Source organism: Micromesistius poutassou (assembly GCF_964030765.1).
Source record: "Micromesistius poutassou genome assembly, chromosome: 6".
Classification (NCBI taxonomy): Eukaryota; Metazoa; Chordata; class Actinopteri; order Gadiformes; family Gadidae; genus Micromesistius; species Micromesistius poutassou.
In genome coordinates, this window is record NC_140276.1 from 12,208,161 (window position 1) to 12,337,323 (window position 129,163).

Genomic DNA, 129,163 nt, shown 5'->3' on the forward strand with positions numbered 1-129,163 from the left:
CCATTTTCAGACGGTTGAACAAACACTTCTAGGCTCGGCTACGTGGGCTATAATAGAAGCAGAAACAATAAAACCAATACAAAGGTAAAATAATGCTGTCACACCCAGTTTGACCCACACCCATGTACACAAACACACACACACGCACGCGCACGCACGCACGCGCACACACACACCTCTACTCAAATGTTATTGTAGGCTACAGACGTATTGCACTCTTTAGGTACTGAATAATGTTGTCAACAATAAACACGTCCAGGGTAACTTAACAGTGGTCTATCTGGATTGGTTAAGACTAAAACAGGAGGTTGTTCCAGCGGCCACCAGTAGATGGCGGTCACACAACAGAGCCGTGCAAACTAACTTCATTCAAGCGTGCGGTTCGTTAACCCCACAAGGCTTCCGTAGTGTGGATGCTGTGCTGACTGTTGTGAGTAGCTAACTGTTATCAATTCAACACAATGGCTCAAATAAACACATCTGTATGCGTCGATACCCTATGCCTACCGATACATTAAATTACAGGAGTTAAAAACAGTATTCCTAAATATAAATCCGCTATTAGAAAGTGCTGGGTCATATGTTTTGCTAGCCTCCCTGCTCACAATGTTAGCCAAGCAGTAGCTACATTTAGCTCGCAGTTTGGTAGATCTCCATGGATAAACTGGTCTTCAATTAAACTGACGCTGATATACAATGTTATACTTAACCTTCTTTTGTCATAATTGTTCCATATTAACTAATGCGGGCACTGAATCACACATACGACTGGAATGAGCTGGTCCCAGTGAGTGTTGTGTTGTTGCACTGGTCCCCATTGTGTCGTGACGTTATGAAACTAAAGGGTTATAAACGCAGTAAGCAGTGGTCGTATAAAATAATCGATGTAATATGAGGATCTGTCCCAACGGGGTTTGTTTCCCCAGAGAAGATGGCAGAACTATCGACCCTAGAGAGCCTGTTGGAGATGGGCTTCGGCAGGAACAGAGCGTGAGTCTCCTTCTCAGAAGACTGATAACCGTTTAATGGTTGAACGTTTTTATTTTACTATCACAGATTTAAAATGTTTTGCCTGTTTATTGTATGTATGTATGTATTTTATGGCCCCCATTGCACTCCTGACTCCCTGGAAGGAGGGATCCCCCACTCTGCGTTCCTCCTCAAGATTTCTTCCTTTCTAATTAAGGGAGTTTTTTTCTTGCCATCTTGGGGGCTAGGGTCAGGGGGGTATATATAAGGCCTGTTAAGCCTATTAAGACTGAACCGGTGATTAAGGGCTATACAAATAAAATTGAATTGAATTGACCTACACTGCGAAGTTCATGTATTAATCAACCTTTTTTTTTACAGAGAGAGAGCAGTGGCAAACACGGGGAACCAGGGGATAGAGCGAGCCATGGACTGGTAATTATAACCTCATACTGGGAACCAGGGGATAGAGAGAGCCATGGACTGGTAATTATAACCTCGTACTGGAAGGACGGGAGTGTAACAGCATTGGCCCATCTCAATAAGTAGGTTTAAAAATAATAATTATAATAGTTTGTCTACACTGTAGAAAACATGACTCTAACTTGCATGATTTGAAGGATCAAGGAATCCTTAGGAATACTAGTTATTGATTTACGATCAGGACCGTGAGGACTTCAGTCTCGTCTGTATTGAATTACCCCCACATGCATGATGGATAGTCGGTGTGGCTCAGTGTTTGTTCTTGGCAGATCTGTGTGGTACTCATTAGGCCAAAACTGGTATGCGTTTATTTGTATGTGTCTAAAGGGCGGCGAGACGCTGCGATGGGAATATTAAATTCTAATCTACCCCTCATAGCACCAGTTCAGAGAGTATCTTCTGCTCATCCTCCCCGCTCAAAACCCACTTTGATACTTAACCTCTGACTCAGTAGAGTTTCACCTGTGATATGGACATCCGTAGGTTAATGGAGCACGAGGGGGACCCAGACATCGATGAGCCCTATGTGCCCCCTGTGGGGATCCCCCTCGGGGGTCCGGTGGGGGACCAGGCCAGTCCAGCACAGCCCGCAGTAGCAGACACAGCTGAAGGTGAGTCAGTGGTCGTCACAGAGAGCCTTCACCTCGTCGACCCTCTGTCTACCACCCGGTCGCTGACCCAGGCCCTGTCTCTCCTCAGGAACAGACGCTTTAGACATGGAACAGGAAATCCAGGACGGGGACACAAGGCGACCAATGACAGAAGAGGAGAAGCGTGAGCAAGTGAAAAGGTCAGAGGTGTGGCTGCTAGTGATTGGTCGTTTGTGACCGAATCAGTTTCGAAGGAACGACTCTTTAACAAGAACGAACCGACCTGATTCCACGTTTCAGTTGTCTCTCGTTCGTCCCTATCGTTCTTCTCTATCGTTCATTCTCCCAGACCCTACTCCCACTCGCTGACTCGCTGTTCACTGTGTTAAGTTAGCAGAGTGGTGAAGAGGGACTGGCCTGGGCAACAACATCCCGATTCCGACCATGAAGTGCTCCTCAGCTGAAAGGAACTTAGTTGTAATGTTGTGTGTTGATTAATGACCGTTTGCACAATCGTTTGAGAACGAGGGAGGAGCGGAGTCTGAGTGACTCCGCTGAGAACCGTGCATTCCATGATTCACCGCTACCAGAAACGCGACTGAATGAAGTAACGAACAAACGATTCTGAACGATTCTTCTTGGCGAACTGACCGCCGCAAGCTGCACCGGTACTGGTTCTAAAGGGGTTTGGGTGGCAGCCGCCATGTGAGGACATCCCTGTCCTCCCCTTCATGCAGAGACTTTAATCTTGACCTGTGTCCTGTCTCTGCATTTTCACCCAATGTTTATTGTGTGGATTGAATCTGGGTGTGTCCACTCACAAAGAATATGGCAGAAATACAGTCATGTGCATGTGTGTGTGTGCTGAGATGGATGGCATCCAACACAGGGGTTATCTTTAATTTAACTGTGAGCTATCGGTCGGCTTAGCTCAGGAGGTAGAGCTGGTTGACTGGTAACCGGAAGGTTGCTAGTTCGATCCCCGGCTCCTTCTAGCTGAGTGTCGAGGTGTCCCTGAGTGAGGCACCTCACCCTGACTGCTCCTGGCGAGCTGGCTGTCGACATGCGTGGTCGACACCGCCATCGGTGTGTGAGTGTGTGCGTTAATTAGGAAGTTGCTTTGGATAAAAACGTGTGTGTGTGTGTGTGTGTGTGTGTGTGTGTGTGTGTGTGTGTGTGTGTGTGTGTGTGTGTGTGTGTGTGTGTGTGTGTGTGTGTGTGTGTGTGTGTGTGTGTGTGTGTGTGTGTGTGTGTGTGTGTAGGCTGGAGGATCTGATGCGGCTAAAGCAGGCGGAGCGGCGGGAGCGGGAGCGGGCGGAGGAGGTGGAGCGGGAGAAGCAGAGGAGGAAGCACGGCCAGGAGCTGCTGCACATCAAACAGAAGCTGCAGGACGACGAGCTCAAGAAGATGGCCGACCTGCGCAGCCGCGAGAAGATGGAGGACAAGATGGCCAAGTACGTGTTCAGCCACAGAGTCACGGACGTCGAGAGTATTAGGATCATCATGAGGATCATTCTCAGATCACTAATAGATTCTAAGATCACTAAATATGACAATGCTAAAGCCGAACTCCCACGCCGGAAACTAGGAAGTGCGAGGGGTGGAGTTACGCTGGGTTTCCTAGTTTGATACAGAGATATTCGTCTGGCCTCGGAGGGAAACTTATTAGAGAGTGAGAATATCAAGGTCTCAGAGGTTTTGAAATGTATTTCTAAAGTGGCAAGTTGCACGGGTTGGCTTTACTGAGGGTTAGGGTTAAGTGTCTTTACAGAGGGTAAGGGTTAAGTGTCTTTACAGAGGGTTAGGGTTAAGTGTCTCTACAGGGGGTTAGGTTAAGTGTCTTTACAGAGGGTATGGGTTAAGTGTCTTTACAGAGGGTTAGGGTTAAGTGTCTACAGGGGGTTAGGTTAAGTGTCTTTACAGGGGGTTAGGTTAAGTGTCTTTACAGGGGGTTAGGTTAAGTGTCTTTACAGAGGGTTAGGGTTAAGTGTCTACAGGGGGTTAGGGTTAAGTGTCTCTACAGGGGGTTAGGTTAAGTGTCTCTACAGGGGGTTAGGTTAAGTGTCTCTACAGGGGGTTAGGTTAAGTGTCTCTACAGGGGGTTAGGGTTAAGTGTCTCTACAGGGGGTTAGGTTAAGTGTCTTTACAGAGGGTAAGGGTTAAGTGTCTTTACAGAGGGTTAGGTTAAGTGTCTCTACAGGGGGTTAGGGTTAAGTGTCTCTACAGGGGGTTAGGTTAAGTGTCTCTACAGGGGGTTAGGTTAAGTGTTTCTACAGGGGGTTAGGTTAAGTGTCTTTACAGAGGGTAAGGGTTAAGTGTCTTTACAGAGGGTTAGGTTAAGTGTCTCTACAGGGGGTTAGGGTTAAGTGTCTCTACAGGGGGTTAGGTTAAGTGTCTCTACAGGGGGTTAGGTTAAGTGTTTCTACAGGGGGTTAGGTTAAGTGTTTCTACAGGGGGTTAGGTTAAGTGTCTTTACAGAGGGTAAGGGTTAAGTGTCTTTACAGAGGGTTAGGGTTAAGTGTCTCTACAGGGGGTTAGGTTAAGGCCCTGTCCCTATTATTCCCCTTCCCCTTGATTTGAGCCCTAACCCTAGATTTTTGGCCCCAGGAATATGATTGATCGAAACTAACTTGAAGCAGAAAAAACATTGACACAGATTTAAGCTTGTCTACTATCAGACTGATGTATGAGACGAAATAATGAGAATTACAAATGACTTGTTACCAAAAATAGATTATACAGTTCTTTCCACATAATGGCTTATAATGATATTTTTGCCCTCTCATTGTGTATCATCGGATTGTTGGCGCTGATCCCAAACTCTCCACCCTGCGTTTCTCTCCCTCTGTCTCCCGCCAGGCAGAGAGTAAAAGATAAGATTGCACGGGACCGGGAGGAAAGGGCCAAAAAGGTAACCCTCGATCCTTGTTAATGAGTGAAACCCTCTATCCTGTTAATGAGTGAAACCCTCTATCCTGTTAATGAGTGAAACCCTCTATCCTGTTAATGAGTGAAACCCTCTATCCTGATAATGAGTGAAACCCTCTATCCTGGTAATGAGTGAAACCCTTTCAGAATGAGTCCTGGACCCCCCACCGTGCCGCCCCTTAAACTCTGTCACTCAGATGAACCTTTTGTTGTCACCTGTCAGTTCGGGGGCGGGTGCCAGCCCGCCGCAGAGTCCACCTCGGCCCCTGTGCAGCCCAGCCCCTCCTCACCAGTCGGGGGCCAGGGACCCCCGCCCACCAAGAAGGAGTACGACGAATGTAGGATACAGGTAGGACGGGGACACACGCACGCACGCTCTTATTGGCTCAAACTGGTGCAAGAAGATGAGAAGATTTGATGTCATCAAATGATCACCAGTTGCGTGTCACTCATTTGTACTCAGGGTTCTGAATGCTAGTTTTGTTTTGTCCATGTAAGATAAGACACAACTTGCGATTCACCACATGACATTGGGTGCCACAGCAGCAAGTACAAGTAATCAAGTAAAAACAAAATGAAAACAATAAAACCTCAAGTAATATAAAGAAAATGTGTCTATTTACAAAGTAAGAGAAGTAGAAATGTTTAAGCCCAAATAAATCTAAACATAAACAGAAGAACGGTTTGGTATTGGTCGGCTAGGACTAAGTCAAACAATCTCCCGTAACTAGGCCACAGAATGCTAGATGGATGTCATTGAACTGAGCAGCACAGCAGTAACGTGTGTGTGTGTTCTTTGTGTCCGTCCAGGTGCGCCTGCTGGACGGCTCGGCCCTGACGGCGGTGTTCAAGGCCCAGGAGCCGCTGGCCGCGGTGCGCGTCTACGTGCAAATGAACGGCAACACGCCCGATGGTCAGGACTTCACCCTGCTGTCGCCCTACCCCCGGCAGGTCTACACCGAGCTGGACATGGAGAAGCCCCTCAAAGAGCTGGGTGAGGAGCGCCGCCCGGATCACCAACGCTTTGCTTTAAATGTCCCGTCTCCATATGACATTTATGGCTTTTAGCAGACGCTTTTATCCAAAGCGATTTACAATAAGTACAATTGTCAGAAGTTGAAATATCTGTCGGTACAGTGATATATTGAGAGAACATTTACATTTAGGGCATTTAGCAATATGTAAGTATGTTGTGTGTATGTCTGTGTTTTGATTGACAAGAAAGGCAGCATTTATAGTTGCTTCTGCTAAACGACCTAATATATATATATAAAAAATCTAAATAAAATTTTGAAAACGAAGCCGAACCATAATTGTTTTCCTCTCTTGTAGGGCTGGTGCCGACGGCCGTGCTGGTTGTCATTAAGAAGTGAGCGGTTGCATCAGGAGATGCGATGTGAGCCTACCTCGCCATGACTTCTGCTACTTCAAAATAAGAGCCCAGAGAAGGGGGGGGGGGGGAAATGGCAGAGTCAAATGAGCCAAGCCTGCATATGGCGCATGGGTGGATTATGGGGGGGAAGCTGCATTAAGCGCACCAATCAACCAATCAAGTTGTTTTAATGATGAGGCGGTGTAGTTTGTACACAGGACTGTGAAGTCCTCCCTTTTATCAGATGGCCGTGACAAAATAAAGTCTAAATATGGGGTAAGTGTAAACATTTTATTTGATAGAATTAAAACAATGCGTGTTATCGGCAGTTGACGCAAGAAACGATTGAACATTGATTGATTGCTACGCTATGTAGCGCTCCACCCCGAACATAAAAAGGACATGTATGAAACACTAAACCTCTTTGGGTGTTGTTCCTTATAGCCTGAACCAGTCACAGCGTGGTTCCCTGAAACATCCCTAGTCATGACACGGGGCCGTGTCGGGCTCCACCTCATCCTCCTTATTCTGTGATATTCTTTGCCAGATGTTTTTATATATTCACAGAACTTTTGAGTTATGTCCGTGCTGCCACCAAGGACCCGCTTCAAATAAATAAATGCCTGACTGAACTCAATAGACCCTTTTTCTACCGCCGTTTCATAAGCTGAACGTTGTGAAGATGGTCCTGTTGCTGACCTTAAAGTTGAGAACACTCTCGTGTTGGGTTTTTACCCATCTTTATTACAAATGGCAAGAGGAACAAGCAGACTTACAAAAAAAAGAAACCATAACGTGACACGGTTGTCCCTGTGAGGAGAGACTCCAGGATGGTTGACTGAGGCTCATTAACTCACTAGGAGGTAATGAATGTGTGCCTTTCTTCGATTGCCCAAAGCAAGGCGATATTCCAGGGACTACCCTCATCCCTTAAGCAGGTGTTTCCCCCCCATTGGCTTGGTGGAAGAGCTGGTTTAACAGACTTTATTCTTTGCAAACCACATTTAAGTTTTGGATAACAAACTCCAGAAACTCAAACATGAATGAAGCGCCATTACACGCTATAAAACAGCTTTATATACACATTAGAAGAACACAAAGACAGAACAGCTGGCCTAGTCTGTGGAATGATGCAGTACACCAATCGTACTAGTCTGTATGGCTGAACGCTACGGACAGCATTAAAATGTGGATGGAAGGGGGGCCAGGGGGGGGGTCAGACCGGAGCAAGTACACAGAGTTTGGATTAAAACCCAAGAGGCAGGGGCCTCTTAAATACAAATTAAAAAAAGATACTGGTGGTAATTTCACCCAGAGCAGATGCAAGCTAAAATTGGTTTCATTCAAAAAAGCAGATGCATACTCATGGGCGGAGCCTCATGTTCTGGGTGAACCCCCCCCTCAGACGACACTGAACTGAGCAGGTGCGACCATGTGTCTTTTATGTTTCTCGCTCTCTTCATCTTCCACAGCGACATTACCCACAATCCCTGTGATTCCAGTGGGAGGCTGGCGACGGAAAGGACATTGTGCGTAGGGGTTAAGGGTCGCTTCCTGTGGCCGTCACGCTGTTCTGGGTCCCCCCACTCTGCGTCTGCCTAGCTGGGCGGGTAGTAGCCCTGGTTGTAGTTCCAGGCGTTCTGGTAGCCGTAGCTGCCGTACTGAGGTTGCTGCAATGAGAACAGCAGTCTGAGTAAAACAGCATCTTGTGTAAACCATCAAATGCAAAAGGAACACACACACACACACACACAGACAGACACACACATTAGGTAGACTGATCTACACAGAGCACATCTATGGGGGACACTCCCACTTGTGATGTCACTAAAACACAGGAAAAGACAAGATTTTCAAACGGCTTGTGACGTCTGATCACGCGCACACCTGGTGGCGTGATACGACCCCTTCATTGGTCGGTCTCTGCGTACCTGGTACCAGCTGCTGTAGGCTCCGTAGGCCCCCTGGGCGCTGGCGTCGGCGCCCATCACAGGGGGAGGGGGCGTGGTTATGGGGACGTGGGGCATGGTGGGCGGGACTTGTTGCCCGGCAGCGACAGCAGAGCCGTCTTCTGATTTGATCAGCTTCTCCGCCTCCTCGTCACTGTCGACCAATCAGTGAATCCCATGAGACGATTGGCACACAACATACAAAATGAACCGCTTGAACTATAAGGCTGTCCCTTTTCAGATGTCCACTATTTATAGGGCATCTCTATGGTTCTGGTCAAGGAGAGAAAGATGTTGCAAGCAAATAATTTCTTCACTTATCATATTCTAAATGACTCTTAAGACACACCTGATGCAGACTTCAGATCGTTATAATTATTGAAACGATTGGGGAGAAAGAATAGGCGGGAAGTTGTGCATGGAAGTTAGGGCTGTACATAACAAACATTGTAGCAACTCCTCCCCTCACCCGTTCTCAGCGCTCCTCTTCTTGGGGTTGAGCTCCTTCAGAAGCCTCTGGTGGTCCTCGTAGATGGACAGCACACTGGGGAGGGAGAAGGGGTCTTCAGTCACAGCTATAACCTCTACATATAACCTTCTATCTGTGGTCATTGTTATGTGTGGATCTTGTTTCATGCTTGAATGAAGAGCTGCATATTGATCCAACCACACAGACGGCAGTCCACAACGGGATACCGCGGTTTTCTCAGCTGCTATAGACTTTCATGGTGTCATTATCAACACACACATTATGAATATAGATTTTGTTCGGGCCTTGTGTGGGGGGGCCCGGGGGCGTGGGGTTCTGACCTCTGGATGGAGGTGCCGTAGTCCTCGGCGTACTGCATGCCCCTCTGGGAGAAGGCCGTCTTGGTGCGCGGCGAGAGGGGCGCGGCCAGGGCCCTCGTCACACACTCCTGCACCGCCCCGGCCGCCGACCGGGGGTCCCCGGATGCCTCCAGCTCCAGCAGGTTCAGGTACAGCTTGCCATTGTCCTGGAGGGGGGGGGGGGAGACGGTCAGAATGTGGCCTTTGGGCAGGAGGACTCGTACGGTCAGTGCAGACGTATTGTAAACGGACCAATGCACTAAAGTCCTTGTGTGGGTGAGGGTAACAGGGTGGAGGTGGGGGTACCGGGGTGGAGGTGGGGGTAACGGGGTGGAGGTGGGGGTACCGGGGTGGAGGTGGGGGTAACGGGGTGGAGGTGGGGGTACCGGGGTGGGGGTGGAGGTGGGGGTAACGGGGTGGAGGTGGGGGTAACGGGGTGGGGGTGGAGGTGGGGGTACCGGGGTAGAGGTGGGGGTACCGGGGTGGAGGTGGGGGTACCGGGGTGGAGGTGGGGGTGGGGGTGGAGGTGGGGGTACCGGGGTAGAGGTGGGGGTAACGGGGTGGAGGTGGGGGTAACGGGGTGGAGGTGGGGGTACTGGGGTAGAGGTGGGGGTAACGGGGTGGAGGTGGGGGTACTGGGGTAGAGGTGGGGGTACCGGGGTGGAGGTACCGGGGTGGAGGTGGGGGTAACGGGGTGGGGGTGGAGGTGGGGGTAACGGGGTGGAGGTGGGGGTAACGGGGTGGGGGTGGAGGTGGGGGTACTGGGGTAGAGGTGGGGGTGGAGGTGGGGGTACCGGGGTAGAGGTGGGGGTAACGGGGTGGAGGTGGGGGTAACGGGGTGGAGGTGGGGGTACTGGGGTAGAGGTGGGGGTACTGGGGTGGAGGTGGGGGTACCGGGGTGGAGGTGGGGGTACTGGGGTAGAGGTGGGGGTACCGGGGTGGAGGTGGGGGTAACGGGGTGGGGGTGGAGGTGGGGGTACCGGGGTAGAGGTGGGGGTACCGGGGTGGGGGTGGAGGTGGGGGTAACGGGGTGGGGGTGGAGGTGGGGGTAACGGGGTGGGGGTAACGGGCTGGGGGTGGAGGTGGGGGTACCGGGCTGAGCTCCAGGCCCTCGTGCAGCGCTGCGCGGGCCTTGCTGGCGTTGTGGCCGAGCTTCAGCAGCAGGCGGGCCAGCTTGATGGAGTAGAAGGCGTGTAGCGCCGGCTTCTCCCGGGACTCGGCCACCGCCTCCCGCAGCAGGGCCTCCGATTGGTCCAGGTGGCCCGCCCGTCGCTCCAGCCCCGCCCTGCGCAGCCGCACGGCGGCCAGCCCCGGCAGGGTGGTCTCCAGGGCCTCCAGCACACGCCGAGCCTCCGACAGGTCCCCTGTTGGGGGGGGGAGGAGGTCAGCAGGTTATGGAGGTTCATGTCCATGTCTAAAAGGGGCCCAGACACACCACCCAGACTCAAACCAACGGCTAACTGCCTTTATCCCACCACTCCGTTGCCTCCACGAAGACTACTGCCAGCTGATCCCAGACCGCCAGCGCTCTCAGACTTTACATGTTGGGTCGGACCAGACACTGTCCGCGCGGTACCAAAAGCTTTCATCACAGCTGAACACAACCGAACAGATTTGTTCCTGAACTCGTCAGTCTCCCCAAACGTCTCAGATGGCCAATGGTTGGGCTGGTGTGTTCCACGCTAAAAGCATGGATGGTGGTGAATGGTCATTTGTGCTTTCAGATTTACACGAACGCTGGACCTCTCTTGAAGTACTACTAACTGAGTGGGATCTTATAGTAAAATGTATCTGGTTGTAACCCAATCGTGTTGCGTCTGTAAAGAATATTTAAAGGAATCAGATACCAACGCAGAACCACTGAGCTACAGAACGGGACCGCTGGGGGGGCGTTTCCCTTTCATCCGTTTGCATTTCATTTTGGATCTTAAAGCGGTGGGATCAGCCATTACAAGCAGTTTGAAAATCTGCCTTTTCCTGTGTTCTAGTGACATCCCTAGTGGGCGTGTCCACCTAGATGTTAGGCAGGATAGATCAGTCTACCAGCCTACCCAGCGGACTGTAGCAAACGTTGCTTATCTGTCCATCCTACATCCAGGTGGACACTCCTACTTGTGATGTCACAAAAAAACAAAGGAAAAGGCAGATTTTCTAACGGATGTATTGGCAAATGCCACTCACCCACCCGTGAGTGGCGTGATATCACCCCTTTAAAGGAAGCTGGTGACCCCATCGCTCTGCACCTGGCCTCTCCTCGAAGGTGGCCCGGTGCATGTGGACGGTGTGTCTGTGGTGGCCCGGTGCATGTGGACGGTGTGTCTGTGGTGGCCCGGTGCATGTGGACGGTGTGTCTGTGGGTCTGGTGGCCCGGTGCATGTGGACGGTGTGTCTGTGGGTCTGGTGGCCCGGTGCATGTGGACGGTGTGTCTGTGGGTGTGGTGGCCCGGTGCATGTGGACGGTGTGTCTGTGGTGGCCCGGTGCATGTGGACGGTGTGTCTGTGGTGGCCCGGTGCATGTGGACGGTGTGTCTGTGGGTGTGGTGGCCCGGTGCATGTGGACTGTGTGTCTGTGGGTCTGGTGGCCCGGTGCATGTGGACGGTGTGTCTGTGGTGGCCCGGTGCATGTGGACGGTGTGTCTGTGGGTCTGGTGGTCTCACCTTGCCTCTCCTCGAAGGTGGCCCACTGCATGTGGATGGTGTGTTTGTGGGTGAGGTGCACCAGGCAGGCCCGGCGGTACACGGCCCGGGCCTCCTCCACGCTCTGGGGCTCCAGGTACTGGACATACTGCAGGGCAAAGAAGAAGAAGAAGAGCACTCGTAAACGCGCCTCCACAAGACTCTCCAAAGGGGTCATCATCCTGCCGGGACGTCCCTTTGTGCCGCGAGCGCCAGTGCTTTGAGCCGGCGAGCGAGCGCCGTGCAGACGGCGTCAGATACAGAGGCTGGCTGACGGCGATGAACGTGTTTGAGATCATCGGGATAAATGTTCAGACGGATTGAGATAGATTGCCTTCTAAAAAAGGATTCTACTCTGGGTGTCTCCCGAGACCGAACATGTACACTACCTTTCTTCTACTACTTAGAAGAAATGTCCTTATTTGTTTATTTTTTAAATACTTTTTTTTTTTTTTGTAACAGTGAATAAAAGAGTTTTCATGGCAAACATGAAATTTTCTGGGTGACCCCAAATTTTTGTGTACACACACACACACACACACCCCCCTCTCCTCCTTACCCGGGTCCAGAACTCCTCGTAGAGGGTGCAGGCGATCAGGCAGCGCTCAAACAGGATGCGGACCCTGTGGTCGTCGGTGGCGACCACCACGGCGCTGCTCTCTGCTGGCGTTTCCTGAGCTGGCGGTGTCACCTCTGACCCCTCCTCCTGGGCCTCCTGGGTGGGCTCTGTGGGGGGGGGGGGGGGGATTACTTTTTTACTCACACAGAACAGCAAATATGTGGGCTGGCTTAGCTAGAGCGGGTTGACTGGGAACCGGAAGGTTGCTAGTTCGATCCCCGGCTCTATCACACCATCTTTCCCCGTCTTCGTTTAATGCGACTGCATCACCTTCTCTCCCATGATCAGCAGGCAGCAGCTCCCGGATTTCACTTTCTCTCCGGTTATAACTGCTCATGTTGATATCGCTGCATTGTCTCTGTCTAGACAACGCAGCAACACCTCTACCCAAGCACCACCCCCCCTCCCACCCGGAACCGCGGAGCCAACGCATTTACATCAGAATGAAACCCAAACCACCAATGTGTAGGGTCCGGGAGGGTAAAGTGGGGTGCTAACTCAAGCAAGTAATTTACCTCTGGCAGTGTAAACACGCAACCGTGCTGCGAAAAAAGGCGTGCATAAAACTGCTATTTGGCGGTGTAAAAACGTCTCCTGACTGCTCCTGACGAGCTGGCTGTCGCCTTGCATAGTTGACTGCGCCGTCTGTGTGTGAATGTGTGCATTAACCGTTGTAACTCGCTCACACACCCCTATTCATACACTCGTTTTAAATGAATCCCAGTAACCAACAGTGACACCCAGTAGCTTCTGATCATTAGGCTCCGCCTCGTCTCCTCACCTGGGCCGGGGTCCTTGGTGTCGGCGCTGAGCTGGGCCACCTCCCAGTCCAGGTAGGTGTGCCACGCCCGCAGCTGGACGCGGTCCAGGGGCTTGACGTGGAAGTACGGCCGCTTGATCTACACCGACACAGGGGTGAGTGGAGAGAGGAGCAGGGGACGGAGAAGAAGAGTTGGACTGAAGGAACGCACATATGGAATGATGATCTATTAGTGGACGACACATGGATGAAAGAGACTGACAGAATGACTAGGGAGTGAGCATGACTGTGCTCCTAACAACAGGGAGCCATCAAGGGGTAGGACCACCTGATGGCTCATCAACGGGTAGGACCCCCACCTGATGGCTCATCAACTGGTTGAGCAGGCAAAGAACGAACTTCCGAGCACAACTCTGTTTATGTGATTGTCGGTGCACTCAGGCAACCGGCGCTTCTGTTAAATCATGTGTGATTTTAGTTTTGATTGACTCCACAGACAGCAGTGCGTGCTCTAACTTTAACCATGGCCGCATCACTTCCCCGCTTAAGGGTCCAGGATTAGGTTGCGTGGAACACGGAGGCAGAAACACACAACCTTTCAGTCTGCGTCTGCACAGAGAGAGGGGGACACGACGCCCACACAAGCACCCGATGGACGAACGTTGGCGCGAGACACAATTAAAAACGTTCCGGAGATGTGGCGTCAGACGGATGAGGTCACTCACGGCGTCCTCGTAGTGCCAGCGCTTGCGGACCTCCCCCTCGTTGTGCTGGTAGACCAGGTCCCGGCGTGCCACCACCTGCTCCCGGATCTTCTGCATCAGCTCCTCCTGCGCGGACAAAGAGGCCTTAGTGAGAACACGCCTCCTACGAACACAATCCCCGACACCGCCGCAGTGCAGCACCAACACCAGCTGCTACCACTCCGTCAACCAGAAGGGTCCCCTTTGTATTCTTCTCCTCTGCCAAAAATGTATGGATCAAGTAGGGCTGAATGATCAATCGAATCCAAACCGATATCGCAATGTAACAGAACGCAATTTTCAAAATCGCAAAGGCTGAGATAAAAAATTATTATTTAAGCGTTTGTTTTAATGTTTTAACACAATCTAACCAATCAGTGTGTCGGATTCTGAAACAGAGGACCACGTTGGGTTCACGTGTGCGCAACGCTACCCTCCGCTCACCTGACATGCGAGTGAGAGCGGTAGATGAAGAAAACAACTTGTTGCACAACACTCTGATTTGTTGACCAAAAAAAAGCCCGGACAAACCCCGCCCACCAGTGTGTCAAGTGTTCAGTGAATAATACCAAAGATAAGGAGCTTTAAAAAGAAAAATTGCATAGTAAATCGCAATAGCAATATTGGTCTAAAAAATATGGCACGTCGATTGTTTTCCCAAATAGTTCAGCCCATGGATTAAGAGCACACTAAGGGCCAATCCCAAAGTGAGCCCTAAGGACTAAGGACTAACAGACTTAATTGATCTCAGGTCCTTATTAACTTAAGTGAGTGAGTGTGTGAGGCCACATGGGCTCAGATAGATAAAAATAGGATTGGGGCAGCACTTCACGAGAAAACATGTTACCTTGGCAACGTTTAATGACAAAGATGCTGCTTGACACTTGCCGGTTGCCGCTTTGGGAATTTTCATTTTAAGCTTGTTGCTTTCCACACGGCCAAGGCACAGGAGACGGCTGCCTCATTTAACATATTTTTCAATATTTACAACTTTCTTAATTATTAATCATTTGTTTGTTGTTATTTACCTTCCTAATTTCCGAATGTCCCCATGGTCGCCGCTGTAAACGTCACAACGCTTTTAACTGTGGGTAATTCCCTTAGGCTAAGTCTGCACTGATGCGGACTCACGGAAAGGGCTCGGTAAGTGTGGACCCTCACGCCCTTTGAAATTCAACATTGGGACAGCCCCAAGGCCTTACTAATTTCGCAAGAACGCGCAGCAAAGTCTGTGAGTCCGGACTTTGGGATTGGCCCTGTGTGTTTACACAGACAGTACATATGTCGTGCATAAACTGACAGCAGAGTGACTCCAACGCAATAGAGAGGACCTGGTAGCCCACCCAATGCACACCCACTCTGACCACAGATCAGTCCAACGGTCAGGGCACTTCACTGCTTGACATTTCACAGTGTTCACAAAACTCTCGTTTTCCAATTGTTCTGCCGTCAAGTCCTTGAGCAGATGCTGCTCAACGTGTCACCACGGAGCAGATCCAGGAGGCCGACAGGACAACCCTGGGGACTCGGGGGATCGAACCCACAACCTCTGGGCTGAGGCTGCCGGTCGGACCCCTCGGGCCCCACGACCCTGCCCTGCCGCTGATTCACCCTCTCTCTGAGGAGTGACAGTGAGGGCCCCCCCCCCCCCCCCCCCTCCCCTCACCGAGTCGTGGTCCTCGGGCGTGGCGGGCTCCTCCTCCCCCGGGGGCCGCTCCTCCTCCACCTCCTGGGCCTGCTCCGCCCGCTCCGCCTTCTGGCTCTGGCGGCACTCGGCCCGCAGCTCCTCGTACTCCTCCGCAGAGAGCACCTCCTGGGGCTCGTGGCTGCTGAGGTGGGCCTTCAGCCTACCAGGACATGGGGGGGGGGGGGGGGAAGAAAGGAAAAGAGAAAGAAAGCTAGATTAGGCCCGTTGCCCCAGTTCTACCCCATACCCCACCTCTACCCTGTTACAAGGTTAACGTCAGTGTGTAACTAGTCTAGGTAATCTAAATGGTAAATGGACTGCATTTATATTTATATATCCCCCCCCCCCCTGTTCAGCGTGTGTGGCTGCGTGCGTCTCCTCCTACTTGTCGTAGTGGCTGCTGTAGAGCTGCGTGGGGACGCGCAGCACGCGGTCCAGCACGGCGCCCGCCGCCCTCATGTTGCCCTGCTCCTTCTCCCACTCCACGTACAGGTCCCACAGCCGGTCCGAGTGGAAGTCCACGCCTGCCGCCGCCACCGCGCTCTCGAACACGCTGCACGGGGTCAGACACAGCTTCAGAGATACATCCACAGTCCAGGGGTCCACGTACTTTTGCTGCAGCTGTTTTGCTTCATTAGCCACGTGATTTATACGGTTAACATAAACCAAGAATCCTGTGCTGCTCTCATGATAATGATGATTTGGGTGTTTACTTTACTTTTTTTTTTTTGGGGTGTTTACGTTTTATAACTTTATCAAGACAAACCTTCACTCAGGGCAAGTGGTTAATGAAGCAAAATCTAAATGGTTAATATCCTTTCCCTTACTGTTGCTATAACAGTTATTTGGTAACTGAACAGCGACCGTCAGTGAAAGTGATGTTTTCGGCCGCCAGTTGACCGCTCTGTGCTACAATTAGTATGAGCGGCTTCGATAGGTGCCTGTTAGGTGCCTGTAGGATTTGGGGATTTGGGAGTTGTGGGGTGCAATGTTTTTACTAAACAACATGTTTTTTTTGTTGATCTTTTATTTACACCTGGACTGCATTCAGACTTAAGTAATATCTCTTTGGAAGCCAAGGCCACTGTAGCCTGCGTTCGCAGGATGTTCTGCAGTTATCTGTTCGAGGGCTCATACTGAGCTGGGAAAGAAAGCTTTTAAGTATGCTGCCCCATCTGCTTGGACCCCCCTCCAGAAAGACTTAAAACTACCAGAACGTATCTCATTTGATGCCTTTGGCTCATTACTTAAGGACTTATACTGAAAATATTGGACATTGTACCTGTGTATAAATCCTTACATGAAATCCCAAAACTGTCTTTTCATTGTGTGTAAATTATGTGTTTTGTATGAAACACATGTATTGTTTGTTCTATGCTGCCCTCTTGGCCAGGTCTCTCTTGAAAAAGGGATTTTAATCTCAATGAGTCTTTTACCTGGTTAAATAAAGGTGAAATAAAATTCATTAAAAAAAAGGTTATGAACCGGGGTGAGTGGGTGAGGTGGGTACCTGCGGATGCGGTCGGGGGAGTCAGGCAGGTTCATGTCCAGGGTTCCCAGCAGCAGGTTGATGTAGTGGATCCACAGGTCCACGCTGAGGGGGATGGCCTGGAGGCCCTGCACACACACCTGCAACACACACACACACACACACACACACACACCACGTGTTGAGGTAGTGCTACCATCTTAACACCAGCACCGAACCACGCCTCTGCTTGGATTCACTTGTGACAGTGTGAGATTAGGTCTTGAGCAGGCCTGGTTGGTTTGTTTATGTGTTTTGGTCCGTATTGCTCAGATTCTTGTAGCTTGTGTCTATGAATGGCGCTCCTCATGACCCATAACTCCTGGGATAACTCCTGGGATAACCTTTCAGGCACCGCTTGTCATTAGTCCCACATGCTGCTACGTTGCTGAAGATATCCGTCTTCCACCCGTTCACACGTGGCATGCAAAGATATGCAAAATAGATTGACCAGAGGAACGTCTAGCAGATGGCTGTAATGTAACACTTATGGACTCCAGCCGCCATAAAGATCATGGACTGAGAGCAGCTCCCTTATTTCCAGACCTGTCCAGATGCAGGCACTATTATTGAAAAAAAAGGGGCCTTCACAAACAAAGATATGTTATTAATATCGTTATTCGATTTCCAGAAAAGCATTGTCCCTTAAGTAGTAGTTGCGGAGTCAAAATGTCCAGAAGGGTTGTGGTGATTGGTTTGCTCTACGTCTCACGTCAGACATACGGTACCCTTTATACCTGCATCTCCCGGTAATGTCACTGCTTTCATCTACAACACAGTCACACCGGCAGAGATCCAGAAGAGTGACTAGGTCTAGAGCAGGCAAAGATTGCAAAATATCAATCCCTGTTCCCATTCACATATGACCCTCATTTTGAAATCTTCTGGAACTTTTCAGGGTAAGACTGCATGTGTGAAGGGGGCTTTAGTAGGCAACCCCAACTCCTTTTAGTCTGGTCATTTGTGGAGATAAATGGTATGACACACACACACACACACACACACACACACACACACACACACACACACACACACACACACACACACACACACACACACACACACACACACACACACACACACACACACACACACGTCTCCGTTCTCTGTGGTTTCTCTCCATACTGAGTAACGTACCGCCTGTGCCTTGTCGTTGTAGCCGCTGCGTCTCTCCAGGTCGGCGTACTTCTTCCAGTAGCCGTAGCACAGCGGGTAACGGGCCAGGAAGGCGGCCAGCGCCCGGCGAGATGCCGTCATGTGACTCTGCACACAGCGGGAGGGAGTTAACACGCGGAGTCATGGTTCTTTAAAACCACCGAGACAATTAAAACAAGTCTTAAAGGCAGCTCTGACCAGAGGGTTTAGCTATTTAACTATTGAGATGCTTGCTTTTTCTTATTTTGTATATATATGATACAACTTTATTAATCCTTAATAACTTTATTAAGAAATTCGTTTGTTGCAATAGCCCAGCAGCAGTAGAAAAACACAGGATAATAATAAATAAAATACAAAGTACTAATATATATATATCCTTAATTATATATGTACGTTTTGTTAGCGGTTACCGTTTATTATCGTTTGCTTTATAATTACTTCATGTAAAGTACTTTGTAAGAAACATTTACAAAATAGGTAGCATAAAAAGTATAGTGTGGTACAATGATTGATCCTGTTCATCCAGTGGGGGGGCAGTGGCGGAGAGGCAGACCGACCCACCTCCTGTTCGCAGTACTGCAGCAGATCGGTCCAGCTGGTGAAGTCGTTGGGCGTCTCGCTGGCGGCCTTCCACAGGCGCTCGAAGTCAGCGGGCAGCTCCCCCTCCTCGTCCTCCGGCATGGAGGGCATGGAGAAGGCCGGGGGGTCCGGGAGGCGGGCGGTGGGGGCTGCGTCGGGGGCCACGGCTCCGGCCCCGTTCTCCTCCACCATCTCCTCTGGGGCCTCCGGCGGGGGAGGGGCCGGGGCCTCGCTGGCCTCCATGGCTGCCAGGTGAAAACAAACAGCAGGTTTTGGAGAAGGAGGCGGAAAAAGGTTTACCGCGATTTGATTGGCTGGCCGAGTGTCACACAGAATAACAAAGAATAACACCAGGACTTTCATTCAAATTAACTTTCATCTTATGCATAAGATGAAATGTGTATCATGAATGCCTTCAAGAAAATACATCTACAATTATCTCAAAATACATAAAATTAGAAGAAAATAAATAATCGATGCATACAAAGTATATAGTACACTCAAGTCAGATATGCATGGAGACGTGAACTCTGAAGCGTGATGTCTAATCGGATAGATGAATGTGTTTTAAAGAAAAATACATCAACCTTTATAATTCAAAAACTTGTACATGTTCCATTATTAGTTGTAATTTATTGCATTTCTGAAGTAATGCACTTGGGCGTGCCATCTGAATGCATTCTTTGACCTCCCAACGCCACGTTATAGACACATGCAGACAGTAAACAGACATGTGAGCATTAGAGCGGATTCCACTTTAGTTTGGTTCAGTTCAGTATGTATGAAGTAGCCTAGCCTAGCATGTCTCACACACAAGGATCAGAATGGACTCATGGTGAACCCTTTGAGTCACGCTCTGCAGGAAAACGGTGAAGAATATCGCAGAGTCAACCAATAACCCAATCACAGTAGCGTGATGAACACATTAAAGCCCACCTGAAGGATCTTCCAGCTCCCCGTTGCCACTCAGGTCTTCCAAACCTTCCGCCGCCATGACTGCAAACGTTGTGCTACGTCATCAGACCGCGACAGAAACAAACAGGTAGGGGGGGGGATCACGTGGACATCATACCCATTATATTATATTATACCCGCTTTATGGAAGACATAATTATATGATTAATTAGATAAATTAATTAAAAAATAATAATGAATCCTCCATCCTCACATTTTAAATTCTAGAATTTAGAGGGATGTCTTATCTGAGGAAGATTATTTGATTGCTGGAAGTTTGCATTCATACTCTCCCATACTACAATTCCACAAAAGTCCCAGCGTGCCTGGGTTGATAAGTTTCCAGACTCCAACGCACACTTGAATCTCTCAGAGAATTCCATCTTTGATCAAAGATGGAATTCTCTGAATTCTCTCCATCCCAACGCTGTTGGGATGGAGATCCAGAGTTAGTAGTTAGTAGCTGAACTCTGGATCTCCATTCCAACAGCGTTTGAACATGTCCAGAACCCCGATGGCCCAGTCCAGTGCAACGCATGTGATCACGATCTTGGTCGTGCCTGTGCTTCATGTGCCCTTTGCATCACACCTGATTTGTCTGGTGCTATGCTGCCTATTTCCGATAACAAAACACGAAGATTTAATTCACTTTATTCATTTTCAAAAATCAATTTTTAAGTGAAAATTTTATAAATGTGCTTTCTTGTTAAGATTTCTCTCGGTTGTAGCTCAATCTTTCAGTAGAATGTATTTGATGATCTAAAATATACGCATGTGATGAAAACAACTCAAGGGATGTTATATCATAAATGTAATGAAAGATTATATTGTTTGTGATGGTAAAATTTAATCAAATATCACCCTACAGCGCAGTGAAATGTGGTGTAGAAGTGTAGCTGAAATGTCAACACAAATCAAATTACACATTAATTTTAATGAAATAGAAAAATCAGAACTATCTACGACTAGTAGGGCTTATACACCATAACGGGTAAACTGCATTTTATTTCCCACTCATCTTCAAGTGCATTTAAAAAATATCCAGTAAACAAAAGCCGGACGAAAAGGAGAAAATACACCAACAGGATATTTTTCACATCAGTGGTTCACAATCCCTGTTGCTATATTGCATTTGTTTAAATACAAATGCTGAACATTACTCATTTTTCAGTAGTAGCGGTTATTCTAAAAAGTGTTGTGTCATGATAATTGCAGCATGCACAAACTTTGCTGAAACTAACTCAGGGAACAGGTTGAAGGGAATACTTTGCTCCTACATAATTTTAAACATTTGTCAGAAATGATGGAAATTGCTGAAAAAAAAAAAAAAAAGGAAACGTACATGACATCACTACTGAAGTTAAGATTATCACTGAGCCAAAGGCAACTTGCATGATTCGTGGTTCAATTAACACACTTGGGATTTTTCTATACAACAAAAAAAAAAATCTGGATGGAATGGATTTTGAAGGAATATAAAAGGGGAGAAATACATGTCCATGTAGTTCAACAGCTCCTGGGGAATGTGTGCCTTCATTAGACATCCTCTCTGAGAGCAATCTCGCCCACTACCAAACACATCATCTCATGATCAAATGTTAAATCTAAATTGAAATACACATGAAAAAAAACATCCCGGTCTAAATGGCAACCATTTAGTACACAACTATTAGTTTAATGGACACAAGAGGAACATGGTGGCGACATTTTCTCCTGTGGCTCCGTCACACTAACATGTGGTCTAATTGGATATGTGGGCACTGCACATGTATGCGTGTACATGGGCACATATTATTGAACGGCACACGTGAAACTAATTAATTCAACGTCTGCGAGAATGTGTGTGTATGCGGCTCTGTGTCTCTGTGCGCATGTGTGTTCCTGCGCGTCTGTGTGTGTCTGCGTGTGCTTGTCTGTGTGTGTGTGTGTGTGTGTGTGCATGCGAGTGTGTGTCTGTGTTTGCGTGTTTGTGTGTCTGCACGTGCGCGTGCGCGCATATTTGCGCGTCGGTGTGTCTGTAAGTGCCTATCATCCTTCACTCTATCCAGCGTCCTCCTCTCGTCCCTCTCCTCCGTCTCCATGGTTACTTCAGCACCACGCTCCAGTCCTCTCCGACGTTCATGCCGGGCTTCCGGATCGTCAGCACCGACATGGAGGCGTCAAACTCGAACTCCAGCTGGCTGTCCTGGCCGCCTGCGGAGTGGGAGAGAGGATGTGCTTCACCATCTTTATTGTAGTACCGTACAGTAATGCAAGGGCCTCGTTTCCTAACTGCAGGGCACACCCACACTGTTAAAATACATATTCAGTGTCATATAGTCATACTGGGAGGTAATTAAGACTACTACAAGTTATTTGTATCCAAGGGAAACTGATCCCGTCATGTCCGTAGCCCCTTATGCAACGCAAACCGTAGTTCACTACACGGGCCAGTAGAGGGAACCGCAGTAACGACTGAGCAACAGAGAGGCTGTCAAGCCCCTGTTGTAGAGAAAGCCATCTGGAGCTGACACTTTCTAGAGATCCTGGGACCAATCTTTGCCAATCTGAAGAAATACCTCAAATATGAACATCTAGCTCAATCTTAACAAAGATGTTTCGCTGAAAATATTTAGCTCCTTCCTCAAATTTGATATGCACTTCTAAGCTGGTAGCACAGCGTTTAGCCAATGGCCGCCCTATGACTAAACGCTGTCCTTTTACTGATGCCAGAGTAATATCATACTGAGGCCTCATTTCTCAGGAGTGGCTTCACGCTCCTATGCTCACGTTCTAACGTTATAGTGAAGCAAACAGCTGCTCGGTGGTAACTCCCCGCGGTAGAAGGTACCCCACTCCCATCACTCACCGGCCGTCTTCAGGGTGACCTTGCTGGGCTTACTGGCCCCCAGTATGAGGATCCTCTCGATCCAGGACATGGTGGACAGATGTGCAGCAGGGGCCAAGTTACTGCAGAGGAGGGACCGGACCGAGGGGAGGGGGTTACAGGGACAGGGAGTTATGTTAACATACAGGTCCAATCAGAGGGATGGATTTAAACGACAAACGACAGTGCGCCGTCAGACACCGCGACTAGGGCTGAACGATTTGGGGAAATAATCAAATTGATATTTCAACCAATATTGCGATTGCGATTTATTATGTGATTTTTATTTTCAAAGTTCCTTATGTTCTGTATTAGTCACTAAACAAGCAATACATCATTCTATAGTATGACCAACACAACATTGGAAGCAGTCAACATATAAACTGCTCTTTCCTTCAGGCCAGGCCTGTGTTGAGATGAATTGATGCATGAATTGATATAACATCTTTATTGAACTATTGAGTTGTAAAGGATAAATAAGAACGAATCTTACGGATCTCCAGTCAGTAACAGTAACTAATCAGAAAAATAAATAAAAACGCAGCCTTTGCAATTTGTATATCGTGTTCTATTACATCGCGATGTCGGTTGAATTTGATTCATCATTCAGCCCTAACCACGACACCGTTGAAAATGAGCCCATATTTTCCACCGTGTGTCAAAGAGTCTGGGGTACAGCTGGAAGCATTTTCAGCCAGTGGGTCCATTCCCCGCCACTGTCCCTGAACAGAGTGAGGGTCGTGTCATACCTGGAGGACAGGATGTTGTTGGAGAAGGACAGCTTCCTGTGGATGAACTCTCCCTTGGTGTCAAAGTTGAAGGTGTGTCCGTCGTCCAGGTACAGCTCTCCTTCCGCCTTGCGCTACGGCGGACAAACGAGAGCACAGGCGTCAGGCCTCAAGATGGGGAGGGCGCACCACAGGGGGGGGGGGGGGGGGGGGGGGGGGTGTGAGAGAGACTTACCTGCTGGCTGAGGGCCACGTAGAGGGTGTAGGGGTCGTTCTCCATACAGGCAGAGGACCGGCGGACACGCAGCTTCCGGGGAATGATGGAACCACCGCGCTGGAACACCGGGATCTACGGAGAGCGGGAGAGACCAGATGGAACGCATGCTTATGAGCTCTACAGCTGAAACCATGTCAGAAGGTACAGGATGCAAATGTACACCTCAACGACGGACAGGGTCACATTCAGCGGCAATACCGGCAGAGGATTATTGCAATTACAATTAATATCAGAGTGATATTATTTATTTACATTTGGGGCATTTTGCAGACGCTTTTATCCAAAGCGACTTACAACAGTTAATGCACACATTCGCACCACGCGAGGCGACAGCAAAGCTCGTCTGGAGCAGTCAGGGTGAGACGTCTCGCTCAGGGACACCTCGACCCTCGGCCAGGAGGAGCCAGGATTGAACTAGCAACTTCCCGGTTACAAGTCAACCCGCTCTACCTCCGGAGCTAAGCAGATGATATCAACAGTCATCTAGTGAAGCACACGGGGCCTTACGGAGCTCATGGTGACGGGGATGTAGAGGTCCTGGGCGCCGTTGTGCTTCTGGAAGGTGTGGACGTCAAACCAGACCTGAAACACAGACAGGGCCATTGGGAATACAGCACTTCCTGTTCAACAAGCAGAATGAATGTGTTCTGGAGATTGGTCACATTTCATCTTTTGTTTTTCGCTGAACAACAATGTACTTTGTGGTTTGAAAAATAAAATCACGTCATTACACCAAACTCGTGACCCACCACCCACCCACTGCACCTACAGGGTTGTATATTTAGAATTCCCAGTCTGTACAATACTCAATTTATCTCCACCCACACCCATCTACCCACATCACATTTCCAGTAACAGGATAATAAAAAAAAAGGGACATTTAGCAGAATATACAAGTATGTATCGGTGGCGACAAAAGTGAAAGCATTGGATGTAAAATAGAAACCGCCCAATAGAGTCGTCTCACCTCTCCTTTGCCGGGCAGGTAGGCGGTGACGCCCCTGGCCCCCTCCTCGGTGACCGGGTGAACCAGCAGGTCCCGCCCTGATACACAGAACAGTCATCTTACACACTCAGGACTCCCTTAACCCACAGTACCAGAGCAGGCACACTAAACTGAGGCAGCCACCTTACACACTCAAAGGAGTGTGGTCCTTACTGTGACGCATCATGGCAGCTTGTGCGTCACCATTACTTCCACGCCCATGACAATAGGGTCGGGCCTGTTTATGTGTGTGTCAGACCATTTGCTGCGGTTACTGAAATTCTATTCAGGCAAACATCAAGGGAACATTAACCCGTAGTTAAGATCACGAGATGCACCCTGGGTTCAGCTGGTTACGACACTAAGGCCACTAGCAGCCACACAGAAACCAAATGGATTTCTGTTTAGAAGGATAAACACATTTTTAATCCAATTTTATAAATAAAAAGTTATAAGTTGTTGTATATACATGGGGAATGGGTTAACCAAGATATTATTAGTGCGGTTTGCTGACTCACCGAGCAGGAACTGGTCGTCCATGGCGAACGTGGCGGCGTCCTGAGGGTACTCCACCCACAGCGGTCTGGGGCACAGGAAGACAGGACGGCCGTTCAGAGACCGGGAACGGTACGGACCGAGAGTTCCCTTCATACAGGGTAACCGGTAAACCTGGTGTTCTCCGGTCTAATCCCTCCATGCACCAGACGGTGGCGTTCAAGAGGCGAATTGAAACGTCTTTGGTGCACAGTTGTAATATTGCGTCGAACAGAACCACCTTCTCAAACAAGGGATCCCTCGTACTTTAGGAACGAACACTGAAAGTCAACTCACCAAAGGAGTCGCCGTGGATTCAATATTACATAACGTTATTACCATTTGCCTCGGTTTTTGTTGATACTTTTAGATCTCTTTTTTTGCATTTCTATGCTTTATGATAGAGTGAGATAGACAGGAATGGGTATGGGAGAGAGAGGGGAGGACATGCAGCAAAGGACCACAGGGAGGGGCAGGAATCTAACCATTAAGGACTGGGCCTTAATGGTGCACGCTCTACCCGGTGAACCACCGGGTAGAGCGACCCACCATGTTCCTGGCTACTCACCTCATGACGGGGTGTCCGGTGCGGTGGGCGTGGTAGAAGAGCTGGTACCAGTAGGGCAGCAGGGCGTAGCGCTGGCGCACCGCCTCGCGGATCAGCGCCGTGTTGTCGGGGCCGAACAGCCAGGGCTCGCGCCGCGGCGTGTCCAGGTGGGCGTGGGCCCGGAAGAAGGGCTGGTAGGCCCCCGTCTGGTACCAGCGCACCAGCAGCTCGCTGTTGGGGGTCTTGAAGAAGCCCCCCACGTCGGCTAGGAGGACGGGACACGGAGGGAGGGGGGGAGGTTAGTCCAAGAGGGGGGGGGGGGGGGGGGGGTCGGGTCACGCTCCAGCACAGGCGTAGCCCGGCTATTGCCAGACCAAGCTCGTAGATTGCACTTTGGTCTGGGGAAGCTGCTGTCATTTTCTTCAGCACAAGAGGCGTGATCAACGGGGCAGTGTTAAATTGGCTCTGTACACAAAAAAAACAACTGCTTTACTTAAAAAAATAAGGACATTTCTAAGTGACCCCAAACCTTTGAATACCAGCCAGTAAAGACTGTCTGACTCCCCGATGGTTTGGTCATGATGGTAAAAGCACAATTTACCATTGTGCCAATTTCTATGACAAGCGTTAATTTTCCACATTCTGCCTCAACCCTTTCAACACTATCAACCAAAACAAAAAGCTTAAATCCATTAACCTCTCCCAAATCTTAACTCGTCCATTCATAACCGCAGACGTCTGTTATTTTGAGTAGGGGCTTTTGTTTGAATGCACAGTGCTCACAGACTCAATAGATGTAAAGAACATGGATATAGATAAAGAAGATAGATATAGAAGGCCGCAGAGCCTGGGTGTCATAGGGTGACACTGGGTGTCATAGAGTGACACTGGGTGTCATAGGGTGACACTGGGTGTCATAGGGTGTCACTGGGTGTCACGCTCCAGCACAGGCGTAGCCCGGCTATTGCCAGACCAAGCTCGTAGATTGCACTTTGGTCTGGGGAAGTTGCTGTCATTTTCTCCAGCACAAGAGGCGTGATCAACGGGGCAGAGTTAAACTGACTCTGTACGCAATTGGCTGCTTGCCGTCGCTTCCCTGTCGTCATTGTGTTAAACCAGCCAATAGCGCACCAGGGGGAAAAGCCAGCTTGGTGATTGGCTCCCGCAAAAACATATCGAAACTAGAAGGAAATGTATTGCTCTTCTCCAGACCCTTCTGCAGGGCGAACCATGGGGCGAACTCAAATCGCCGGCAGAATGGGCAGGGCTACCCAGTCTAGCACAGGCCCCCTTAGCCAACCGTGTACGAGCTCTGGACTTTACACTGGACACTACCGTTCAAAAGTCTGGGCTCAGCCAGACAATTTCCTGTTTTCCATGAAAACTCACTTTTATTCATAACAGTTTTCAGCTGTGCTAACATAATTGCACAAGGCTTTTCTAATCATCCATTAACCTTTAAACACGATTAGCTAAACAATGTACCATTAGAACACAGGAGTGATGGTGGCTGGGAATAGGCCTCTATACACCCATGTAAATATTCCATTAAAAAAAGAAATCAGCCGTTTCCAGCTAGAATAGTCATCTACCACATTAACAATGTCTAGACTGTATTATTTATTTTAATTGGGAAAAAAAACTGCTTTTCTTTAAAAAATAAGGTCATTTCTAAGTGACCCCAAACTTTTGAATGGTACCAGCCAGTAAAGTCTGTCTGACTCCCCGATGGTTTGGTCATGATGGTAAAAGCACAATTTACCATTGTGCCAATTTCTATGACAAGCGTTAAAAGTTTCCACATTCTGCCTCAACCCTTTCAACACTATCAACCAAAACAAAAAGCTTAAATCCATTAACCTCTCCCAAATCTTAACTCGTCCATTCATAACCGCAGACGTCTGTTATTTTGAGTAGGGGCTTTTGTTTGAATGCACAGTGCTCACAGACTCAATAGATGTAAAGAACATGGATATAGATAAAGAAGATAGATATAGAAGGCCGCCGAGCCTGGGTGTCATAGGGTGTCATTGTCGCTGCTCACCGCCACAGAGAGAGATGCCCACCAGGCTGAGACTCAGGCACATGGGGATGGAGATCTTCAGGTGGTCCCACTCTGCAGCGTTGTCCCCGGTCCACACAGCGCCTGGACACGCACACACAACACACACACACAACACACAGACACCGCATGAGTCCTTTACATCTCTGAGCTGCACAAGCTGGGACAGCTGTCTCAACGCAAAGTGATCGAGAACCACAACAGACCACAAGACGCAATCAATACCTTTCCCTTTGGCTCCCACTGTTCAGGGATAGCCTGAAGTATTGCGGACTTCCTATGAAATCCACTGAAGGATGAGAACATTGCCTGGCAGGGACATTTCACAGGAACTTTGATCTTAAAGATCCATGCTTGAGAAGATTCCCCTAACGAGTACCGGAGAGCAGGAGGCTGGGGGGGGGGGGGGCTCACCGTAGCGCTGAGACCCAGCGAAGAAGGCCCTGGTCAGGACGAAGGGCCGCTCCACGCCCCCGGACCGTTGGATGAGGCCCTCGGCGGTGGCTGCTTGCTACATGGAAGGAGGGAAGACAGGAAAGGTCCATTATACAGAAAAACGACAGAGAATCGACACATTACACATACACTACCGATGAAAAGTTTGGGGTCACAGAAATGTCCTCATTTTTTAATGAAAAGCACAGGTTTCTTTTATGCAGATAACATTAAATTAATCAGAAATACAGTCTAGACGTTGTTAATGTGCTAAATGATTATTCGAGCTGGCCCACAGAGGCCCATTCCCAGCCACCATCACTCCTGTGTTCTAACTGTACATTGTTTAGCTAATCCTGTTAAAAGGCTAATTGATGATTACAAAACCCCTTGTTAAAAGTGTTAAAAGCCTTAAAAGCGGATAAAAGTGTGAGTTTTCATGGAAAACATGAAATTGTCTGGGTGCCCCAAACTTGTCAACGGTAGCATAGATCCAATGTGTGGAGTCTAGGACACGGCCCTCGACACGTGAACCGGGAGATGCCTGGCGGCCGAAGGGGACCACCCACCACGTAGAAGCCGTAGAGGTTGTGCACGTCGCGGTGCTCCCAGGGCCCGTGCACCGCGTCCTTGTGCATGGTGACCTCCGGCCCGTTGAACACCGACGGCTCGTTCATGTCGTTCCAGGTGTACAGGTTCTCCATGGAGCCCTGAGGGGGGGCATAGATTTTAAAGATCCCATATCATGCTTTTTTAGGGTTAATAATTGCATTTGGGGGTACTACTAGATAATAAGTAATAAGGTACATGCCTGTCTGTTACAAATACCCCTTATTATTTTCACACCGTTCATTTCTGCAAAAACAATTTCAGTGTCTTTCAAAAACGTCGTTTTGTATCGTGTAGCTTTAAGGCCCCCTCCCGAGCAGCCCAGGCTGCTGTGATTGGTCAGCACACCCACTCTGTTGGGATTGGTCGAACGCTTTGCGCGTTCGTCTGCAAATTTACACCCTCGAGAAGTTGTAAACATTGCGGGTTGCCGGGAGGCGGGACTTCTGCACTTCAGCCCCTCCCACTGCTCGAATACTCCCCCTGGCTCGGACTTAGATTTTTTCTAGCTTAGCAGATGTAAAACATGCATACATACGTCATATAACGTCTAAAGCAAATGGAAAAGTCGAAAAAGCATGATATCACCCTTTGATGTTCTATCCCATGGGAACATTTTGAATTGTTAGATGGGTTAATTGCATTTCAGTTGGGGTATTGTTCAGGTCAAGGTACTTCGTATTTTTCATACCTGCAAACTCATAAGGGTTGAAAAAGGTGACAAACTAAACCGTTGTAGGGGGGTCTGGGGGCTTCCCACCCCAGCCAAATTTTGCTATTTTAACATGTAAATTGAGCATTCTGGTGTACTCCACATTTATTAACCCATAAACTGGTCAGTTACGACTGAGCAGTCCACTCCAGGACTGGAATGATGGGGAAAAAAAACATGCACTGTGGTATATCTTGATAGCGATTGGTGGTCGTGGGAACATGGAGTCATTTGGCCAAAGATTTTTTTATTGTGAAGATGGCAAACTTGTTTTTCTTGTCGGTTATTATCAGGGGTGCACATAACTTTTTTAGTTAGTTACTCATTTGAGTACCAGGAGATGGTGTTCGGTACGCATTCCACACGTAGCGTCGTTTTGATAATGATAAAGGCGATTAATTAATTAATGATAAGGGGGGGGAAGAGTGATTGGTATGTGCATGCACCCCTGGTTATTATACAGTCTACGGTTGGTTGGTCGGTCGGTCAGTCGTCGTCGTTTCTCCCCCCCACCCCCCCCCCCTTAAAAAAAAAACTTCGGATCTACACGATTCACGTAAATTACCTATTTTGAGTTGAAAATGGCGAATTTCGCTGAAAGGTGACTAGTTTGCAGGTATGATTTTTTTGTGCTGCTGCCTGACCGTCCATACAATATATTTCGAACTACATACACTTTCAAACTATACAAACTGCTATTGAAATGCGTGCTTATTTGAATAAACCACCGTTGTAGTGCTACACTGCTTTCACTTTGACTTTGATGACAATGTCATTATATATCCTGCTTCCAAATTTTACGAAAATACATAAATATAAAATATATTTAAAACGGTTGGATTGCAAGCTTTTTGTAACGGTTCTCGGTTTGCCTGACGAGGCCTAGTCGGCATCGAGGGTCACTGGGCGTGTGAGGAGTCTGCTCCTACCTCGTACTGATCGTAGGCAAACATGCTGGCCCACCACCCCCTCATCTCCGGCTTGGTGAAGTCTGGGTAGCCGGCATTACCTGGAGAGAGAGACGTCACCAGGGACCCATTAAGACAGGAGTCGGGCGGCCAAGAGGCGAGAGACCGAGAGAGGGAGAGCACTCTCCGCGGCCCAACAGCTATATCAGTCTATAAATAAACCAACATGCCAGATGCAATAACAACAACAACAACAACAAACCCAGCTGAGTAGGTGACTCGGGGGGGGGGGGGGGCTTAAGAGGCTGTTGTGCTATTCAGTAGACAGTGATGTCTCTTACCGGGCCAGCACCAGCCCTCGTAGTCTCCGCCGTCTTTGTTCTTGATGTAGAAGCCTTGGGAGCGGATCTCTGTGTGGATCTTGTACTCGCTGTCTATCTTGATGTGGGGGTCCACGATGGCCACCATCTGAAACCACAGGGAGCAGGCAAACCAATCAAGGACCGCGAGAAACACACAACTATTGATCAGCAAATCAACCCGTTTGATGGTTTAGGACTTCTTCAGCATCAGCCATATTGTCCGTCATAACATGGACTTAGAATAACTGTACTGATTGACAGCCAACAGGTCTTATACTCAGATGCTGATGAACATATTTCAACGTTCTTTCCATTCAGCACTACTCACAACAGTGAATGGTGCTTATTGGTCAATTCAATTCTTTCACTCTTTCGTACAAAGATAAGAGCAAATGTTACGGAGAAAATGCAGAACTCCACCAACACTCAACCGGTTGGAAACGGCCATGTAGGGATGCTTTAAAAGCACACGTTCAACAAATTCAGTTGCCCTTCAAGGATGGTTGGGTCTTTGCAGGAAGACCAACGGCATCCGTGATCAGCCATTACAAGCCGATTGAAAATCAGCCTTTTCCTGTGTTCTAGTGACATCACAAGTAGGCGTGTCCACCTGGATGTATGATGGACAGATCAGCAACATTTGCTACAGTCCGCTGGGTAGACTGATCTATCCAGCGTACCTAGGTGGACACGGCCACTTGTGATGTCACTAAAACACAGGAAAAAACGATTTTTAAAAGGCTTGTGATCGCTAACCCCACTCACACCTGGTGGCGTGACACCCCCCCTTTACCACCCAGCTGCGGCGGCCTGGCAACCCGTCCGTACCTTGCGCTTCTTCTCCAGCAGGCCCTGCAGCATGTCCTTGGGTGTGGCGAACTTGTGCGGGTCCCAGGTGAAGTAGCGCTTGCCGTCGGTGTGCTCGATGTCCAGCCAGATGAAGTCGTAGGGGATGTCGTGCTGGTCGAAGCCGGCATCCACCGCCTGCACGTCCTCCTGGTCGTTGTAGTTCCAGCGGCACTGGTGGTACGCCAGGCCGGCCAGCGGCGGGAAGGCCTGGGTGCCTGAGGGGGGGGTGGAGAGAGACGGCCGGCTCAGATGGGGACCACTCTCTCATGCAGTATCGTCTCGGATGCCTATCCTAAGCTTTTGTCTCAAAGTTGTTCAAATGACAAACAATTTATCACTGGCCCTCGCCGCTACTCTTTGATAGGGGTGCATGATAATTATCGGGCCGATAACAGAAATTATTACGTCATTCCGATAAATCCGATATCAACATAGCCTATATAATTTCAGTGCTTTCCTAAATACTAAAATATGCTTTACAGAGTGAACACAAAATAAAATCATTGAAAGAACATATATAAGTAAAAAGATAAAAAAATGATTTAGGTATACAAGACAAGACTAGGAATAGTTAAAAGGAGGAAGGGGAGAGGAGGGAAGGAGGTGATGTGGTGAGAGCGATCTTGAAGAGGTGGGTTTTGAGGGCCTGTTTAATTGATGGTGTGTTGGCCTGTCAGATGTGGTGAGGGAGGGAGTTCCAGAGGGAGGGCGCAGCAACAGAAATATCACACGCTTTCACTCCAGGGACCAAACAGACGGGTGGTGGTGGTGGTGGTTGGGGGGGGTCTGACCTGTGAGGGAGGCGTACTGCGAGAAGACGTCGTAGGGCGTCGGGCCCAGCATGATGAACACGTCGATGATGCCGCTCTCCGAGATCCAGCGCACGTCGGTCTGGGGCGTCTCGTTGGAGCCCTGAACGTAGTCCAGCATCTTCCCGAAGACCGTCTGCACGGAGAGGAGCACACCAGGGAGGAATAGTGAGACAGGAGCACACCAGGGAGGAAGAGTGAGACAGGAGCAGACCAGGGAGGAAGAGTGAGACAGAGAGGAGCAGACCAGGGAGGAAGAGTGAGACAGGAGCAGACCAGGGAGGAAGAGTGAGACAGGAGCAGACCAGGGAGGAAGAGTGAGACAGAGAGGAGCAGACCAGGGAGGAAGAGTGAGACAGAGAGGAGCAGACCAGGGAGGAAGAGTGAGACAGAGAGGAGCAGACCAGGGAGGAAGAGTGAGACAGATGAGCACTAGGGGTGTCCATGAATATTCTACATTCAAATAGTTTTTAAAAACATCCAAAGGTGAAAATTAATATTAGAATGTGGAAAAACACACACCCGTGGCACACACACCCGTCTGCTTTGCGAGTGGGCACACAGCACTTCAATAAATGTTATACTTGTTTCAATCACTGAATGAAGCCTGCCATATTTGGGACAAGAGTCAGGACCTTAAATTGCTTGCACAAAACTCTTGACTAGCACTCAGCATTTGTTTATTGTTGATGTTGTTATTTAAACCAGTATGCGCAAAGAGAGTGAAGGGGAGCGAGAGAGAGAGAAAAAGAGAGCGAGTGAGCGAGCGAGAGGTCTGCGGTCTTGGCCATTAGTTCATTTACTTATTTTTGTTTAGGTAATATGTTGTCAAATATGTTTCAACTTAAATAAACTACCTATACTATTAGTTTGTCCTGTTATTGACATAATGCGCAAATATAGATATTCGAATAGATTGAATATATGTGGGTTTTTTTTAGGGAATATTCAAACATCATTTTTGAGCCATTTTGACAGCCCTAATGAGCACACAGGAGGAAGAGTGAGACAGATGAGCACACAATGAGGAAGAGTGAGACAGGAGCACACCAAGGAGGAAGAGTGAGACAGATGAGCACACAATGAGGAAGAGTGAGACAGATGAGCACACATATGATGAAGAGTGAGACAGGGGCACACTGATGAGGAAAAGTGACACAGAGAGGACTCGCTTTTGACGTGAGGAGTGATTGATAACAAAAATAGAAACAAGGACATGGAACTCCACCATCATCAACATCACTGCAAGAAGCACCACACACAGTCGCAGTCTTCCGAGCTCCTCCAAGACATCGCTTTTTAGTCGTTATTTCTTAGTACTTTTGTAGCATGTACCAATGCTTTTTGCATTGTTAAGGAGCGCTTGGGATTACAAAACGGTCATTGCCAGCTAGGACTGCTTTGTCTGTTATGTTGTGCCTTTGACTAATAAAACAACTTGATCCACATTCAGGAGCCTTAGCCCTGGACACACTATTAGATGGTGGACTGCAGGTGCTCGATAGAGAACGGTCCAGAAGCCACAGACCTTGCCAGCGGTGTTGGAGCTGATATCCACCCACGTCTCGGCAGCATTCAGCCAGAAGATGCCAGTGGTTCTCTGGGCGTTGTGGGCCAGCATGACGGGCACGGCCCCGTACAGGGCCATGGGGTTGAACAGCTCATACTGGAACACATCCAGGTTGTACAGACGATAGGGGTCCCCTCCGCTACACACACACACACACACACACACACACACACACACACACACACACACACACACACACACACACACACACACACACACACACACACACACACACACACACACACACACACACACACACACACCTTAGTTAATCCTTAACTTCCCATCCATTCCATAGATGATTGACAGATATCCTGCGGGTTGTCACTCACTCTGTGGTTTTGAGTTTAAGAGACTCTGCGTGTTCTGGGATGCCGTACACGTGCTCCACGCCTGGCAGAGAGAAGTCCATGCTGACGGCAGAGGGGCCTGCAGGGGGGCCGACAACCAAAGTTAGCACAAAGAGACTCAATGTTCTGGACACTGGCGCTAGGAAAGGTCAACACTGACAGAACACATCTCTACAGTGGCCATTTAGCTCGGATTAATTAAAGCAGAGCTCTGCTCTGAGGCCACACGGCACCAGGCAGCGCCTGCTGTCGCTGAGGACGCGGGTCGTACCGTTGGGCTTGGTGTCCGTGTGGGACTTGAACGTCTCCTCCCACATCCCCTCCTCATCCTTCTCCTCCTCCACCTTGTCGTCGGCTTTGGTCTGGGAAGGCAAGAAGGGACGACGAACAATGAAAACAATGCGAGCCGATTGAGCCCGCGGTATGCAAATCAACTCAATCATTAGAACTAGGGCTGAAAATTCAAACCGACATTGCGATGTAATAGAACACGATTTGCAGATCTCAAAGGCGGTTTTTTTTTGGTTACCGTTACTGACTGGAGATCAGTAAGATTCCCATTTATTTTTCAATAGTTAAATAAAGATAATACCAATTCATCTCAACATATAGGCCTGGCCTTAAGGAAAGAGCAGTTTATATGTTGACTGCTTCCAATGTTGTGTTGGTCATACTATATAATGATGTATTGCTTGTTTAGTGAATAATACAGAACATAAGGAACTTCAAAAAGAAAAAAACGCATCCTAAATCACAATTGCAATATTGGTCAAAATAATCACAATGAGATTATTTCCCCAAACCATCCAGCCCTAATTAGAAGCGCCCTGAGTGTCGGGCCCACCGTGACAGTAACCCACCTGCTCAGCCTGGTCCCCCGGATCAGTGCCCTGGGGCTTCTCTGCCTCGGAGTCTGACTGACTTCTGCACCGCGACGCCACAGGGACGGAGGGAGAGGAGGGCGGAGAGGAGGGCGAAATATGAGAGATGGACCGAGAGAGAGGGACAGAGAGAGAGACAAAAGGTGTCAAAGTGGGAGCAACACATTTCAAAAGAGGGGGGGTGGGGGGTGGGGGTGGTAATGCAATATGAGGGAACTAGGAGAGTGGGACTTAAACAGGCAAAGGGAGACAATATGCAGAGGTCATGGATGCCACCAGGTGTCTGCGGAGACCGGGAGGGGCTAGAGTGCAGCTGGGTGCTAAGCAGGACACATCGTTCAGAAAAGGTGGATGAGCAAATCCCTGCCTTGTGGCTATTTGTTACACGGCATCATGGGGCCAAGACCTTTATGGAAGCCACTGAGACTCCTACTTTGGCAGGAGTATGTGGCTCACAGGTAATAGTGGAACAGACATGGGCCACATGAATGTAAGTGACGGCCGTGGCTGGCCACTACATTTATTTGGTCATTTTTATTCTCGCATGGGGTAACCATGGGTGTCCACATGTGATTGAGCATGTGCAAATACCGGGAGACAAGTCATAACCACAAAGAGAGATGCTGCTGGATTGGTTTCTGGAGAGTGCTGGTCTTAAAGCTGAACATTAACCTGTTGACCATATGCTGTCCATTCAAAGGTCACAGAGCACTTGTATTGGGCTCAGGGGGAAAGGAGCTGAGGGGGGGTTAGCCTATTGGATCAGGAAGCTTGGCAAGTCATGCAGTTACACTGTTAAACCAGCTTGGAGATTCTGTGTTTTTGATTCATTTGTTATACAATACAGAAGAATCAGAGTATGAGTAAAACTAAAAAAAATTCAAATAGACCCCGGAAGGCTAGGTGTGCAATTTCTTTCAGGAAAAAATCCACATGGTTCAATCATTTCCAAAATGTAGGTAATTAGGTAAGAACATAATTTGATAGTCATTAATCAAAATACATTTGATATTTATATGGATCAAAACTAAGCTATAAACATACACTTGTTCAGTGACATTGATCATCTACCATTTGCTTTAGGTTCAATACAACTAAGGCCAGCATTGGCACAAGATACAGAATACACACTTACAAAAGCTTTAAGGGTCTTTACCTAGAGAATACCCACTTGATACTATCCCACAGGCTAGCCACTGTGCTAGTTACTTTATAGGAGAAACTGGGACGATAAGGGAGAAGAGGACAGAACAACCAGTCAGAGACAGTGTGAACCATTTCAAGGGCAAAACAAAAACATCTCGGTGAGAACAATCATGCACAGGTCCGAGGGTACGGAGAATACAACGAGTGGCACGTGTGGAATAGAACTGAGTGCGTCTCTCACGTGTCCTTGCGCGTCCTCAGGTGCTCGAAGGCCAGCAGGCCGCGGGAGTTCAGGGACATCAGCAGCTCGTGTCCCTCCATGATGTCCAGGCGGAAGGGCCGGGCGCTCAGGATGACCCGCTGGGCCTCGCCGCCCAGGGAGAGGACCACGCCGTTCTCGTCCTGGGACAGGAGGGACAGGCTGGGAGAGGACGGGGAGGGGTGGGGGGCGAGAGAGAGGGATTCATCCAACATCCCCCAGACAGCTGTTTGATACTAGCAGGCCAGATCATGCAATTCTAGAACGGGCAGCAGGTGTGTTAAACTCAGGTTTTCCACTTGGCCGGTCATATCGTGACCCTCATGCAATGTCCAGATCAGGCACTGACTCGGAACACTGGGTTTCCATTCTAAAGAAACCCTGCATACCTGTCTGTCCGGCAGACTTAAAAACAAAGAGCATAATTAGCTCCCACGCAAATCCAACCACCGATGTGTGTTCGTATTGGAAGCCATCCCTGTTGGGAAGCCTCACATCCAAATCCCCTGATCTGGTTTACGTGAGTGTGTGTCCGAGGCGGGGGGGGGGGGGAATACTTACGGCTCAGTGAGGGGCTGCTGGACCAGGACATCAGGGACCTCGTAGCGGGGCTTCAGGGGCTTGAGCTCGTTTATCTTCACCCTCGTCATGTTCCCCTGGAGACGGTAAAGCTCCAGCAGCAGGCGCACCTGTCAAAGAACAAGGGGATGAGTACAGAGTACGGCATCCTTCACCATTACAGTAACAGCGGCACACAAAGTGGTTCGTTCGTGTACCTTGTTGTTGTCATTGATGAGCTGCAAGGTGAGTTTGGTGTGAGTCAGTTCCATGGTGTCCAAAAGCGCCCGGTAGGGCGATTGGCCTGGCTGCAGTGCCCTCTGACGCCTGTGTGGACACACGCACATGAACATAACACACTTAACAACAGCGATAACCCCGTTGGTACTCGGCAAATGCATCATGCAGAAAGTGTAATGAACGGTGCAGAATTGACCCACTTGCAAAAGGCACTCTGGTCGCAGGTCTTGAAGTTTCCCCGGTCCACAGCCCAGGTGCCGCTGAGGCACAGCGCCAGCCACAGCATCACAACCGGCGCCATCCTAGTCGGGCAGAACATCACATTTGCATGAAACCCATCACTCTAGGACGGGTTTCATGCATGAAACCCGTCCTAGATCGCTTACAGTACAGCAGGCCGTGCAGAAGGAAGCGGCCGTTGTTAGACGAGCGGCGCAGAACGTCACCATTTCCTCTGCATGACGATTCGCGGAATGGGATTGGGAAATGAACTGAATAATAATATGCACGATATAGATTGAAGCGTTATATATTTTTCCACAATGCTGAGACGAAAAGGCGATATAACCCAGAAAGCCTAAAGAAAGCCCGGCTCGGTACGCGGCGCAGACAGTGATTGAATTAGCGCGAGGAGGACGAGGAGGCGCTGCGCTAACGTGGAGAATTAGAATCAAACAACTTCGGGCTAAAGGCGAACAGTAACACCTACCCGATAAACGACCCTATCACATTAAGGGGTTCTGCCCCGGCCCTGGTGGGGGATGCTCTGGGGGGATGAGGGCAGGTTGCGGGTTCGACCCCCGGGCTGCACTGGCTGTCAGACCGCTCCGACAAACCCACTCAACCTTCTCCACTTCTCCGGGTTTTCCTCCCCGGTTGCGATTCAGACGCGTCCCGATAATCGACCCTCCTCGTCGACTTAATGTCGGATGGGGTTCGCGTTTTCACGGTCGCTGTCGGTTTATTAAACGAACGTTTAACGGCGAGATTAAACGGTTAAAGCGCTTTGTCTTACCGTTCACCGAGGGCCGCCATCTTGGTAACGCTTCTGGTAGCTCCGCCCACTTCCCCCCTGGCGCAAAGCCTGTCGGGAGATAAAGATATGCAGCAATATGAATAATCTATATTCAAATCAAAGGCGATCCACGATAATAATTTGTATTTCAGATGCCACAGAATAACTGTGGATGAAGGTTACCTCATTAATGAAGGAAATGCTTTAAGATAATGTAATGTTCCCCGCTGGGCCAGAAATTAATTTGTTGCGTGTGCGGGTGTTCATCCTCTCAGGCTTGGACACGTCAGCTGAAGCTCAGTGCATCTCCTCCGGCTCTGATTGTATGTGTGTAGGTGCTTGCACGTGTTCAAAATATGTTCAAGGCCATTCCCATTTTTTCTTTTTTTTTTTTCAAGAAAGTTAAAAAGCCAATGTTAAAACCTGAATTCATTATTGGAGGGCGAATGACACGTTGAAAGACCAAGTTAAATTTATTTTTTTTCTAAATTGTTGAGTTAACAGTAGGTGCTTCACAAAGACAATGCTGATTCAACACTATTGACAATCTCAATACTACATCCATGTCTTGAAGAAAATGACACAGTACAAATGACAACACAAACGTTTTCACAGCCGAGGTAACATGTTAAGGCCGTTTGGTGTGGAATAGGAAACCATCAGGAACAAATGTTGTATTCGTTATAAATACAAATGTGTCGTTTACTCTGCCAAATCTTTTATTTGACTACTTGTTAAGAGAAAAGCCTAAAAAGTATACAAACTACACCAACACATGAAGAGCAATCGTTGAATGGAACTCAGATACAGTGATAACTTCCCCCCCCCCCCCCCCCCCCCCCCCGCCCCAATACAAATCCGGAACAGAGTTAAACATCTTCCTCTTGAGAAGTCTCTGACTCAGATCCACATCTCCCTCTGTGGCGCTCAGAGCTGGAAGCGCCAGCACAGGTGTCCCAGCCGGTCGATGTTCTTGTGCAGGACGCTGTGGATGGGCGCCACGTAGCGCGCCACGTCGCCGTCCCGCGAGAAGTCCCGGCAGAACAGGCCCCTCTCCGGGCTGAACACAAACTTCTGGGGCATGGGTCCGTTGCCCCGCACGTACTCCCACAGCGCCAGCAGCAGCAGCCGTACCTCGAAGGGCGTGAGGTGGGGGAAGGCCTCGTGCACGTTGCCCAGCACGGGGGGCAGCAGCTGGCCCTCGCCCATGCAGGACACCAGCAGGCAGGAGGCCTGCAGGTGCCAGGGCGAGTCCGTGGCCAGGGCCTCGCGCGCCGCCTCCCAGTGGGCCAGCAGCGTGGCCAGCAGCCCCCGCAGCACCGCCGAGAGGTAGCAGAGGGCGGGGCGGCCGGCCGCCACCACCTGCAGCAGGGGGAACAGCACGGGGTGCGCCTCGAAGCAGCGGCGGATGTGGATGTCCCGCTCCACCGTGGTGCGGGCGTGCTCCTCGGGCGGCCAGGACAGCTCGCCGTTGGCCACGTCGGGGCAGATGTTCTCCACCAGGGTCATCGCCACCACCTTGGCCGCCTCTGCGTTGATGGGCGGTGGGGGCTCGTCGGGGTCAGGCGTCGGGTGCCGCTGGGAGCCGTTGGCGCCGCCGTTGAGGGGGGAGGAGCTGCAGCACTGGACGGTGACGGCCAGCAGTGTCTGGGTGTTCTAGGGGAGGGGCGACGGCGGGTGATGAGTGTCAGCGACCGTCAGAACATCACATTAAAGTCGCCCCCCCGACTCGACATCACTTCTGAGTAGGGGTGGGGCAGAACACCGATACGGCGATATATCGTCGCCCTTCCTCGTGCAATACGAGAATCGATACACTGGTGCCAATTTAATTCCTTTTGCATTTTTATGCTTTATTATTAAAGAGTTAGACAGGAAATATCGCCCCCAAATATTGATATTTTAATTTATAAAATAAGGCGATCTAAACAGATTTCCCTGCTCCTTGAGGAGGCCCTCAACACATGAACGAAGGAAACTTGGGGAAGTTAACTAACCGAAGACGAGTAACTGAAAAACTCAGTATGGACTGTGAATAAAGACTGAAATCCAGCACTTTACCCTTTCACGGTCATTTTGTATTCATCGTGATGTATCGTTATAGGATTGTCTAACGATATACAGATTATTGCAGAATCGCTGTATCGAGATATTATTGGTATCGCGGGCCATGTATTGCGTATCGTATCGTATCGTGATGCACCCTGTGATTCCCAGACCTACTTCCGAGAGTCACCCAATAGAAGATCTGACTGACTAAGGAACAAAGAATAAATAAATAAAGAACAGTAATACGTTGGATCAAATCTAATCATAACAACATATCCTTTCAAAATCAACACAACATTAAAGGGGTAGTTCGGAATTTTGGACATCGTACCTCATTTCCAAGTGAGCCAGTGTGTTATTAATCATTGGAGACCGTTTACAACATGTTTCATTTAGTCTTTCTAGTTGCAGAAATCACAACTAGGAAACTAGAAATCGGTGCTAGGCTAGCGCAAGTCAATGGGAACTGCTAGCCTGCCAATAAAAACAGTTTTACCCACTCCACAGTACACCTGAGGCAAACCAATTATAACACCAGACTATCTAAGTAAATGTCTGTGTTGATAGAATAATGTTAGAAATAAAACTATTATTTCTAACATTATTCTATCAACACATAGAAGGAAGTACAACTAGAAGGACTGAATGAAACACGTTGTAAACGGTCTCCAATGATAAATAACACACTGGCTCACTTGGAAATGAGGTCCATTGGTCCTTTAAGAGGACCAATGTCCAGAGAACATCTAGAGTCATCTCAGCGCCTCACCTGCACCACGGTGGCGGGGTCGTGGGGGGGCTTGGCGGCCCGCACCTTCAGGCCCTTGCCGATCACGCCGGCGTGGAACACCGACCACACGCTGCCCGAGAAGTTGACGGCGCTGCCGAAGCGGCAGTTGGTGTCGAGCAGCGAGGCGCCGAGGTCGGGGGTCAGGGACGGCGAGAGGGGCGTGTCCCCGGCCATGTCGGCGATGCGCCCACCGAACAGCTCGGCGTTGCCCTTGTGCAGCGCGCCCTCCACCAGCTGCTGCAGCACCGCCTTCAGCGCCAGCGGTGAGTAGGCCGCCAGGCGCGCCAGCAGCAGGGCGGAGCAGCCCACCGCCTCGCCCGCCTGCCCGCCGTCGCGCCCCGACCCGCTCTCCCCCCGCCGCCGCAGAGCCACGAAGAAGTGGGCCACCGCCGCGCGGCAGAGCTGCAGCAGGTGGGCGGGCGCGGCGGCGCGGCGCGGCAGGGGGCTGGTGGACAGGAGGCGCGCCGCGGCGTGCGACACGGCCGGGTCGCCGTGCAGCAGCAGGGGGCAGAAGTCGTGCAGGTGGCCCGAGACGGCGCCGCCCACCTGGACGGCCATGGAGGCCTGGGCGGCTGGGCCGGCCCCCCGCCGCTCCTCGTCCTGGCTCTGCACCGCCGCCGCCAGGTTCAGCAGCAGCTGCCGCAGCTGGCGGGGCCCCAGGGTGTGGGTGTGGATCTGGGCCACACAGCGGCCCACGGCAGCCGGGATGAGGCCCGGCAGGCAGGCGGACAGCGGCGTGTGCAGCTGCCAGGCCAGCGCCAGCTCCTCGGGGTTGCGGGCCTGGGTGAGCAGCTGGCAGAGGGCCTCCGTGGCCACACTGGGGCCGCCATACACCGACAGCAGGCAGAGCAGCTGGTGCAGCCACAGGTGGCGCTTTCGCTCCAGCCGCAGGGTCTCGGCGCACAGCTCGCCCACGTGGGCCTGAAGCTCCTCCAGGAAGGGGACGACCCGCTGGGGCGGGGCGGCGGCGGCGTGGTGGGAGGGGCCCATGCCCTCGCCGCCGTCGGAGCGGTTGTAGACCAGCTTGTGGAGATGCAGCAGCAGCATCTGGAGGAGGCGGTCGCAGGCCTCCCGGATCCCGTCCAGGGGCGAGGGCGTCGGCCCGGAGATGATGACCGACGCGGGCGTGGCCGTGTCCGCCAGGAAGCGCAGGACGCGGGCGCCCCCCGTGGGGCTCTGGCTGATGAGGTGCACGGCCAGCCCCAGCATGTTCTCCAGCTCCTCCCTGGGGAGGCCCAGCAGCAGAGCCTGCAGCTGCAGCAGGATGGGCGGGCGCAGGAGCTCCACCAGCTCGGCCGACACGGCGCCCAGCAGCGTGGGCGACAGTGCAGCCAGCTGCAGCAGGAAGGGCACCGCCGAGCGACGCAGCTGCGGCGAGTTCTCCCAGGAGGAGGCCGAGGAGGATGGGGAGAGCGGGCCGGCAGGGCTCAGGCTCTCCTGGAACATCCGGAGCAGCTCCTTGCGGATGCTCTCCGAGTGGTGCGCAGCCAGGTGCCCCAGGATCCCCACCACCGAGCCGATCTTGGGCACGCGGCTCCCCTTGTCTCCTACCCCTCCCCCGGCCGGGGCCAGCAGCGGGTCCTTGGAGCCGTGGGAGCAGAAATCCTTGAGGCCACAGGCCAGCACTCTGCTGATGATGGTCCCTGGGAAGGCCGAGCCAATGTGCGCCACCACCCAGTCGAAGTGGGGCGAGTGCTGGACGGAGGTGTCCAGCAGGGCGTCCACGCAGGCGTCGGGGCACCAGGCCAGCATGGCGGCCAGGCACTGGGAGTAGGCCTCCATGAGGGAGCGCGTTGCCGCGCAGGACATCCACAGCTGCAGCAGCTCGTTGAGGCTGGAGGAGTGAGGCGTGGCGCGGCGGCCGGCATGCTTGCTGCTCATCTGGCCCAACAGGTCCACGGCCCAGGCGGACACCAGAGGGGCCCAGGCCCGCGGGTTGAGGCGGATGAACTCAGAGAGCACGCCGTGAACCTCCTGCAAAACAAGGGCGGGTTTGGGTGGATAAGTAGATGATGCTGTATTAATCCCTCAGGTGCCAAAGCAGAAGGTACAGGACAGTAGAATGAGTAATACAGTAAAAACTATTTTCAAAGCAATGTTCATTGCATTTCAACCAAACGTAATGCCGTCAGTACAGATGGATTTGCACTGGGCTGAACAATTAATCGAATTCAAACCGAGATAGCGATGTAATAGAATGCAATGTCCAAATTGCAGAGGGTGCAAAAAAAAATTTTTTGGGGGGGGAATTTGTTACTGTTACTGACTGGAGATCAGTAAGTAAGATTCATATTTATTTATCTTTTACAATTCAATAGTTCAATAAAGATGTTATATCAATTCATGCATCAAACCATCTCAACACAGGCCTGTCCTGGAGGAAAGAGCAGATTATATGTTGACTGCTTCCAATGTTGTGTTGGTCAGACTATAGAATGATGTATTGCTTGTTTAGTGAATAATACAGAAGATAAGGAACTTTGAAAACTAAATCGCAATCGCAATATTGGTAGAAATAATCGCTAATTCGATTATTTCCACAAATCGTTGGGGCCGGAGGTGATTCTTAAGATGCGACGTGAGACAACGGCGCGGGGCTTTACTTGTATGATGTCCTCCAGGTTGGAGCTGACCCCCCCGCTGCCGTCGCCCTCCGTCTCCAGGTGGTGGAGGAACGCAGACACATGCTCGTCGTACACGCCCCTCAGGTGCTCCAGGACCGCCCCACGGCAGGCCGGGACGGAGCGCAGGAGCCGGACGGCGCAGCGGGCGTGCTCCCGAACGCTGAGCTTGCGGCCCTGGACGGAGTCCACGCCGCTGATGAAGGACTTGATCTCCTGGGACAGCTCCTGGGCACTAGGAGAGGAAGAGACGCTGGATATATTGTGTTCCTTGTTATTAATTCTTTATCTTTATAAGCAGTACACTATATTAGTTTCAGCTGCTACCGTGACATTGTTGTGATACCTGCAAAAAATCTAAAACCGGATTCAAATGACACCATACTTTCCACTTTATAGAATGAATATAACCGGTTTTCAATATATTTTAAGGGAGGCCGGCCAATAGCTTTCATACTGCAGACTTCCCCATGAAACCATAATATGTGGTTTTACAGTATACTTCCCAATACTTGTGTGCAGTAATAACATCGTTTTCAACCATAATACGAAACTATGTTATTACTAGGGGTGGGAATCAAACTATATAAACACATCTGAGTTTGCTACTTAGAGTTTGCTAATCACTTCCTACTTTTGTGATGATCATTAAAGACAATCAACAGATGAATTACCTTATCTAATATTTTATATTAGATAAAGTCGGTTCTCTGCGCAGAGAACCTGCAGGCAGAAAGTAGAGTTTTCTGTAGCGCTCTGCAGCAGGCAAACAGAATGTTGCAGCAGGCAAACAAATTAACAAAAAAAAAGATTTATTTTTTTTAAATCAAAATTCCGATTCCTTATCTGCATCGAGACGGAATCGTTCTAGAGAGAATCGCGATGCATCGAAGAAACGATGATTTTCCCACCCCTAGTTATTACTCCACACAAGTAGAGAAGTAAACACGACCTACACGTTCACCCATTGGGGGGGGGGGAGAACCTCACCAGTAGGGAGGGACAGGGTGAACCTCACCCAAAGGGAGGGTGAACCTCACCCATAGAGAGGGTGAACCTTCACCCATAAGGGGTGGACCTCATCCATAGAGGGGATGAACCTCACAAGTAGAGGGTGAACCTCACAAGTAGAGGGTGAACCTCACCCGTAGAGGGGGTGGACTCTACTCACCTCAGGGCGCTCGGCGGCGGGTGCGGGTGCGAGGTCTGCATCGCGTCACAGACCACAGACATCGCTTTCTCTTTTAACATTGAGGCTTCACATTAAAAGCCCCCTCCTCTCCCCTGCCTCAGATGTACGGATAAATTGTGTTTTCAACAGGGAAATGTATATTTGTTCTTAGTTTTCTGAACAGAAACATCAATAGGGCGATTAAAGACGGAAGTTGCCTCTTCTTCGAGTGTTATTGTAGTGAACAACAACCCCCACCGGCCTCGGTGGCGCCACCTGGTGGTCCTGGAGGAGGCGCTAAAAACATTAGGTACCACCGATGTAATAAAATCTGCGTTTAAAGCAAGGATGCGGTAGCATGTCATTTTTTATCAAGCGTATTTACGTTTTTGGTAATGATTAATAAATGATATAAAAACGTACACAACATATATATGGTACTAACCTTACCGTTGTGTGTGTGTGCGTGTGTGCGCGCGTGTGCGTGTGTGCGCGCGTGTGCGTGTGTGCGCGCGTGTGCGTGTGTGCGCGCGTGTGCGTGTGTGCGCGCGTGTGCGTGTGTGCGCGCGTGTGCGTGTGTGCGCGCGTGTGCGTGTGCGTGCGCGCGCGTGTGCGTGTGTGCGCGCGCGTGTGCGTGTGTGTGCGCGCGCGTGTGCGCGTGACGTCAGCAGTGCACCGACCTTACGTTCCACAACATCAGATATCAGGCTCACAACAACCAGCTGACGCCGCCGAGGCTTCTCCCAGCGTCGTCAGAAAGCCTTTATCAGCCGCGGGGTCCGCACGGTAAGGTCGGCAGATCAGGTCCACAAACACCACAGAACCGCGGTCGTGTGTCGAGGTTTGACACCCAGGTGGTTTAACACGTTGTCGTGTGTTGCTATGTGCTCCACACGAGCGACGACCAGCTGATCTCGGCTCATAACGCTGCGTTTTAAACCAGTAGGACCAGTTCATGTGCCATTTCAACCAGGTTAATGGCCACCGTGTCCTTGATTATGTAAATCTGTAAATATGCTCAAGTCAGTCATAATATTTGTTTTAGCATTTTAACTAACCTTGCCACGTTGTTATGTATTTAGAGCAACACAAATGTGTAATTTAACCTACGATGCAAAACTGTATTCACTGATTCAAATAGATAGCCTACGTGTAGGAATGTGTGTAGAAAACTTTTTTTTTTTTTTTTTTTAAACAGGAAAGAAATTAAAACCTTTTCCCTCATCATGGCCCCAACCCTGGTTAGTATCCTAGTGCTTATAAGAAACCTAACCAAACCTTGTTGTTATGCAATTCAAACAAAGACCCTATTCATCACGACAAGAAATAATATTGCTTTGACATCCGTTTCCAAAAATAATTCCTCCCTGCATCAAAAAAAAAAATCTCTAGTATGACGTGAAGCCGGAGCCAGGAGACCTGATCGAGATCTTCCGTGGCTCCTACCAGCACTGGGCTGTGTACATTGGTGATGGATATGTTGTCCATTTGGCACCGCCTTGTGAGTGACTCCACGGAACACACAGCCTTCACCAGAAGTGGACCCAACACATTATGTGCATAGCCAGGCTAATCAGCATGGAACAAGATAAGCTTCACGCTTGGAGAACTAAGTGCTTTTCATGCTCTTATTGACTGTAGCGGAGGTTCCGGGCGCTGGAGCCAACAGCATGATGTCGGTCTTCTGCGAGAACGCCCTGGTGAAGCGGGCCGAGCTTTGGGATGTGGTGGGGACCGACCAGTGGCAGATCAACAACACCCTGGACGACCAGTATGAGCCGCGGCCGGCCTACCTGGTGGTGCAGGAGGCCCTTGAGTCGGTTGGCGCCAAGCTGCCCTACTGCGTCTTCCAGATGAACTGCGAGCACTTTGCTACCGAGCTGCGCTACGGCAAGGCCCAGTCTCGACAGGTATGATGTAGCATCACGTCTTTGCTCTATGTGTGTATATGTGTATATATATATATATATATATATCATGACATCATGACACATTAGGGCGGGAGAGGCCAAGTGAATTTGCAATACACTATGGGGAAAGTGGACATGTCTGCAAGTCTGTAAGGCAGGGCTGCAATACAGTTAAACAAATCTACACAACAAAGAAGTCAGTCGATTGGCCTGGCCTCACATATATATATATATATATATATATATAATGTTGTTTTTTCTTAAGGGGTGCGGGGATAAGCAACACAGATGCATCATTGTAGAGTAAACAAACACAGCCCCACAATCTAACTTTGGTTGGAGACAGAACCCAGACAGACACAATTCATGGCAGATACTGTCAAGAATTGTGTCTACGGATACAGAGATTCATGTGAGCCCAGATCACTTCATGACACATTAGGGCGGGAGAGGCCAAGTGAATTTGCAATACACTATGGGGAAAGTGGACATGTCTGCAAGTCTGTAAGGCAGGGCTGCAATACAGTTAAACAAATCTACACAACAAAGAAGTCAGTCGATTGGCCTGGCCTCAGTATCAGACTCAGTGGCTCCAGTGGGAATGCAAATCTGAACTCCGAAGGTTCAAGGAGAATGTAAACAGTTCCTTTTTAGATTGACTAGTAATTATATAAACAAGGTTAATGTAAGGTTTATAATTGTATTATAGTTATGATTAATATTTCCACGACACTTTGGTTAACCACTTAAGTCCCTGTGCTCTCCTTGTGACTGGACACCTCCCCCCCAACCACAGGTGCGCCGGGCAGGCGAGGTTGTCATGGCAGCGGGCGTGGCCACAGTGGTGGGCCTTGGTCTTGTGGCTCTGGCCGGGGCCATCTTTGGAGGCGGGCGCAAAGAAAAGAAGGACACGCAGTGATTGACATCTGTTGATCTGGAGGGGCTTGATTACTACCAGCAGAATATGATTGATACATTGATTTAACCTGATACATGTTTAAACTGGCAAGTCATCCATTGCCTTTTGAATTTAGTCGGTGGATTGTAAAAAAAAAAACATTTATTGAAATTTTTAATAATGAAGGAATTGTGCTTTCTGGCATTAAGGTGCAATAGTTTTCCAACTTTTAACTTTTACACTAGCAGCACAACTAAGAAGGTGTTTTCATTCTGCGTTCTGTAGAAGCCTATGGATCTCTGGCAATAATGATGTGCAGTATCTTTAATACATGAGTAAAATGGATTTTTAACAGTTCGAGTAACCTAATGAAGGACTTTCATTTTAGGGTAATTGTTCATCTGGGAAAAAAAAAATCAAAAACGGATGCCAAATGATACCATACTTTCCACTTTATAAAAGGAATATCACCTGTTTTCGATCTATTTTAAAGGAGGCTGGGCAAAGTTTTTTTCTTACTGCAGACTTCCCCATCAAACAACCTGGTACTGTGGTGGGAATGTTCACCACGCCAACCATAACAATGAGGAAAATTTATTTCAGTAATAAACATACAATAACATTCAACAGATACACAATAATACAAGGACTCGGTGGGAGTTCGCCCTGCATCTCTCCATTAGCTTCAAAAGGAGAAGTCCAAAGCATTGGCCAAAGCAAGCCCTTCTTATACAGTGGCAGACAGGTCTCAAGACGTTGAGAACAGCTCTGCTCCCCAATAAATCAATTGTGTTGGTTAATCAGATGGTAGTAAACAACAGATTAGATGTTGTTTCCCCTCCATCAGGCAAGCCCTGTCTCCTATTCCTTGCACTGTCCAGCCACCCAACCTGTTCCCAGTGTTCTCTAACGTTAACCTTTGTGCCTGGGGTAAACCGGTCACAAGGTTATGCATTCTGCTACTTGATCTGAACACATGAAACTGTCCTTTAGACCAATTATTAGATTTGATCATTGACAATTATAATGTGGGGAGTTGTAGCGGTGACTTAAATGGTAAATGGACTGCATTTATATAGCGCACTTATCAGTTGGATCCTTAGACCCCCCCCAAGGGGTTCAGGGAAAAGGCACACCCACCAAATGGCATTAGAGAAACAGAAAGTGAAAATCTAACTTTCCCATGACGGCTGTTCCCTGTGGTTCTCCTCTGGGCTCCTTTGTCTCCCCATATAAGGAACATGCAGCTTAGGGCGGCTCCAGAGACCGGCCCACTCGTTCACCTCTTGTTCACCTCAGAAACAGAAAGTGAAAATCTAACTTTCCCTTGTCGGCTGTTCCCTGTGGTTCTCCTCTGGGCTCCTTTGTCTCCCCATATAAGGAACATGCAGCTTGGGGCGGCTCCAGAGGCCGGCCCACTCGTTCACCTCTTGGCAGCCGTAACGGTAGCACACTGTAATAAACATACAATAACATTCCATACAATCCCATACAATCTATTTTGTCCTGGGGTGGTACCGTGTTTACTCAATGTTTTTCCACACTTATAAGATTCATATAGCGTGTAGGCAAGATAATAATTACATATTATCATTAAATGTAAGACTACATTTCTCCCATACAATCTATTTTAAGGGAGGCTAGCCAATGTTTTTCTTACTGCAGACTTCCCTGTGAAACAACCATACGATAAGTATTGCCAACAAGTTTCCTATGAAAACTATTATCTTACTAATTGTCTACTAGAGTCATTCAAATGTAAGAGGTTGTTCTTTCTTACACTTAAAAAACGTTTATATCAATAAAGATTTATGTGAGAATTGTGTGATTCATCTTCTTTCGGAAATATAGGCCTAGTATCTAGCAGCTATCTTTTCTTAATGTAGCCTATGTATTCTGTGTGTGAGATTGATTACTAGGGTATTCACCTTATTGATGTAGCCTAGCCTATATACTAAGTTGGATACAAAATTTTCTATTTCTGAGAAAAAATAGTTAAAAGTTATGTAATTGTTGGGAAGAAACTTGAGCGAGATCATTTGCTCTGTGACGTTCGGAAACAGTCGCACCTCCCCCTCCAAAGCGAGCGGCCCACAAACCTGAAACGAAATGAAAAGCAACGCCTTAGCATATATAATCTGATTCCTCTTCAGTACCACCAGAAAGAGAAGAGTAGACGGGCTCTGGTACCACGCAGTTCTGGAACTTTCACTGACAAGCCAAGAGGTAAGAAGGCTGCTGTTAGTGATGTTCTTAAGAAGAAATAAGACCAAGTTCAACTGTTTATTACTTTACAACTGATTACAACACGTGGATGTGTCGACCTAGTCCTAGCACAGAAGTGATGACAAAGATAAAATAAGAATAGTATAAAACGTGATTGGCTATTTGAAGTATTAATGTTATTGTTATATAAAATTCAATCTATATGTTATTATGATAATCTCATTTTAATATTCAACCCTCTGTTATTTCTGTTTTCATGGCCAATTTATTTTCTGAAAGGAAAATGAACAATGAGGTGTCGACCGCGGTGAGTCTATGTCCACAGTCAGTACCTTTACATGCACAGCTTAATTTTATTAAAGCCATAGCTCGATTATGCTCCTCAATTGGACAACTGCAATTGTCCGCGTATACATGGCGGTGAGTAAATCGATTCATTGGCCGAAGCGTGTCATGCCCCGGTACGATAGGTGGCGCTGTGCGCTTTTCATCACAACCGGTGGCTCTATTACCACTAGTTGAAATGGGCACAGCGTCCCCCTCCCCCTTGCGATGACATTAAATATAAAAAAATAAAAATAAAAATAAAAGGCGCAAGTCGCAAGGCTATTTGACTGGATTCATCCTGCATCATGTCTAAGAGAAAAGCTGGAACCGATATGAGGAGTCGACTTTCTCGACACTTGTCGTCTTCAATGCTGCTGCAAAGTGTCTGTAAAACAACTATTAGGCTGCCATCCAGAAAATAGACAGGTGTGCATGCTGTGAGGATGTCATCGTGCACGCGGGCCTATCACATCGCAATTGACCGTTCGCAAGCCCCGACCCCTTATCAGTTTTTTTAAGATTTCCTCTCCTCTGATTTCCCCTCGAGCCGTAGCCATAGCGAAATGCAAGCTTGACGGACCTTACCACTCTTGTGATTGGACAGCGCGAACGGTCAATTGGTTTGCACATTTTTAAAAGTGGTGGGGACAAAATTAAAATTATAAATAGTGATGGGGACATGTCCCCGGCGTCTCCGGTGGAAATGACGCACCTGGAACTAGGTATGGAAAGCAGCGAGAAATGTAACGCGACTATTGTACACTGCAGTGGATTAACATTGACAACAACCTCTAACAATTAGGCTCCAAGTTTTTCCAACCAGCAAATAGGCTTATAACAGCAGTACAATTAACAGAACAGTCAACACAGAGTCCATTAAGGCTCCCTGAGGTGAGGAGAGATCTGTTGGTCCTAACTTGCATCCGATGCCTGCTTAACAGAAACTATTTAATGAAACTATTATGTCCAAATTATTACCAAAGTAAATGCATGATGGTAATTTTTAGTAGGCTACCACAGATGAATGAAGCCGCAGTCTGTCAATGGTAGAAAATGTGCCACAACCAATCGGAGAAGAGCCCTTCTAACCAATCAGAGGCGAAAAAGGCGGTACATGCCCCTACCATCCTACGAAAAAAAGATTTGCCTACGGCCCAGCAATGAAAGGGAACCAGAGCCTGCAAAACTGATATCAATCTTTCATTGTAGATACAACCATATTCATCACGACAGGAAATATGTATTGCTTTGATACCAAATACTAAAATATTTTTCCTAAATCATTTCTCCCTGCAAATAAATAAATCTCTAGTCTGGAGTTAAGCCGCAGCCAGGAGACCTGATCGAGATCTTCCGTGGCTCCTACCAGCACTGGGCTGTGTACATTGGCGATGGATATGTTGTCCATTTGGCACCGCCTTGTGAGTGACTCCACGGAACACACTGATGAACAGTCTTCTTCAGAAGCGGACCCAACACAATCTGTGCATAGCCAGGCTAATCAGCTTGGAATAAGATAATAAAACATTTGTATTGGATCCTTCACTAAGCGCCTTTTGTGCTCTCTTGCATGTAGCGGAGAACCCAGGGGCTGGTTCCTACAGCATGATGTCCATCGTATGCGATAGAGCCCTGGTGAAGCAGGCTGGGATCTGGGAAGTAGTGGAGACCGACGAGTGGAGGGTCAACAACATCCTGGATGACCAGTATGAGCCCCGGCCGGCCTACCTGGTGGTGCAGGAGGCCCGTCGCTTGGTGGGCGCCATGCTGCCCTACAGTGTCTTCCAGAGCAACTGCGAGCACTTTGCTACCGAACTGCGCTACGGCAAGGCCCAGTCTCGACAGGTATGATGTAGCATCACGTCTTTGCCCCATGCCTTGCAGAATGGCACTGCTTTTGCAATTGTGTTTATATATCATTTCATTATGTTGTTTTTTCTTAAGGGGTGCGGGGATAAGCAACACAAATCGATATGCATCATTGTAGAGTAAACAAACACAGCCATCAAACTTTGGAGACACACGAGAGTATGCAACACAATTCGGCAGATACTGTCATTGACATTGTTTGCATGGTATCCTACATTTCCCTACTGGGATCAATCAATAGGTATTATCCTATCTTCTGTAAGTGACATGTCACATCAAACTATTTTATACCAATCATAAAGAGCAATAATAAGTGTATGTCAGGATTATTCCTGACAGATATTAGATTGACAGCTTATTATATTAGTCAAAGTCAAATTCATGGAAAATCCAAATTGTCTGTTTCAGATACAGAGATTCATGTGAATTCAGTTCACTTCTTGACACATCAAGCTATAAACTCTTAACCTAATAGATAACAGCTATTACAGCTAAATAAAGGCTATTTATCTGTTGGGTAGAGATTTGTTTAGATTTCATCTATAATAAGTTGTTCTAGGTTTGGGTTTTCCTTTGACGTAGTGTTGTGCTGGTGTGCGATGGTAGTCTTTGGTTAACCACTAAAGTCCCTGTGCTCTCCTTGTGACCGGACCTCCCACCACAGGTGCGCCGGGCAGTCCAGGCTGTCGGTGTATCAGTCGGGGCTGCAGTGGTTTTGGGTGTTGTGGTCAACGCCTTATTGGAGGCGGGAGAAGAGAAGAAGAGAACACGGCGTAATTGACATCTGTTGATCTGGAGAGGCTTGATTACCCCCAGGCAAATCATGACTGAACCATTTTCCAACTTTTAACTTTTACTAGCTTACTAACTTTTAGCAGCACAACTAAGAAGGTGTTTTCATTCTGCGTTCTGCAGAAACCTATGGATCTCTGCCAATATTAAAGATACAGTATCTACATGAGTAAGATGGATTTTAACAGTTTAAGTAATATAATGAAGGACTTTAATTTTAGTTGTATTATTGTTCATCTGAAAAAAATCTTAAACCGGATGCCAAATGATACCATACTTTCCACTTCATAGAAAGAATAGAACCTGTTTACAATCTATTTTAAGGGAGGCTGGCTAATGTTTTTCTTACTGCAGTTACTGTCGTGAGATTTTTCACCACGGCGCAATAATTTCTGCATAAACTGTTTTAGACTAAAGAGTCATCCAAGCTTATAACAATTAGGCTAATTTATTAGAGTAATAAGCATACAATAACATACAACAAGCATACAATAATCCAAGGCCTCAGATGGGAGTAGAAGGAGAAGTCCAAAGCATTGGCCAAAGCAAGCCCTTCTTATACAGTGGCAGACAGGTCTCAAGACGTTGAGAACAGCTCTGCTCCCCAATAAATCAATTGTGTTGGTTAATCAGATGGTAGTAAACAACAGATGAGATGTTGTTTCCCCTCCATCAGGCAAGCCCTGTCTCCTATTCCTTGCACTGTCCAGCCACCCCACCTGTTCCCAGTGTTGTCTAACGTTAACCTTTGTGCCTGGGGTAAACTGGTCACAAGGTTATGCATTCTGCTACTTGATCTGAACACAGGAAACTGTCCTTTAGAGTTTAGACCAATTATTGGATTTGATCATTGACAATTATAATGTGGGGAGTTGTAGTGGTGACTTAAATGGTAAATGGACTGCATTTATATAGTGCACTTATCAGTTGGATCCTTAGACCCCCCCCAAGGGGTTCAGGGAAAAGGCACACCCACCAAATGGCATTAGAGAAACAGAAAGTGAAAATCTAACTTTCCTATGACGGCTGTTCCCTGTGGTTCTCCTCTGGGCTCCTTTGTCTCCCCATATAAGGAACATGCAGCTTGGGGCGGCTCCAGAGACCGGCCCACTCGTTCACCTCTTGGCAGCCGTAACGGTAGCACACTGCAGCTGTCCTGGGGTGGTACCGTGTTTACTCAATGTTTTTCCACACTTTTTTTTAATTGTTAATTTTGTTTAAAAAAAAAATTGCGACACCCGTGGGTAGGCTTTATCCATTACCAACTCCACTCCAACTCGTGCTACATTGCTTGAATAAAAAACTTCTGTGCCGCTTGTTTTTTCTGGACAAGAAAATGTGTATTCAGAGTTTTATTAAAAGGTTTTATTATTGAGCTATTGAAGTTTAATACGTGACAGTGCTTGTGTACATTTTTATTGGTTATTGAACTGTTAACCCGCGAACTTAGGTTCAATATGTGCACGAAAGACTCCCTTTGTTTACGTGACGTTGCCTAGCAACGCTGCATGTGCAGCCTTCATCCGCTTCGTTCTGAGAGTAGCACGTTTACGTTTGCGGCCAAATAGTAATTAAAGTAGTTTGTTACTATACAAGTTAAGCGCCTGTAACATCAGTGTTAAATGCGTATGTGCCGGTTGGCGTGCGTACCTTATGAAAGTAAGTGTTGTATCGGTTCGCAGACGTAATGAGCGACGTTGCAGTGGTCTACACGTAATGCGCACGTTCTATTGTTTACAATTAGCATGCTAAGCGAGTAGAGTTAGCTTTATTCACGTCTTATGTTGCCTTACTATGTAATATGGATGAGGTTCATGTTGCTTAGTGTAATGCCCCATCCACCGCTTGCTTTGCATGTCCCGCAAACCAACCAGTGGAAGTCAGGGGGGGGGGGGGGGGGGGCGAAATAGTTTCTAAAGCACCATGCTGCTGCGATGAGGTGGGTTTGTTTATCGGCGTTACTATGGCGATCATGACGGCACTGAGCATAAAGTAAAAAGTAGATGAGACGATAGAGGGGTTAGAAACCCATATGAAGATAGGCTTTTTATTTCACTTATACTATTTTTGCACCGAAAATATTTGAAAACCATGAAAGTTTAAAAAGTTCAAAATAATGACCACTACACAAGCAAAGTTGTGACGCCCCCGTGTTCGTTCCCAGCGCCCCCCTAGGTTCTACGAACGCCGCCCCCGTTGAGAAACCCTGATATAGCGTGTAGGCAAGATAATAATTACATATTATCATTAAATGTAAGACTACATTTCTCCCATACAATCTATTTTAAGGGAGGCTGGCCATTGTTTTTCTTACTGCAGACTTCCCCGTGAAACAACCATACGATAAGTATTGGCAACAAGTTTCCTATGAAAACTATTATCTTACTAATTGTCTACTAGAGTCATTCAAATGTAAGACTTGTCGTGTAATTTGACATCAGGTTGTTCTTTCTTACACTTAAAAAACGTTTATATCAATAAAGATTTATGTGAGAGTTGTGTGATTCATCTTCTTTCGGAAATATAGGTATCTAGAGGTATAGGTATCTATAGGTATGTATCTAGCAGCTATCTTTTATTAATGTATGTATTCTGTGTGTGAGATTGATTACTAGGGTATTCACCTTATTGATGTAGCCTAGCCTATATAGTAAGTTGGATATAAACTTTTCTATTTCTGAGAAAAGTAGTTAAAAGTTATGTAATTGTTGGGAAGAAACTTGAGTGAGATCATTTGCTCTGTGACGTTCGGAAACAGTCGCACCTCCCCCTCCAAAGCGAGCGGCCCACAAACCTGAAACGAAACGAAAAGCAACGCCTGAGCATATATAATCTGATTCCTCTTCAGTACCACCAGAAAGAGAAGAGTAGACGGGCTCTGGTACCACGCAGTTCTGGAACTTTCACTGACAAGCCAAGAGGTAAGAAGGCTGCTGTTAGTGATGTTCTTAAGAAGAAATAAGACCAAGTTCAACTGTTTATTAGGTATTTACAACTGATTACAACACGTGGATGTGTCGAAGTCCTAACACAGAAGTGATGACATAGATAAAATAAGAATAGTATAAAACGTGATTGGCTATTTGAAGTAGGCCTATTAATGTTATTGTTATATAACATTCAATCTAAATGTTATGATAATCTCATTTTAATATTCAACCCTCTGTTATTTCTGTTTTCATGGCCAATTTATTTTCTGAAAGGAAAATGGGCAATGAGGTGTCGACCGCGGTGAGTCTATGTCCAAACTGTTAAATGTCATTTGTATTCCGGCTCTGGCTTATATGTTTTCTTACTAAAGGAGACTAAATTATAAATTATATGTAAGTTTAATTACAATCAAATTAATCAATCAAATTAAAAATGAGCTTTCGTATATGTTCAGGGGGGGGAAAATGCAGTCGAAAAGGGGGGAAAAGAATAAGAATAATAATCGGACCAAAAACAATAGGGACCTTGCCAGTTCTGGCTCGGTCCCTAATTACAATCAAACATAGCCGTGGTCCACGGATCAGCACCTCCACGGGCCGTGGAGGTTGCGGATCTGTGGGCGGTTGCGTAACTTTGTCGCCTTTTTTTTAGTGGAGGCTCCACTAAAAAAAAGGCGACAAAGTTACGGAGGTGCGACAAAGTTATTATTACTGTCTGACAGTAATAATGTATGCCTATCCTGTAACAGCGAAAGGAGTTTCAATAAAATACAATACATTTTGTACCATTTCAATAAGCCTATTTTTTTTTACGTGTTTCTGCAAGTTAAGCCAAACACACTCACCGACTACAGCACCCCCAACCAAAACTCACTTCCTGCGGCCCGCAAATCTTTTTTTCGTAGGATGGTAGGGGCACGTACCGCCTTTTTCGCCTCTAATTGGTTAGAAGGGCTCTTCTCCGATTGGTTACAGGGCACGCTGTCGGCTAGTCTACCACCAACAGAAGTAAACAAACTCAATCCAACAGTGATAAGTGCGTCCAATACAGAAGTCGATTCCACCGGGGACGTAAGCGCCGCGGAACGGCTGCGCCGCGGTCACCGCTGCTGATCACTGCCACTCTAATCAATGAAACCATCCCCACCGGGCGCGCCGCTGAGCGTCTCAGCAGCGTCCCAGGAGCGGCGCACCGCGCCGCAGCGCTATCTTTACGCAGCACTTCTATTTTTGACGCGAGCCGCTGCTGAACCGCGTCAATTTCTACAGAACAGATCGAGCCGGGCAGGAAGTGAAATAATAAAAGCCATAGAGCATCCGGTCAATTTTCAAAATAAAACACAATACTCAGCTCATGTAGCCTATACAACTTCACATCAACATTATGTCATGACCGGTGGCACCAGGTCAGCAGTCAATCAATCAAAGGGTCTCAGAGGGTCGGCAACATGGACGACGAGAGACTTATTATCGAAGTGGAGCAACATAAAATAATTTACGAAATCAATCATCCTTTTTATAAAGACAATGTGAGAAAGGATTTCCTTTATCCACACAGTTAAAACGTTCAGGATTATCGCGTGATCTCGTGATCTCGCATGAATACGGCTGGCTCGCAAGGCAGCGCGCGCTGCCGTTCCGCGCCCGGTGGGGATTGACGCAGGGCACAGGACGCAGCCGTTCCGCGGCGCTTACGTCCCCGGTGGAATATGAAACGGCACTAGTTTGACCAGCTGTGTGCAGTGCAGGTCACACAATTACACCGAGGGAACTAGGTATGGAAAGCAGCGAGAAATGTAACGCGACTATTGTAGGCCTACACTGCAGTGGAGTAACATTGACAACAACCCAATTAGGCTCCAAGTTTTTCCAAGCAGTAAATAGGCTTATAACAGCAGTACAATTAACAGAACAGTCAACACAGAGTCCATTAAGGCTCCCTGAGGTGAGGAGAGATGTGTTGGTCCTAACTTGCATCCTGCCTGCTTAACAGAAACTATTTAATGAAACTATTATGTCCAAATTATTACCAAAGTAAAGGCATGGTGGTCATTTTTAGTAGGCTACCACAGATGAATGAAGCTGCAGTCAATCAATGGTAGAAAATACACCACAGTTTACTTCTGTTGGTGGTAGACTAGCCGACAGCCAGCCCTGTGCCATAACCAATCGGAGAAGAGCCCTTCTAACCAATCAGAGGCGAAAAAGGCGGTACTTTCCCTACCATCCTACGAAAAAAAGATTTGCCTACGGCCCTGCAATGAAAGGGAACCAGAGCCTGCAAAACTGATATCAATCTTTCATTGTGGATACGACCATATTCATCACAACAGGAAATATGTATTGCTTTGATACCAAATACTAAAATATTTTTCCAAAATCATTTCTCCCTGCAAATAAATAAATCTCTAGTCTGGAGTTAAGCCGCAGCCAGGAGACCTGATCGAGATCTTCCGTGGCTCCTACCAGCACTGGGCTGTGTACATTGGCGATGGATATGTTGTCCATTTGTCACCGCCTTGTGAGTGACTCCACGGAACACACTGATGAACAGTCTTCATCAGAAGCAGACCCAACACAATCTGTGCATAGCCAGGCTAATCAGCTTGGAATAAGATAATAAAACATTTGTATTGGATCCTTCACTAAGCGCCTTTTGTGCTCTCTTGACTGTAGCGGAGAACCCAGGGGCTGGTTCCTACAGCATGATGTCCATCGTATGCGATAGAGCCCTGGTGAAGCAGGCTGGGATCTGGGATGTGGTGGGGACCGACAAGTGGAGGATCAACAACATCCTGGATGACCAGTATGAGCCCCGGCCGGCCTACCTGGTGGTGCAGGAGGCCCGTCGCTTGGTGGGCGCCATGCTGCCCTACAGTCTCTTCCAGAGCAACTGCGAGCACTTTGTTACCGAACTGCGCTACGGCAAGGCCCAGTCTCGACAGGTATGATGTAGCATCACGTCTTTGCCCCATGCCTTGCAGAATGGCACTGCTTTTGCAATTGTGTTTATATATCATTTCATTATGTTGTTTTTTCTTAAGGGGTACGGGGATAAGCAACACAAATCGATATGCATCATTGTAGAGTAAACAAACACAGCCATCAAACTTTGGAGACAGAACCCACACATGAGAGTATGCAACACAATTCATGGCATATACTGTCATTGCCATTGTTTGCATGGTATCCTACATTTCCCTACTGGGATCAATCAATAGGTATTATCCTATCTTCTGTAAGTGACATGTCACATCAAACTATTTTATACCAATCATAAAGAGCAATAATAAGTGTATGTCAGGGTTATTCCTGACAGATATTAGATTGACAGCTTATGCTCATTAGTCAAAGTCAAATTCATGGAAAATCCAAATTGTCTGTTTCAGATACAGAGATTCATGTGAATTCAGTTCACTTCTTGACACATCGAGCTATAACTCTTAACCTAATAACAGCTATTACAGCTAAATAAAGGCTATTTATCTGTTGGGTGGAGATTTGTTTAGATTTCATCTATAATAAGTTGTTCTAGGTTTGGGTTTTCCTTTGACGTAGTGTTGTGCTGGTGTGCGATGGTAGTCTTTGGTTAACCACTAAAGTCCCTGTGCTCTCCTTGTGACCGGACCTCCCACCACAGGTGCGCCAGGCAGTCGAGGCTGTCGCTGTATCAGTCGGGGCCGCAGTGGTTTTGGGTGTTGTGATGAACGCCTTTTTGGAGGCGGGAGAAGAGAAGAAGAGAACACGGCGTAATTGACATCTGTTGATCTGGAGAGGCTTGATTACCCCCAGGCAAATCATGACTGAACCATTTTCCAACTTTTAACTTTTACCAGCTTACTAACTTTTAGCAGCACAACTAAGAAGGTGTTTTCATTCTGCGTTCTGCAGAAGCCTATGGATCTCTGCCAATATTGAAGATACATATCTTTAATACATGGTTTCTCAAAGGGGGCGTTTGCACAATCTAGGGGGGCGCTGGGAACGTGAGAGTTTAAAAAAATAATATTTCGATCTTAAACTTTCATGGTTTTCAAATATTTTTGGTGCAAAAATAGGCTACTTGAAATAAATAGCCTATTATCATTTATGGGTTTCTAACCCCTCTATCGTCTCAGCTACTTTGTACTGTCTATGCTCGGCGCCAGAGGATCAGGGTAAGGTCAGGGGGGCTTTTGTTCAAAAAAGGTTGAGAACCACTGCTTTAATACATGAGTAAAATGGATTTTAACAGTTTAAGTAACCTAATGAAGGACTTTAATTTTAGTTGTATTATTGTATTGTACCGGATGACAAATAATACCATACTTTCCACTTCATATAAAGAATATAACCTGTTAACAATCTATTTTAAGGGAGGCTGGCTAATGTTTTTCTTACTGCAGTTGCTGTTGTGAGATTTTTCACCACGCGCAATAATTTCTGCATAAACTGTTTTAGACTAAAGAGTCAGTTGGATCCTTAGACCCTTGACCTCCCCAAGGGGGTCAGGGAAAAGGCACACCCAGCAAATGGCAGTTAGAGAAACAGAAAGTGAAAATCAAACTTTCCTATGACGGCTGTTCCCTGAGGTTCTCCTCTGGGCTCCTTTTTCTCCCCATATAAGGAACATGCAGCTTGGGGCGGCTCCAGAGACCGGCCCACTCGTTCACCTCTTGGCAGCCGTAACGGTAGCACACTGCAGCTGTACTGGGGTGGTACCGTGTTTACTCAATGTTTTTCCGATAGATTAATTTCCTATAAGATTCATATATTGTATAGGCAAGATAATAATTACATATTATCATTAAATGTAAGAGTACATTTCTCCCATACAATCTATTTTAAGGGAGGCTGGCCAATGTTTTTCTTACTGCAGACTTCCCTGTGAAACAACCATACGATAAGTATTGGCAACAAGTTTCCTATGAAAACTATTATCTTACTAATTGTCTACTAGAGTCATTCAAATGTAAGACTTGTCGTGTAATTTGACATCAGGTTGTTCTTTCTTACACTTAAAAAACGTTTATATCAATAAAGATGTATGTGAGAGTTGTGTGATTCATCTTCTTTCGGAAATATAGGTATCTAGAGGTATATAGGTATCTATAGGTATGTATCTAGCAGCTATCTTTTATTAATGTATGTATTCTGTGTGTGAGATTGACTAGGGTATTCACCTTATTGATGTAGCCTAGCCTATATAGTAAGTTGGATATAAACTTTTCTATTTCTGAGAAAAGTAGTTAAAAGTTATGTCATTGTTGGGAAGAAACTTGAGCGAGATCATTTGCTCTATGACGTTCGGAAACATTCGCACCTCCCCCTCCAAAGCGAGCGGCCCACGAACCTGAAACGAAACGAAAAGCAACGCCTGAGCATATATAATCTGATTCCTCTTCAGTACCACCAGAAAGGCAAGAGTAGAGGGGCTCTCGTACCACGCAGTTCTGGAACTTTCACTGACAAGCCAAGAGGTAAGAAGGCTGCTGTTAGTGATGTTCTTAAGAAGAAATAAGACCAAGTTCAACTGTTTATTAACTCGGTGGGAGTTCGCTCTGCGTCTCTCCATTAGCTTCGAAAGGAGAAGTCCAAAGCATTGGCCAAAGCAAGCCCTTCTTATACAGTGGCAGACAGGTCTCAGGACGCTGAGAACAGCTCTGCTCCCCAATAAATCAATCGTGTTGGTTAATCAGATGGTAGTAAACAACAGATGAGATGTTGTTTCCCCTCCATCAGCCAAGCCCTGTCTCCTATTCCTTGCACTGTCCAGCCACCCCACCTGTTGCCAGTGTTGTCTAACGTTAACCTTTGTGTCTGGGGTAAACCGGTCACAAGGTTATGCATTCTGCTACTTGATCTGAACACAGGAAACTGTCCTTTAGACTAGGCCTGGGCAATAAAACAATAAATTATCGTATTGTGATAGACCTTTGATCAATATCAATATAAAACATGTTCAATATATATCGATAAGAGACTGGACCACTGAATCTAGCATCTAGGTTTGTTACACAAACACAGTTCCATACTTATTTACAATATTTGAGTGTTTTTCATTGTTGTATCTACATTGGAGTATTTATCGATGAAGAACAGTGGAAGGTCATATTAAGTGTTAAACAGAAGTGTTTAAATCCAGCATGGTAATTCATAGTCTTTTTAGGTAATTTAAATTATCAATAGTTATCGATATCGATCAATATGATCAAGTTATATTGTGATATGTCTTTCAGCCATATCGCCCAGGCCTACTTTAGACCAATTATTGGATTTGATCATTGACAATTATAATGTGGGGAGTTGTAGCGGTGACTTATCAGTTGGATCCCCCCCCCAAGGGGTTCAGGGAAAAGCCACACCCACCAAATGGCATTAGAGAAACAGAAAGTGAAAATCGAACTTTCCTATGACGGCTGTTCCCTGTGGTTCTCCTCTGGGCTCCTTTGTCTCCCCATATAAGGAACATGCAGCTTGGGGCGGCTCCAGAGGCTGGTCCATTCGTTCACCTCTTGGCAGCCGTAACGGTAGCACACTGCAGCTGTCCTGGGGTGGTACCGTGTTTACTCAATGTTTTTCCACACTTATAAGATTCATATAGCGTGTAGGCAAGATAATAATTACATATTATCATTAAATGTAAGACTACATTTCTCCCATACAATCTATTTTAAGGGAGGCTGGCCAATGTTTTTCTTACTGCAGACTTCCCCGTGAAACAACCATACGATAAGTATTGCCAACAAGTTTCCTATGAAAACTATTAACTTACTAATTGTCTACTAGTCATTCAAATGTAAGACTTGTCGTGTAATTTGACATCAGGTTGTTCTTTCTTACACTTAAAAAACGTTTATATCAATAAAGATTTATGTGAGAATTGTGTGATTCATCTTCTTTTGGAAATATATGTATCTAGCAGCTATCTTTTATTAATGTATTTATTCTGTGTGTGAGATTGATTACTAGGGTATTCACCTTATTGATGTAGCCTAGCCTATATAGTAAGTTGGATATAAACTTTTCTATTTCTGAGAAAAGTAGTGCCAAAGGTGATTTGTGTTTGTGTTATGGGCAAGTTATGTAATTGTTGGGAAGAAACTTGAGTGAGATAATTTGCTCTGTGACGTTCGGAAACAGTTGCACCTCCCCCTCCAAAGCGAGCGGCCCACAAACCTGAAACGAAACGAAAAGCAACGCCTGAGCATATATAATCTGATTCCTCTTCAGTACCACCAGAAAGGGAAGAGTAGACGGGCTCTGGTACCACGCAGTTCTGGAACTTCACTGACAAGCCAAGAGGTAAGAAGGCTGCTGTTAGTGATGTTCTTAGGAAGAAATGAGACCAAGTTCAACTGTTCATTACTTTACAACTGATTACAACACGTGGATGTGCAACCACAGAAGTGATGACAAAAATGACATGATTTGCTATTTGAAGTATTAATGTGAGTGCTTATTATGATAACCTCATTTTAATATTCAACCCTCTGTTATTTCTGTTTTTATGGCTAATTTTTTTTCTGAAAGGAAAATGGGCAATGAGGTGTCGACCGCGGTGACTATGTCCAAACTGTTCAATGTCATTTGTATTTCTCTGGCTTATATTTTTTCTTACTAAAGGAGACTAAATTATAAATTATATGTAAGTTTAATTACAATCAAATTTTAAGGTTTTGGCTGGAGTGAGATTCTGTATCATTATCTTCACAGCATCAGTGCTGTTACACTACGATCATAGATCAGATTTCCTTTTACAGCTCGAAATATCTGCATCTTTTGTCAAGCATTTAGAGGATGCATGACTATATTGATTAACATTTCTGTTTCAGGATATTAACATGGCGACTACACTGGATATCATCGGTGGACAGGGAGGCGATCCATTTACTTTCACTGGCCGTGACAATGGTGCCACCCTCAAGAAGATTGGAGTGGCAGTGGGCGGCTGGCAGATCAAAGCTGTGCGGGTAGAACTGACCGATGGGCGTGTGGAGAGCTTTGGAGTTGCAAAAACTTTCAGTGAGTTTATGTTCGAACTTGGAGAGCGCATCACCAAGCTGTCACTGTGGGATAACGGTGTTGGGTGTCATCACCCACGTCTGGGTGGCATTAGGTTCTGGACGAGTTCTAAACGCGAGTTCTTCGCGCACATGAATAGCTGGCCGCTGAAGACCGAGCACTCTATCGATGTGGGGTCAGGAGTCTGCCTGGGGTTGCAGGGGAGAGCTGGCTTAGACATTGACTGTATGGGATTCCTCTTCATCAGTGCCATCAAGTCCGACATGACCTATCCCAGCCTGGCCATGTACACACCCCAGGTGAGTACTGCTATGTGTGGAAGACCTGAGTCAGAATATGGCAGGATAAGTGGTCCAATACATTTCAATTAACAAGTGTTTCTTTATTCAAATTGGAATGGGATAATTTTCATGCATGAATAGCACCTGTTTTTGTAGTAGGTTGTGTCCAGGACCGAAAATGGCATGTATTTTTCCTCTTTCCTATCACTAAAAAAGCATGTGTAATACATATATTTCATAGGGCAGATTAGTCTTGTATATTAATCACTCAAACATATTTTATAAAAAATGTTTTATGTATTGCGGGTTCTTATTAATAATTAAAGATTAACTAAGCTGGGTTAGTGGAAAAAAAGACAACGATAGAAGGAGAGTGATTCATTTTCAGTCAGTTGTCAGAATAGACAACAGTAAATGGAAAGGACCCTGTCTATCTACTTGTTGTAATGCATGTCCTTAATGAGTATCCTTCTGTTGAGGGTTACAGAGACAAGTAGTGAAATCCCAGTTAATCATTAGGACGACGTTCTTTCATTAATTCACACCCATTTTGAATCCTCCATTAATTCACATGCTTGAAAGTAGGAAAAAATGTATGAAAGCAACTCATAGCCAGACAAGCACAGGTAACCAAAGCCAATGCAGCCTTCTCACCCTTATGAGTAGCACCTGTGTTTGAACTAACATGTGCTTCCATTATCTTCACAGCATCAGTGCTGTTACACTACGATACATAGATCAGATTTCCTTTTACAGCTCGAAATGCCTGCATCTTTTGTCAAGCATTTAGAGGATGCATGACTATATTGATTAACATTTCTGTTTCAGGATATTAACATGGCGACTACACTGGATATCATCGGTGGACAGGGAGGCGATCCATTTACTTTCACTGGCCGTGACAATGGTGCCACCCTCAAGAAGATTGGAGTGGCAGTGGGCGGCTGGCAGATCAAAGCTGTGCGGGCAGAACTGACCGATGGGCGTGTGGAGACCTTTGGAGTTGCAAACACTTTCAGTGAGTTTACGTTCGAACTTGGCGAGCGCATCACCAAGCTGTCACTGTGGGATAACGGTGCCGGGTGTCATCACCCACGTCTGGGTGGCATTAGGTTCTGGACGAGTTCTAAACGTGAGTTCTTCGTGCACATGAATAGCTGGCCGCTGAAGACCGAGCACTCTATCGATGTGGGGTCAGGAGTCTGCCTGGGGTTGCAGGGGAGAGCTGGCTTAGACATTGACTGTATGGGATTCCTCTTCATCAGTGCCATCAAGTCGTCTGTGCTAACCGACATGACCTATCCCAGCCTGGCCACGTACACACCCCAGGTGAGTACTGCTATGTGTGGAAGACCTGAGTCAGAATATGGCAGGATAAGTGGTCCAATACATTTCAAGTGTTTCTTTATTAAAATTGGAATGGGATAATTTTCATGCATGAATAGCACCTGTTTTTGTAGTAGGTCGTGTCCAGGACCAAAAATGGCATGTATTTTTCCTCTTTCCTATCACAAAAAAAAGCATGTGTAATACATATATTTCATAGGGCAGATTACTCTTATATATTAATCAATCAAATGTATTTTATAAAGCCCTTTTTTATCAGCAGTTGTCACAATAGAATGAAACATTATAATTTGATATGGGGTTGACAGTAATGTCTTTTGATAATTACATTAGGTCAATAAAATAGTGTCAGCACTTAAATCTTTTGAATTTCTCTCCCGGGGGTATAATAAAGTGTTAAAGTCTAAATGTTAGACTAAATAAATGAGTTAATATTTTCTGCACTGGTTATTAAGTGTCATTTTCTGTGTTGCCTGAACAATATGGATTTTTTTTGTGTTTGTAGGTAAACAAAGAATATATCAAATCGATGTTTTATCACAACGGAACTACTGTTGGTCAAGAGCAGAAATTTACGTACAGCAGATCTGTGACCAAGTCTACCACCTGGAGCACCACCACTAAGATTGAGTCCACCGTCAGCATGACTGTTAAAGCAGGGATCCCGAAACTGGTGGAGGGGTCTGGTGGGTTTAGCTTGACCCTGGGAGGGGTGCTGTCCTCCTCAATGACCAATAAAGAGACCATAACAGAATTAGATGAGGTCATTGTGAAGGTCCCGGCAGGAAAGACCGTGAGCGTTGAGTTGTCAGTGGGGCGAGCAGACATCAACCTGGACTACTCGGCCATAGTGAAAATCACATGCCTGAATGGCAGTGAGCTGGTCTTCCCATCCACTGGCAACTACAATGGTGTGGCTTACGCTGCAGTGCATGTAAAAACTACTGAGTCTGAAATTAACTAAATAAAAACTACTACTATTATACTACTACTATAGTACTACTACTAATAGATAAAAACTACTGAGTCTGATACTAACTAATTAAAAACTACTACTATTATACTACTACTACTATAGTACTACTACTAATAGATAAAAACTACTGAGTCTGAAAAATAAATATTAGAAAAACTGATATAAACATTTTCAATTCCAAAATTAAAAAAATGTAAAAACTCTAAACCAGATTTAAAGCAATTAAACAATGTTAAAACAATGCTATTCATGGCGGTGTGTAATGTCAAAGATCGTAAGCTTTTGATTCTAGGTGTTCCCTAAACATGGGTTTATCTACCACCATGGCTTCAGGCAAAAGGGCAAACGAGGACGAGTTGGAGTGGAGACAGATCTGGTGTCGTCCAGAAGAGTGGGACATGAAGGTGTGTGTGTTTCACAACTTGGGGGAAACACACACACACACACACACACACACACACCAACCATCATCAGCGGCGGCAGCAGACACTCAAGGTCGAGTATGTCTGCCCTCCTTCTTGGTCCTTGGGGCTTCAGGGGGCCTTCTCCTTTTCCTATATTTTGAGGAGCAGGGAGTGGATGTGTTCAAGGAGGACAGGTCCACCTTCTTTCAGGACCTCAGCTGGGATGCCGTCAGGCCCAGCAGCCTTGTTGTTTTTCATTGTCCTGATAGCGTCCTGCACCTCTTCCAAACTGGGTGGTTCTCCCATTCCCTCAATGATGGGCAGTTGAGGGAGTTGGACCAGGGCCTCAATCTGAGGAGTGGTGTCCCTGTTCAGAAGCTCTTCATAGTGCTCCTTCCACCTGTGTGTTACTGCCTCCCTACACACACACACATAATATTATAGTATTAAAATGTAATTCTGCATTTACTTTTAGTTTCTACTTAGCTAACTTATATTTGATGTGTTTTATGGGGTGAATATTGTTAGAAAAACATTTTTCTATCTCTTTTCATTTATTTTTTTTGACTCCCCGCGGGTGTCTGGCCGGGGAGGAGGAATAGCCACTGTCTACAAGGGTCATTATGAATGTCAGTTCATAATGACAGTTATCTCCATCATCCTCGTTCACCAGCTTTGAACTGAGTTTATTTGAACTGGGTCGCTCTCCCACTGTATTGTGCACTGTGGTCTATCGTCCTCCTAAATACAACAAATACTTTTTTAATGAATTTTCTGAATTACTGGCTGAAATCATGCCTAAATATGATCGTGTCCTTATTGTGGGTGACTTTAATGTTCATGTGTGCTGTCCTGATAAACCAATGGCAAAGGCCTTTCTTGACCACATTGACTCTTTTAATCTTGTGCAGTATGTATCTGGACCCACACAAGAATATGGACACACACTTGATCTTGTCCTATCGTATGGGCTACCTGTCCTTAACCTAGAGATTTGTGACGCAGTGATTTCGGATCATATGCCTGTATTATTTGAGGTTGCTCTTGCCTGTAAGGTTGTTAATGCTGCCGTTGCTGCTCGGCGCTGTCGCGTCATTAACCCTTCCACTGCTGCTCGGTTTTCGGCCGCTTTCTATCTCAACTCCGTCATTCCAGAGTCTGAGTGCAGTACTGAGGAGCTTAGCTCATGGTTTCACTCCGTCTTGGTTGAGTTATCAACCAGGGGGTTGGGGGGGTATGATCGATAATAGAAAATGCGCGGATCTTTTTTTTTTTTTTTCGTGCCCGTTTCGCCCGTACCGGCTCTGGCTTATATTTTTTCTTACTAAAGGAAACTAAATTATAAATTATATGTAAGTTTAATTACAATCAAATTAATCAATCAAATTACAATCAAACATAGCCGTGGTCCACGGCTACAGATCCGCACCCCCAGCACCCCAACGGCCCGTGGAGGTGCTGGGGTGTAATAATGTATGCCTATCCTGTAACAGCGAAAGGAGTTTCAATGAAATACAATAAATTTTGTACCATTTCAATAAGCCTATTTTTTTTTACATTGTTACGGCCTTGAGCCGACTGCGTTGTCTCCCCTCCCTCTGTATGCGCTACCCCTCCTGTTTTCCTCAAAGCAGCTCAAGTGGGCGGGTCCACCCATCCCCTGATTAGCCCTGGCAGCTGAGTGGTGCGGGGCCCAGCCAACCAGAGGACAACAGCGCCGTGGAGGCGTATAAAAGCCTGATGCGCCCAACAAGCAGCGGCAGACACCTGTAGGGAATCAAGGCTTGTTGACGCTTTCTGTCGGTTGCAAGAGTTTAGAGTTTGTGTGTTCCCAGATTTGGGGCCAGGGTAAGAAGAATCTCTAAAATACTGATTGTTCACTTGCACTCACATTTAGGTTTTACACTGGTTAGACACACTTAGGGGTGCTGTTCATTTGTATTTCTGTTTTGTTATATGCTAGAGTAGGATAGTCGGTTAGGTTTTGTTTTAGGGTTATTCGGGGTTAGTTGTTAGATAGGTAGCTCCACTTTTGTTTTAAGGAGTTCTCTTTTTGTTATATTTGTTTCTTTTCTTTAACAGCACCTAACGGCGCTTTTCTGTTGATTGTTCCCATGTATTCCTTTGTCGGATTGCAATAAAACACTACAATTACAATCCCAGTCCACCGGAGCGTGGTAAAGTTGGTTTTATATTGGACGTTGGATATTCGACACATTCGAAAAATCTATTTAGCACTGGCTTCGATGGACGAATTTGTGTCAAACCAACTTTGACGTGTTAATACAAGGCCTGCCTATATAACACAAAGCTTCTTTTGTAAAAAAAAAAAAAAAACATCCTTTGATTTTCTACCACTTTAACGTTGATAAATGCTTTAACTCTATTATGCGGCTTCACTTTTTGACTTACCCATGTCAAAACACATAGGGTGAACTCAGCTCACTGCCCTACACATAACACAAAGCTTATTTTCTCCAAAAAAAACATCCTTTGATTTTATACAATTTTTAAATGTTAAATGCTATAAATCTATTATGCGGCTTGACCTTTTGACCTACACATGTTAAAACACATCTGGTGAACTTAGCTAACTGTTCTACACAAACACAATTTTTTTTTTTTATAAAATCAAAGGGTGGGTTTTTGGAAAAAAAGAAGCTTTGTGTTATGTGTGGGGCAGTTAGCTGGGTTCATCAGATGTATTTTGACATGGGTAGGTGAAAAGGCCAAGCTGCATAATATATTTAAAGCATTGAAAGCATTTTTCTTTTTCATTAAAAATATATATAAAATTAAACAGAGCATTTTTTGAGAAATTAAACTTTGTTATGTGTAGTTAGCTGACAGTTAGCTGAGTTCACCACATGTGTTTTAACATGTGTAGGTCAAAAGGTCAAGCCGCATAATAGATTTATAGCATTTAACATTTAAAAATTTTATAAAATCAAAGGGTGTTTTTTTGGAGAAAAGAAGCTTTGTGTTATGTGTAGGGCAGTGAGCTGAGTTCACCCTATGTGTTTTGACATGGGTAAGTCAAAAAGTGAAGCCGCATAATAGATTTAAAGCATTTATCAACATAAAAATGGTATAAAATCAAAAGATTTTTTTTTTGACAAAAGAAGCTTTGTGTTATATAGGCAGGCCTTAAATTAACACATCAAAGTTGGTTTGACACAAATGCGTCCATCGACGCCAGTGCTAAATAGATTTTTAGAATGTGTCAAATATCCAACGTCCAATATAAAACCAACTTTACCACGCTGTCCACCGGGTTGTGTGTGTTACTTCCCTTTCCCCCCCTAACGAGGAGGGTTCGTAACATACATGTTTCTGCAAGTTAAGCCAAACTACGCTCACCGACTACAGCACCCCCAACCAAAACTCACTTCCTACAGCCCGCAAATCTTTTTTTCGTAGGATGGTAGGGGCACGTTTTTCGCCTCTGATTGGTTAGAAGGGCTCTAAAGAGTCAGTTGGATCCTTAGATCCTTGACCTCAGGGAAAAGGCACACCCAGCAAATGGCAGTTAGAGAAACAGAAAGTGAAAATCGAACTTTCCTATGACGGCTGTTCCCTGTGGTTCTCCTCTGGGCTACTTTGTCTCCCCATATAAGGAACATGCAGCTTGGGGTGGCCCCAAAGGCTGGCCCATTCGTTCACCTCTTGGCAGCCGTAACGGTAGCACACTGCAGCTGTGCTGGGGTGGTACCGTGTTTACCCAATGTTTTTCCTATAGATTAATTTCCTGTAAGATTCATATAGCATATAGGCAAGATAATAATTACATATTATCATTAAATGTAAGAGTACATTTCTCCCATACAATCTATTTTAAGGGAGGCTGGCCAATGTTTTTCTTACTGCAGTAAATATTGGCAACAAGTTTCCTATGAAAACTATTAACTTACTAATTGTCTACTAGAGTCATTCAAATGTAAGACTTGTTGTGTAATTTGAAATCAGTTTATTCTTTCTTACACTTAACAAACGTTGTTTATATCAATAAAGATTTATGTGAGAATTGTGTGATTCATCTTCTTTCGGAAATACATGTAGGCCTATCTAGCAGCTATCTTTTATTAATGTATGTATTCTGTGTGTGAGATTGATTACTTATTGATTACTAGGGTATTCACCTTATTGATGTAGCCTAGCCTATATAGTAAATTGGATATAAACTTAGTCTATTTCTGAGAAAAGTAGTGCAAGTTGTGTCATTGTTGGGAAGAAACTTAGTGAGATTAATTGCTCAGTCGCACCTCCCCCTCCGAAGCGAGTGGCCCACGAACCTGAAACGAAACGAAAAGCAACGCCTGAGCATATATAATCTGATTCCTCTTCAGTACCACCAGAGAATGTCTAATAGGAAGAGTAGACGGGCTCTGGTACCACACAGTTCTGGTACTTTCACTGACAAGCCAAGAGGTAAGATAAGGCTGCTGTTAATGATGTTCAACTGTTTATACAACTGATTACAACACGTGGATGTGTCGACCTAGTCCTAGCACAGAAGTGATGACAAAGATAAAATAAGAATAGCCTAAAACGTGATTGGCTATTTGAAGTATTAATGTGAGTGCTTATTATGATAATCTCATTTTAATATTCAACCCTCTGTTATTTCTGTTTTCATGGCCAATTTCTTTTCTGAAAGGAAAATGGGCTATATGGGGTCAAACGCGGTGAGTCTCTGTCCAAACTGTTCAATGTCACTTGTATTGCTCTGCCTTATATGTTTTCTTATTAAAGGAGACTAAATAATATTTCCTACGTTTAATTAGAATCAAAGGGCCCCACGGCCAGGGGACCTGATGGAAATCTTTCGTAGTGGATTTGCACATTGGGCGGTATACGTTGGAGACAGCTTTTGCCGATTTTCAAAGCGGCTTGTAATGGCTGATCACACTCACATACCTGGTGGTATAATATGGGATCTTTAAGATGTGAATATCGGTCTAAAAGTGTTCAAAAAACAAAACATAATCCCGCTCTTTAATCTGTAACAAACATACAAGACATAATGGTAATGTAATGGTTATGCCAACCTTTTCCTTTGTCTTTATAAGATCAAGTGGTGGGCATAATGAGCAGCGGGACAGGCCAGAACAATAAGAAAGCCATTGTAAAGAAAGCACTGAAAGATTTTGTAAAAGATTGCTGGAAAATCCACAATTTACTGGACAAAAAGTACCAACCCCGGGAGGCCAACGTCATCGGGAAGAACGCCCACAGCCTGGTGGGCCTTGAGCTGCAGTAGGATCTCCTGGTCTAGAACTTCAAACACTTCTCTACACTGCTACGCTACGGCAAGGGTGAATCTTGACAGGTGAGCCTTCCTGGTGTGTAATGTGTGTACTGTAGTTACACAGATGAAGGCTATTATAAGGTTGCAAGGGAAGGGAGTATTTATCAATTTATCGCACAATTTACCAACTCAGTTATGAGTTAGTTAGTTAATTAGTTAATTAGTATTATGCTGTTATTGTGGACAACAGCATGTATCATACACATGTACACAGCATCACAGTAAATGTGGCACAAAGATATTCTATATTTCCTAATTTCCTTCTGGAAGTTGTATAAGTACCCGGTATATTTATTATCACACTTCTGTTTGTGTGTGTGTGTGTGTGTGTGTGTGTGTGTGTGTGTGTGTGTGTGTGTGTGCGCGTGCGCCTGTGTACTGCCTTGCAGGTCATAGTAGGAGGTGTTGCTCATTTTACATCCACAGCCGTGGCGCTCCTTGCCTTTTTGGGGGGGCTGATTGCTCAGATTGTTTGGCTCAAACGCTTACAGTGACGGACTGGACAGTCTGGCATTCAGGCAGATGCCAGAAGGGCCACGGCCTCTCGTTGGCCGTTTGGGCCGGCCAATCACGGAGCGGCATGCTTGTCGGGTTTGCGCGGCCCCACATTATCTCTCGGCCCACTATCAAGCATTTATAGCGTTAAACGGCTTCAAGTCAGCCATTTATCTCTAAACCCCTAGTCATACATACTTGGAAACTGATCATTATTTGTAGGCTACCAGATATGAGTCTCTACTACAGTCATGGTTACCCTCAATATTTACATCGGTCTACATTCTTTTGTAGCCTTATTCAATCAGATGTTAAAAACATGCATTGTTTGAAATTGAAATACAACAAATCTGCCTGTATTTTTTATTTTATTATTGGTTTACAAAAGTTATATGAAGCAATGACTTCTGGGAATTTCAAAACCGCGTCTGCGTGTTAGGGGGTTGTTGGAAGAGAGTGTGCTGTTAAACTATGAATCGAGGAATTCAGTGACAGAAGGAGAGAAGGAGATTACTGTTGGCTGACAATGAAAGTCTCCTCTAAACGAGTAGCCTACACAGAGAGACGTCAGAGCGTCGGAATTTGATGATGCCGCGGAGATAGAGGAAGATATAGGCTACAGAAATAAACCTGTCCTGGTGAGCAAGAAATGTGCTACCTGCATTGTGTAATCTGTTGCAATTTCCTTCTCCAGCAGTTAAACCTCTTCACCTGTGCCTACAACAATATATGGTTGGCATATAAATTCCTACTAACACTGTCTTGTAGCCTACTCAAGTGGCATGCGAACTGAGTTTTTCCCTTAAATTTTCTCTTAAATTTTAAGTTTTCTCTTTTAAATTCATCAAGAATCGCCTAACTGTGTGTTGACACCGCACTTCGCCCCGCGACACGTTTCAATGCAAAGTGAATGTAGAGACGCGAATCGGGCGAAATTTTTTGTCGCCGAAACCCGCGACAAGATTTGATTTGATTTTTCCACGTGAACGGAGAGCGCGTTCACGAAGATTTGCAGCGCGACAAATTCACTGAAGTTGAAATATTTTAACTTTTCCGCGGCATTCGCGTGAGACAGCCAATCAGCGTTCACTCCCTGTGGGTAACGTGGGTGAAGTAACGTAAAACAGCCAATCAGCGTTCAACCGGCTGGGCCAACCGTTCCCTGCACTCCGCAGTGAACCGCAGCTTGGAGGAGAAAGTGATTGTTGCCGTTTGCGACTCCCGGAGCTCTATCTATATATAATATTATATGATATTATATATATAATATATAAATATCTATATAATATAAACATATATATATTATCACGGCACAAAGCGGTGTGCGCCTCCGGATTATATTATTAACCCATAAACGACGGGCATTCCGACGTCTCTCCCTCTTCCACAACAGGTAGAGACACGCAATGATGGTTATCTCGGCCATGGTTTATGCGAATGAATTGGCATAAGGCACCGTTGGCGGGCAAAAGACGTTGTCAGACAAAATTCGCTGCGCGACAAGTTCGCCTGACATAACTGCACACATAACTGCACAGCGACAGATTATGATTTGTCGCGCAGCAACATTCGCCTGTTCGCGCAAACAGGCAAAACGTGTGTCTTTCGGTGTGAACACACAGTAAGGACACGATTGTCACAGGATAATTTGGAGGCCTTTATGCTGATGGCGACAGAAAAAGAGGTCCTAATGAACTTGGATGCTGATGACGTGATAGACAGGGTTGCGGAGAAGAGCAAGTTCCTTCACACCTTGTTAACTGCATGACGTTAATTAAGACACGTTTGTATTATGTTTTTTTTTTTTTGGAGTTGTGCATTGATATACCCATGTATTTGGTGCAGTCTTTATGCATATTATAGTTAGAGTTCATCACCAATGGGGCTACAAAAATGTGTGTTATTTCCATGCGTGTAAAGTTATATCTGTGTAGCGGGCACGTGCACGCGCGTGCGTGCGCCCCCTTGTGGGCCGCTGGTGGGTGAAAATGCCAGGGCTGTTTTTTAATCCCAGTCCGTCACTGAACGCTTACAATGTAAACCAAATGTGTGATGAAAAACTTTTTGTACGCTTTTGTACTGGACTTTGTCCTTCGTAAAATACGAATTAAAGAGCGCCATGCACTTGGAATTCGTTTTTTATTTTTCTCACATTGCAAGTAATCATGCAATGTGAATATTTCTATGATTCAATACTTAGTCTATGTTTTTTGTAAGTTTGTATATGAGCTCTGTCCCTCTCGTGTCTTATTATTATGTGTTTGTTTATAATTTGTTTGCCCATTTGATATATGGTTCAGTAATAGTAATAGTAATAGTAATAATAATAACAAAATAATAATAAAAAATCCAATAAAATAACGTTGAAGGAAGGAGTTTCAGGTAGGACCGATCTAAGGTAACACTAACCAGACATTTCAAAAAGTTAGACACTTCTATCCAAAAATATTTCTTGGCGTTGAATAAGCAATTTAATCAGCAATTTAAACGGCTTCAAGTCCTACCAGTTAGGTGGAGTCTAGACTGGAGGCAAACACTTGTACTGTTTGTCACAGTAACGCAAGAACAAGTCATGCACAGTCTTCCAGAGGTCGTTGGTGGAGACGAGGTCGGCGCTGTTGTCCAGCAGCATGAGGGCCGTCACGGCCAGGACAGACACACCTCCGAGGGCCAGGACAGACACACGTCCAAGAACCAGGAGGGCCTTGGTCAGCACGCCGTGCTGCATCTGGCCTCCTGAATGACCCTGGCTATACACACACACACACACACACACAAACACACACACACAGCCACACACGCACGCACACACACACACACACACACACACACACACACACACAGCCACACACACACACAGCCACACAAACACACACACGCACACACACAGCCACACAAACACACACACACACACAGGGAAGGAATGAGATATGATGGAGGATACAACAATGTAAATCCCCTACCACGATATACATTTACCAAGTGGGGAGGTAATGGAAGAAAATATTGTAGCTGCATTTTGAACATCGATCACATTGATAACAACATTGCAAAGGTACCTCTTTGGAAAAGGCTTGACAGCAATGTTTTTCTCATCATCCTTCTCTTCTCGCCTACTGCTCTCCTGAATGGGCAGAATAGAAATGTCCCTTTGAATGACCTCCACCTCCACTGGTGTTCCCAGTAGATTCACTGGTTCATTCCAATAGTTCCCTGATTAATAGCTGTCAGGATTTACCCCCCCCCCCCCCCCCCAAAAAAAACACTATGGACTCTGAACCCTGACCTTCAGACTGACTGTCTGAAGGTCAGGGTTCAGAGTCCATTTTTTGCACTATTACAATATACATTTTTTGCAATATTACAATGTATCAAACAATATACATTTTGACAGTTTTTGCACTCTTATATTTTATGTTGTATTGTTTATTTTTAGGATTAGTAAATGTCTTTATCTGTTGTGCACTTTATTGTTTACTTTAGTGTGTGGAAATGTCTTGTTTATATCTGTTGTGCCACTTTATCACTTTATCTCTTTCACTGTGGGATAGTGAGAAACGTCTTTTTGTTAAATGTGAAGAAATTGACAATAAGGCTGATATAATTTAGGGAACATGCAGAATTCTGGGGAAATGGGCTCACACCCAAACGAGAAGATCCCATCCATGACATCGGCATGCCTCCGGTAAAGCGATCTCTTTGGATGCATGTTAGCAGATTGTATGGAAGTGGGGGGAGCTGCTAGCGTAGCTCATTCAAATTCAACCTCGCAGCACTTCACAATAAAACATGAAGACAAGTGTTTTGTTTTAAATGCAGCTGGTACTTTTGGAATTATTTTCTGTCAAATTAGCTCATCAACCCATATTGAGAGCGTATATTGTCAGACTTCACGAGGTTGATGTCTTCTGGGGAGTAACAGAACCCGGACCATATCTTTCTGAGCCTGAATATACTGAAGAGGAAATAAAGATTTTGTGCACCGAACATCTGTGAGAAGGGAGGCTGAATGAGCTGAGCTACTCGCCCGGCTCCGAGCACAGTTTACGGGTTTATGACTTCTATGTAAAGTGTAATTTAAACAAACCCAGAAGAAGATTAATCTCCTTAATAGTGCCAGTGGTGTCTGGTCCGATTCAACATGCAAAGTCTGGGAGCGTTGGCTGTCTGAGGATCGGAGCCATTGGATACTCTGATTGGTTGTGTGCAGCTAGCACACAACCAATCAACGCCATGAGACTAGTGCCACCCAATGTTAAGGAGACTTATTGCATCTCGCCCAGGCACAGTGTATACACGCTACTGTGTAGCTGGCAGTAGTCTTTGCGGTGGGTTTCAATGCAACCTTTCTGCCAAACGGGTTCGGAAGAGAGGCAACGGAGTGGTCGGATAAAGGCAGTTGGCCGTTGGTTTGAGTCTGGCTGTGTGTGGGCCCCTTAACATAGAAGAGAGTCAACAATGTAGGATGAGGCGTGTTGTTGTCATGCATCATATCCTGCTTTGTATTTCTAGTATAAATGAGGAGCCCAGATTGACTCACAACCACTGCCAGGTAGGCCTGCAGCTCCACCTCGTCCGCAATGGAGAGGGGGTTCCGGCTGGATTGGTGATTCACCAGGCGGGCGGCCTCCTCCTGCTGGAGCTCCACCTGGCTCTCCAGGTCCTTGTTCCTGAGCCGCACGTCCTGGGATGGGGAGAAGGCATGGGGAGGGTAGGCTTGGTTTAAAGACAGGAGCAGAACCCACGGCACTTCTGCTCTCCGGAAGTGGAAAAAACCCCAAGGACTGTTTTTGTGAAAACACATTTCAATATCGTGTCATCTTAGAGAAGAAAACCAACCCTTGAGCGAGTAAACGGTACAAGTGACTTACCCGTATAATGTTTGTATATTCTTCCCTCATCTCCTCAAGCTGCATCAACCGCCAGTTTTGCTATCACACAAAATCACAGTATGAATTAAGTATGAATATTAAGTGGTTTAAGATCAATCAGTGACTAATTGCATTATATATATATATCAAATCAGATTACCAGGGGGACCTCTGTCTGGTCCCCAGTGAAGGGGGTTGGTGGTGTGTACTGCCCCTACCTGGTGGATATCCTCATCCTTCAGTTTCAGCTCCTGTCGATTATCTTCCAATTTAATCTGAAGAACCACACGTTCCATGCATTAATCATACACAAAAATGTGTTACAAAATAACTAGGTAGGCCTACATGTAGCTACACATGTAGATAACAGGTGAAAAAGCTATGTCTGGTGCTGTGGGCTTGTGCTTCCTAGGATATGACTTAAAACATAATAGTGTGACTCATTATTATATAGCCCAGTTTCTGTGGTCATTGATACCACTTTAATAAGCCAGTCTGAATCGGTGAACCTCCTCATCCAGTGTGCAACTTGGGCTCCTGCAGATATGGCTTTCAGACCGTGCCTTCGGGAACACCAGGCAACACCCGTACTTAATAGGAAGGAAAAACTCCAAAACGGGCAGATTTATATTCCATCTGGATCAACATTTCTGCAGGTAAGATGTGTCAAGACGTGTTGCTAAAGTCTGTCTTGATAATAAAATAATTGACTGTACAATACCCGTCCCTTAAAATCCCTGAGCAGATTCCGGAAAAGAACAGCGACTGTTGGGAAGGCCAGATGGAGACCTCCACAATGAAACAATGTGTAACGGGCATCATTTAGGATGCCCCCCCGCCCCCCCCCCCCCCCCACAGCATCCGACAGGCCAACACAATCCCTACATTCAAACAGGCCCTCAAAATCCACCTCTTCAAGATCGCTTTCACCACATCACCTCCTTTCCTTCTCCCCCTTCCTCCTTTTAACTATTCCTAGTCTTATCTACCTATTTACGTTTTTTAGCTACCTATTTTATCTTATCCTATTTTATCTTTTTACTTATAAACGTTCTTGTTAACTGATTTTATTTTCTGTTCACTCTGTAAAGCGCTAGAAAAGTGCTATATAAGTTGAATGTATTATTATTATTACCTGAAGCCTTTGCAGCGCTGCCTCCAGGTTACTGTGGCTGAGCTCACGTTGCTCTCTCTGCTGCTGCAGCTCCTTCAGCTAAGAGACAAGGACAGAACCACACGCAAGGCGAAAGTCACGCTGGAAAAGGAATACAGTACATGATGTTACCACTGTGTGACGTAACTGACATAGGGCCGTAAATCTTAAAGTGAACAATTTTTGCGTTGGCATTATACAAAGATTCTGGTACACAAAACAGCGTTTGTTGCTGTTGATTGATTGAGCGACATACCTGGGCAGAAAGACCCTTGGCCTGCTCCGTCAGAATCTTTCGTTCCTCCTCCTGGATGTGGTAAAAATCCCACACATAAGTTCTGAAGTCAGTTAAATCCCTCTACCAGGTACCTACCTCCCCAGCACATGTTTCATGCAGTTGTGTTAGGCGTAAAATTATTCAACAAACAGAGCAGTGAGGGGAGGGTTTGTGTACTGGTTCCTACCTGTGCTGGCCGTTTTATTTTGGTTAGTAACAATATACCGAGAGATCCCCACATAGAAACAGCAGAGGGAGAGATGCAAACTTTTTTGTGGGCATTGTTTGTTGTTAAAGAAATGTGGTCATTTTAATCGACTAAGAATTAAAACCTCACCCCTAAAGAAATTACCTTGTCTGTCTGAACGGTTGGACATCCTCCTAACATCTATTTGCCTTTGACTACAGATTTCACCCACCAACTTTTGAATCTCCTGCTGCTTGTTGCTGGTTGTTGTCCTGTTGCTACTCTTCTCCTCAGAGAGGAGGCTCTTGACCCTGCGAAGCTCCACTTGGATGTGCCCCGCATTGTTGAGGGAACTCTCCAGACTGGGGACAAAAGAGTAGGCATCGAGACTATCACAGGGTGGGTTAATAGTTTAAAATAATTAATTACCAAACTGATGGCAGCAGTGAAAATGTACACGGTAATACGTTCAAAGTTGGACAAAACCCTAAACTGCAAATGTTGTTTCACTTTCACAAACTGCACAAAACTATACAAAACACGTTTTTTTGTGTACCAGAGACTTCGTATCATGCCACCAACACAATTTGGCTTTTTTTTCCCCCTTTAGCAATTACCGCCCTATGTCTCTATTAATTCCATTTAATGGTGGGTCTAAATCTCTGAATAAAGTGTACATTCATATCAACATATCCACATTGCTTTGAGAATAAAATGGAATGCGTTACATTTTGACTTTGCCTGCCAGGGCTGCATTCTCCGTGCGCAGTTCAGCCACCTCCTCATCTGCGACCTCCAGCAGGAGCCTCATCTCTCCAGCCTCATTCCTAAGCCGACTGTGGCTGTGTTCAAGCTCAGCCATTCTTTTACCACACACACACACACACACACACACACACACACACACACACACACACACACACACACACACACATTGTAACGTCTGCCTGGTATGAGAGCATTCGCTAGCTTAGTAGACGCCGCTAATTAGCCTATTATTAAATTATTTGATTTTAATAAAAAATTAAAATAAAAAGCTAAACCACAAATGTTATCACATGCCATTGACTCAACAGGTCGTTTTAAAAGTATTTTCTATGTGTAGGTGGATCATTCTCAACGGCCGTTGTGCTGTTGAACTTCGCGCCACTTTCCCCCACATTCGTGTTAAACGAAGGGGGCCAAAGTGTTTACCTGCTGCCATGTTCACCGAACGAGGAGTTCGCCATTGTGCTGCTGGAGTCAATATAATGTAATGTACACTTTGAAGGGGACGGCACCGTGAAGCATCACCTCCTCCAGCTACTCGGCCCGGGTTTAGAGTCGTGCCTAACGACGCCGCCTAGCGGTTCAGAGTCGCGTCGTGCCTAACGACGCCGCCTAGCAGTTCTAATGATAAATCAAAACAATGATTTATGGGATGAGTTATGGTTTATGGTATTATGGATGAGTAGTTCCTTCACTAAAAAATGTGTGTAGTCTTGTACCTTTGCTTTTTATTCCATATTCCCAATTTTTTTTGCTCTGAACAAATGTTTTATAGATACAACTACCTTGACGAAAATAGGCTTGGTTTCAGGCTCAAACTCTATAACGATTTTGCAAAAAGTAAATTGAGAAAATCCATGGGAAATTTACTTCGGGGACCAGAGCTGTTCAAAAACAGGGCGTTCACTGTTGCACTCTACAATAGATTTACATTTCACAGCTTGCACTTTTTACTCAACCCCTAGCCATACGACTAATATTTTGTGATGCTAATATTTTGAGATGTTTTTTCAACCAACAAAAATATCAAACGTAAAACTGACATCACACCAGCAAAATCAACAAATGAATGTATTTTTTTATTCCGTTTACAATACCCCATATAATAAACATTTAAGTGCTCTATGTAGCCCAATGCATTCGTGCACTGTCATCACACCGTATAATACAAACTCAAATGACAGTGCACCCAAAATCTTTGGTCACTTAACCAAGTATCCCATATCTACATGACTTAGCATTTTACTCCTTATGTAACACCTAGGACCAAAAGTGTGGCTGTGGCTCTGACCTGCGCCCATACATATGTACTGTAAACACAAGGCAAGTAAATTATATTCCAAAATAGGTAAGGCGTAAATGATTTAAATACTTACAAATTCCTTACACATTAGTGCATTGAACAAGGCACAATAAAACCATTGATTTCACCTCAAACTCCTGCACATTACAACTCATGTTTTTAATTTGTCCAGACCAAACATATCACCAGAAAGCCTTTCATTGCAAAGATGATCTATATATATTTGATCTTTTTCACAGGTGAATGGGTGTGATTCAACCAGTTAGAAGTCGTACATCTTATATTTGGCGAACCAACTACCAAACTAATTGGCAGTTTTATTAAAAAAACAAAAAATAAGAGAGCATCTAATTCCAGATGACAAAATAACCGAATGACTGGTATCATTCACCTGTTGTTCTTCAGTTTTAGAACAGGTCTAAGTGATGTCAGTGAAGTCAGCGGCTAGATGGGTCGGTACAGTAGGATACACTGCAGAACAATAAATTCAATTATCTATAGCAGGAGCTATCGTAATGATTAGACGGTAGAATAGAAAACATTCATTGATCTTTGCATGTGTGCAGGTTTATATAGCTCTCTATACATATATATTTATACATAAAACAATCTACAAAAGTGTTTACGGAGTCTTTTATACCTTTTTATGTATAGATACAGACCTCCTACCCATCCTCTGGTTAAAAACAGCTTGATGTGAATGGACAAGATGATACAGTCACTGTACAACTGTCCCTTTCAGAATTGCATGTCAAAATGTGGGTTTCCACTAATTTAGTTTGGGGAGCAGAAACCAAAGCTGAACCCCGAGCTTTAGTTGTTTAACCATTCCCTTCATCCAAACCAATGGACTCGCCTCATTTTGCTGCTCCAGCAACCAAACGACAATATTCTCACGGCCTTAGATGGGTGCGGGGGTGCTCTTGCATTCTTCTCATACTTTCTCAATGGAGAGAGTAAGACAATGCACTGGGTACCCCCAGTACCAGCGAGCAGCTTCCATGGTGGACGGCCGTTGCCTCCCCGTCCATTTTGCTTCCTGGACCGTTGCCCCCCCGGAGCCAGGGTCCTATGGTTATACAGCGCCACCCCCGGCCTTGCCCTCCTCTCCACGCCCTTCGAAGCGGATGTCTGTCAACGCAGGCCTCAGTCTAGCTTGCGCGCGCCCAGTTTGAGAGGACCTTTCGCCGCCTTGCGCTCCGCCCGCTTGGCCTCCAGCTCCTTCTTCCTCTCCTCGCGCTTCTTCTTGGACAGCTCGGCCTTGCTGAGCCCCGCTGGAACATCGACCACAGAGCACATTAATTAACAAGATATTAATGAGTAGGGACTGAACGATTCCAATCATTTTTTCAATAGTCAAAAATCGCCAAATTCACTGTCGTTTTTTAAACCATCAGTTTCCTAAAAGTCATCTTAAAGGTCCGATGACATACCAGGTGTGGTGTGATTAGCCGTTACAAGCCGTTTTGAAATTGTGCCCCTTATGACATCACAAGTGGGCATGTCCACCTAGATGTGTGACAGACAGATGAGCAACGTTTGCTACAGTCCACTGGGTAGGCTGGTAGACTGATCTATCCAGCACACCTCTAGGTGGACACGCCCACTTGTGATGTCAGAAGGCGCAGATTTCCAAAGCGGCTTGTAATGGCTAATCACACCACACCTGGTGGCATGTCATGGGACATTTAAAAGTTTAATTCAGACTCACCCTGACCGTCCACCGACTCCCAGCTCTCCTCCGCCCCCCATTCCCCCACCGCCTCTGAACCCCACGCATCTCCAGCCTGCCAGGAGATACACACACACACACACACAGGTCAAGGAATTGCAAAAATGCATTTTTTGTTTTTTACAGCGTAGGTTCAAAAACACGTCCTGCTCGTTACGTATGAAATCAAAACACTGCATCTACTTTGAGCTGACTGCCTTCAGTGTAGCGGCAGTTACCAAGCCCCCTCCCCCCTCCCTATCTCCCCCCTCCCTTCATCTCTCCCTTCACCCTCCTCGTCCGCCCCCATCTCCTCCTCCGCCCTCCCCCCCCTCTCCCACCTTCCCCCATCCCTCCCTCCGCCTCCCCCATCTCTCCCTCCGCCCTCCCCCATCTCTCCCACCTTCCCCCATCCCTCTCTCTCCACCCTCCCTCACCCCCCCCCTCACCGTGGCAGGCGCTGCGGCGCTCCTCTGAGACACGCTGGCGAACAGGTCGCTCTGGCCGCTGCCGCCCCGGGCCGCCCCACCGCCGCCCCCCCGTCCCGTGTCCCAGTCGTACTCGCTGGCCAGCCGCACGCCCTCGGGCAGCGGGACGGTCTGCCCCCCGCCGCCGCCGCCCACCTCCTCGCCCCCTCCCACCGCAGGCTCGGCCCCCCAGTCGTCCCCCCAGGCGTCCTCCGCGGGGGGGCTCTGGGCCCCCTGGACGCCCTGGTCGCTGGACCAGCCATCGTTGGCGTCCCAGGCCGAGCCGCTCCAGTCCGAACCGGGTTTCTTGGAGGCCGCCGCCGCCGCTGCCGAAGGGCGAGCCGCCTGAGGAGGAGGAGAGCGAGAGGATGTTTGGTGATTGTGCCGTTGTGTCATCTGCTTATATATATATATATACATACACGACCGTTCAAAAGTTTGGGGTCACTTAGAAATGTCCTTATTTTTTAACATTTTTTTTCAATGAAGATATCTACATAGGTGTACAGAGGCCCATTCCCAGCCACCATCACTCCTGTGTTCTGATGGGACATTGTTTACTTAATTGTGTTAAAGGGCTCATATTAGAAAACCCTTGTGTAATTATGTTATCACAGCTGAAAACTTGTTGGATAAAAGTGGGAGATTTCATGGAGAACATGAACGTCTGAACGGTAGTGTGTGCCTAACTATAGTGTTGGTTCTCCTTGATGATAGGACGACCACACAACGGACGACCACACAACACACGAGGAGCCGGGCGCTCTGCGTACCCCGCCGCCCCCAGGCTTCTTTTTCGACGCTGCCGTTCCCGACCAATCTGTACTCCAGTCGTCCGAGGCCGTGTTGGCTTTCTCCGGCTCCTGTTTCAGAAGAGAGGCCGCGTCCAAAACAAATCCACTCATGTTTCACGCTCCACAAAAAAAAATAAAAAATAAAAACCAAAAGACACAAAAACAACATAAAACAAATCCAATCTTACTTCCAAGCTTCCCCAGTCCTCCTCCTCGTCCCAGCGGTCCGCCATGGGCTCCTGCTCTCCGTCGCTGGCTCCCTCATTGGCTGATGTCTGGGGGGCGTGGCTTAACGCGCTAGGGTGAGAAGGCGGGGCTCGTGGCGCCGCCGCTTCAGAGGCTGTGGACGGAAAGCAGGCGGTAAGGACAGGAATAAATACACATAAGTAACTCATAACACCCGAGTCACACTACATGCGTCCGTCGACGGATCTCATTGACTTTGCGCGGGGCGCTCTCGAAATGCATTGTGGGTCCGTCCGTTCTGTCGGCTCCGTTGCACTGCGTCAAAAAGTTGAGAAATGTTCAACTTTTCAGGCAGCGACGGATCCGCCGGGCCAATCAGACTGCGTTATGCAAATATACGCAAGTACACTGTCCAATGAAATCGCCTTTGTGATACAACCCGGGAAAACACATGGCTCAAAAAGCCCCTGTCTGTCGACGGACACATGTAGCGTGAACGTAAGCCAACTCAAGACTAAACTTTCTGGCTATTGCAGAAACAACGCATTGTACGATGCATCGTATTGATTGATCACATGTGACAGCAAATCATGTTTGACCCCGTAGAACCAGGACCCACCTGGGCCGCGCGCCGCGCCGGGGCCACCGGCCGCGCCGGGGGTCAGGGGGCCGCTGTTCTCCGGCGCCGCGCCCCCGCCCTCCGCCCCAGGGGCGGTCCGGATCAGCTTGGAGGTGAGGGAGGACACGCCCGTCACGGCCCAGCCCGCCCAGCTCGAGGACACGCCCGCAGGGTGCGCCGAGGAGGTCACGTCCTTTTCTGCGTCGCGAGGAAACGCAACATATGAGCGAGAGAGACAAACGTGATGACAGAGAGCCTGAGAGGGCCTGAGGGTGATGTTTCTGTTACTTTCTTTTTTTTTTTCTATTGAATATTCTTATTATAGTAAATGGACTGCATTTAAACATAGCTTTTCTAACCAGTGGCCACTCCAAGGCCTTTACAGTATCGCCTCACATTCACCCATTCAACCTTCCAGCTACCAGCCGACCCGCTCTTCCTCCTGAGCCACATGCCGCTCTAGTCCTCCCCGGTAAAGTGTGGTCAGTGTCCAGTGAAGCCATGGCTGGTGACCTTCTTCTACGCCCCAGGCTTTGATTGGGCCAGGTCTAAATGCGAGGCGTTTACATGAGAGGCGTTCCTCCGGAGCCGTCTCCTTCGGCCAGGGCGGAGCGGTCGCTACACTCTGGACTCACCTAGCTCTGCCAGCATGGTGGGGTCCTCTGACACCGTCTCCAGCTTGGTCAGGAAGCTCTTGATGGCCTTGAACGCCTGGCAGAGCAGGATGAGAGAAAGACAAAGACTGAAGAACGTCCAACAAAAAGGACTTGAAAAAAAATGAAATAAGTAAATAAACACGAAAAAAGGGCGATCTACGTGGTGTCGAAGATCTGCTTCAGACCAACAAAAACAATAAGACGAATCACCTCATCAGTGTTCACCTAGACTCTGCATTGCCACCCCCTCCCACCCCTCCTACTTTAATTGTATGTTGTAGGTCCTGGCACTTGTACGCACTTATTGTATGTCGTACTTAGCTATAGTACTTTTAGTTGTGTCTTATCCCAGCTATCTCTGTTGTATATGGGGAATGGGTCAATGGCTTTGAGTCTGCCTCCTGTATGAAAAGTGCAGTCTAAATAAAGTTGCCTTGCCTTGTTTCACCTTCTTCTGACAAACGTACTTATTGTGAGTCGCTTTGGTTGAACGCGTCTGCTGAACGCCCTGAATGTACCGACTGGCCCCGTACGGGCGCGGCCCCTCACCTGCTCGCGGACGTTCTTCTCGGGGTCCACCGTCAGCGTGCAGAGCATGGGCAGGATGCGCGCGGCGCTCTCCGCCAGGCTGTAGTAGCTGTTGGTGGCGGCGAAGCCCAGCACGCCCGCCGAGCGCGAGGCCGGGAAGGGGTCCTTGGTGGCCCGGGAGAAGGCCGAGATCAGCACCCGCTGCCGGGTCTACGGAGAGGAGCCGGGAACAGCCAGGGTGACAGTCAATACACGGGCATCGATGTAGTCACACACGCGCACACTTTATCAGGGTTGGGGCGGATCCGATAGGAACGCACTGTGGTTCACACGAGCAGATCCCAACCCCGTCCTCACTCGGTTTGTGACCGTGTCTCCGGTCAGCGTGCCTTACCGCGGGGTTGAGGTAGGGGGCGATCTTGCCGAGGCAGACGGTTGTGTTGCAGCGGATGGGCCCCTGCTCGTCGCGGGCTTGCAGCCGCGCAAAGTGCCGCATCAGCTCCTGGTTGAGGTTGGCCTCGTTCAGCTTGGGGGCCAGTAGCAGCATTGACTGCGGGGCGGGGGGAAGCGTATACACTTTTGAGGTGGGGCGCTTTCATCAAGTTTGGATAAAAGGAATGATTAAGACGTAATAGCTCCAAAATAAATGCTGTGATGCGCCAGCCATCTGCTCAGCGAATCCACTGAACATGATGGAAGGCTGTGTATTGTTAGTTTGATCCAATAGCAGACAACATACAAAATTGTATAAAAGCCGTTTTACTGTGTGATATTAGTTTACAAAAAACAAACTCAATGAATAGAAGGCTGACAATGGCAGTGGGTTTAACCTGTGTTCAACCACCTGTGCTCCATCCCCTGTGCTCCATCCCCTGTGCTCCATCCCCTGTGCTCCATCCCCTGTGCTATGTGTGGCCTACCTTGACGGTCTGCTCCCGGATGGCGGGGTTGGTGTCCGTGAAGCCGTGGACGACGTGGGGGAAGATCTGAGAGTTGACGGCGGCCTCGTTCAGGTACTGAATGAACTGCTCCATCTGACGGGGAAAGGGGAGCGGCAGACACCAGGCACACTTCAGTCCCTCATACCGAAGAAGGGGAGACCGCACATCTGGAGGCCTGAGCGCGCCTCAACTGTACAGGGCTGATTATGGTCCCACGTTCACGCAACGCAATGACCACGCAGACGCTCCGACGCAGTCGTGAACCTTTATGGTTCCGCGTCGGGTTTTAGTGAGCGTACCAATCGCAGCCCTTGAGGCTGCGTCGCCTCGACGGAAGGTTACAATTTTTGGGAGGCGCACGTCAGGCCCTTGCGGTTGACTCGAGGAGGGTCCGCAAGGACGTAAGGGGTCCGTAACCCCCTTGCGTTGCGTGAACGTGGGACCATAATCAGCCCTTAATGGTACTTTTAGGTCAAAGAAGTCAACAGTTAAACAGTAAATTGCATCTTTTGTGCAAGTTAGTGTATGGCTATATACAAAAGTATACATTAAGTAGGTACACTATTTACTAGGACTGGTGTAAAACAAAGTGTACAGATGAAAATAGCAGTGGATACAAAAGCATTCATTCTTGGCTTGAAATCACTGTATGCATCAGTGTAGGAAACCTACATTGGATAATTGTGATATCACTGAGTGCGATAACAGATGCATACCTCTAACCCTACCGCACAGCTCTAGCCCCTGCAGTAGTTTGATCTGCCCTGGTGCGCTGTGCTGTGGGGGTGAAAGGATATGCAGGAGAGCGGTGGTACCTGCTGCAGCAGTCGTATCCTCATGGCCCGGTCGGTGGAGGAGAACATCTTCACGATGACGGGAATGATCTTCTGCTGGTACTCCTCCGTGGACAGGAACTTCCCCACCTGGCAGAGGACGAGAGGGAGACACACGGAGGAAGTTAGGGAAAAGACATTCACCCAGTCGATTTCTCAATCTGGGAACACTGGTTCACGGGACATTTACATTTTGCCACGTACAGCTTCCTATTGTTTAAGAATTTCTCTGCATCAATGGCTGCAAAAGGGTTTTTGATGGACTTTGTTATTCCAGGAAAACTGAAGGATCTTTCGGAAGGATCAAAAATCGCCCACAAAATGAAGCAGTTCCTCTTTTTTCTACAGAAGAAGGTCTTTGTAGGAATGGCCACGACAGTCACAGGCATTGTGCGGACCGTCCAATAACAATAGCACCATGTTTTGCTCTTGTTTGTGGCATATTCTTCTCTGTGGTTGAGATGAAGAGGGCACTTGCTGTTAGGGGTGTGCGATAGGACGATTGTGAAGAATCAAATGTCGATGATGATCTGGCTTTACAGAGATTGTTATGTTGTGCTACAGTGCACAATACAAGCAGCAGTTTATCTTGGGCCTCGCTCATTATAACGCTCATACACGACGACCGTACTAGAAAAGTACAGTTCACAAAGCTGCTGTGGGTCGTAACACTCCACTCTCCCTCCTAGAACTCTCAGCCCATAATGCTTTTTTTCTCATACATGAGAACAGTATGAGACGGTTTAGCTTTGAGACCGCCCCCGCCTGATTTCTCAGGCATCTCTTCTCTGATTGATTTGTGAATCGATCTAGCCTGTCATCACATATATCTCAGGACATTTTTGTTTAAATAAGAAAATAGTTTTGGTTATACTGTATTTTGCTAAGCATGAAAAATAAACTTAATAAGATTGTGGCTCATGGACCTGCCTGAAAAGAATTGTGAAGTGATATAGTGGATCCGATGTCATCTACTCAGAGACAACAAACGTATTGAATAGAGATGCTCCGATGAGCATTTTTGGGCCCAATCACCGATTACCAATCACCAAAATCATGATATGCCGATCACTGCCAATCACAGAATGGAAGGGGAATGGGAATCTATTATATATATATATATATATATATATATATATATATATATATTCTATATAAAATATATGGAAGATTCCATATCTTTTATATATAATCTGGATAGTAGGCAAGCACCCATTTCTGTTCCAATACTACAAATAAGTTGCGCAAGTAATTTACGTCAAGTGATCGGCTTTTTTGATCGGCGCTTTTGGGGTTCTCCCACGCTATTTTTAGCCAATATCGGCCGATCATGATCGGCGTCCGATCGATCGGAGCATCTCTAGTAGTGAATAAACGCGGTGGGCGTTACCTTAAAGAGGGGCGTGAGGACCACGGCGCCCGCGTTGCCGAACTCGAAGGCGGTGAGCAGCTGGGGCAGGACCTTGTGTTTGCAGAAGTCCTCCGGAAAAGAGTCCAGGTTGTCGCTCAGGTCCTGGAAGAACTGCTGCTTCTCCGCCGGCTCTTTGATCTGAACACAAACAATCAGAAACAGTCACGGACCGAACCCAAGCATGACGTTCACCACCTTCAGGGACGGGAGTGACGGACATTGAATTCATTCAATTCATTCAACTGTAGACAACGACATGGATTGCAAAGTCATACTTTTTTTTTTTGGAAAAACATCCACCTTGCCTCTTCCATCTTGGCAATTATATCAACATTACCAATAAATAGTAATAACTCTTCCTTCAACTTCCCTTGTGTTGTCACATGCTCATCATTGGGGGATATAAAAGTATTGCAACACCACCCAGACAATATCCATCATCCCAGACAATATCTATCACCAATAAAGATGCTGACAGATATTGCCCAGCTCCCTGCTTACTCACGTTATACTGCAAGAATACATGTTGTATACTGCAGTGCATACAATATGCAGTACTATACACTATGAAGCTTGTTTACTACTTAGAGCATGCAGTATAGATTAGATTATTAGATTTCTGAGGATGCGCGTGTGTGTGTGTCTTGCTGCGTGTGTGCGTCTCGCTGCGTGTGTGTGTCTGGCTGAGTGTGTGCGTCTGGCCGTGTGTGTGCGTCTCGGTGCGTGTGTTTGTCTGTGCGTGCGTCTAGCTGCGTGTGTGCTTCTGGCTACGTGTGTGCATCTGGCTGCGTGTGTGTGCATCTGGCTGCGTGTGTGTGCATCTGGCTGCGTGTGTGTGCGTCTCGGTGCGTGTGTGTGCGTCTCGGTGCGTGTGTTTGTCTGTGCGTGCGTCTGGCTGTGTGTGTGCGTCTGGCTGCGTGTGCGCGTCTGGCTGCGTGTGCGCGTCTGGCTGCATGTGTGCGTCTGGCTGCGTGTGTGCGTCTGGCTGCGTGTGTGTCTGGCTGCGTGTGTGTACCTGGATCTCCTCCAGGAAGAGGTTGCTCTCCACGAAGCTGTTGCTCAGGAAGCCGCCGGCGGCCCTGCAGTTCTGGAGGAAGCGGGCGGGGTTGGGCCGCGCCCGGGGGTTGGCCCCCACCAGCTCACAGTAGTGGGGGACCAGGAGCTTGGGGACCTGGGGGTACAGACGTAATAATGGAAACCAAGTTCTCTTGATACCAGCACCTCACATAAAAACACCTTGTGATCGAAAACGATACATTTTGCTTTAAGTAAAGCATGGTGGTGTGAAGCATAAAGTGAAGAATGACGCTTGGTTCTGTAACTAGCCTTGAGGTGCGTTTAAGTCATAGCCGTCATAGCGCTCTTAAAACAGACAAGTATTTAGATGATAATCCACTAAAAACATCACAAAAATAACATGTGTTTTACCCTTTAATCGAAAGGATAAAGGTGATTTTCCGCCCAGTTTTTCCCATTTTCAAAATAACTAATTGCTTTGCCTTTATCTATTTACACTCTTTTTTACACTCATGTGTAAGTTAATACTGTAAACTGGAAGAGACAAAAAGTTACTACTAATACTTGAAGACCTCCGGTCTCGTACCTTTCCTATAGAGCGTAGCGAGGAGGCGCGCGGCAGGGGTCCGTTGAAGACCTCCCAGATCAGGCAGCCCAGTCGCCACACCTCCCCGGCCCTGCAAACAAAAAGGCCCTTCAGCTCTTCACGTACCGGAGCCCATCAGCAAAGAATGTGGACAACATAACCCGTGGTGGCACAGATGTGATTTGGTGGGGGAGAACATCCCTCAGTGTTTGACTATATCTGTGTTAACCATATTGGCACTCGTATGGTAATCATACACAAGCACCAGCACCATCACCAGGGCAATAGACCAGCCAGGTCCTGCTGCTCTGTCTGCTTAATTTCTCTGCCCAAATAAGGGTTCAGAATCCACCAGTGTCTCCAGACTATGGAAATCTCCATAGAGAGGCACACAACTATTCCCTAGAGCTCTGTCCAACGCCCAAACTGTCTGATTGACTCTGGATGTTTTGTGCTGCTCAAATTCACCCGTTACAACATTTTCCTCCATCTCACCATTTCTCTGTGCCGCTGCTGCCGGGGGTCTCCGGGGGGTCGTACTTCTCCATGTCCGGGTAGACGGCCTTCGGCGGCGGCAGTGAGGCCCCGCTGGGGTCCCCCGTTTCCGAAGCAACGTGGTCCAGGGCTCCCAGCTTCCACTCTCCGGCACGGTCCACGAACACGGCCCACATGCCCAGGTTGTTGTGGAGCAGGTGGCAGTCATTGACCAGGAAGCTCAGCGCTTTCTGGGGGGGGCGGACGGGGGGGGGGGGGCGGACGGTGGTTTCACATCCAAACCGACTTAGCAGAGGACTGTCAACTATCGTACAAAAACCTGAAGGGAATATTCCCTGTGTTGCTAGAATTGCTGTGCTGTGTTGTCACATATAACTGACGACATATATGTATAAATACATAACATTTTTGCAAAACCAAGAGCAAGAGATGCAGAAAAATGTACATGATGGCTACTTCTTTTTAGATTGTGTGTGTGTGTGTGTGTGCGCGCATGTGACAGACATGTGTGAAAACAAGTAAGAAACAAGCAAGGGTCTGTCTCCTCACCACGATCTGGTGGAGGCCCCAGGACACTTCCAGTTCCCCTGACCCGCCCTTCTCTGCCTGGGCCTTCAGGTGGACAGCCAGCGGGGTCACCTGCTCCGTCACCAGGTACAGGCTCTTCTCCGTCTGTGGGCCAAACCATGGAAGTATCGTTCAGAGACACACAGTGGAGGCTCACCATTTACATTTTATATTCGGGGCATTTATCAGACGCTTTTACCCAAAGAGACTTACAATAAGTACATTTGTCAAAAGAAGGAGAAACAACAATATATCGCTGTGGGTACAGTAAGGATGTTCATAGAACCAAGTGCCAAGCACTAACAATCACTAGGTTAACCCATACAACAGGGACAGCTAGGATAAGATGCTACACAATGCTATTTTTAAAGTACCATTACTATTACTATTCAGTGTTTCCCATACATAGACCAATGTGTGGCACAGCACCACAGATTAAACAACGAGCGCCACAAATTGATTCCGCTTTTTAAATTTATTTTAACGCGATTTTTAAGCATAAATTTCTCACTCTCACGCACACGCACCGCCAGCCCGTAATCCCGTACAAGTCAACAATCCCCGTCCGCCCCCCCCCCTCCAACAACTCCACCAGCCGTACCCCCCCCGTCAACAATCCCGTCCGCCCGCAATCCAACACAACAATCCCGTCCGCCCGCAATCCAACTCCCCCCCCCCGCCCCGTCAACAATTCCACCCTCGGTTATAATGTAAGCATTATAGGATTCTACAGAGTCTCACTCCGGCCAAAAACCAAAAGTTGCCAACCCTGCAGGGGGGCACCACACATTGCTACCTGGTCTGTGGGAAACACTGCTATTACTATTTTTAAGTGCCAGTCATCACCCCTCAGCTCCAGCAGGACCATTAAACATGCGTATGATGATCGTAACGTAAACATTTTCATAAGGCTGGGGAACGCTGCCAGAATAATGAATGGAAGGCGGTCCACAGCTACCAATGCAGTGTGTCCAATGGCTCCGGCCAAACTATTCATTAAGGATTTATCCTGCTGAGATTCAATTCTCTGTGGCACGTTATCAACCACACGTATTCAGAATTGATGACATCATTCTTTGTGCATTGTTTTCAATGTACCAAGGAACAAAGGTGTGGCACCCGCCCTGTGGAGCCCCTATGATGGCAGGGTGATGTATCGCTAAGGGCTACGCTACACAGCCTGTTCAGGGGGTCATGGGATCAAGTCTCTCAACTTCTCTGAGGGAAGCACAGGGTTCAACATCAGTCTTGAACTTTGACTTCGTTAATCAAGGTTGGAACATAACCAAATGTCTCTCAGAATAGGAAGGACCGAGCATTTAGAAGTCTGACATGCATAGATATTGACAATGTTCCATTGGAAATATGTATTTTTCCATCATGATTGTGCAGTTATGAGGGGAGGACTAGTCTATAGGTTATTGACCACCCTTAACATCCAAAGACAATCATATTTGCACACTACCAGACATTTTCCCAATATGTAAATGTCTCTAGTTGCATATGGCTCTATCTGCGCAATATGTAGAGAATTTTCTTTTCATGAACACTCAAAAGACGGATTCTTGCAGTGTCTCCAGGTACAAGAACATGTGGATATTTTGCAGCGTCGAGTATGACTTGGTGAAATACATCACAGACACACACCTCCAACCCATCGACATAGGCCAGGATGTTGGGGTGGCGGAGGGTCTTCATGCGTTTGAAGGCTGCCTTGGCGAGCTGGGTCTGCTGCTCGGTTCCTTGGGCGACCTCGTACACGAACACGGACACTGGCTCTCCGTTCGTCTAGAAACACAAGACCATTCCAGGGCTATGACAACGGCACATGCGACTGCAAAACAAACGCTCAATGAGCCGGTCAAAGCGCGGATAGAAGATTACAAGTTTAGAATCACAAAAGTTAGCACAGGGCATTTAATTGACAGTGGATGAATACATGTCAAAATTGTTTTTTTCACAAAGGACCACAGCAGTGCTGCTCGCCTTCCTTAAGGCGCCCCCATTGGGGCCAACCGAAGCGACGTTAGCTCTACATGTCTGTGTGATTGACACCCCTGGGAAATGGTGTTAGACCCAATTAATACCAATATTTTAAAAAGGCACACAAGTCACGATCTTAAGAAAGCTACAGTTTCAGGCAATTCGTTGAATGTAACGATGACAGGGTGTGACGTGGCGGCTCATACGTGTCCGCCCGTCGGCGTAAACAAAGCCTCTGCTGCTGTGTGTATGTACAGACCGCCTAACGGCTCTCATCTGCGGCTCACATCGCGCCAATATAACTAAGTATGGATATTCCTTGCGTATAAACGATGGGAAATAAAGTGCAGATAACGCAGAGCCATGACACAAGAGGAACGCTGTAGAGCAGAAAGGCCTCCGCAAGAAGAGCGAGCTACCGCTAAAGCAGCTAGCCGGACGGCGTCCCCTCCCGCCGCTCCTTACCTTTCGTTTCCCCCGGTGAAGCGTCCATAGTCCGGACGATTCGTGGGTGTCTGGTAGAATTTCATAAGCAAAGTCTTTGACCGGATCCCTGGCAAAAAAGGACCACATCTCTGCTCTTCAAAAAGCATCAAGCACCCAAACACAACCGCATAGAAAACTTGAGGCAGGCGATCAGCCGTGTGGCACAGGCGCGGGTCCGTGGAAACGTTCCCCAGCGAACTTGGTTCCGCATACATTAAAACCAGACCGTGGAAGTGTTCTTCTACCCTAGTATGAACAGAAGCGTCTGCCTAATTTTAGTAGAGCCTCAAGTCCAAAGTAGAATCGCAACTATTTCTTGAATGATGCAGTCATACCTCCCACCAATATTTGGCAGCATGTACCCTGTTCACATCATCATCCAGGCTCAAATATTGTCACTTTCCAAATTTCATTCCTATACATTGAATATTACAGAATTAATTTCCAAGTGCAATAACGTTTCCACAATGTAGTCATGTAGTCTTTTATTACAGTCTCAAAGTGCTTCAGAGCCCATACAAATACACCATAACACTTAACTTGATGGCAGGGCATAATGATTGTGATGGAGCTTCTCAAGGCACGTCTAGATGGAGCCCAAAGTTCAGCACATCGACTGGTGGCTGCTCAGCTCTCAAGACACAGGTCAAAAAACAGCCGAACCATCAGTATGAGACAAATCGATGACCAGGGATGGAGGCTCAGCAGGGGACATTTCACAGAGCAGCACCAGGGACATCCAGGGGACGAGGCAGCCAGCAATGTGAAGACAGGAGAATGGTGTGTGACATGGGTCGGAAGGCCACCAGCCCCCATATTGGCACATTCCCACCGCAGAGTGCAGGTCAGTTCAGTATATATGATATATACTGATATATGACCAGACCCCACATGGCAAGCAGGAGCCTCAGGCGATGTCACTCAGACGCAAAGATTCGCATTTTATCACATTTTTCTCAACAGAAAGACGTCTTTGGTTGATGGCTTGGGGAGTTTTATTCTTGATTTTGAGAATTTCTATTTTCTTTAACAGAAGCGACATGCTGGGTTTTCAAGTTAACTATTTCAATTAAAGGTCCAACTTCTGCATCTCATGACATGTCCGGTGGAAAAGGCTTGTCAATTACCTTCACACCCCCTCTCGAGGAAGCTTTGATGAGCCAACCCGACACAACCCTGTTTAGTTAAGCCAATGATACCGACGTCAACATAGAGCTCTAGTGAGACGCTCACTAATTCATTAGTTAAATCAGTATTGTGTAGAGACGTTTCCATTTGTTTGGAAATAATCTCAATACTATACCCCGTCAAAATGAAGCACATCAACATCTTAGTAACACATTAGTCGTTGTATACAGTTTAGATTTATTTTATTTAAATTTGACTCCAATTCATTTCTTTATTGGATTTGGGAGGCAGACACTCAAACAGCTCTGCGATTGAACACTATTGTGAACTACTTTTATTCAACCACTACCAGATTCTGAACCATTTTCCTTCAGCGATATTTATTTCAACATTATGGATGGCAGCATTTACAGCTGAATATGCTTAATGAAGTTTCCCTTTTCAACTCTAAACAACCTACCTAACGTAATCCCTTCGTCATACCCAATGAATGCAAACTAGCTTCATATAACAGCAAGTAGAAAGCAAGACACCGCAGGGAATTGAACCCCGTCCTGGTATTCAGGAGTGCCACCACCGGAGTCTTTTGCTTTTTTTTTTTGCTGTTAAGGGGCTAAAAGCAAAACCTGGAGGAACAGCCTGCAAACAGTTTGTTCCCCCAGGAAAAGAAAACCCCCGCCCCGACCACCTGGTCATATCTACTATCTGTCACCAGCTGGGACTTTCGATCGACGCCAGGCTGAAACTAGAAGAAGAACACTGGTTTCCCCCCCCCCGGTTTTCCCCAGAGACACTGCATCCTGACAATTCCACATTTTTCCAAGTTATCATATATACAACCCAATGTGTTGGAGACAATACTCATTACTTCGACATTCTCTCACAAATCTCACTCCGCACCCAAGCCAGATTCAAACCGGTCATTCGTGTTGGTGGATGAGGTTACGTGTTGCTGTATTGGAAAGAAAAAAGGGACAATTATGCCGCCCCCCCCCCCCCACCCCAATGCTCAGCCAGAATGGATAATTCAAGAGATAGTCATTTACTGGACTGACTTACAACTCATCTCACTGCAGGCTACTCCTACTCAGCATTGTGCAACTCCCGGAGACAATTATGGCCTTAAGCTACAGGCTGGTGGACCCCACACGCAACTCTTCCCACGACTCCCTTGCGGACGTTAAGGCGCCATGCTCAGTGATTTAAGGTTGAGTGGAGAGAAATCTGAAAAGAAGAGAGAAAATGTTGCCCCTCCCCAAAACCCCGACCATTCCTACTGCACTGCAGAGACGATTACATTGATGTTATGCAGAAATGAGGTGCATGCAATGGCTAAGACAACACATTAAAGCCGTGTCAAGAACACAAATCAAGGGAACCAATTTTACTTAACTTAAACCAATGACACAGAAGAGACGCTGAATTTGCGAGCCAAGTTTGGCGCTCTTGATCTGAGTGTTACTGGAGTCAGTGTTCCACATGGTTAGGCCAGCCCAGATGCCCGCCCAGAATTAATGCTAGAGTCATTTAACCTGAGAAACCAACAGGGAAGAACACAGGCACACAAAACACACATGGAGAGAGAGAGGGGAGCTGCTGCAGGAGGTCGGGCGTTCGGGTTGGTTTAAGCTCAAGCACGGGTGTTGGTACTTCATTCAGGCGTCACACACATTTGGTCGACAGCATCACAGATGGCTTTGCATTCAGGGGATGGCGAGATTGGAGTGGATAGACGAGAGCACTCTGAAACAGAAGGTGACCTACACAACAAACCCACCACACAAGACTCAAAGACGTAGAGTTCTACTCATCTTACGTTTTAAGATGCAAAGCAAAAAAGGGCCCTGAGGCCAAAGAGGAATATGCCAGTAAAGCATTGTATGTCATTTAAGAGTTTCGGTTAACAAGGCCAGTTCAGGATGCTCAATGTATCAGTCTACTATACCAAAAGGTTGTTGAAAGTGAGAACCGACACCTTACTACGTGCTCCAGGTGAGAAGACTTCGCTCGTGCATGACCCAATCTCGCACAGACGTCTGTAAAGAGAAAGGTGCAGGGATACGCCCAGACGATGCAAACGACAATAGACCGAGCAGCACATTTGCACTGCATTTCAAGCCAAATTTCTGCTGTGCGTTGCACAGCGTTCCTCAGCCACTCTAAATTTGGAATAATTCGTACAGTTGCACGACAAGAAACAGCTCAACAACGGTCTAACCTGCCACTTGCACAGTTGCGCACGGGCCAGTAGCTGAGGAATAGCAGTCAGCTAAATAGATAAAGACAACCTTTCCATTTCCTGGTGCTTTTCATTTTGTATGTCGGGCCAAACTCAAGGGGCAGGTTGGTCTCCTAGGTCGATTTATTTCCTCCTGGGGCAATTCTGTAAGATCAAAAAGGCAAACAGGCAACACCCCGGCCCCCCCCGCCCCCCCCCCACAGTGCAATAGAACTGACAATTGTTATCCTTACCTAAACATGGAATGCTTTACTTCAGATAAAGTCAATCAATGACGTTCCATCAAATCTTCGTTATCACAAGAGGCTTGCTTCTAAGAATGCACAGCAGTGCGACTTCAACTTTCCTTTTGTAGACTTTTTCCAATCAAGACCAATTATGGGGTGAAGCACATACTGAAATGCGTCCCATCTGGGATATACGACTTCTGCCTTGTAGATATCATCATTTGATGGATTCAACTTATCTGCCATCAATTTCCACTTTGAAAAAGCCGCCATGGAGCCCGGGTGACATCCGTGCGCTACAAAGTTCCCAGCTTTAGTCATACCTGGAAAAGCACAAGAAAAGCTCCCCCAGTAGACCAGTACCCCCCCCAAAAAACAGATGCATACCAAAACAGTATTCATTCACAACAAGCTATGTATTTATTACGCAATATTAAAATAAATCCTTTACATATAGTTCACTCATTGTATTATCAATACAAGGCATTGTAACTAATTGCAAAAGGAAGTGCAATGACTGAATTAGCTTTAAAAAGGAATGTTAAAAAGAATGTAAACACATTTTGTGGCCGTACGTGGTGTATGAAGCGCAGGTAAAACCTTTACATACAATAACTCAGGAGAGCTCCTGGTGGTCTCGAGTATTGGAAAGCACAGGACAGCACACTGCAAATGCAAGGGGAAACAAAAAAGGAAAAGCGCCCATCCCACACAAACATCCCACCCGCCATTTACCAGTACAGAGCTACAGCCACATTACTGCCAACATCACAACAGAGTACTATCAATGACCGTCAATAGATACAATTGGATGAAATGCACAACTGCCTCTCAAGACATTTAAATACCACAGGCCTGAACGTGAAGGCATTCCTCCTGAGTAGTCGTTGGGAGATGTGGGCGGCGGAAGGATTCGCTTTGTGGGTGGGGGGGGCGTTGGACAGAACTATCTGCAAGAGTCACAAAGAAGCAGCCCCTCCCCAGAGAACCCAAATGCAACATATTGGACATTCAAATGCCATGATAAAAAGGGACATGTTACCAATGAAGGACAACCACTGATCCTGCTATACCAGGACGTCTAGTTTGATAGGCAGGGGGTCACTACGCTGTGGGAGAAATGGCCACCCGAACCCGGTGCTGTTCACCTGGGAGGATGTGCAGCCTTTGGACCTTTGTGCCGAGTTACACGAGGCTGTGAAATCTAGGAAGAGATGGGTTAAGGCCCCCCCCCCCTCCCCCCATACACACACAGCAAACCCACATACGAGCGAACCCAGTGAACAAAGAGGGGACTGTACTTAATCTTGGAATGGTTCAATCATTTGGCAGATATTAGCAGCACCAAATACCTTCCTACATCCCTTTTAACGCAGTGGGTTCACTTGATCCCCTCCTCCGCTCTCGTTTTAAGCTACTATGGCGGGCCCCGGGTTTGATTACAGGCGGCTACGAAGGGGTTCTTGAGATGGCCGGCTTTAGAGGAGTAGGCCTGTGGAAAGAAAAACTCGACACACGTTTGACCCCGCCCCCGTCCCCCATGATACAACTGCAAACAATGACTGCCAACTTCAAATGTTGCAACTGGTGTACACCAGGATGACTAACATTATTGTTTAGGATTGGTACATTTCATGCACTCAACTCACTGCTCAATTTAACCTGTAGAGGCTGCTCTGTACCGGCCGTCACCGATGGGTTGTCGTACACACACGTCAAAGCGGCCGCACAGTAGACCATCCACTCTCACACCGCAACGCAGACAACGTCTTGGGGGGCGTCCTATCAAACGAGACTCGCGCTCCTTCCTCTCCTTCTGGCGGAGACACTACATCTGACCACACGGGGCCGAGGAGTCCTTAAGCAGGTCGTCCCTCCAGCCCACTACCACGCCACTCATCACAGCAGACACCACACTCAGGGATCAGGACAACGGGAGGCCCGACGGGGGCATACACTTTACACGCCTTGCCTGAAAAGGGAAGAGAAAGCTGTGCGAGTAATTGTGTTCCAAACCAAAAAAGATAATGGGATGAACTGGATAATTAGTCAGATACCTATACCAGACATACAAACCCAACGCTACATCTAAAGCCATGAAGCTAGACGACACTGTGGCTCTGTCCCACCCTGTGCTGCGGCTGGCACCCTCTGAACCCTGGCTGGCTTGACCTGGGACAACAGCTCCACCGGTGGCCACGCTGCGCCGCTACCCTGCTCTGAGGCTCTGGCTCCCTCTGGTGTACGCCCGGCTGCCGCTGGTCCTGTGGGGATCCCCTGTGTCCTGCCTGGTGCGCCCCTCCTGGTCCTTCCCCTCCTCTGGTGTGTGCCTCTCCTGGTACTGCCCTGGTCCGCCCCTCCTCTGGTGTGTGCCTCTCCTGGTCCTGCCTGGTGCGCCCCTCCTGGTTCGCCCCTCTCCTGGTCCTGCCTGGTGCGCCCCCTCCTGGTCCTGCCTGGTTCGCCCCCTGCTGGTCCTTCCCTGGTTCGCCCCCTCCTGGTCCTGCCGCGTCCTGCTGCTTCCTACCGCTTCGCTGGTCCTCGGATCTTCACATAACTAAGTCCATCTTTACTCAAAATAACTCAGTCCATTTCTCCATCAGGAAACAAAAAAAATGAAATTCTTCTGTCTTCGCTAGGTTGACGATGAAAAAAAATAAACATGAAATGAAAATAAAAGCCCATGCAATATCTGGACCTGGTTTCTCTGCAGTAACTTGATTCTTCAAAGTGCTACTATGACCTCTGTTGAATGCTATGACGCATTGGTCCTCAGCAAAACACGCACTTCTTAAAACGAGCTCGTGACGCTAACGTTATGGCGTTACATTTTTCAGAGCACCAACTAATCTGAACACGATCAGCCGTAAAAAATAAATAAAAACACTCCTGTAATGTCGGCCATCTTGCCAAAGTAATTTGTGTTGACTTTATGAGTCATTGTAAAAATGCATCGATCCTCTCACTTCTTTACAGGTTTCCTCGTCTACTGTAACATTGGTTATCGATACCACTATCGAATCCCCTCACGGGCTTCGCCTCACAGCGTCGCACCGTGGACAGCTGGACCGTACTGGTTAGACCTTCTCTACCGTTATACACAACATACATTAAAGTACGGAAATCACCTACGTCACGGGGGTCGCCATGAAATAACATCTTTACATTCAAGAAAAGCCATCGACAACTCCCAATAGTCGAACATCATCGAGCTCATCGATGGAAAGTGACGCCACTGAAGCCTCGTCCCCTTGTTACGTTTTTTTTTTTCCTGCGGGGGATGGGCGCTATTTTAGGCCTTCTAGTTGGACCTCCTTGTTTGGACTTACTAACGGTGTTAGTAACACCCCAAAAAACCTTAATAAATAACACTCATACGATACCAACAATAAAATCCTATAGAACGAAATAAAAGTGAGGTTTAGAGATATCTGTGTACACAAACCCTAGACCGAATCTGAAAGACGACTGCGTTCCACTTAATGTTCCGCCTGAATCCTACTAAACTACAATTATACGACTTATATAACCAAAATCAGCTCTCTTGAAACAGCTATACAAATGTCCTTTCAATCAAAACAATTTAAAAGTCTAGAGTAGACAACCGTACAAGCTCCCCTACACCGCTACATACCACACCAAGGCAATATCTGTGCAGTATGACCTAAGATGGCGCAAGCCAAGGAATTTATACCATGGGTGGCAGGGCGCATTCAGCGTGGAGTATGCATCCGATAGGAAATATAGTCCCACATTGCAAGAAGGATTCCCAATTTATTCGAGTTAAGACATAATTACCGACATATAGACATAGGCAATGGAATAAATGATGATGCACTTAACCATGTGTATGTATATCCAAGATCAAAAAGCAATGTTATGCAATATTATGCTTTTTTACCTAATAACAGCATATCTACTCTTATAGCTGTTGGTACTCCCGATACCACCCAACATATTCAGCCCCATTCGGGTAGTGTGTTGTCAGTTCACGTCCCAAGTAGGAAAATAATAACAACAATGTTCAAAATACAACGCAGTTTTTTTTTTTTAACATTTAAAAATAGTTGACGTCACTTTAACGGTTAGGCGCATTGATATCATGTGAACAAGCCTTTAGAAACCGGATCAAACCAGAACTAGGGTGTAGATGGCCGGATCTGCTTATCTCGATACTGCAATGCTGTACATTTGATTGATTCAGGACACAAAAGAAAAAGGGCCAACTCATAACTTTCATCGGCACAATCATTTATTGTGATGTGGTAGTGTACACCGTGTATTACTGTGACATTTACCATTATAGTTGTGCATAAATATATTAAAAGTAAACCCTCGTAAATACTTCATTACCATCAGGCTATGTTACAGAGACGTGGCAGAAAGATAAACTGGCGCATTATCGAAACCGGAATAAATCCAGTATTTAGATCAATCCGCTGCCTGTCCATGGAGTGGAAAGTTACCAGGAGGAGAATGTTTAACTTGCTTTGGTCGGCCAGAAGAGGGAGTACGGAATAGTTCCGTTCTCCCTGCCAAATCCTATTTATCTTGGTAACAACTGTACACTGCATGTAATATTAATAATGAATAGTATAACAAACATAATATATATAATAACCTTCTGATGCCATAGTTTTTCATTTGCATTAACTCCATTTATCCAGCGGTGTAGTACATGTATATCTATGTATATTTTATAACACAATCTGTAGGCGACATTCAGGAGAAGTTAAGGTTACAATCATAAGGAACTTGATGAACTAATCGGTTTCATGCATTTAGCAATGGGCCTACACATTGTGTTCCCATGTACAGAAATCCACATGGATGCCATTGATTTAAGCAGGCAGGGACATGTCTGACAGTGATTGTTTTGACTTGTTATACAACCTCATCTGCATTGATCAGCAACCACCGGGTAGTGAGGGTTCTCTTGATAGGTTATAATTGATCCCTTTTGTTATTGTTAACATATCAGTCGATGTCTGTTCACATCACACATCAGAATAAAGAGGTGAAACTTAACTATCTATTTAATCTAATTATGTCATGTTTGAGGTAGCCTACATCTTGAATCAACCATGGAGTTATCAATGTCGAGGCAGATTAGCATTTCAGTTACTGTTTCCTGATCCTTATTCTTTAGATCTGGTTTCTTTAAAAATGAAAGGTGTGGTTTCTGATGTGTTTAAAATAAACTGTAATGTTCTTATTTAGAACATATGAATACATAATATAATACTCATACTTTAAATGATAGTGTTGGTCGTGGAAGGTTACCAGAAAGCCTGGAGGAGTTCCACACAAACAGAATGTAAAGAATGTAATCCTCACAGACAGGCACAGTTAGAACATTCTGGGCTGGGTCATGACAGAGGGACTCACTCTGTTAAGAACATTCATTAATTTGGCCGTTTTATAGATTGTAATGCAAGTTAACCATATCTAACTTGTACAACATGTGTGTGTGTGTGTGTGTGTGTGTGTGCGCGCGCGTGTGTGTCCAAAACACAGGGTGAGGCCAATAGCTTACACCATCACACTAACATCAGGCTATACCCCGCCCGGTATCAGTGAGCCAAACAGAATGCTAATGATCCACTTTTCCACAATGCCCCGGTCGATTTTCTGTTCTGTACTCCAGCTTCCATCCGGTTCAATGAGAGCCCTGTTACATCAGGCGTGATGTGACGAATCAGGTCAACAAAGCAATCAGGATATATGTGCATCTGTTGCCTACCATCCCAGTTCCATGCAGGAAGACACTGGAAGAGAGACACTTACTTTCAGCATGAAGGCATCCCCTGCGTCACATCAGAGTGATTGAAAGATAAGATTGAAAGATAGATAGATAGGGGATATATGTCCATTATTTTATAATCTACCATCAAAAATGGAATTCCTGATTATAGAGTGACTGGAACTTATTCTGATTTGGATTATCACTGGGGTTGATGGACACAGACTGGGCTGAAACCAACAGGGCATACCATCGGATCCCAGAGCCAGGGGAGACCCAGAGAGAGAGGCCACCCGCCGGACCGGGGCCTAGTGGATCAGCGTCTTCGGTCCATCACTGTACGCTACCAGACCTGGTCGGCTGGAGACAGGTGATGGAGAAGTACTTCACACCTGTGTACCGCCCACCAACTCAGGAAGAGATGAGGAAGCCCAAGAACCATCATCACTACCCCAATGACCAGCCCCAACACCACCCTCATGCTCATGCTCACCCGGCCTATCACAGCCCAGACGACCAGCCACAACACCACCCTCGGCCAGACCATGAATCACACGGGTAGGTTTGATTTTATTTTCCGAACAAGGTATCAGTAGGCTTGGACATATTGTATTTACTCCCAGAGAACCTTTTGCAGAAACGCTATATTTTGGATTAATGACTTGACAACACAACCTATATATTCTAACATTTTAGTTTACAGTTGTTGGGACAAGAGATAAACATAAAGTGTTCAAACTTTACTATTGTTAAGGCTATTTTTCAGGCTCACTGTTGTAACTTGTGGCGTTGCAGCTATGCAAACTTAGTCGGTACCGATGAAAACACAGACGACAGCCAGGCACACCACCACCACCACCACCAGAACCACCACCGCCGCCATCGGCACGCAGACCATCTCCACGCAGACCATCTCCACGAGAACCTTCACCATGACTACCATCTGCATCCACATCCTCACTATCATCATCACGCATCTCAGGAGAGTGAGATCCAAAACCCGCAGCTCACGAGGGTCACCCTGTCCCGAGCCTCGTCCTCCTCCCTCTCGTCCTCCTCCTCCACTTCCTCCCTGTTCTCCTCCTACTCCTGGCAGACGGAGCCCAGCGAGCCCATGTCCGCCCATCCCCCTCAGCGGCCGCAGCACTCCCTCTCCTGCTCCAACATCCTTGAGGTGCGCACCGGGTTCCGGCAGGACGGCGGCAGCGAGCCCCTAGTCTTCGCCACCGTCACACGCAGCGTGCCTGAGGCCTCTCACCACGACCGCGCAGAGGGGTGCTCACGGCAGACCGACCGCGCCCACGGCTTCCTGCCAGACCGCGACCAGATCCACAGCGACGAGGGTCTCCTGCAGACCAGCGAAGACGAGGTGGAGGCAGGCCGACGGCGGCGTGCGGCCCCCCCGCTCCACGGCGCGCTCTACAAGACCGCCAGCTTAGGGCGCAGCCTGGCCTTCAGCGAGGAGAACCTGGTGCTGGGAGCGTCAGGGAGACCCCGCAGGGCAGGGTTAACCAACCAGATCCCTAGCAAGGGGATCCTCAAGAACCGGGAACCTCACCTGGACATCCGCAAGGCGAGGTCTATGGAGGTACTGTCCCCCCGGGTGGCCAATGCACAAGGCAAAGGCAGTGACAAGGGGAAGAGGGCTGCACCGGCGGACATCCACACAGCCAGGGAGAGCATTGTGAAGGGGAAGCTGCAGTTCTCCGCCTTCCTGGACGAGATTACGAAACAGGTCATCAGTCCGTCCAACCTTAACAGTTTAGGGGTCAACCAAGGTAAAGCTCCAGGGGAGACCCCGGGCCCCGCCCCCGGGGCGAGAGGCCCTGTGGCGGCCAAGCCTCAGCTTCCCGTTAAGAAGCACAGAGAGAGCTGCTCCGGAGAGGAGAGAGAGCAGCATCACAAACCGCCAGCCGCACAGGACAGAAGGGAGTCTCGCGGAAACTCTCCGTCGCATCATACCCCATACCCCGACCAGTCCGATCCCGACAAGCTGACATCGTACGCGACCAGGCGGCACAGAGGCAGCCCCCCTCTGCCTCACCATCCCCAAACCTCCAGCCCCCATCCTCCCCCAGGTGGCCACTCTAAGGAAGGGAGGTCGATGGCGGGCCACAAAGCAAGGGAAAGCGACATCAGATGTGGTTCTTATTTAACTGATGGAACCATCACCAGCCCAGGGCCCATCCTGCCCAAACAACGAAACCACCGCAAGCCCCGGAACACAGCCGCCCGCAGTCCACCCCCACCACCCCTCCCCCCCCACATCCAGCCCCGCCACGGGAACACAAGCCCTGGGCATCAGGAGGAAGGACCAGGAGCCCTCCAGACCCAGGGTTCACCACTGGGCCATGAGTCAGAACCTGGTTCCTACAAGTCAGACTCATCTCAAACCCGAGATTCCACGAGTCAGAACAGCCAAAACTCGGACCAGAGTGTCCGGCATCGGTCTCACGCAGCACGCAGAGGACACACTGATCCACCTCATAAGGTGAGAATTTGATAAAAACAAGGCTGAGGTGACCTGACATTTACATTCAGTAGCAACAAAATGGCAGCCATTTTCCCTGACAATGGGCCAAATGGCAGAATTAGCCATGGCTACCGTTTTGTCTTCATTCTGAAAATAGTATCAGGATGGGGGATGTAAGCATTTCACAATGTCCCACCTAAAGGTATTAAGACTTAATCATGCTCTTTAAAAAGGTATAAACTACTGTGACAGAAATGACCAGAGCCATCTTTATCTGAAATGACTCAGCACTCATTTTCAGCCGAGCTGCAGAGGAGGGGAGTGTGTCTGTGTGGTGGTAGGAATAGCAAACAGCAGCTCTCTCGTCTGATTCCTCTGGAAGCATCTATGAGGCTGAGTCATCGGCTCAGAGGGGGAAGTCAAACACCTCCAAATGCTGCGAGCTGACTCATAGTCCAGCTATGCAGTAGATCACAGAACATATATTTTTTAAAGGACCAAGCTAGTTGCTAGGTCCTTTTAAGTCCTATTTAACTTCTGCTTCTGATGACTGCACTGCATGGGTAAAGTGTGGCCAAAGTTGGCAAGACACAATGCAACAGATCCCTGGATCACCATCAAGCAGCTCTTGGCTGCTACACAAGCTGTGCAAGAGGATTGAGTGGGCTGGTTGAGAATATGAACCACGCAACGGTTACATAACTATCTGCTAATGTCCACCGCTATTATATAACGCAGACATAGGGAATAGTTTTGCATGTGACATGTTTAGGGGAGTTAACGTTCTACTGTGGAAACAGACTGCAGTGCAAAGGGTATTCCTTAAGGGTGAATAGCTGCAAGCCTCATTCTATAATGAGCTGCATACAATCTATTGATTGTGTTCCCATCCAATTTCCGAGTACAGTTTTGTTGTGTGCCAAGGCTCGATAGTTATTAGTTACTGCTTCGACCCCATCGACTGCATCATGTATTTGCCTTGTTGGTTCATGTAATGTATGTCAAAACAGAACTATAGATGCAGCATCCCCCTGACATAACTTGCCCAGTTCCTGACCCATATCTCAATATACCATGTGCTGGAGATGCAGTAAATATGGCTTCTGATTGTTATCTTCTCATTCGTCCTCACCTCTTTAGGTCTCACTTGGTGGTTCGGACCAATTCCAGTAAGAGCACTCATTTTAAATGATCTAATGTTAAATTTCTATTCCCTTATTCGATTGCCCTTTCACTGCTCATCTCTCTCTCTCTCTCTCTCTCTCTCTCTCTCTCTCTCTCTCTCTCTCTCTCTCTCTCTCTCTCTCTCTCTCTCTATCTCTCTCTCTGGGTTAAATCTCCCTGTGCTAACTAATAGCTTACTCTAATTATATATCAGTCATGATGGTCATGTAACTGGTTTATTGTTTGGTTTCAAGGGTACCAATGACATATATTATGAATGCATACTATCAAAGGAGAGAGCGAGAGCGAGAGAAAGAGAGGGAGAGTGAGTGAGAGAGAGCGAGCAAGCAAATGTGCTCTCTGCTGCAATCTCCTACTCTGAAAAAACACCAAACCATAGGCCCTGTTCTCCCCCCATAACATGTGGGGTCTCCTTCCACAGGGCCCTGTTGGAGGAGAACACGGACCTCCATCAGAACCTGCTGCAGACGGTGGTCTTCATCGAGAGCCTGCAGGCAGAGTTAACCAGGAGCAGGGAGGAGCTGAGTCATGTCAAGGACAAGTACAAAAGGTCTGGACACACCCCAGTCACATCACATTCGTTGGCGTCACAAAGATCAATATCAACATTGACAAAAGTTATTTGAGGGGAATGAGTCAAATACCTAAAAAAAATGTACGCATAATTGTTGCATTATTATATGTAATGCAATATACCGGAATTGTATTTATATTATTATTAAATATATATTTTCTTAAATATGACCAACCACATGTAGGTTCGTTTGACCATTTCAGGTGTGATATTTGTTCAAACTACTCCAGAGAAAGACATGGGGTGTATGTGATGTTTCTGCAACTCTCGCGCTAATGCAAAGGCCCAAAGAGTAGATGGACCCCTGGGGCAATGGACCAATGTGGTCGCCCCCCCCCCCCCCCCCCCCCCATTCTGTCACAAATCAATTGGCCTTCGTCCACAATGCTCCATAGATTGATGGAACACAGTTCCATTGGTTCCTTTGAACCAATGGCTCTGCTGTATGTAACAGGTGCCCTGGGGTGACCTACTTGGTTTCACTGTGTGACCACCTGGTGTGAGGAGCCGGACAGAGAGGCTCTTCATGACCACTGAGCTCCTCTCTCACACATGTCCCACAGTTGTCTGGCTTGCACCCCCGCCCCCCCTGTCTGTAACACCCAACTGTCGCTGTGCTGGCGCAGGCCACTATTATCAGGTCCAAACCAGATAATCCAGAGCTACCGGCCTTTGCGATTCCCCTAGTATTCCCCCACTAATTTGTCTTGGCTTCTTGGTATAATTGGTGTGTGTGTGTGTGTGTGTGTCTGTGTGTGTGACAAGAATTGGCAATGAAACCAAATCGAGAAGTCAAAATCTAACTTTGGACCTCAAAATGTATCAAAAGCACATACCTTACCCGATGAGTGAATGAATGTTAGTGCTGGTACGCCTCGGTGGCTCACCGGGTAGAACGCGTACCTTTAAGGCCCAGTCCTGATCGCATCGACCCGGGGTTGATTCCTTCCCCCCCGTGGTCCTTTGCTGCATGTCCTCCCATCTCTCTACCATACCTTCCTGTCTATTGCACTCTATCAAAATGAACGTCAGAGTCCTGGCTTTATGTGTCTATTTCAACCCGTCTGTCTTTAGTCTTGTGGAGACGCACACAGGGACCAAGCAGACCAACCTCCGGCCGGGGGAAAACCTGCACATCACGGTGAGGAAGATAAGAACCGACCAATCATATACGATCCATTGGTGTGTGTTTCCTCGGAGCTCACCTTATGTTTATGTGGGTGTCTGTGTTTGTGTGTGTGTGTGTGTGTGTGTGTGTGTGTGTGTATTCAGTCGGAGAGTCTGAGCAGTGAGAGAAAGTACCTGATTAACCGCATTGCCGAGCTGAGCTCCGAGCTAGAGGAGGCCCAACGGACCATCGCTGCTCTGGAGACCATCAATGTGAGCTAACAGCGTCATCTTGCGGCTGGGACCAAGCCCCCTCCCCCCTCCCAGGACACACACACACACACACACACACACACACACACACACAGAGACGGGCACGCACACATACACAAAATGAAACCTACACCATTTCAAAATGACCATTAAAAAGATGAACACTGTTCTCCATTGGTCTGTGTCCATATCCTTATAATACAAACACTCTTCATGGGTTGTTACTGGCCTATGTAGTATTTCACTATCAGACATGCCTGGCTAATTAAAATGTAATTATATCAAAAGGTATGATCACCTTTTGCAATAAATGTAAAAGTGTTTCTATGGCCGAGAAGCATTGTATTTGATTTAATAACTATTAGATGACAATGGGGGCTTTGGTGTTTTGGTCCCAGATCCCTGCTCTACAGTGTATAGACTTCACAGTATGCAGTCCAGCTTCCCAGTGACTAACTCTTCAGTCTGCAGTAAACGTATGTGGCTCTCGACAGGTGCCCTGTCTGATCAAGGAGCTGCTGGAGAAGCACTTTGACTCTGCAGAGGCGGTCCAACAGTTCCTGAAAACAGCCACCACGGCCAACCAGCCCGATACCCCTTCTCTGCCAGACCTTAGCCAATCCGGGGCTTTCAATGTGGTGGAGGCGCCCTATGATTGGCAGACGGAGCCAGAGGCCGGTCCAGGCAGGGTGACAGCCTTCATGCCTTGGAAACAGGAGGCGTCAGCTGTGACGGCATCAGCTGTGACGGCGTCAGCTGACGGCTCTGGCGGTCACTGCCAGCCGTTCTCCATCGCCGACATAAACGCCGCCATCTATAAGAAGATCGCCTCCGAAATTGCTGCCAATCACAGGTCTCCCTCACTAAAGTCCCTGCAAGGCTGTCCCAAGGGGACGAACCACCCCGGGCCAGCGGGCCCCCCCGCCCATTTGCGGCAGGTCCTGGAGACAGCTGAGCCGGGCCCCGGGGAAGTGACCTATCAGTCAGCCCAACAGGTCCTGGATGAGTTCATCCACCAGCTGCAGCCCCAAAACAAGGCCGGCGACGGCAAGCCACCACATATGTCGACCTCCTATGAGTAGGAGTAGGGAGGAGGTGGGAGGAGGCGTGACAGCCGGGACTCTGTTGGAGGCACTCAGTCAGGGAAACCTTCTAATCAAACCACAAGGAAACAGCAACCGCCAACAGCAGTTCTTTCTGATTGCAGGCAGGTCACAAAAGTAACGTAAGCAAGTGACTTAGCACTCAGTGGAACAAGAGAACCAATCAGAAAACTATTGTATTACCTGGATTTGCTGCTGGGCCTGAGGTTTGCCTTTATAGACCATTTTCACCGAGGCATCATCGTAGCACAAAGCATGGCTCATAACTCTTATGTCCCTTATAACTTATCATGGGTCCGTTACCTTTACATGCCAGGGCGAACCCATGGACCATTGCTGGTGTTTGAGACACATTAATGAATCCTCTGCTTACCTTCCCAGTGTTGGGGGCTTCAGCTGTGTGGGCCCTGCCTTGACAGCTCTGTGAAAAGGGTCCATGGTCATGGTCTGTTATCTAGTACACTACCCGTGGCCTGTGGTAGGCTTACATGAAACAGTCCTACGACCAGGCGCCTGGTTAAAGGGTCTCTAAACTGTAATAGAAAATATTATCATATATTTTATGTACAGTTAAAGTATTGATTTTTGTATACATTTAATATGATTTAGTGGTTACTTTCAGTGGAATATTTTAAATACAACAAAGTATTACTGAAAAGATTATATAAAACATTCCTGCATGTTGGCAAACATGCCAGAAAACGGCATTGTCCTGACAGCAATTCATTACATTGCCATTCAAACTTTAGAAAATGATGTCAAATATGATTCAATTGCAAATTATTTAAGTTCCTTTATATAGTGTTTGAATATAGCACAAACGTTTGAAAATGATTTAAAATATGATTCAAATGCTAATTATTTTAGTTCCTAGTAAGTATATAGTGTTTGAATAGTGTTATAGTGAATAGTGTTTGAATATAGAAATAAAATTGAATATCTTGATGGTCTCAAAAGGCAAGTTCCAATAATAATTGTTTCAATTGTTCACTTTAATGTCAATGACTGCTTCTACTCAGGTTTTTTAGGTAGTCCTTTATCATACCAAAATTATACTGCGTGCATTGGCCTCCACTGTCTGTGTTTAGGCCTGCTATGATAAGTCAACTATATGAGGAAAAAGGAAATTATTTCATGATGTTACTGTGCATGCTAGGCTTTGTGGCCATTGTCTGGTGCTTCCCTAATGTACACTAACAAAGTGTCTGTAGGATTGATGTAGTCTACAAATGAATGTAGTACTAACGTATACAATAATGTTGTACTTATGTAGTGATCTTGTAGTGAAAAGTAATTGTGTCCGGGTATCCTATTTGTAAATGCAGGGTTGAGTTTATTAGTGTCAAAGTAGTCTTGTTATTGATCTTATTTAACCACCCCGTCCAGCAGTCTCACTGTTAACAGTTTCCATGACGTGATGTTGTCGATCCAGCTCAATATGTCCTCTGTGAAACCGCTACTGTGTTGATCAATAACAATAAAATATTAATAATCACAACACAAAAACATGTTTCACTAATGGAATATTGTCTTTTACATACAAATAGGCTACTGCAATATCAAAATACAAGCGCACATAAACACTCAATTGATGATTACACAACATAATAACAAGCTGTGTGCAGTGAGCACAAAGTAGAGGCCAACATGTACTTTGAATTAATGTTCAAATCAATGACAAAGAGAGAACTGCTCCCAGGGATCTGAACAATGGCGTCATTGTGTCACCAGCTACCATTTATTTAAATCTTTGGAAATCAACGCATACAAAACACACAATAATTACAAGGGGTTTCTTGCCCAGGCTATAATTTGATCATTAAACTAAACCTGTAGTAGAAGAAGCACATTTGAAATGGCAAAATGTAGAATTTTAACACTGGATCAATTCATTTTTTTATATATTTTAAATAGTGGACCGTATAAGAACAACCTGGAATTGTAATGAAAAATAGCAGCCATCTCATGCAATCATCTTTCTGGAAATAGGTTTTTGCAGCCATGACAACTTGACCATTTTATCTCTTTTTCACAAATATTCAACCACACACACATGCACACCGACCCACACACACACACACACACACACACACACACACACAGATACACACACACACACACACACACACACACACACACACACACACACACACACACACACACACACACGATGCAAGCACAGAGTATAGAGTTGTGTGCTGTGCAACTTATAACCGCCTACATTCAGAACAGTGAACTGTTATAATGCACACCAGCCACCAGTAGGGGGCAATGTAGCACTTTGCTGTCTTATGCTGTGGAGGGAGCTGCAGTACTTGCCTGTCGCATTCTTCCACGCGCTAATCTGAGCGTCTACTGCTGGGGGCCAATTTAGGAACCCAAAATTTGACTGAGGGCCGCCAAAGGAAAACAAAATAATAAAACAGAAAAAAATCCCATTTGTAATCATTTTAATGACCAGGTTGCATCATGTATTGGTCTGCATCCAGTATAAACGCATTTTAAATAACAAATTAGGCAAAACCTGGCAAAACTAGAGAAAACCTTGAGAAACATTTTAACTAACACATAATCCCTGGGGTTCTCTGCCCTAGACAGTCGAATTTGGGATAAAGCAGTCCTGTGTGCATTTCAGAATAAAAACTTATTTAGAACAGAAAAAAAAAATATATATATATCTATTATTATTATTATTTTTTTTAAACTTCATTGCGGGCCGCCAGGAATGTTTCTGTGGGCCGCCATTGGCCCGCGGGCAGCACTTTGAGAACCAATGGTCTACTGTATCTGGGGCATGGTACGTGTGAGCAGTGTTTGGTCAAATTTGTACTAAATTATGATCACACTCAAAGGTGTTTTAGGTTAGATCTAAGAAGTACTATTTGAGGGTAACTTGTTAAAAAGGCCACCGCCAGCCGTCAGCTAGTGAGTAAAATACTCTATTCACAATATCTGGTGGGAGTTGACCGCGTGCCTCAGGCTTGGCTCATTTAGATTTTAGACAGCTCAATCAGGGCATCTTTTGGCTGATTGGTTTAGGTAATGCAACTTACTCACATTGCTAATTCAACACTTCTCAATGCTCTCTTGCTCTTTTCTGCTCTCTCTCTCTCTCTCTCTCTCTCTCTCTCTCTCTCTCTCTCTCTATATATATATATATATCTTAACAACTGCTGAATCTCTCCTACAACCCATTTTAAAGGTTGCTTTGGATAGAAAGTGTCTCAACATAGAGACATATGGCCTATATATATAAGGGTCATATATATTACAATAAGTATTCTCTTACTGATTCTTGAGACTTGTAATGGCCATTATGTTTGAAAATAAAAAATGTTACTTGATGCAATTCATCGGACATGCTCATGTGAATGTTCTTTACACAAATGGGCCATTAATGATTTACGCAAACTCTTAAACCCTGCTGTACTGAGACAAAGGCTAAATACTAAATATAAAATAATAAAATATAGACCCATTCGATGAACCCCTTTAAATATAAATGTATCCTTATAAGAAACAGTCCTACAAGGCCCTGATAGTGAGAAGTGTACAGACAGTTTTTATGAGGATTCAGAGACATGTCCTCTCTTTATGTCAACATGACCACAGATATCCTTTTCCAAAGTAAAATAAATCAATGTCATAGTCAGCCCACATCCTGAAGGTCAGCTTCCAGCTCTCAGCTTCAGCTTCAACAGATTTAAGAAATTGTATTGAAACTTTCTGTGTCACAAACACCCAACTTTTCAAAGGATTTTTCCCCAAAAAATAATATAATAGTAGAAATGTTTGCTGATTGGCATCACCAGAACAAAAAAAGCCACTGCTTAGATGACATGAGCAATATGCCCAAAAAAAGATGGTTTAATAAAAAAAAAAAAAAAAAAAAAGGTTTAATTATTCAAGCACTGCTGAATGTCGTTTGAGGCCAGCAATAGAAAACATTTCTTATATATTGTTTTTATAAAAGTTGTTTAATAGAAAGAGTGTGTCCATGAGTAAGTACCTAACATGGACACAAGCATAGGCGGCTGAGCCTGGAAAGACATCTATGTTGTTTGCCTTGAAACGTAACACACAGTTGTTTTTTAGGGGCGCTGCCCACCTGTGTGTTGGGTTGTTTTTCTGGTTCATCAGGCTGCTGTGAAACACCTCCACCGTCCACCCTACACCTCTAAGACCCGGCCTATCAGTAGGCGGGGATGACCCATAGTGCACCCATCATAACAGCCCAATCTCCCCCACGCGACGCGTCCGTCCATCAGCGAAAGTTTGCTGATCCATACACTGGCCTGCTTTCCTATTGGCCCCTGGGCCTTAATAGGATCCCGGGCATCGGGATTATGGCTCCCAGTGCTCCCCTCTGGCCAGTCCGTGTGTATCTTCCGACCATGGGTGCAGTGGTTTAGGAGGGCCCCAAAGCCCATGCACACACAACCAGAAGGGCCTCGGTGACCAATATCACGGACAAAGATACAAAAAAATACACGCTGCGGAAGACGTGGAGGACGACTCGGAACCCCGGTGCTCTTTGGACTCTAAGGAAACCCTGATCATCCACAGGAACCCGAGGATTACGTCTTATCGACCGCCCATCGCCCGTCAAACACTTCTATCACAATCTGCAAACAACGCTTATTCCTTATAGTTCGCGGTTGTTGAGTTCTAAACTCGACCGTTTGTCTGGACAGCGCCCTGTGTTGAGGTGAAAGTGTTTCATCGTTATCTGGATTATCACCCCTGAGGATGAATGTGTCCTTGGCCGTGTAAGGGATCTACCTACTTATCCGCTGCACCTGGGACTATTCTGATCCCATTAATATCTCCAGTGCAGAGGGCCAGCGACGGGCCCACTCTGACCTGCTTGGCCGCGACCTCCAGAAGCAGCAGGCCCTTTGCTGACCTGGAGCTCTGTGGAGGGCTGGTCACCGGACTGAGCCCCCTAGACCGCCCTCTGCCTCCTGCCTGGCTGTAGGGCGCCATGGCCCTCCTGAAGATGAAGTTCCCCCTGCAGCGCCGCGTGCGTCTGGCCCAGGGCCTCTGGCTGCTCTCCTGGCTCGCCGTGGTCTCCGGCGCCATCACCTTTTGCCTCGGCCTCTACCTGAAGACAGAGCTGCTCCGCAGGGCTGAGGTAGGGGGGGGGGGGCCTCCCTGCAGGACACACACACACGCATGCATACATGCACACTCATGCACACACACACACGCATGCAGGCATTAACACACGCACACACACACATACACGCATACACACACCCACATACACGCACACACATGCACGCAGGCATTAACACCCATTCACGCACGCACACACACACACACACACTCACGCACATGCATGCATGCAGGCATTAACACGCACATTCACACATGTATGCACACACACACACACACACACACACACACAGTTTATTAAACTACTGAATGACAGTTACTGAAAATACAGGAGGCAGACTTCTCCGATTAGTATTCACAGCCTGTGATGAGCATGGAGGGTGTCAGGGGATAAAAGTTCTTAGGGGTCTGATTCACTTCAAGATAATCCTAGCTGGATGGAATATATTTAAAAACAAATTCCAGCTCCTAATAAGACATTGGACCGTATTAGGCCTATTATACTTATTAATAGTCGACAGCCCTCATTATCCATTTAAGGTTTGAATTCATTATTTGTTCGTTATTAAGAATCCTGTGGAAACAGGTTTTCCTGGACCCTCTGTGTACGTTTTAATGGGCACGGGGAAGGCTTTAGCTCAAAGCAATTACAATTTAAAACAGCGACGTGGCAAACATGATTTGAGTGATGGTCTAAGATGGAAAATTTGGCCCATGTAATTTCTTCTGCAATTAGTAGCCTACATGAAACTAAATGTTTCATTTTCCGCCCAAAGTGTCCCGATGGTTCAAAACATCATGATCTAATTGCATTCCTCTACTTCGGGGTATCAATTGACTGGAATCCGGGTTATTACCCGCCAAAGGGAGCGGGGATGATTAAGTGTCCTGGTGGCAGCCCACAACATTCACTTGGCAGGCGCCGCTTGCGGCACCTGTTCAAACCGAGGCGCCTCTTTCCTGCCGCGCAGGTGATGGACAACTCGGAGATCCACATCGTACCCAACATCCTCATGGTTGTCGGCCTGGCCGCCATCGGCACCAACTGGTTCGCGGGGCGTATCTGTCAGGACTCCCTGGACCCCGAGCGCTTCCCTCGCTGGAAGAACTTCCTGCTGGCGTGGTTCGCGGTGGCCGTGCTCCTCTGTTCGCTGCTCGTCTCCGCCGTGGCACTTAGCTACGCGCTGCAGGGACACCTGGAGGAATCTCTCAAGGTGCGTGCGCGTGTGTGTGTGCGTTGCGTGCGCGTGCGTGTGTGCGCGTGGCCGTGGTGACGTGCGTAGAGTTCTGTTGGGAGGGCCCCAGAAGATGGTGTTGTTAGAGAAGGTGGTGCGAGAGCAGTGTAGAAGGAGATGGATCACAGCTCACTGTGTGGAAGCAGTGGGTCATGCATAGGTAATAGGTCTGTTAAATACGATGAAAGTTAACTTTACTTTAGTAGAGGCCTATAAAATAGCCAATACCCATTGATCCCATTAACGCCCAAATTAACGCCCTACATTATAAAACTGTTGGCTATAGTTATATTGATGTGGTGAAAACCTGTTATTATTAAATGTACGTGGTTATTAAATACCTTAAGCAGGTCTTAGAAGAACAGACTAATGCATGTAATTTAAGGTATTAAACCAGTATGGGGTTCTGTGGGCAAGAGGATTGTGAATTATCCACGTCCGAAATAAGTTGGGAGGAGGGATCATCATTAGGGAAGCTGGAGGCTGCAGTGAATGAACGGATAATGGAGTAGTAATGGCCGTGTAATACTGTATAATAGCTCCATCTTTAAATGAAATGAGGGAAGAAAAAATGAATGTCCCTGTGCTGAATTGCCTTGAATAGTATTACTAGCAGACTAAAGGCTGTGACTTTAAGGGGAATAGTGGAGACAGGGAGGCGATGCAGAGCCAGAGAGAGAAGATCAATCATCTGAGGGGAGTTCCAGGGTATGAAATTGAAAATGTGGGGAATGAAAAAGATTTCTTGTCTTGTCATCATTCTATCAACCACACACCTAAAGGAGCCCCCCCCCCCCCCCCAATAAATGACACCCGGGTACAACTAGGCACGATCTGCTTTGAACGCTGGTCTTGTAGGCACTTGTATCTCTGCACTTTACCATCCTGGCTTTTGCACTTTTGTTGTGTGTGGTGTAGTGCAAATAAATCAACCTTTTTCCACCGGCCGAGCTGTGTTGCACTAAAATAGACTTGACCTTGATATGCAGGACATACGATTTAATATGAATAGAGCATAATAAAGAATAATAGAGCACAGAAACAAACTCCATCTTTAACCCTTTTGAAGATGGCAATCGCCCCAGCATTAAGGACGGTTTAGAAGGGGGGGCTGAAGTGATTTACACATGTACACTACTGTTCAAAAGTTTGGGGTCACCAGGACAATTTCATGTTTTCCATGAAAACTCTTTTATTTAACAGTTTTCAGCTGTGCTAACATAATTGCACAAGGGTTTTAAATTTTTTTTTTTAATCATCAATTAGCCTTTTAACCTGATTAGCTAAGCATTGTACCATCAGAACACAGGAGTGATGGTGGCTGGGACTGGGCCTCTGTACGCCTATGTAGATATTCCATAAAAAATCTGCCGTTTCCAGCTAGAATCATTGCCAGTCATTTAGCACATTAACAATGTCTAGACTGTATTTCTGATTCATTGAATGTCATTAAATGAATCAGCCCCATTAACAGGAACCCCCCCCCCCCTCCCCTTCCCCCCTCTCCCCAGGTGGGCCTGAGGAACGGGATCCGGTTCTACCGGGACACCGACGTTCCGGGCCGCTGCTTCCAGAAGGAGACCATCGACCGGCTGCAGATCGAGCTGCGTTGCTGTGGCAACAACAACTACCGGGACTGGTTTGAGGTGCAGTGGATCAGCAACCGCTACCTGGACTTCACCACCAAGGAGGTCAAGGAGTGAGTGGTGCTAGGGTGTGGTCGGAAAACTGATCTACATGACGTGTAGGAGGGGCTACATTCTCATCCCGTCTCAAAACGTCTAGTGATCTCAAGACTGAGGAATATACATATACATACCGAGGAATATACATATACATACCGAGGAATATACATATACATACCGAGGAATATACATATACAGATAAGGCACACACGTTTCTTTCTGTAGAACAGAAAGAAACAATTGTGGGATAACAGGAAAGAAAGTGGAATAGCAAAAATGGAAATGTTGCACTGAACTCATTTGATGCTGGTAAATAACATTATGTACACAGATAATATACCTAAAACTGTGTGTGTTTGAACGATATAGAATTGTGTTATCTTCTCCTGTCTCCTGTCTCCTGTCTACTTCCACTGTTCTTCAGTGTTCCTCATCCACCTGCTCTAACTCTCCTCCTCTCTGCCATACTCCACTGTCCCGTCCAGTCGTATCCGTAGCAACGTGGATGGCCGTTACCTGGTGGACGGCGTCCCGTTCAGCTGCTGTAACCCCGGCTCCCCGCGGCCCTGCCTGCAGTACCACTTGCTGGACAACAACGCCCACTACAACTACGAGCACCAATCAGAAGAGCTCAACCTCTACGGCCGGGGCTGTCGGCAGGCTCTGGTCTCCTACTACATGGAGATGATGAACAACATTGGTCCCGGCGTGATGTCCATCATGTTCATACAGGTGGGTGAACCAATGGGGAGACTGGAGAATATTGATCAGAGATATGTTACCAAGGGTGATTTAAATGAGAACATACTGACAAATGAAACATTATTTCAGTTCTAATCCTTTTGTATCAAACTTTAAACCAAATAAACATGGCTTGAAGGTCTATTCAAATATCATCTACGTCTACCTCTGGCTGAACATTCCCCCACAGATATCAGCCATAGGTCCTGCCGTTGGGAAGTCACCATCACAAACGACCCACCGATGGCACTAGTCTGATATATTGTTTTCTAGCGTTTGTCAAACAATTTAACCAGAAAACATATATTGCAGTACCAGAATTTGATGCATTCCTGTATTTATTTTTGGTGGCAACCCTTTTATTGTGATATCACTGCTCAACACCAAATACAATATACAAGGTCCTGACACATGTGTCAGACACATAAGCAACAGCAATATGTTTCTCTCAGGATAATTACGGTTTCATCAAGTGTCATTTGAGGCTGTTAGCTGCAGGTTGTCAGAACTAATCCACTCTCCCTTGAACTCAACACGTCTCTAAAGTGTAAGCTGGTCTTCGGCACACGGCAGTGTTTGTGAGCAATCTTTCAGGACTGACTTATCTCGTGGCAGAATGAAATTGCCCCAGAATTTCATCATCCTGTTTGATACCCATCTGGTAAGAGGCATGAATAGTGTGGCTTCTGTGAAAGCAAAGGACTTGGGCGTAGCTCCTCGCTTTAAACAGCACGGTTAATCTCACGTTAATGTAGCGTAGCTTTAGAATTCTTCTCAAAAGCTGGAAATAATGGTAAATGGTAAATGAACACATTCAAGTACAAATTGGATTGAAAGTGTTTTGTTAGAACGTATCCATAATAACAACATAATAGATTTAAATTACAAGCGGTGAAATGACCCGTGAAAGATTTGCTAAAAGATTATTGCTTCACAGTTCTGCTTGGCAAGCTATTGAATTGACTATGAGTTGAACCTGAGCAACGGTCAAACCGTTCGCACCGGACCTCGTCCTCTGTGGCGTCGCCCACTACATAGTCAGGGCCCACACCGTCCCTGGGCCCCCCCCCCCTGGCCCCACGTCACCTGACCTCTGACCCTCCGGTGCCCCAGGTGTCCGTGATCGTCAGCATGCGGTACCTCCAGACGGCGGTGGAGGGGGCCATGGCGCTGGAGAACCCCGAGGAGGAGAGTGAGGGGTACCTGCTGGAGAAGAGCCTGAAGGACTCCCTGGTGGACTTGAAGGCCGCCGCGCTCGCCCTGCTGAAGATCGGCCCCGTGGGGCCCGGCGCCGAGGGGGCCGCCGACGAGGAGGCGGGCGAGAAGCCTGCCAACTGAGAAGAGGAGGAGAGGGAGAGCAAGGGAGAGAGAGAGGGGGAGAGAGAGAGAGAGAGCCAGAGAGAGAGAGAGAGAGAGAGAGAGAGAGAGAGAGAGAGAGAGAGAGAGAGAGAGGGAGAGTGAGAGAGAGAGAGAGAGGGAGAGAGAGAGAGGGAGAGAGAGAGAGGGAGAGATAGAGAGAGAGAGGGAGAGAGAGGGAGAGATAGAGAGAGAGAGGGAGAGAGAGCCAGAGAGAGAGAGTGAGAGAGGGAGAGAGGGAGAGAGAGATAGAGAGAGCGAGATAGAGAGCGAGAGAGAGGGAGAGAGAGAGGGAGCAAGAGAGAGAGAGAGAAAAAGACCAGCGCAGCACCGTAATTGGTGTGGCAGGGTGATAAGAGGGGTGGGAGAGATTTGGAGGGAGTTTATTTTGGGGGGGTGGTCGGTGGGTGGGGAGGGGGGGGGGGGGGGGTCGCAGTGATTTAAACTTGGCAGGCGGTGGGTGGCGGGGGGGCGTCGGGTAGAACATCTGTGGGGTCCGACCAGGTAGGCCTGATTTATACACAGCCAGAGCAGCAGCTGTGCTCTGCTGTGTGCCCGGCCAGCCCGTCAAGGGGGTGGTATCGGGGGAATTACGGAGCGCGTCAACATCACTGATTCTGTGGGAGAGGTGCGGAGCTCCTTTTGTTTTACCGTAGAAGAGAGAGTACCAGACAGACAGGGGTGTAGGATTTGCATGCATTAAAAACAAGCCAACTCAAATTAATCCAATTGTATCCGCCCACTAAGACATAATTGTCCGTGAAAGCCCCTTGTTTTAAATCTGTTCAACTCACTGTTACATTACGTTCATGTGAGGGGAATCCACGCCCACGGTATTTATCTGTAGCGCAGCTAGAGTTACCGACACTGAAATTGAATTGTTAGACGTCTGATGAGTTGTTAAATGTTCAGAAGACAACATATTAAAGGTAGATCTTTTTAACTGCTCTGTAGTGTTGGCTTCATTTTGTACTTGTTGTGTTTGAATGGGGGCAGACCAGTGGATGACCTGCTGGTAGATTGGTGTAGAACCCCAAAGCAGCATTGAGCAGGTCTGACAGTGGGCCAGTGTGTGTCTGTATGCACTGAGTGTGAGTGTGTGTTTAGCAGTGTCCTAGAAGGCTGTGACGAGATGAAGGTTGTCATCTTCCATACTCTGGCAGCTCTATACCAATCTGATAATCCCACTGTGGATAATCTCAGAACTGCTGCACAAGCATTATCAGCACACACACACACACACACACACACACACACACACACACACACACACATATGCGCACAACTTTGGAAGGGTGTGTTATGCAGTGAAAGAAACCCTGCTCACAGTTTGGTGAACAGTGTGCGAAGTCTCAAAAACAGATTCTATTTCCAAAGATGAACCGACTGTTGGTTCTGTCATATCCTACAGGGTGCTGTTTCCGTTCCAGAATAAAACCAGATCTACAGAAATTCCATACGAAGGGTTTTACTTATTTATTATTCTCTCAGAAGATTCATCAAATATTTAGAATATGTAAATGAAAGGTTAGGAATGCTGGTGATTTGAAATTAAAAACTCAAGAGCTCAACAGAAGAAGGCTGTTGATGGTTTTATTGTTTGGAGTGAAATGTATAAATAAATAAATAAACAAAATAAATTAATACATTATTAAACAAACGAACAAATTAATAAACAAACAAACGAACGAATGAATAAATAAGGCCGCGTCTGTCCATCAAACGACAGACGCCTTGCATTTATCACCAGCAGAGTTCGCTGTTGTACAGTACTTCATTAGTTCCTATAGCGTTGAAATTAATTAAGCAGATATCTCGCGCATCGCGTGTGCCTTATCTAAATTAGAGCCGGACATTGCCAGGAAATCAAACTTGAATGTGTCACAAATTGAATTCAGATGGGTTCAGTGTTTAACTTAAGTGGAAATAAAACTCAGACTCCCCATGGTCCCCTCGTCCATCTTGGGGGTGTTGGTCTGAAACGCCGGGTCTTTCTGATGGAGGAGGTGGAGGATGACTGTCTTTTCACATACGTAACACGTGCGTGTTGAACACTCCGCTACGGTTTTGCAATGTACTTCAGAACTAGATGACTGACAGGAAGAAAGAGAAGTCAGGCAGGGTGGAGGGAGTGGTAGGGCCACCGTCAGACATGTCCTTACGCAGCACTCATTCTCCTGCTGGTGATTGTAGCCTTGAGCTGGCTATTGTTGTTTGATTAAGTGGTCCTTTGATCTCTCACCGATGGTGGCTAACATGGAGTTAATAGAGGAATTCCTGGAGAGTGCGTTGGCCAAATGGGTACGTGGTTTATAAATTACTCCTTTCACACCGACATGAAGCGGATGGTCGATAAAGACTTTATTATGGGACGTTACCGTGAAATAGTTTAATACAAGAGGCTAGCCCTGCACACGAAACAAAACCAAGCACTTCTATCAATTTGTTTAAGGTATCATGGATATATATGCCATTTAAGAAGCAATGGTCTCTCGTTATTATGAACACAGGCCAATCAGAAGTATCCCAGCTCTAGGCCTACATTGCAATACATCAGCACATAACCATGATCCACAATAAAAACAAACAAACAAACAAACAAACAAGGAGAAAATAGATACAAACTCTATGGTCTCTTTCTCTATTGTTCATAGAAGAGCAAAGCAAACTTCTCCTTTTGACTGCTTCCTCTGGCAGTTTCGTACCGCTGCATAGACTGTACAGGATACCACTAATGACACACACGCCATTAGCGTCTCATCACAGGGTGCTGCCACGACACTGCAGTAATAACCACAAAGGGTTTACATTGCGCACACACACACACACACACACACACACACACACACACACACACACACACACACACACACACACACACACACACACACACACACACACACACACACACACACACACACTCGCACGCACGCACGCACACGCGCACGCACGCACACAGGCTCACACACACACACACACACACACACACACACACACACACACACACACACACACACACACACACACACACACACACACACACACACACACACACACACACACACACACACACGAAACAAAGATAAAATCTGTCTTATTAGGCCTCGGGCCACTCAGCAGTATGCATGTATTCAGTTTAACTTACTGCCAATGCAGTTCGCTTATAGGTCATTTTATAGACAGTGCATTATTAAGGGGCGGGCCGGGTCCAGGATTGGGACTAAACCTCATTATATTGTAGTGTGAACTGGCACAGTGCGCCGCAGCGCAGGAAGACCTTGGCCGCCGTCCCGCTTGGCTCTTCTCTTCACTGTGAAGTGCTTCCCAGTGTGACAGCGCGGCGCCCACCTGTCCGAACAGGTGTCGCCCCGTGCCGTCTGAAGGAGCTTCCTGCCGGCCGACGATAGAAGAATTCCGCACTACGGGCGCGCACGTGCCATCTTCGTTAGAATAAAACACCGATCCCGAGCAGACAATATCATACCTCCGTCTATTCCGAGCCTCCGCGTTGTCGCTTTGTCTGTTGTTGACGTGTGATTCTGGGCTCAGGTGTTGCTGTTCCAGCCCACGGTGGACGGAGGGGGCAGACCGCCGCCCCACAGCCCGTACCCAGACGCAGACCCGCCCCTCCGTGGAGCCGGGAGTTGGTATTCGAGGCTGACCGACGGGGTCTTCCTCAACGAGGTCATGAGGTTGATGTAAGCATGAGCAGGAGTTTGGTTTTGTTTCGACTCAATTCCACACGACACATGGCCGTAATACACGGGCATATATTGCACTCCGAGATGGTACCCAGCCGCTTCGATTATTGTGTTTATGAAGTTTATTTAAAGGCTACCTAATAAACCAGCTCTTGACTCATGTAGTTATTAGTATTATATTTATTATTGATGCACGCTCTACTCCCATACACTGGGAGATAAACCAAGGAAACAAGGACAAAGGAATACTTAAAAAGTAAAACAATTTATTATTAAGACATTTTGAATTTATTCTATAGCATCTATTTGTTCAAACAGTATAATTCAACAGTATACTAATACTTTTGTAGGTCTGACAGAAATATGTGTTCAATATTGTTTTAACGTTATTGATACAGAGGCACGTTGAGCAGCAATATAAGCCCATTTCCAGTGAGAAGCATGCTTCTGCTAACTCATTATAAGGTTATATCCAAGTCCATAACTGCCAACGATGAAACATTCATCTTTATTATTCTAGACAAACTTTGCAACCTAATGTTGCTTGTGTTATGCTCAATCCCTACTCCATGCACACAATTCAGCTGTATCTAGTATCTAGCTGTGTTCTCAGCAGTATTGTGCAAGTTCACACTTCACATGAACTAGTTCAAAGTTCAGTTCATACAAAATGAAATGAATACATTCACGTTCATAGTTCAGCAATTCAGTTTTGAACTAGTTCATGTTCAGTTCATGAACAGTTTTATTAGAAACTGAAGAAAAACTGTGGGTATTCTGTGTTTATCTTTTAAAATGAATCCTCTCCATTACCAGCTGCCCATCACTACAATCGACCTAAGCATCAATTCAGAATGTCACAAAATATGAACTAGTTGAAGTTCAAGTTATTTAGTTATATGTTAAAAAATATGTTAAGTTCAGTTCAAAGTTCATAGAAAAATGAACTTGTTAAATTAACTAGTTCTTTTGAACTAGTTCATGCACAACACTGGTTCTCAGAGACCCCAAGGAACCGTATCTCTAACTAACTAGCCGCAATCTGATTGGCCAACGGATCCGTTGCTGCCTAAAAAGTTGAAAATTTCTCAACTTTTTGACGCACAAGTCGACAGAATGGACGGACCCACAATGCATGTCGACAACAGAGTCGACAGAACGGACGGACCCACAATGCATCGAGAGCACCCCATGCAAAGTCAATGATATCTGTCGATGGATGGAGGTAGTGTGAACACGGCGTAACTAGCTGTGCTGTGTTCTCAGAGACCCCAACCCCAAGGTGGAGCAGCTCTACCACAGCGAGGCCGGCGGCCGAATGCTCAGACTCCAGAACTTCTCCATCCTGAACCGACACCTTCGGGCCTTCTACCAGGTACACTTATGCTAAAATCAACCTTTGAAATGGATTTTAAAGGAGTGTGATTTTTACACTTTCAACATAAAAAAATAAGTTAAAGGGGCTGTAGGTATAGGAGCTAAGAGCAGTAATTTCTTAGAAATGCCACAGCCGTCAATCAGCTTTTCTGTTCTGAGTTGACAGTGCCTGCCTCTGTATCAGAGTATTCCATTTAAGGCCAGTCCACATTTTCATTTCTGATGCAGGATGGATTCACCAAACCAATCAGGGAAGAGATGCCTGATTGGTTTCGGTGATCAATCCTGCCTGTCAATCACATGCCTGGCTCTGTTCTATATATTTCCTTCTCTCTTTATAACTTTCAAATCATATCTAAGGCAGCTCTAATTTTTCAAAGGTCCCTTTCTGATCGGTCCTCCGTGGTACGCAACAGAATAACAATCAACAACAATAATTATGTGCTTTTAAGTGATATTAGCATTAGCATTCCCATTAGACTCCCATTAGTACCTTTTCCTGCTTTCTGAAAACGTATTCCCTCAAACCATCGTGGGGATCCAGAGTGATTAACTTAAATCCCATTCTCTTTGGTGTAAAAAGTGGTCCCATTCAAATGCTTACAAAACACTAATCAGAGTGTCTCTGTTCAGATCCAGATCTTAATCACAGACACACCTAAACCTGCCCGATGTGCGCTTTCTACTGCGGCTATCCATCCAGGGAATATTTCTCTATAAATGTTTTTTATTCTGGTCAACTTTTGAAATCTCAGAGACACTAACTGTGGTATGGAATCCAATTAAAGCCACTCACTCAGTTAATGCGAAAACGTACAAAGTGCAGGTTTAATTATTTTTTATCATTTGAATATTTACAATTTCAGTTCACAAAGACGCACCTAGGTCAAACTCCCCACTTGCAGACTCATCTTATAAACATATTCTGTTCCCTCTCTCTGTCATACATATCTCATGCACTCATTCGTTACCGGGGCCCGGCGTTGGATGAAGAATAGGATGATGTCGACGGTTGAGAGTGGGTCAGGCGGGGTGGGGGGTGGGCGGGTCGGTCGGTCCGGTACCTGACGTACTTGTATGAGGTCACCTACGATGGTGTGGTTGGCAGGCAGCTAAAACAAAAAATGTCCGAAAACGTTGCTTGTGTCTATTCTGGTGGTACAGCACAGCGCCAATGAGAGGCTGAACCAGAAAACGAGCTGCGGGGGGAGGAGAGAGGAGGAGGAGGGGGAGGAGGGGGAGGAGGGAGAGAAATAAAAAGTTCTGTCCTCATCGGTCTTGTTGCTAAGAAACAGCCGCTGCCTTAAAACCCAAAACCAGGGGGGGGGCGAGTGAGGAGGAATGAGAGAGGAGCAGCGACCTCGACGGTACCTACCAGTCTCAGGGTCACGGGGTCACGAGACGCAGGTAGACTACGATATCAAACGGCGAGGCATCAACATACGCAGCAGCGGTTCAAGCGTTGTGCGTTCAAGTGTTGTGCGATGAGTGTTCCTCTGTAACAGAGAGACACAACGCCACGCAATGCTCTGGTATCGGGGAGGGAAGAGGCTGCGAGAGAAGGGAGAGGAACAAGCTAAACGGCTCCGAAAGGCGACACGCACACACACGCGCACACACACACATGCGCGCACGCACGCACGCACTCGCATGCACGCACACACGCACACACACACGCACTCATGCATGCACGCACGCACATACACACACACACGCACACGCACACGCACGCACGCACATACACACACACACGCGCACGCACACACACGCGCACGCACACGCACGCGCACGCACACGCACATACACACACACACACACACACTAAACGAAGGCGTTTCTTCTCCTTGTTTCACTTCTTTCTTTTTTCAATGAATCACTTTTTGTGTTCCTTTGCCTCTGCGAGGGACGGCCGTGATAATTAGCGGAGATATATCGGGCCAACTTTGTGTGGAGGTCCACCAGGTATGCTCAGAATAGGCTCCCCTGTTAATACTAATTTCCTTTTCTCCCCCTTTTACTTCTTCTTCTGGGGACGTTTGTGTATATGGCGCCGTGCGTCCCAAGCTACTGGGAATACGAACAACAAGAACACCAGCTGAAGAAAGCAGCCAGCCAGCCAAGACTTAGTTCTCTACGTTCTGGCCTCAGATTCTTTATACATATAGAGAGAGACAGAGAGAGAGAGAGAGAGAGAGAGAGAGAGAGAGAGAGAGAGAGAGAGAGAGAGAGAGAGAGAGAGAGAGAGAGTACCACCTGTGTAGCTTTACAGACATAAATACAAAACACTCAGCAGAAAACGCTAGCACAGGATTAGCACTCACTTCATTATTCTTATAATTGACGTGGCAGTTCATATTCATTCTATTCTCTTCGCCTGAAGATTGAATTTCAAGCACCTGAATTAATGAGTTAAGCTGAGCTTGATTCATCATATTTTGTGGATGGAAACGTTACATTTTGATTTCCCCTCTTAGGGAGAATGATATTGAAATGAATGGCTCGGATATGTGTTACATTCTCAAGCTACAAATATGACAAGGCTCTGATTAGCAGTTGGAAATCAAGTGTGCATACATTTCAATGGAAAATTATACATACTCATCAGTATCCCATTAGTTTTCTGTATCTATAATTGAATAGGAGAAACAGATTAGAAAAAAGAATACAGAATCATCTGCAATGGCATTTTCCTTGCCAAGAATCAGAGCGTTTATGTCTATATAGGCTCAGCAGATAGACAGAAACTAAACTACAGGGATACAAACTAATTCCCACTCAATCACTATGCTACAACTTGAAGCACACTGAAGGCTATACTTAACCTTACAGTCAGCTAGCAGTCATTCCTGCCCCGGTCTGAGTATCATCGCAGATACAATCACTCCAATAATCCCTTCAAAACTAATCTCTTCCTAATCTCTTAAAGCAGGGTGTTTCTTTTTTTTTCCCAACAGATAGACACAGAAGAACCAGAACATTATCTGTATATACGGCTGCCACTGAGAGAAATAATACACTTCAGAATCCCTTTAAACACTTCGAGGAAGGCTCTGTTTCCCCAGACGCACCCCCGTCAGACCCTTTAAGGTCTGATGACATGAGGCAGCGTGAGAGGGGTTGAGGATGAGCACATGGCCAT

At 46.8% G+C, this 129,163-nt stretch overlaps 12 protein-coding genes and 1 non-coding gene across 18 annotated transcripts in view; 8 read left to right on the forward strand and 5 right to left on the reverse strand.

Moving 5' to 3' along the window:
• The first annotated feature begins 391 nt into the window (after window positions 1–391).
• ubxn1 (UBX domain protein 1) lies at window positions 392–7,166 on the forward strand. 2 transcript variants are annotated; one of them, XM_084469973.1, is made up of 10 exons: window positions 392–430; window positions 927–990; window positions 1,351–1,404; window positions 1,936–2,063; window positions 2,152–2,242; window positions 3,305–3,496; window positions 4,902–4,953; window positions 5,194–5,319; window positions 5,781–5,964; window positions 6,303–7,166. In XM_084469973.1, the coding sequence occupies exons 2-10, from the start codon at window positions 932–934 to the stop codon at window positions 6,341–6,343; spliced, it is 927 nt and encodes a 308-aa protein (XP_084326099.1). In that variant the 5' UTR covers window positions 392–430; window positions 927–931; the 3' UTR covers window positions 6,344–7,166. The 2 variants fall into 2 exon arrangements, with proteins under 2 accessions (XP_084326099.1, XP_084326100.1); XM_084469974.1 differs by having other exon boundaries at window positions 397–430; window positions 932–990.
• A 145-nt stretch (window positions 7,167–7,311) lies between these two features.
• LOC311345554 (pre-mRNA-processing factor 39) lies at window positions 7,312–19,875 on the reverse strand. Its single transcript, XM_084469972.1, has 15 exons — window positions 19,806–19,875; window positions 18,852–19,114; window positions 18,270–18,395; window positions 17,115–17,233; window positions 15,990–16,157; window positions 15,584–15,764; window positions 13,900–14,004; window positions 13,196–13,313; window positions 12,355–12,521; window positions 11,778–11,904; window positions 10,212–10,483; window positions 9,102–9,286; window positions 8,761–8,835; window positions 8,274–8,445; window positions 7,312–8,012 (listed from the first exon to the last, which is right to left on the reverse strand). The coding sequence occupies exons 1-15, from the start codon at window positions 19,861–19,863 to the stop codon at window positions 7,941–7,943; spliced, it is 2,208 nt and encodes a 735-aa protein (XP_084326098.1). The 5' UTR covers window positions 19,864–19,875; the 3' UTR covers window positions 7,312–7,940.
• On the reverse strand, window positions 16,414–16,549 carry LOC311349411 (small nucleolar RNA SNORA16B/SNORA16A family). The gene has a single exon (XR_014636485.1). It is a non-coding gene; the product is annotated as a small nucleolar RNA SNORA16B/SNORA16A family (small nucleolar RNA).
• Window positions 19,876–20,737: 862 nt separating the features above from the next.
• Window positions 20,738–38,728, reverse strand: ganabb (glucosidase II alpha subunit b). Of its 3 annotated transcripts, XM_084469787.1 has the most exons (26): window positions 38,709–38,728; window positions 38,526–38,594; window positions 37,711–37,812; window positions 37,489–37,597; window positions 37,274–37,401; window positions 36,695–36,874; window positions 36,464–36,529; window positions 35,287–35,350; window positions 34,698–34,788; window positions 34,409–34,505; window positions 34,035–34,215; window positions 32,489–32,642; window positions 31,677–31,912; window positions 30,828–30,954; window positions 30,508–30,587; window positions 28,827–28,967; window positions 28,237–28,333; window positions 27,805–27,906; window positions 25,782–26,025; window positions 25,198–25,262; window positions 24,662–24,738; window positions 24,202–24,276; window positions 23,653–23,766; window positions 23,439–23,551; window positions 22,672–22,772; window positions 20,738–22,016 (listed from the first exon to the last, which is right to left on the reverse strand). In XM_084469787.1, exons 1-26 carry the CDS (start codon window positions 38,711–38,713, stop codon window positions 21,907–21,909), a joined length of 2,928 nt encoding a protein of 975 aa, XP_084325913.1. In that variant the 5' UTR covers window positions 38,714–38,728; the 3' UTR covers window positions 20,738–21,906. The 3 variants fall into 3 exon arrangements, with proteins under 3 accessions (XP_084325913.1, XP_084325914.1, XP_084325915.1); XM_084469788.1 differs by lacking the exon at window positions 36,464–36,529; XM_084469789.1 differs by lacking the exons at window positions 38,526–38,594; window positions 38,709–38,728 and adding an exon at window positions 38,220–38,518.
• Window positions 38,729–39,360: 632 nt separating this feature from the next.
• Window positions 39,361–45,369, reverse strand: ints5 (integrator complex subunit 5). Of its 2 annotated transcripts, none has more exons than XM_084469303.1 (4): window positions 45,157–45,369; window positions 43,968–44,220; window positions 41,344–43,338; window positions 39,361–40,181 (listed from the first exon to the last, which is right to left on the reverse strand). In XM_084469303.1, the coding sequence occupies exons 1-4, from the start codon at window positions 45,234–45,236 to the stop codon at window positions 39,453–39,455; spliced, it is 3,057 nt and encodes a 1,018-aa protein (XP_084325429.1). In that variant the 5' UTR covers window positions 45,237–45,369; the 3' UTR covers window positions 39,361–39,452. The 2 variants fall into 2 exon arrangements, with proteins under 2 accessions (XP_084325429.1, XP_084325428.1); XM_084469302.1 differs by having other exon boundaries at window positions 43,968–44,238.
• Window positions 45,370–45,827: 458 nt separating this feature from the next.
• Window positions 45,828–48,321, forward strand: LOC311345530 (phospholipase A and acyltransferase 3-like). Its single transcript, XM_084469950.1, has 5 exons — window positions 45,828–45,942; window positions 46,355–46,397; window positions 46,549–46,657; window positions 46,798–47,066; window positions 47,863–48,321. Exons 2-5 carry the CDS (start codon window positions 46,383–46,385, stop codon window positions 47,983–47,985), a joined length of 516 nt encoding a protein of 171 aa, XP_084326076.1. The 5' UTR covers window positions 45,828–45,942; window positions 46,355–46,382; the 3' UTR covers window positions 47,986–48,321.
• Window positions 48,322–50,140: 1,819 nt separating this feature from the next.
• Window positions 50,141–55,666, forward strand: LOC311345164 (phospholipase A and acyltransferase 3-like). Its single transcript, XM_084469541.1, has 5 exons — window positions 50,141–50,190; window positions 50,470–50,497; window positions 51,830–51,938; window positions 52,094–52,362; window positions 53,051–55,666. Exons 2-5 carry the CDS (start codon window positions 50,474–50,476, stop codon window positions 53,165–53,167), a joined length of 519 nt encoding a protein of 172 aa, XP_084325667.1. The 5' UTR covers window positions 50,141–50,190; window positions 50,470–50,473; the 3' UTR covers window positions 53,168–55,666.
• On the forward strand, window positions 50,175–69,282 carry LOC311345163 (aerolysin-like protein). Of its 2 annotated transcripts, none has more exons than XM_084469540.1 (5): window positions 50,175–50,190; window positions 63,321–63,392; window positions 63,923–64,411; window positions 65,222–65,722; window positions 66,246–69,282. In XM_084469540.1, exons 3-5 carry the CDS (start codon window positions 63,932–63,934, stop codon window positions 66,702–66,704), a joined length of 1,440 nt encoding a protein of 479 aa, XP_084325666.1. In that variant the 5' UTR covers window positions 50,175–50,190; window positions 63,321–63,392; window positions 63,923–63,931; the 3' UTR covers window positions 66,705–69,282. The 2 variants fall into 2 exon arrangements, with proteins under 2 accessions (XP_084325666.1, XP_084325665.1); XM_084469539.1 differs by lacking the exon at window positions 50,175–50,190 and adding an exon at window positions 61,463–61,567.
• LOC311345354 (phospholipase A and acyltransferase 3-like) lies at window positions 55,985–61,142 on the forward strand. Its single transcript, XM_084469727.1, has 5 exons — window positions 55,985–56,099; window positions 56,382–56,409; window positions 58,521–58,629; window positions 58,785–59,053; window positions 59,749–61,142. The coding sequence occupies exons 2-5, from the start codon at window positions 56,386–56,388 to the stop codon at window positions 59,863–59,865; spliced, it is 519 nt and encodes a 172-aa protein (XP_084325853.1). The 5' UTR covers window positions 55,985–56,099; window positions 56,382–56,385; the 3' UTR covers window positions 59,866–61,142.
• An 11,988-nt stretch (window positions 69,283–81,270) lies between the features above and the next one.
• Window positions 81,271–94,904, reverse strand: scyl1 (SCY1-like, kinase-like 1). The gene is made up of 18 exons (XM_084469184.1): window positions 94,742–94,904; window positions 93,941–94,081; window positions 92,276–92,398; window positions 91,727–91,956; window positions 91,232–91,322; window positions 90,644–90,799; window positions 89,608–89,766; window positions 88,200–88,307; window positions 87,364–87,477; window positions 86,838–86,993; window positions 86,465–86,653; window positions 85,895–85,970; window positions 85,260–85,457; window positions 84,643–84,794; window positions 84,434–84,523; window positions 83,643–84,005; window positions 83,194–83,269; window positions 81,271–82,756 (listed from the first exon to the last, which is right to left on the reverse strand). The coding sequence occupies exons 1-18, from the start codon at window positions 94,847–94,849 to the stop codon at window positions 82,629–82,631; spliced, it is 2,658 nt and encodes an 885-aa protein (XP_084325310.1). The 5' UTR covers window positions 94,850–94,904; the 3' UTR covers window positions 81,271–82,628.
• A 9,647-nt stretch (window positions 94,905–104,551) lies between these two features.
• On the forward strand, window positions 104,552–110,790 carry LOC311345228 (uncharacterized protein; the record flags this gene model as incomplete). Its single annotated transcript, XM_084469603.1, has 6 exons — window positions 104,552–104,654; window positions 104,906–106,451; window positions 108,176–108,304; window positions 109,403–109,469; window positions 109,601–109,708; window positions 110,203–110,790. The coding sequence occupies 6 exons, from the start codon at window positions 104,552–104,554 to the stop codon at window positions 110,788–110,790; spliced, it is 2,541 nt and encodes an 846-aa protein (XP_084325729.1).
• Window positions 110,791–115,795: 5,005 nt separating this feature from the next.
• On the forward strand, window positions 115,796–120,928 carry rom1b (retinal outer segment membrane protein 1b; the record flags this gene model as incomplete). Its single annotated transcript, XM_084469604.1, has 5 exons — window positions 115,796–115,945; window positions 116,901–117,143; window positions 118,676–118,863; window positions 119,335–119,581; window positions 120,704–120,928. The coding sequence occupies 5 exons, from the start codon at window positions 115,796–115,798 to the stop codon at window positions 120,926–120,928; spliced, it is 1,053 nt and encodes a 350-aa protein (XP_084325730.1).
• Window positions 120,929–123,091: 2,163 nt separating this feature from the next.
• The window catches only part of ccdc88b (coiled-coil and HOOK domain protein 88B), a gene marked incomplete at its 3' end in the record, with an annotated part of 16,851 nt that continues 10,779 nt past the window's right edge, over window positions 123,092–129,163 (forward strand). Inside the window, exons 1-3 of the mRNA XM_084469605.1 lie at window positions 123,092–123,247; window positions 124,496–124,644; window positions 125,914–126,022. Coding sequence (XP_084325731.1) covers window positions 123,191–123,247; window positions 124,496–124,644; window positions 125,914–126,022 — 315 coding nt within the window. The 5' untranslated portion in view covers window positions 123,092–123,190. The remainder of the gene's footprint in view (window positions 123,248–124,495; window positions 124,645–125,913; window positions 126,023–129,163) is intronic.

Bases quoted from the DNA above. Each gene is read 5' to 3' on its own strand.
- ubxn1 (XM_084469973.1), top strand. From the start codon at position 932: ATGGCAGAACTATCGACCCTAGAGAGCCTGTTGGAGATGGGCTTCGGC. The intron at 991-1,350 runs GTGAGTCTCCTT...TTTTTTTTACAG, and splicing joins GGCTTCGGCAGGAACAGAGC to AGAGAGAGCAGTGGCAAACA. The intron at 2,064-2,151 runs GTGAGTCAGTGG...GTCTCTCCTCAG, and splicing joins AGTAGCAGACACAGCTGAAG to GAACAGACGCTTTAGACATG.
- LOC311345554 (XM_084469972.1), bottom strand. From the start codon at position 19,863: ATGGCGGCGGAAGGTTTGGAAGACCTGAGTGGCAACGGGGAGCTGGAA. The intron at 18,396-18,851 runs GTGGGTCGGTCT...CGCTGTGTGCAG, and splicing joins TGCAGTACTGCGAACAGGAG to AGTCACATGACGGCATCTCG. The intron at 17,234-18,269 runs GTACGTTACTCA...TGTGTGTTGCAG, and splicing joins ACAACGACAAGGCACAGGCG to GTGTGTGTGCAGGGCCTCCA.
- ganabb (XM_084469787.1), bottom strand. The intron at 32,643-34,034 runs GTCTGTGGCTTC...CTCTCCGTGCAG, and splicing joins GCTCCAACACCGCTGGCAAG to ACGGTCTTCGGGAAGATGCT. The intron at 25,263-25,781 runs GTGAGTAGCCAG...CCTGTGCCCCAG, and splicing joins ACCGGACACCCCGTCATGAG to ACCGCTGTGGGTGGAGTACC.
- ints5 (XM_084469302.1), bottom strand. From the start codon at position 45,236: ATGTTAAAAGAGAAAGCGATGTCTGTGGTCTGTGACGCGATGCAGACC. The intron at 44,239-45,156 runs GTGAGTAGAGTC...CAATATATCCAG, and splicing joins CCGCCGCCGAGCGCCCTGAG to CGTCTCTTCCTCTCCTAGTG. The intron at 43,339-43,967 runs GTAAAGCCCCGC...CTTGTTTTGCAG, and splicing joins ACCTGGAGGACATCATACAA to GAGGTTCACGGCGTGCTCTC.
- LOC311345530 (XM_084469950.1), top strand. The intron at 46,658-46,797 runs GTGAGTGACTCC...TATTGACTGTAG, and splicing joins TGTCCATTTGGCACCGCCTT to CGGAGGTTCCGGGCGCTGGA. The intron at 47,067-47,862 runs GTATGATGTAGC...CCCCAACCACAG, and splicing joins GCAAGGCCCAGTCTCGACAG to GTGCGCCGGGCAGGCGAGGT.
- LOC311345164 (XM_084469541.1), top strand. From the start codon at position 50,474: ATGAACAATGAGGTGTCGACCGCG. The intron at 50,498-51,829 runs GTGAGTCTATGT...ATAAATCTCTAG, and splicing joins ACAATGAGGTGTCGACCGCG to TCTGGAGTTAAGCCGCAGCC. The intron at 52,363-53,050 runs GTATGATGTAGC...CTCCCACCACAG, and splicing joins GCAAGGCCCAGTCTCGACAG to GTGCGCCGGGCAGTCCAGGC.
- LOC311345354 (XM_084469727.1), top strand. From the start codon at position 56,386: ATGGGCAATGAGGTGTCGACCGCG. The intron at 56,410-58,520 runs GTGAGTCTATGT...ATAAATCTCTAG, and splicing joins GCAATGAGGTGTCGACCGCG to TCTGGAGTTAAGCCGCAGCC. The intron at 58,630-58,784 runs GTGAGTGACTCC...TCTTGACTGTAG, and splicing joins TGTCCATTTGTCACCGCCTT to CGGAGAACCCAGGGGCTGGT.
- LOC311345163 (XM_084469540.1), top strand. From the start codon at position 63,932: ATGGCGACTACACTGGATATCATCGGTGGACAGGGAGGCGATCCATTT. The intron at 64,412-65,221 runs GTGAGTACTGCT...TTTCTGTTTCAG, and splicing joins TGGCCATGTACACACCCCAG to GATATTAACATGGCGACTAC. The intron at 65,723-66,245 runs GTGAGTACTGCT...TTGTGTTTGTAG, and splicing joins TGGCCACGTACACACCCCAG to GTAAACAAAGAATATATCAA.
- scyl1 (XM_084469184.1), bottom strand. From the start codon at position 94,849: ATGTGGTCCTTTTTTGCCAGGGATCCGGTCAAAGACTTTGCTTATGAA. The intron at 89,767-90,643 runs GTACACACACGC...GTTTGTGTTCAG, and splicing joins TCTTCCTGGAGGAGATCCAG to ATCAAAGAGCCGGCGGAGAA. The intron at 83,270-83,642 runs GTGAGGGGGGGG...ATCTCCTGGCAG, and splicing joins GCGCCGCAGCGCCTGCCACG to GCTGGAGATGCGTGGGGTTC.